This window comes from Alosa alosa, chromosome 16 (assembly GCF_017589495.1).
Source record: "Alosa alosa isolate M-15738 ecotype Scorff River chromosome 16, AALO_Geno_1.1, whole genome shotgun sequence".
NCBI classification, from domain to species: domain Eukaryota; kingdom Metazoa; phylum Chordata; class Actinopteri; order Clupeiformes; family Clupeidae; genus Alosa; species Alosa alosa.
Window position 1 is genome coordinate 16,979,599 of NC_063204.1, and position 133,021 is coordinate 17,112,619.

At 41.6% G+C, this 133,021-nt stretch overlaps 13 protein-coding genes, 2 non-coding genes and 1 pseudogene across 25 annotated transcripts in view; 8 read left to right on the plus strand and 8 right to left on the minus strand.

Annotated features, from left to right (window-relative positions):
- Window positions 1-3,039, plus strand: part of sox17 (SRY-box transcription factor 17) — a 3,083-nt gene extending 44 nt beyond the window's left edge. The window contains exons 1-2 of the mRNA XM_048266384.1: window positions 1-431; window positions 1,647-3,039. The exon at window positions 1-431 is cut by the window's left edge and continues 44 nt beyond it. Coding sequence (XP_048122341.1) covers window positions 140-431; window positions 1,647-2,755 — 1,401 coding nt within the window. The 5' untranslated portion in view covers window positions 1-139 and the 3' untranslated portion in view covers window positions 2,756-3,039. The remainder of the gene's footprint in view (window positions 432-1,646) is intronic.
- Window positions 3,040-8,980: 5,941 nt separating this feature from the next.
- On the plus strand, window positions 8,981-23,014 carry LOC125309909 (oxygen-regulated protein 1-like). Its single transcript, XM_048267025.1, is given in 6 exon segments — window positions 8,981-9,073; window positions 10,976-11,694; window positions 12,610-12,766; window positions 14,218-15,295; window positions 15,298-20,091; window positions 22,921-23,014. Coding segments are annotated over 5 exon segments (6,804 nt in total). The 5' UTR covers window positions 8,981-9,073; window positions 10,976-11,013.
- A 230-nt stretch (window positions 23,015-23,244) lies between these two features.
- LOC125309218 (tyrosine-protein kinase Lyn-like) lies at window positions 23,245-29,156 on the plus strand. Its single transcript, XM_048265977.1, has 13 exons — window positions 23,245-23,361; window positions 23,701-23,797; window positions 24,144-24,186; window positions 24,294-24,396; window positions 24,511-24,609; window positions 24,868-24,971; window positions 25,085-25,234; window positions 25,310-25,462; window positions 25,981-26,163; window positions 26,513-26,589; window positions 26,927-27,080; window positions 27,383-27,514; window positions 28,567-29,156. Exons 2-13 carry the CDS (start codon window positions 23,702-23,704, stop codon window positions 28,767-28,769), a joined length of 1,497 nt encoding a protein of 498 aa, XP_048121934.1. The 5' UTR covers window positions 23,245-23,361; window position 23,701; the 3' UTR covers window positions 28,770-29,156.
- Window positions 29,157-29,226: 70 nt separating this feature from the next.
- On the minus strand, window positions 29,227-34,655 carry zgc:56231 (uncharacterized protein LOC406257 homolog). 3 transcript variants are annotated; one of them, XM_048265975.1, is made up of 19 exons: window positions 34,501-34,655; window positions 34,261-34,398; window positions 33,729-33,824; window positions 33,514-33,633; window positions 33,297-33,435; window positions 32,976-33,160; window positions 32,692-32,788; window positions 32,417-32,584; window positions 32,191-32,302; window positions 31,872-31,934; window positions 31,626-31,763; window positions 31,238-31,403; window positions 30,959-31,138; window positions 30,619-30,758; window positions 30,292-30,457; window positions 30,062-30,200; window positions 29,889-29,959; window positions 29,634-29,753; window positions 29,227-29,549 (listed from the first exon to the last, which is right to left on the minus strand). In XM_048265975.1, the coding sequence occupies exons 2-19, from the start codon at window positions 34,390-34,392 to the stop codon at window positions 29,316-29,318; spliced, it is 2,466 nt and encodes an 821-aa protein (XP_048121932.1). In that variant the 5' UTR covers window positions 34,393-34,398; window positions 34,501-34,655; the 3' UTR covers window positions 29,227-29,315. The 3 variants fall into 3 exon arrangements, with proteins under 3 accessions (XP_048121932.1, XP_048121931.1, XP_048121933.1); XM_048265974.1 differs by having other exon boundaries at window positions 34,485-34,654; XM_048265976.1 differs by lacking the exon at window positions 34,261-34,398 and having other exon boundaries at window positions 34,485-34,654.
- Window positions 34,656-37,690: 3,035 nt separating this feature from the next.
- On the minus strand, window positions 37,691-39,174 carry rps20 (ribosomal protein S20). Its single transcript, XM_048265978.1, has 4 exons — window positions 39,021-39,174; window positions 38,481-38,580; window positions 38,230-38,303; window positions 37,691-37,918 (listed from the first exon to the last, which is right to left on the minus strand). The coding sequence occupies exons 1-4, from the start codon at window positions 39,021-39,023 to the stop codon at window positions 37,736-37,738; spliced, it is 360 nt and encodes a 119-aa protein (XP_048121935.1). The 5' UTR covers window positions 39,024-39,174; the 3' UTR covers window positions 37,691-37,735.
- LOC125310054 lies at window positions 38,018-38,088 on the minus strand. The gene has a single exon (XR_007196234.1). It is a non-coding gene; the product is annotated as a small nucleolar RNA U54 (small nucleolar RNA).
- Window positions 38,368-38,438, minus strand: LOC125310055. The gene has a single exon (XR_007196235.1). It is a non-coding gene; the product is annotated as a small nucleolar RNA U54 (small nucleolar RNA).
- Window positions 39,175-39,975: 801 nt separating the features above from the next.
- LOC125309910 lies at window positions 39,976-41,696 on the minus strand (annotated as a pseudogene).
- A 1,387-nt stretch (window positions 41,697-43,083) lies between these two features.
- Window positions 43,084-50,682, minus strand: plag1 (pleiomorphic adenoma gene 1). Of its 2 annotated transcripts, XM_048267026.1 has the most exons (3): window positions 50,551-50,682; window positions 45,414-45,746; window positions 43,084-45,098 (listed from the first exon to the last, which is right to left on the minus strand). In XM_048267026.1, the coding sequence occupies exons 2-3, from the start codon at window positions 45,644-45,646 to the stop codon at window positions 44,039-44,041; spliced, it is 1,293 nt and encodes a 430-aa protein (XP_048122983.1). In that variant the 5' UTR covers window positions 45,647-45,746; window positions 50,551-50,682; the 3' UTR covers window positions 43,084-44,038. The 2 variants fall into 2 exon arrangements, with proteins under 2 accessions (XP_048122983.1, XP_048122985.1); XM_048267028.1 differs by lacking the exon at window positions 50,551-50,682 and having other exon boundaries at window positions 45,414-50,143.
- A 339-nt stretch (window positions 50,683-51,021) lies between these two features.
- Window positions 51,022-56,626, plus strand: chchd7 (coiled-coil-helix-coiled-coil-helix domain containing 7). Its single transcript, XM_048266458.1, has 4 exons — window positions 51,022-51,165; window positions 51,971-52,106; window positions 52,827-52,925; window positions 55,649-56,626. The coding sequence occupies exons 1-4, from the start codon at window positions 51,110-51,112 to the stop codon at window positions 55,751-55,753; spliced, it is 396 nt and encodes a 131-aa protein (XP_048122415.1). The 5' UTR covers window positions 51,022-51,109; the 3' UTR covers window positions 55,754-56,626.
- A 28-nt stretch (window positions 56,627-56,654) lies between these two features.
- On the minus strand, window positions 56,655-63,909 carry sdr16c5b (short chain dehydrogenase/reductase family 16C, member 5b). 2 transcript variants are annotated; one of them, XM_048266457.1, is made up of 7 exons: window positions 63,766-63,909; window positions 62,071-62,411; window positions 60,861-60,992; window positions 60,519-60,618; window positions 60,275-60,419; window positions 58,219-58,344; window positions 56,655-58,052 (listed from the first exon to the last, which is right to left on the minus strand). In XM_048266457.1, the coding sequence occupies exons 2-7, from the start codon at window positions 62,389-62,391 to the stop codon at window positions 57,956-57,958; spliced, it is 921 nt and encodes a 306-aa protein (XP_048122414.1). In that variant the 5' UTR covers window positions 62,392-62,411; window positions 63,766-63,909; the 3' UTR covers window positions 56,655-57,955. The 2 variants fall into 2 exon arrangements, with proteins under 2 accessions (XP_048122414.1, XP_048122412.1); XM_048266455.1 differs by having other exon boundaries at window positions 63,755-63,908.
- Window positions 63,910-66,459: 2,550 nt separating this feature from the next.
- Window positions 66,460-70,030, minus strand: penkb (proenkephalin b). 2 transcript variants are annotated; one of them, XM_048266570.1, is made up of 3 exons: window positions 69,688-70,030; window positions 69,312-69,453; window positions 66,460-67,838 (listed from the first exon to the last, which is right to left on the minus strand). In XM_048266570.1, the coding sequence occupies exons 1-3, from the start codon at window positions 69,690-69,692 to the stop codon at window positions 67,137-67,139; spliced, it is 849 nt and encodes a 282-aa protein (XP_048122527.1). In that variant the 5' UTR covers window positions 69,693-70,030; the 3' UTR covers window positions 66,460-67,136. The 2 variants fall into 2 exon arrangements, with proteins under 2 accessions (XP_048122527.1, XP_048122528.1); XM_048266571.1 differs by having other exon boundaries at window positions 69,312-69,457.
- Window positions 70,031-90,440: 20,410 nt separating this feature from the next.
- Window positions 90,441-104,657, plus strand: LOC125309674 (cytochrome P450 7A1). Its single transcript, XM_048266734.1, has 6 exons — window positions 90,441-90,629; window positions 91,002-91,242; window positions 91,609-92,207; window positions 92,582-92,700; window positions 99,084-99,262; window positions 103,500-104,657. The coding sequence occupies exons 1-6, from the start codon at window positions 90,550-90,552 to the stop codon at window positions 103,869-103,871; spliced, it is 1,590 nt and encodes a 529-aa protein (XP_048122691.1). The 5' UTR covers window positions 90,441-90,549; the 3' UTR covers window positions 103,872-104,657.
- Window positions 104,658-104,806: 149 nt separating this feature from the next.
- On the plus strand, window positions 104,807-108,697 carry LOC125309675 (syndecan binding protein (syntenin)). 2 transcript variants are annotated; one of them, XM_048266737.1, is made up of 9 exons: window positions 104,807-105,293; window positions 105,854-105,935; window positions 106,055-106,172; window positions 106,265-106,374; window positions 106,524-106,685; window positions 106,958-107,133; window positions 107,246-107,417; window positions 107,510-107,601; window positions 107,704-108,697. In XM_048266737.1, exons 2-9 carry the CDS (start codon window positions 105,885-105,887, stop codon window positions 107,756-107,758), a joined length of 936 nt encoding a protein of 311 aa, XP_048122694.1. In that variant the 5' UTR covers window positions 104,807-105,293; window positions 105,854-105,884; the 3' UTR covers window positions 107,759-108,697. The 2 variants fall into 2 exon arrangements, with proteins under 2 accessions (XP_048122694.1, XP_048122692.1); XM_048266735.1 differs by having other exon boundaries at window positions 104,810-105,293; window positions 105,830-105,935.
- A 2,522-nt stretch (window positions 108,698-111,219) lies between these two features.
- The window catches only part of LOC125309260 (aspartyl/asparaginyl beta-hydroxylase-like), a 40,544-nt gene continuing 18,742 nt past the window's right edge, over window positions 111,220-133,021 (plus strand). For 4 of the 5 annotated variants that reach the window (XM_048266047.1, XM_048266048.1, XM_048266050.1 and 1 more), the window contains exons 1-4: window positions 113,699-113,894; window positions 116,219-116,380; window positions 119,159-119,227; window positions 128,542-128,595. In XM_048266047.1, coding sequence (XP_048122004.1) covers window positions 113,834-113,894; window positions 116,219-116,380; window positions 119,159-119,227; window positions 128,542-128,595 — 346 coding nt within the window. In that variant the 5' untranslated portion in view covers window positions 113,699-113,833. Of the gene's footprint in view, window positions 111,387-113,698; window positions 113,895-116,218; window positions 116,381-119,158; window positions 119,228-128,541; window positions 128,596-133,021 lie in introns of those variants that run through there. The other variant, XM_048266049.1, reaches the window with a different exon arrangement.
- LOC125309262 (uncharacterized abhydrolase domain-containing protein DDB_G0269086-like) lies at window positions 123,179-128,475 on the plus strand. Its single transcript, XM_048266053.1, has 2 exons — window positions 123,179-123,214; window positions 124,026-128,475. Exon 2 carries the CDS (start codon window positions 124,125-124,127, stop codon window positions 125,850-125,852), a length of 1,728 nt encoding a protein of 575 aa, XP_048122010.1. The 5' UTR covers window positions 123,179-123,214; window positions 124,026-124,124; the 3' UTR covers window positions 125,853-128,475.

The window sequence follows — 133,021 nt, forward strand, 5'->3', positions numbered from 1 at the left end:
ATCGGGCTTAACTCTTTTACGGTGTTATCTCTCCAGTTTAATGTAGCCGACCCACCATCTATTTGTTGTCTTTAACCTGAAAGCGTTCGCTCGAGGGAACTGCTACCCGGTGCTTGTCGGTATCGGTGGTCGCGTGGAGATGAGCAGTCCTGATGCGGGTTACGCCAGCGACGACCAGACCCAGTCCCAGGGTGCAAACTCAATCATGATGCCCGTTATGGGTCACTGTGCGTGGGGAGCAGACCCGCTCAGTCCGCGCACAGACACCAAAGGCAAAGGTGAGTCGTGCGCAGGAGCTCCAGGTCGCGGGAAGAGTGAACCCCGGATCCGTAGACCGATGAACGCGTTTATGGTTTGGGCAAAAGACGAGCGCAAAAGGCTTGCACAACAGAACCCGGACCTCCACAATGCGGAGCTCAGTAAAATGCTGGGTAAGTGAAGGATATGAATGATTTTTTCACTATAAAACTGTTTTTTACTATTTTATTTACAGCTGTTAATAAAGACATACCGCTTGACCTCGGGGGCTGTTGTGAGTTGAGATTGATTATGTAACTTTTGTGAATTAATTAATATAGATCCGAAAAAGAACAGATTATTTCACACGGAGCTTTTAAGTTATTGAACAATAAGGCTGTTATAGAATTAAAACGAAACTGTAATCTGCTCATTTCATATGAGCATGAATCAGGATATGTAGGGCCTATATTTGTCAGACTTCAAAGCTTTGATATCCTTTCATAATTCTCTAAAATGCTACGACAATTGCTCTAGGCTATGAATGGTATTGATGACATACTCTTAATTGTGTTACTGTATTGGTGTAATATAAGGCAAGCTATACCATACCATATATAAACCTTAACTTTACTTAAGTTTTGATCCTGTAATATCTGCAAAACATTTGACAACAAAGTTTTGTTCAAGATGTTGATAAAATGTTATGAGTTGGATTTCAACAGCCTTGTATATGCTCTGCAGTTAATATGATTATGTTGATGTTTGCAAATGAATAGCTGCAACCAGTGTTTTGTTTATTGATTATTTACTGAAGTTGTTGAACTATTCCTTCAAAATTACTCCTAAGTAATTTCTCTCCTACCCAGAACGACTATATTGTCTTCAGTTAACTATTGTGGTTGAATTGTTTTGGACTCTGAGGTAGACTGCCTCTATTGGTGTGAGTGTGTTCGCATGTGTGATTAACCGGAGTCAAATTCCTTGTTTGTTTACGCAAACCTGGCCAATAAAGCTGATTCTGTTTGTGTTTGCGTACGTGTGCACTGTGGAGGAGTCAGGGCCTGACTGTAATCAGTGTTTCCCATACATTTACTTATTTGTGGCGGCCCACCACAATATAAACATTGACCACCACACAATGATTTTCCAGGTTGTACTAAATTGTACTTAAATCTGGTTAGCATCATAACCACGCTGTGCTAATTTGCTAACTGTTGCATTCAAGTTAATTCTGCAAACCTACCACCACACATAGAATTCAGTTCTGTGGGAAACACTGTGTAATGTTGTCATAGTGTTGCACTGTTGTGACTGACACGGTGCTGCTTGGGATAATTTTAGCCAGCTACTCCCAGACGGTGCGTTTGATCCTCGTGTGTCCCTGTCTCTGTTCGTCCCCCCTGCAGGGAAATCCTGGAAGTCGCTGGCGGTGGCTGAGAAACGTCCGTTTGTGGAGGAGGCGGAGCGACTGCGCGTGCAGCACATGCACGACCACCCCAACTACAAGTACCGTCCACGCCGGCGCAAGCAGGTGAAGCGCATCAAGCGGCTGGACAACAACTTCCTGTTGCAGACTGGCGCACCTGATCCCCAGGCTTCTTCTCTAAGCCTAGAAGGCCTGGGGTTGGCCTACCACCACCACCCCCACCATGAGCACGCTGGTTACCCCCTGTCTGCACCTCCAGGTGGACTGGCGCAGTACTCCGAGTCCCAGGCTCTCCTGGGGCCTGTTGCTTTTGAGGCCTACAGCCTGCCCACGCCGGAGTCGTCTCCACTGGACGAAGTGGAGAGCGAGGGTATGTTTCTGCCGCCCCACGGCCAGCAGGACGAGTGCCCCACGCTGCCCAGCTACCATGGCTACCAGGTGCCGCTCGGCGATTATGCCCCACCTGGGCACCATCCACAGGGTCACCTCACAAACCCACACGTACACCAGCACAGGAGCCCGCACACACAGCACCAGCAGCAGCAGCAGCAGCATCAGCACAGCAGCGCGCACACACACCAGCACGGTGCCACACACACACAGCAACAGGCGCGCCACAGCCCGCACCCCCAGCAGCAGCAGCAGCAGCAAGGCGGCGCGCACGGCCTCCAGCAGGGCAGTGCGCTGGCCCTCCAGCACGCTGGCGCCCATGCACACAGCCCTCTCTCTGGCGTCCACACCAGCCCCCTCTCTCACCCCGGCTCCATGTTCCACAGGCACCTCTCCGCACCCCCCTCTGAGACAGTGCTGCCCAGCTACATGGGCTGTCCAGCGTCGCTGGGAGTCTTCTACGGCGGTGGAGCCAAACGCCCCGGGGGGCAGCACGGTCAGCTCTCCCCGCCCTCGGATGCCCCAGGCCCGGTGGCCAGCTCGGCCGAGCTCCTGGGAGATGTGGACAGCAGCGAATTCGAGCAATACCTCCCCTACGGGGCCCCCGACGGCAGTCTGCAGGGGCCTGAGAGTCTGATATCAACCGTGCTGTCTGATGCATCCACAGCTGTCTACTACTGCAACTACACCAGCGCCTGACAGCACTGGCCATCATGCTGAATGGATCTGAACACTCTGGCTGGGCCACTGACCTCTTGTCACCTCTGCATCCACATCTCCTCCACACTTGCCATTGAGCTGAGAGTGTAATTGATTAAAATATGTTTAGTAAACTATTTCAATATTGTAAAATGACATTTTGGGGCAGAATGTGTCATGTTTTGTATTTAAAAATAAATTGATGGAAAAATTGTGATTTTTTAAATAAGGGGAATTTTAAGTGTGTAACAATTACCTTGAAGATAAAACTTTTAGTAACTTTTGTAAAAACATCTTCTATTATCAATTTCTTTATATTTTTGCACTTTTGGAAAATAAAGGACAATAAGCAGCAAGGTATGATTTATTGACTTGGTAAGAGGTTTGAAAGGGGATTTTCATGAACCTTTACATTTCCATTGACCCCTTTTAAAGTATCCACCTAACCTTTGACCTCACTTCCTCTGTGCCAAAGGCCTCAGACCCCTTTCCTGTTAAGGGTTGTGTGCAGGTTAGTTGTGCTTGTGTGCATGTGTGAGTGTGTGTGTTTGGGGCAGTGTAAAGGGGTGTTTCCAGGGCCGAGTTCTCACAGAGATTAACACACCGGACGTCCTGTTTAACACACTGGACTTCCTGTTTTAGGCTGTCTCTGTTGGCTGGACAGGAAGAGGCTGTTAAATATTATTAAGTAGGATCTTAATCGCTGCACGCTATACTAAACAAAACCATCATTAATGTCAATAAAACCCAGCTGACACTCTCATTTCTGCATATATGGAAATACCCCGTCCTCAGAAACACACATACAAACACATAACACAAACTCATGTTACATTACATTACATTACATTTAGCAGACAGTTCTTGACCAATGTGACTTACATATGTTAGCTATATTACAAGGGATCACATAGTCCCCGGAGCAACTTGGGGTTAAGTGCCTTGCTCAAGGACACAACGGTGGAAGCCGGGAATTGAACCGACAACTTTCAGGCTACTGCACGCTAGCCCAGCTCCTTAACCACTACACTACCATGGATCCCCATGCATTCATTACACATTACACATTCATTACACATTACACAATGTGCATCCACCAGTACATATAGTTTATACAGAACGCAACGCATGGATCCCATGTACGCTAAATGTGGGTATAGCCGTGAGCTCACAGATGCAATGGATGGAAGAAAGGTGAGCCTCAGAGGAGGTTATAAATACGATTTTGTCTATTTTGAAGGAAGAGGTTCTTTTGTGTAGGGATGCTGACCTTAACCTCTGGATCCTTTTTATTTTTAGCAGGACTGAGGAAACATGTTCCAGTGACATATTCCAGTGACAGACATTCAGACACATTCACACACATCGAGAGAATCAGGAACAGTTATACAAACACACACACACACACACACACACACACACACACACACACACACACAGACACACTGGTAGTGGCCATTGTGTTATCTGTTTTCTGAGGTGTTAGCATAGGAATTAGCTCCTTCCCCCAACCTGCGGACACAGTTACTCCAGCAGGTGACAGGGGGTTTTAGGGACATTTAACAACAGGCTTAGGACCTGTTACCTTCAACATGCAGGTGGGATTTCATCCTTGCAGGTGTAAGTGGGTATGTGGGTGTGTGTGGGGGTGTGTTTGTTGTCTGTCTGTCTGTCTGCCTGCTTATTTAAAATGGTCACTGAGATGTTTTAGACATTGTGATAAGGTAACACCAACTTTTCAGCGGAAAAATATTTGCATAGTTTCAGTGGATGGAGAGTTGCCTTATGACAAAGAAAGAAAGAAAGAAAGAAAGAAAGAAAGAAAGAAAGAAAGAAAGAAAGAAAGAAAAAAAGATTTTTCTGTGTGAAAGTACTATATGTGTTCATGTGTATGTGTAAAGAGACCTTGACACAGAGAGACCAAAAGGAGTGAGAGACAAAGACAAGAGAAGAGGGACAGAGAGATCACAGCTCCGTAGAAAATAGCAGCACACAGATTATCTTATTGGGAGTCCAATGTGTATTGGGAGCAGCTGCAGTGGATGGGTGTCTCCTGTCTAAAAGAGGGTGTGTGTGTGTGTGTGTGTGTGTGTGTGTGTGTGTGTGTGTGTGTGTGTGTGTGTGTGTGTGTGTGTGTGTGTGTGTGTGTCTGTCTGAGAGCACTTGTTTAATCCTCAGTCTATGAGTTTCTTTCCTAGCCTGATGACTTTCATGGGCCTGGCTCTTCCAAATCTTGTCCAGTTGTGCCACACTAAAAATAGAGCATCTGAGAAATAGATCTGACTCAATTACTTATTATATATTCACACATGCATCACACGTGCACAAAGGCACAGATACATTCAGACAAACAGACACACAGGACACACGGATGCACATGCACACACACACATAGACGGATGTTTCGGGGAGCACCTGTCTGTGATTCCCAGGCCTGTGGTGACGGCTGTGAGTGGGATCTGTGAAAGATTGGCTGGGAACATCCTCATTGGGGCAGGAAACCCAGTCCCCGAAACTCACAGCACTCGGACCATTCTGGGAGAGCAGAGAGGATTTCCTACCAAATAAAAATACAGAGAATCAAATATAAATAAAGAGGGACAGGGGCCAACATGTCATGACACGGTTGAGCCCTTTTGTTAGCGAGAGAGAGAGAGAGAGAGAGAGAGAGAGAGAGAGAGAGAGAGAGAGAGAGAGAGAGAGAGAGAGAGAGAGAGAACCTATCTGGTCGCCTGTCATAGTTTGATAGACAGAGTCAGTGACATGCTCTCTCATTCTCACCATTTTACAGATCATGTGTGTGTGTGTGTGTGTGTGTGTGTATGTGCATGTGAGCTTGTGTGTTCCCCATATTTTCAGGTGTGACTGTGGAACTTGGTTAGATAAACAGGAACATCCCTTTAACCATAGTCAGACTGACCCATGGGAAACACACACACACACCGACATACACATCCATACATGCACAACATAAACACAAAAGCAAACAAACAAGCTGGTGTTTATTGTAAAACATGAATCATGTGTTTTGAGTTCTTAAACTAGGTAATCTGGTTATTATTGTGGTTTTCTCAGACAAATAATATGCTATTTAGCATATTTGCTGAACAAATGTTAAAACCCATATATAATAAATTTCAAGTGTCATATTATAAATACAATAATGTGATATAATATATCAATTGAATTCCATTTAGAAATGTTAACCACCCAGGTGTAGATTAAATGAGAATTAAACAAGCTGCAAAAAACGAACAAGTTATTAATTGAAATATTTAACAAGTAATTTATTTATGGCCTTGACAGTAGGCTAGATTATGGCGTGAAAAGGTCTAAGTCAGGGGTGTCAAAGGGCCCGCCAGCAGGTTTCATACGGCCCCCCAGATGTTTTAGGTAGGAAGGGAAAATTAGAAAAAAGATCCAGTTGTCTTCAACAATGTGTAATAAGCAATATCTCTATGATATGATACATTGATAACCTAGCACTACAAACCATCCTCAGGAAGGAAGAAGCGAGAAAAAGTAACATGGAAGTAGGGCATTTCAAGAGAGAAAGAGCAGTACATTATTTGTACTTGTTTGCTCATAAGTGATAGCCTATCATCAAATAACACTCTGATACCCATGCAGAAAAAGATAATGACCATGACGGCCCACCGCGAGGTCTCATTCCAACAAATCCGGCCCACTACTAACATGAGTTTGACACCCCTGGTCTAAGTGATTTAAAGCAGATTTCAGAAACAGACACTAGGGAGCGCTAAGCAACGAAATGAAATTGCCATTACTCATAGGTGCCTCTCTTTTACTTCCTGTGGATGCTACGGACGTCCCAGTGTTGGAAGAAGGCAAACAATGTTTAATTACTGATGATGATACGAGGACAGTCTCACCGCCTGCACATCATTAGATCACTTTTAGATTGTTAGCCTATAATCTATGTCTAGTTATAGGCCTACTTAGGCTATGATTTCTCAAATGTATTTTACTTGATGTGTCGATTTTCATCATGATCATATAAAACCTCATCCAAGACAAGACCTCATAAGTAGTGTCATTCATGGCGCACATAATATGATTCAGTCATGACTATGAATGATTGAGCTTCTGAAGTAAGTTTTTAGCATACTTGGCAGTAAGCAATTTCAGGTAGCTGAAAGATGATATCAAGAAAGATTATTCAACTTTACAGTAAGGAATTCAGAGTATATACTCCTAGGACACCTTAAATAAAGTAATATGTGATAGATACCGTGATAACGTTACTGTTGTGTGCTAGGATGTGTACGTGCATGTGTGTGTGTGTTTGTGTAGCTGAATGATCTGCTGCTGATTGAAGAGGATGTTTATCTGTGGATAACCTACTGAGATGTCATTCCTCTGCCCACAGAATGGTTGGATGGAGTGGGGTGGCACAGTCAGGTAGGCCTATCAGTGTGGCACATTCCTCAGAATGCCTGGAAAGCTGGAAATTCCAGGGGAAGAGAGTGAGGTGAGGGAATGTGGGTGGAATGTTGCATAGCATGAATAACTTGGACTTAACCTATCTCGCCCTGTGCTCTGTCATGTTCCACTGCATTCTACATCAATTGACCTTGAGTCTGAGAAAGGCGCTATATAAATAAAACATATTATTATTATTATTATTATTATTATTCTGGAGAAGGTTAGGGAATATTGTTTTGATGTCACTGCCCCCAGCTGATGTAACAGAAGTGGAAGCCACAGAGTTGGAAGCCATATTCTCTGAACTCCTCACTGCTTCCCACCTCTACCCCATGTCCTCATGCATGTGGGCCTACTCCACTCTTAATCCCATATTCCAAGCATATTTCACATTTTTCCCCTGTAACAACATTTGCAGTATGCTGCCACTCCCGGAGATCCAAAGACATAAATAGAGTTGCATGGAATCCTAGGCCCTCAACTCTGCTACAGAGTCTAAATATAACACCGTAAGATATAAACAGTATGAATATATATACAGACTGTGTGTATGTGTGTGTTGTATATTGAAATGTGGTCTGTGTTCCATTCCTAAGGCTTGATCATTTTTTGTTTGTTGATTGGAATGACACATGGCAAAGTTCATGTAACACGGTGCAGTCTCAATGATCAGAGGACTTTTATTATACCCTCCCTCCCTCTTTCTCTCTCTCTCTCTCTGTAGGTCTCTGCCTGTCTCTCTCTTCAATTGTGTCCCTGAGTTTCCTCTTTCCTCTCTCTGTGTTTTGGGAACGGGACACACACGCCACAGGAGGCCACTCAGGCATTCCAGAATTCCTTTAGGTGCGGCATTCTTTCCCTGGCTATGTACGCCCACTAATGGCACACAGCACACTCACACACACACACACCTACATACACCCACTCTCACAGGTCTCAAACACACATTACAACTATGGTATATTCTTATATTGAGAGAAGCTATGAGAAATAAAATAAGAAATGTAGCTTTCAGACAATCACTGGATAACATTCAGATTATCACTGGACTGGTCTGTGCCCTGGGTCTGTATACTGTGTGTGCGTGTGCGTGTGCGTGTGCGTGTGCGTGTGCGTGCGCGTGTGTGTGTGTGTGTGTGTGTGTGTGTGTGTGTGTGTGTGTGTGTGTGTGTGTGTGTGTGTGAGTGACAGAGAGAGAGCTGAGCTGAGGGTAGAGGGTAGAGGGTCACTCTGGTAGTGAATGGCAGTAGTGAAAAGGGTGTGTCCATGTATGGGCTGTAGAATCCCCTTCATACTCCTCTCCGTTTACCACTGAGGCTCTGGCTAAATCCTTATTAACCATATAATGAGATTACACCACTGCTACTGCAGGAAAGAAAGACAGAGGGCTACACAGACCATCTGGGTGCAACCCACTCTAATATAAAAAATACAATCTTCTTTAACCCTCTTTTACACACTCTTACTTTTTCCTGCTTTATCTCTTCTTCACGTACCCTTGTATTCTTTACCTACTCACCGTTTTTTATTAGCTGTCATTTTCTAACGAAGAATATGACATCTATATACTCTACATATGGTTATGGGTAATTCCATGAAGTTCAAATAGAAAAATATGACATGTGATATTCAGTGTACATATAGTACATTTATCCAGGTACAGGTCCACTGCTCCACTACCTCATGTGCCACAGGTGGCAGAGTGCTACTGCGGCCAAGATTAACTGTGAGCAAAGATTAAGCAAATTAGAACTGAAGTTCCTCCAAAGGTAACCTTCAGTCCAGGAAAGGCAAGCCAGCACGAGGATGGAATTACGTTGCCAGCAAACACACGGAAATATTACACAAATCAGTTTTATCGGAATGGATACTGTGAGTATATTTTCTTCATTACAGTTTTTACACAGAGTGTGGGTTTTTGAGGATCTAAAAATAAGTGTGATGAGCTGAGGTGACTAATGAATGTGATTTTATGCGATATTTAGTGCAGAAAAATCATATCTAGATGTGGATGAAGCCATTCCTTTTAATTTGAGCTTCTCAAAAACCTGAGTTATAGCAAAAGATGTAGATGTTTTGTTTGAGACCTTGCGTGTACATAATGGGATTAAGGCTCGGTGATGTGTATACTGTAGCTGTATTCAGTATTTTTCACTCTGTGCTGCTTGCTTTAGTGCTGTTTTATTGTTTTGTATTCTTCTATTATTTCAGACTAAATAGAGTTATAGATATTGAATGTCAGGTAATTATTAATCAAAATCCATTTTTGGTTGTCATATATTCTTCCCTGACATCTCGGCAGTAATGTTGTCACAGCTCTACCTTGTCTCTCTCCGAGTCGTATCATGGGCTTTGCTGTCATTTTAAAAAACACTCCCACATGTGTAATGTCAACATCAATTTCATAATAGCACTCTAGGGGCATGGGAGGATATTTGATGAATTGCTGGACTTTGCTGATGAGTGTGTATGTTTGCTTTGGCATGATGCCAGTCTGGAGGTGTCCACTGGTGCTCAGGCAAGCTGTAAACAACATCTGTCATCAATATGCCCACAGTCTGCCACTAGTGATCTACTGAGTTCCAGCTCGTTATTTATGTGATGTGACACTGATTTCTAATGTCATCAGTTGGATTATCAGTTCTAAAGAGGCACTACAGTGTGTTTGTGTAAAATTGATTAGCAAATAAACTAACAGCCAACAGACTCGAGTTGCAAAGACAAATAACAGCACAGTGGTCACACAAAGCATGTAAACGTGCTACTGATAGTCAATGCATTTGGGTGATACTTTTTACATACATTTTCCAATGTTTTCAACCCAAAGCACAAACTACATAGTGAATATACTACAGGGAATGTGAACGAAAGGTTTTCAACTGTCCATTGGCCATACACCATCAAAATGAATTTGACAACAAAAATACCCATAAACCCCTGCAAAATAATGTGTAAGTGCCATTATTATTAATGTACTAAAGCAGCAAGATATATTGCCTCAACTATAAAAACTGGTTTCGCATTATCTTCATGTAATTTGAAGTTTTGAGATCTAAATGGGTTACCCTGTGCCAAATTGACCATTAGTCCCTCTGAACTGCTTGCTTGTCAAACTGAAAGGACTGGTAAGACCAACACAAACTCCATCATATCAGAGAGACGTCATTATGTTGGTCACAGAGCAAAGGCTAAAAGTTTTTATTTTGAATTCTTTGGCTACAGGATTTATAAAGAGGATGATGGATTATACAACAGGGCTCTGTTAAAGGTCCATTATAACTAAGTACCTTAAAAATACTAAATTTAAGTTATCTAAATAGGCTGAAAAAGATATGAATACACTCAGAAGCAGTTTATATTTGTGTTTTATTACTGATAGTCTTTGGTATCAGCATTCACACAGAGGCTGATACAACCTAGATCAAGAATCAGTTAGAATCCAAGATTATACTTATTTCCTTCCTTACTGTACTTATATTATATTCTAATACATTATACTTGCATAAGAGTATAATGGGCTCCTCCAAGAAATAAAAATAGTGTGTATTATAGTTAGTCCTAGTGTTGTGCATGTTGTGATAGTGTTTTGTTTACAGATATGTCTGAGGGAGTGTGTACTGTATGTCCAGTGTGTGTGTGTGTGTGTGTAAGTGTGTGTCGTGTGTATGGGCATGTGCATGCGTAACCTTTGTAAACCTCACACAGTGTTTCTGACTGCACGCACTTTCCTATTCTTTAGTTTTGTGTTTTCCTTTCCCTCTCTGTGTCTCTCAGAACATCTGAGCCAGCCCACCACAGTCCTGGCTGACAGCATGAGTGACGCCACAAGCCCCTCGCGGAAGCATGGCCCGCTGCAGCCCCAGTCGTCGGGCAGCGGCCGCACCATGATGACGGCGTGGCGCCAGCAGCCGTACCTGCACGAGCCCATCTCCTCCAAGCATGTGTGCTTCTACAAGAGCGGCGACTCGCAGTTCAGTGGCCTGCCCGTGGTCATCAACAACCGCACCTTCAAGACGTTCGAGTCGCTGCTGGACAGCCTGTCGCGGCGCGTGCCCCTGCCGTTCGGCGTGCGCACCATCACCACGCCGCGCGGCCACACCACCGTGCGCTCCCTCGACCAGCTGCAAAATGGCCACTCGTACATCTGCTCGGACCAGCGCACCGTAAAGCCCGTGGACCTAGAACGAGCGCGTCGGCGACCGCCGCCCTGGTACCACGCGCGGCCTGCCAGCGGGCCCCGGCGCCGGGCGTTGCAGCAGCCCCAGCGGCTAGAGATCCGACCGCGGCGCATGGGCCGTAGGGGACGTGAGTCCACGCCGCACCTGCTCAGCACGCCCAAGAGGCTGGTGGTGTTCCGCAACGGGGAGCCCGAGGAGAGGCACACGCTGCTGCTGCAGAGGAGGAGCGCCCGCTCCTTCGAGGCCCTGCTGGACTATATGTCCGAGGTCATGCGCTTCCCTGTGGTCAAGCTCTACATGCCTGATGGGCGCAGGGTGAGAGCCTCTTTTCTTTGTCTTGTTCTGGAATGTTCTTTATTTTGTATCGTTTGGGGATGTTTGTTTTCTTTTGTTTCTGTGAGTTTGATTTGCTTGGTTTTGCAGCATCATCTACTCTCTTTAGGCCTTTTCCACACACACACACACACACACACACACACACACACACACACACACACACACACACACACACACAAACACACACATATATCATGTATCTTTCGTTCTCACTGCCTTTCTTCAGCAGTAAGCCACACAGATACAAAAATCTTACTCGCTTCACCTGTGTGTTCACCTTTGAGCGCACAGTCTGAGCACTGTGTGAGCCCACAGTCACAGCATGATGTGGACCTTGCTTTGCATGATCAACGTCATTTATAGTTACCTTAATCTGGCCTTACATCCACTCCTTCTATTTTTGGCTGTGTTACCCTCTGCAGTGAGGGAAACGTGACAATAATGCAGTGGGGGGGTTGCTGCTGTGTGTTCAGGTGGTTTTAAGCCAGTGACATCATGGTTTGACCCACTGTTGCTGGGCGTGTAAATAACTCCCAGAAAGAGAGAAACCAGTAATCTCCTTTAGTGTCTCATCCTCTTATGTCCCAGTGCATGCTGGGAGTGCACCTGACAAGGGGCATCAGGATCGCATGCTCAGTCCCCCGGCAGGAATCAGTCACTGCACAAAGACAACAGCGCCTATATTAATATAGTTACATATAAATCATGACAAATAAACAATTTTAAATGAGTTTAAGACTCAAAAATACATACTTGTGTTCAATAACAGACTTTACCACCAAGTGTTCAACTGTGATATATAGAGAAGTAAAGTAAAGTACCAGGACATAATTTGATGTCTATTAAAAGTATGTTAGTCATGTGTGCCTTTCACACTGTTCTCCTTTGTCACAGGTGGATGGTCTCCCAACTCTGATCCTGTGCTCTGGGGTATTGGTGGCAGCAGGCCGGGAGCCATTTAAAGTAGGAGACTATGACACCCAGAGGCCCACTGCTCCAACATGGCTACCTGCCAAAAGAGTTGGAACTAAATGGGTGCATCCCTCACACCGTAAGTCTGGGCTTTATATAGCATCTTTCGTGTGTAGCCTACGGTGTGTGTATATATAGCAGCTTTTGGGTGATTGCAAAACGTGTGTATGCATGTGTGTGGTGTTTGTGTCACAATTGCCATTACATAACTTTACTACCCAACTTTGATATCTTGTTAAAGTATTTAAATAATTACCAGGACTTTCTGTACAGATTCCTGAAATTAAATATCATAGCATTATGATGTGTTTCTTTTTATTATTATTATTCAAAATTCTGTGATGAGGTTTTTTTATGAGAATTTGCTCCCCTTTATAGTTGGATTTCAATTTAAATTTCAATTGAATTGTGCTTATAGAGCGCCAAAACATTACACATGTGTCATGGCACTTTACAGAGTGTTAGACAATCAGAGAAAAGAAAAGAAAAGAAATTGAAAAGATATCCCCTCCTTGTTTTCAGTGTGAGATAATTCACCCAATCCTCTTTATCCTGAACTCCAAGCCAGGGGTGCCAACAGTGAAATTAAACTTAAATTGGCACATTAAACTCCATTAAACCAAATATTTTCAGAATTGCAGCAATAATCAAAAAAAATCAAATATTTCTTGTAAACAATGATTTTAAATTCCAAACAAAATACATGTCCATATCTGTTTAGCCCTGCTGCCTTCAGCGCAGCCATTGGTTATGTTGAAAGCACTGCTCTGTCTGTCATCATATAAAGCCCACCCCATGCCGGATAAGCAATTATGATTAGTTCCTGGGGTTTTGGAAAAATGGAAAAAGGTGTCAATGGCCTCTTTGCCAGACTGACCTGCTGAGCAAATTCAGATTTGCCAAATAGTTTGCCCAGGCTAATGAGGCCTTGGTTTTCAGTATTTTGTAGAGGGAAAGATGGCACACAGTAGCACCTCACTGGCAGCTCAGTTGGGGGCAGCTATCTAGCCCCAGCACCTCTCAGTGCCAGCCTTAGTTTGCTCAGGCTCATGTGCATGTTTCATAACCATTTACCAATCTGTCGAAGAAAATATAGTTTGTGAATGGTGAGTGTTTGTGGGATGTGTCTGTGTGTGGGTTTTTGTGGATGTATTTTTACTGCTTGTCTGTGTGTCACCCTGCCTATGACAGAGGGCTGTGTAGTGTGAGTAACGTGTGTGTGTCTGTGGGAGGGATGAGACCAGAGAGTGCTGAGGTTGTAATAACTACTGTAATACCTTCAGCGACCTACTTACACCTCATACTGCTCATACAGACTAGTCCAGATAGGCGCTAAGACATGGCTCAGTATCATCATGCTATCCTGCTTGGTGCTTCATGGAACTAATGTGTGCTTTTATTTTGTTTTCTTTACTTCATGCTCCCTGGCTGTTGTCATCTGCCTTGACATGGATCATTTGACTGAATGGTCCTCTCCCTTCTCCTGGCTCCTTGGACCTTACTAATGCTCATGACGTCACACTTTCAAAGGGAAAAAGAAATCAGGATCCAGCAGCCTGAAATCTCGCCTCTTTTCGCCATCCTCAGAGCGTTTCTTCGTGAACCAGATCCACAACAGTGTGGCAGGGAGTGCGGGAGACTACCCCAGTCATGCTGCCGGCTCAGTGGAGATGGAGACTGGCAATCCCCTGGGCTCCTTGGCTGGGACAGACATACTGACATATGGAGAGGCCATGGGTGACACCCAGACACTTCCTGATGATGACATTGAAAAGTCCTTCCGTGTCAATCAGGACGGCAGCATGACGGTGGAGATGAAGGTCCGCCTGACCATCAAGGAAGAGGAGACGGTTCATTGGACCACAACCCTCAGTAGGTCTGCAGCATCCAATCAAATGGGAGAATCAAGTATCATATCAGGTGATGTGAACACTGGTTTACAAGACAACTCCCACCTCCTTCCGGATCTTGACCCTGATGCTGCTGCCATGGAGACCAGCTGTTACAATCAAGATTTGCCCCCTCCAATGATGGACAGTGCATATTCTGAACAAACTGGGGAGAAAGAAGAGGAAGAACAGGGAAGGAAGCTCCTAAGCTCCCTTGCCCACCGAGTGCCTACACCAGGTCCACGCAAGGCCTGGCAAATGCAGGCATCAGTAGAAAATGCCCAGCAGGGGCCTGAGAGAGAGGGTCAGGAGGGCGTAGTGGGCTCTTACTCCTACAGGGAGGAGAAACAGGAGTACTGCATGGTGCGGCAGACAACCAACCGGCCAGTGCCCAAACCTCGGAATGCTACCCTTTCAGAGACCAACAAAACAATGAACTCTAGCACAAGTATGCAGTCCCAGTACAAATCTGCTGAGGTTCTCAAGCTTCAGAACAGTGGCGAGGAGATCAGGGAGACTGTCCTCCACATTTATGAGCAGCAGACTTGCCAGGACAACTTTGTTGCCAACACACAGGTGCGGGTTCAGGGTGTATCTCTGTACAGCCCACTGCATGGCCGGCCTGCCACCTCAGAGACTGTGTTCCCAGCCTCTTCAGAGAGAACGTTCCGCTCATCCAGCCTGGACTTGGAGTCTGAGCAGAATCTCTCCTCTGCAAGTCAAATAGCAGAGGGAAGCAGAATGACGATCTCTTATTGTCTTCCAACATACCCCTTTGCCAAACCTCAGTTGGTACTGATAAATGTTCTACTGCAGTCTTAGGAAAGAAGATTGATTCTTCTGATTCAAATCAACAAACAGCAGAATACAATGGAGATACCCAGATCCTAACTAAGAAAAGGAAACCTGTTAAATTTGTGTTAAAAAAGAACAGTCACATTTTTCAAAGCACAGCATCAGAGAAAAAACGGAGTGAACATGTAGCAGAAATTCTGAAAGGAATTCGCAGGAGAAAAAACAATCCAGGCACTTCAGTGGGACTTGTAAAAGGTGCAGAGCGCCTTAGAGTCAAAACTGCTCAAAAGCTGCTCAAGAAAAGACAGAGAATGCGGGCAGCTGAATATAATGTGCCAGGTTCTGACAAGAGTTCTCTACAGAGGAGTTCGGCAGAAGATACAACGCAAGTAAAAGAGCATCAGAATGAGCTGTCAAAGGCTGTCACAGAAGATAAGAAAGCAGAAAAAAGTGAGACCCTAAATGTTACGCAGAAAAGAAATGTTCTTGAAGTTGAGGGGCTTCGAGGCAAAGTGGCCCTGATTCGCCAAACATCCATGCATGATGAGAAGCGGACCACATGGGAAACGGTCGAGCTGAGCGAGAGCGTTTCTCTGCCTGCCCTCAACTCCTCGTCCTCCATGATAAACGAGTACGTGGAGCAGTGGCTGCTGAAGAGCCGTGATGATGCCATCTCAGAGTTGGAGGAGGCACCTCCCTGTAACACGGACCTCAATTCTGAGTCTGCCTCTCAAACAGGCGATGAGCCAAGAGCGCTCTTCCATGTCAGCACTGACAGGGAAGCATCTTTTGAGATTGGCTGTGAAATGATCCATATGACTGAGGACCCCAGTGGAGATGCTTTAACAGCCAGCCTGCCCAGTCTAGTGCAGCTCTCACAGATTAGTCAGGATCCATTTGAGGCTGTAGAGCCCACAATACCTACAACAGAGCTAATGCAAACACAACAAAAGGATTTAAATAAAAGTAATGGTTTTCAGAGGACACCACCAGCTAATCCAACAATGGAAAGGAATACAATGCCTACAAACAGTAATCTAGCAAAGGAAAATGAGCCATCTAATGAGTCTCAAATTTTCCTTGACCCTTCACCTCCCAAACCATTACCCAGAAGTAATACTTTAGAAAATAAACAATCCGTCAACTTGGAAAAACCATCATTAAGATATGAGTCTCAAAGAAAAGCAATCACCAATCAAACATCAGATAAAACACCCCAACCCAGTCAAAAGGTTTGTGAAGAGTCACTATTGTATAGCTCTACCTCATTGAAGCCCAGTCCCATGTCCCCTGTGGTAGAGAGCACACAGATGGTCACTAAATCCACAGAGAGAAATATAGCATCAACTGATTCACATAGACAAACCAAACAGGTTATAAAAAGCGCCAACTTCCCCCCACCGCCTCAGGACACTGAAAGAAGACCCCAAACATCAAATGTAGTAGCAACCCAAAAGTCCTACACAGTGAGGATGGCGGCCCGTCCCGACATGAGACCAGTGGTAGAACAGCTCTGCCTATCCATCCACTCCATAAAAGAGACAACTCAGCAGAAGCGTCCCTCATGCCTGGAAAAGTCCAACAGCTTGCCTGACTTCTCATCCCACATCGCTTCAACCTTTGGGTCATCCACTCGCGTCCTCTTGGCTTTTCTCTCTGTAATGACACTAAAGGATGGCCTTGCCAATCTGAATTCAAACAAGCAACCAGGCATTGATAACCTGAGTTACTCAGAAGCCCTGAGGTTACTCGACTCCCTTAAAGAGTTAGCCAGGATTGAAGATGCACATGTTCTGAGCGAAAGTCTGAGTGCCCTGCAGAACTCAATCTCCAGGCACTTGCTGCAAAGCTGGAGGGGATTTCAGGAGCTGAGGGACCAGGTGAGGAGTCGCAGTGTCACTCCCAGCAGCTCTGAGAGTGAGGGCCCTCCCGATGTCGAACCAGAGGAGGAGAAGGTCATCCAGGAGCTCATGGGAGAGCTGGGAGTACCAGAGAGAGTCAGAGAGGAACTGGCCAAATTAAACAGCACAGGTGAGAGGAGTGCATGCGAACAGGCAAGCATTAAAGAAACCCTGGCGACTATTAAAGGTCAAGCCTCTCACTTCCAGAATGTGAAAATGAAGTTCACTGAAAACATTGTGGGGGGAACCAATCAAGAGAAGATACCTGAAGAGCACAAATTGACTGTAGAGAGTGCTAGGGAGAGTTACCCCAACCCAAATACTGTTACAGTGCAACAATCTGAAGAATACTTTAAGGAGGAGAGTTATGACCAGGAGAGCACCGAGAGTTATCACAAAGAGTTGGATGCTGAGGAGAGCCACTATGAGGAGATGGCTGAGTCGCTACCAGAGCTTACACTGAATGGCTTTACAGATTCCCACCCCGTAGAAGATGCTGCCAGCATTGCAGATTCAGGGATGGGTGAAAATGTCACACAATCCAGTGTTGCTTTGTCTAATAGCAATCTGATGCCAAATGTGAGTTCAGGTGAACAAAATTCAGCTGATGAAAAGGGGCAGCCTGACTCAAAATGTCAGTTTATCTACATGGATAGCCAGGCAGAACATCTTGCACAGTCAAAAGCTGAATCTGATATTCATCCAGGCAGGCAACTCAGTGATGAGGAGAAATCAAGTCAAGAGGAGATGCTTATGGAGGAACAGAAAAATACTGATGAGACAGAAAATAAAGGGGTTGAGATCCCGAGTGCTGAGAATGAGGATGTTTCTCCCACAGAGGAAGAGACTGAAGCAGTGGAACCACAGATTAGTGTGGAAGAAGAAAAGCCCTCCAGCTCTGAAGGCCTAGAAGATGAGGAAGATGAAGATGATATCTGTGAGGAACTTATGGGTCTTTCAGACGAGCAGGTAGATGAGAGAGATAAATTTAGTGACACTCAAACCCAGCATGCACCTCTGGTAGAATACATTACTAATGCTAGTCAGACTAGTCTTGCTCAAGGACGCCATGACAAAATGGGTGAAACTGAGAGTAAAGGTGAAGCCTTGAGTCAACTTAGAGAAGCACCTACCTTTCAAATTCATCAGGATAATGAAGAAAAACTAAAAAAACAGGAGAACAGTGCAGTGAAAAATGATGGAGATAACACTCATAGTGAGGGGAAAGCCCATCCCTCTCATACAGAGAGGCCTTCAAGCCCTGTAGAGCACCATATCATCTTGGAGAACCCAGAGTGCTACTCCATCTATCAGGAAAGTTATTTGGCAGAACTGCAGTGGGCAACAGGGGGGGTAGTAAGTCACAGGACTGCCTCTTTTCTTTATCCTGAGGAGAGGACCAACGTGGGAGGACTTATCAGTAACTTTGAAGAGCAGCCAAGGCATGTTGAACAAAAAGAAAAGAAAACCCCCAAGAGATCCAGAAATGAGCTCTCGAGATCTCATATTGAGGTCCCAGAAGTCTCTGAGAATGATGATTTCACTAGTGTATCCCATCTCTCTGATGAACAGACTAAGATAGAGGAGTTAAAGACGGGAACTCCAGAGGCAAAGCGATCACCAAGCGTCACGGAAATCCGGCAGACCATTTTGAATAATACCTCCTCTCAGCTTATTAACACAAGCAGGAGCTCCCCAGCATCAAGAGTTACATCCCCGTTGGCTTTCAGTTATGACTCCAGATCTCGAGACTCAGAGGGCAGCCCTCAGGCCAACAGAGTGAAGTCCATCAGGGAAATGTTCCTGGCCAAAAGCAGCTCAGAAAATCAGTTTGTTCAGAGACGACACCCTGGCCCTCTCAGGACTGATCGATCAGAATCGCGTCCTGCGACATCTGACAGTGGAGCTACTGGATCCCAACATTCCCCAGATGTCTCCAGTGCAGAGGAGGACACAGGGAGAATGGCCATAGCTAAAGGGTATGTCAGGAGAACTATTGAACGTCTCTATGGAGGGGGCGGAACTGGAAAAGCTCCTGAGGCAAACAGACCTCCGTCTGCATCCAAAGGCAAGCGAAAGGAAGCTCTCTTGCAGAATACTGTCAGGAGCCTTGCTGCCGTCCATGAGGCTCGCTCACGTGTCATATCTGACCTGTCTTACTTCAATGCCACAAGCTCATTTGACATAACTGAGCCAACGCAGTGCATCGCCATGAATGCCCAAGTGGGCAGCAAAAATGCAGTTCTCATCGATGAGGGCCGCTGGCTCATGCGTGAAAACCACCCCCTCCAGACCACACTACTGGAGTCACCGGGTACACCTGCAAACATGAAATCCTCATCATCAGACTATGAGTATGGGACCACTAAGGGAGACAGGAAAGAAGATGCCCCATACTCCCACTTCAGCTCTGCTAAATCACACAACACAGATACGGAGGAGCCAGTTGTTCCACATTGCACCTACCTCACCCTACCACATGGGGGTGACTCGGAACCTGAGGAGGACGAGCCCTGTCCTAAGGCTGACCCTTCCAAGAAGAAGAAAGAGCAGAAGGTGGCCCCCATCACAGAGGCACCCAAAGCGTGCTCAGAAAGAAATGGAGTGCTGCCAGCCTTCATCCCAGAGTTCAAGAAAAGCAATAATAAAGTGCACCCTTTGATGGACTTCCTGCCACTCTCACCCCCAGTGATGACTCAGCCGTCTAAAAGACAGGCCTCACAGGCTACACAGATGGGAGTGGCCCAGCGCACTGCTGCTGAACCAGACTTTTTGGAGATGCTGTATCTTGCGTGTGGAGAGCATTGCCCCTTCCTCTGAACCAACCACTCAGGAAACCTGCTTATTCTAATTTAAGTTAGCGTGCTAGATTGACCGTTAGAAGACCCTACAATTAGCGTAAAACCACACTAATCCCTGCAAGTAGATCAATACTGTACATGAGTTCCAGCAACAAACCTTCCTGAGGTAGTGTGTGAGGTAGTGTGTTGGGCTAGAGGAGGAACCTTAAATGTGAAAGAGCATGCAGTCACATGACAAGTGGACTGGACTTATGATGGACAACATAACAAAAATAAACCGTGAAAGCTACTGTATAGTGCCTAATATCATGTTGGTAAAACTCCTATGATCTTGCATGAACAATTGAACATGTTCACAAAATCTTCATGTTTTTGTATGACTCTTTAATGTAATCTATTCATCTTGCTGTGATACCACTATGGTAAGCGGAGGTCTCTATATTTAGCACACAGAGATTGTATGTCACCCCTCTTGGAAAGCCTGGGTAAACTGGCCATGATTCAGAAAGGCCATTTGGGTAATCCTGTTTTAAACTCTTTAAAGAACTCAGAAGTGCAGATGCCATAGTCCAGGTAGTCACACAAGGACACGCCAATTCAGTTGAAAACAAACAGCAACCTGTTTTTCCAGTACATGAAAACGTACATACCTGGACATTTTTAAAGTGTTCATAACCTATGCACCAACTATTGAATTAAATTTGTATTAAATGTATATAAAATACCCTGTTATCACAAACACAATGTAGGTTGTGCATTTTAACAGTAGAAACAGGCAGTGTAATATCATATTAGTGGTGATTAGTTAATAAGAGTAGGACCATGTAAAAATCAATGGCAGCTGGAAACTGAATGTTTCACATCTTTGTATGTTGTTATGCCTTTGTTCATTAAATACACATTATATTCTACAATGTTGTTGTATCCTGTGTGATGTGTAATGTTAAATAGGCTTGGTTGTTGATTGGCTACTGTGGGAAATCCCCTATACAGCACAATGAACTTAACACCTCCTTTATTTACTATCCTTATATCTTTTTCATAAGCACTTTATAATAAAACCCATTATCTTGTACTTTAAGGTTATATTGGAGGAACATTGATTCTGAAACATCTTTGTATCATATTATTAGTCATATAGATAATTACAATTTATACTGTTAAATGGTTATGGATCTGGTCAACAGAATCTCTCATATATTTATGTGCAATCAACTCTATTGTACCTATGTTGTTGTTCTTGCTTCTAATACTGTTGCTATGGCCACTATGATTACCATTACTATGATTACCATTGCCACCACTTCCTCTTCTACCACCACTACTGTGACTACTACCACACATTGCATTATTACAAACAACTGAGCATTTATATACATGATAATGCATGTATAATAATGCTGTTCTGCTTTCTTTTTTAAGTAAGTTGGGTTATTTTTTAAGGTCATTATGTTGTTACAGGAGAGCAAAGGAATGCAGGAACAGCACTATGTTTACATATTTACCAGAGTAAGTGGGAGAGGGGGTACTAAGGTCAGTTACGACATTCTGCAGTGAGCTTGTTTATCCACTGGGTGCCAGCATTTATGCAAACTTGGGTAATCACAGGTGTATTTCTTTATGCTTTATGTATCTTGTTGCTATGAAATGGGACTGGGAAATGGCACTCATCTAACAGTAAAATATGCAATTGCTTAGACAAGTGTTTGAATCAATCCTCTCTTCCATGCTATCTTTAAAGTAATAAAGAAGAGGCTTTAATAAAGGAATCACCCAGTTTGAATATAAAATCAGTTGGCCTTTGTATCAAAGGCTTGACATGTGAGTGTATTAAAATTAAGACAAACATTTGATGAAGAGAACAGTCATGCATTGTGCATTCAATGAGCATTGTATAACACAAATGAAAGTAGAGGGCCGGAAATTCAGACAGGCCTGGTGAGAGAGAGAGAGAGATAGTGTGTGTGTGAGAGAGAGAGAGGGAGAGAGAGATAGTGTGTGTGTGTGTGTGTGTGTGTGATGGAGAGAGAGAGAGTGAGAGAGTCCCAGACAGAAACCTTCCTGTGTCTGAATTCCTAAACTGAAATATTATTGCAGAATGGCTTAAAACGTTCAGTGGGACATCATCATGTATGACATTGCATGACAGTATTACAGTATGACATTCCTTTGACACTTTCCATTATTATTAAACACCTTGTGATATTACTACAACATTGGTTATTTATTGGTTATTACTATAACAACAAACAAACAACCATCCCTGGATCTAGAATGGATTTGAACATCCTTGTGTCTTCATACAAGACCCCAAACATCCCCAAATGATCTCCAACCTCGAGCCTAAAAGACTGAAAAGTTTCCCAATGAGATAATGACAATGAGAAGCATATACATGAATCGTTTTTGCATTTTTATATACTGGTATTCCGAACATACTATTATTTTGTAGTCAATAAAATATACGTAAATACACTGGTATAAAATGGTCTTGTTCTGAACCAAGTAAAAAAACAATAATGTGTGATTTTTCTTCTGACAAACTGAGTTGCCATGGCAGAAGGTATTTCTTATGGTGTGTACATTCTTCCACAATAATCACTGGCACTCTGAAACATCTCCAGTCCTCATTTTTTGAAGCAGTCAGCAGGAAATGCCTTTCGTGTGTTTACACTATTCTTTCCTGACCCAAATCTGCTCTTTGAATTCAGGCATCATAAGCTATACAGTGAACACAAAGAAATGGTAATTCACATTTATATTTGGCCCTCTAATATTTACCCTTACCATTGTGTCTCTGTTGAACTTGCCATAGTGCTGTGATAAGCCTGTGTTGGAGTGATATAGTTTTAGTGATGTTATGCAACTTAAAACAAGTGTTCCGGATGCTTTGGGTAGATGCCCTAATAAGTTTTTTTTTTCTGTGACGAAGACCACATAGAGAACAACCATTTCTTTATTTTCCATGACAAGAAATGTAATTTCCCCTATTTCTGATGCTATCAGTGGTTCGTAGCCCCAGCTGCGCAAGGCAGAGGTGCAGAACTCTTCCCCGGGGATCCAGGGCACTGGAGCGTTATTATGTTATTATGCAAATAGATTATAAACACACAGCGTACAGTAGCAGGAAGTTTGTCTCTCAAACCTCTCTTTGTGCACTCTGGATGAAACAGCATCTGAAGCCCATGGGCTGTACACGATATGGCAGGAAAATAAGTCAAAATTATACAGCGTTACAATCGTGGAAAGGATACCGTTGTGAAAAGACTGGGAGAACCTACCTTATGGGTATGTGTGATTTTCTGTTTTCCTCTGGATATTTGAGGTTGAATATGAAATTGTCAGACAAATATGGACTTGTTTTATGGTTGCTATAAACATGTTAAAAATTCTGTTGCCGGTAATGAGCCTAGAGGGTTAGTTAAGTGTTTCTTTGAAAGAATGTGCTTTGTAATAGATTACAAATGAGTTATGAAATCAGTTATGACAGTGACATCCCTTGCTCTCTTCTTCCCTCATTTCTAATGACAAATGCTCTTCTTGTCTCATGTTTTCTTTTTGTTTCTGTTCCTGCACTTTGCTCCAAAACATCTCCCATGTTCTTCCTCCACACTTTCCTGGTTAAAGGATGGGGTGTGCTGGCTCAGTACCCCTCATTCCAAAGTCTCATCCACTGCAGCCAGATAGGGACAGATACAGCTTATCCCCCACAGCCCACAACCAGGTAATGCTTTACAACCCCCACACACACACACACACACACACACACACGTACACACACCCACACACAAACCACACACCCACACACACCCGCACCCACACCCACCCGCACCCCCACACACACGCACACACACACGCAAACCACACACACGCAAACCACACACACACACACACAATCACACCACACACACACACACACACACACACACACACACACATACATATATACACGAACATACATGCACGCAAACTCAGACACACTCTAGCAAATATTTAAAACAATATTCCGGTAAGCTTGTGGGACTAGAATGATGATCTCAACCTCCCTTCCCTGTTTTCTATCTCCACAGAAACAAGGACTTTTACCTGGACAGGTGCTACAAAACAAAACTGGTAATGTCTCGTCTGAGAGCATGTGTATGCACGCAATGTTTTAGTACACGTCAGATGCTCATGTCATAAACAAAGGTGTGTGTGTTTCCTTGTATTCATTTACATAGAGCAAACAAGTGATAAGATTGTGACAGCACTGTACCCATATGAGAGCAGAAATAAAAGGGACCTGCCGTTTAAGAAAGGGGAGAGAATGAAAATACTGGCTGAGTAAGTAGAGGCGCATTGGTAAGACACACACACACACACACAGTAGCCCATTGAAATACCCACACAGACACACTCCCTAATGTGTATGAGTATGTGGTGCTGTCTGTGTTTAAGGGCGGGAGAATGGTGGACGGCCAAGTCACTGACCACTGGGAAGGAGGGGCTCATCCCATCCAATTATGTAGCTGCTGCCGAGAGCTTGGAAATCAAAGAGTGAGTTTTCTGCTCTCTCTCTCTGTCTCTCCTTCCCCTGTCTTACCCAGAGGGTTGACAATGGGAGAAAACCCTCACAGCCTCAACCCTCGGTGTCATACAATATTCATTCATGTTGCATTAGACATCCATTGATTTGCCTGCCCTGGAGCATATATATATATATATATATATATATATATATATATATATATGGATATATATATATATATCCAGTGTGAGCTCTGTGATTTTAAAATGTTCTTGATGGTGTTACAGATGGTTTTTCAAAGACATGGCCAGAAGAGATGCCGAAAGGCAGCTGCTCGCTCCAGCCAACAAGCCAGGAGCCTTCCTCATCCGAGAGAGCGAGACAACAGCAGGTCTGACACACCGCTACATTTACACACCATGTCATTGCTTAGCCACTCTCACAAGACCAATGAAATGTCAATAAGTAACACAAACGCTAATGCTAGTTTTTAATCCATGACAGGAACGTTCTCCTTGTCCCTAAGAGACATAGGAGATGACGGCTCTGACATAATCAAACATTACAAGATCCGTAACCTTGACAGTGGAGGCTTCTACATCTCTCCTCGGAATACGTTCCCAGACCTGACCAAGCTGATCCAGCACTATAAAGGTGAGTCTTGGTCTTTCTCACAAATAGTCTCTCTTTCTTGTGCCTGGTGTGCTATGCGAGCTTTTTCACACGCAGGAGAAGCAAATGGACTTTGCCGTAGGCTGGGACAGCCGTGTGTGAAGCCCAAGGTTCAGACGCCCTGGGACAAAGATGCTTGGGAGATCTCCAAAGACACCCTGCAGATGGTGAAGAAACTGGGTGCTGGGCAGTTTGGGGAGGTGTGGATGGGTGAGTTATTGTGTGTGTGATGTGTGTGTGAAAGTGGTTGAGTGAATGAGAGAATAAGAGAGAGAAACTGAGCAGAGTCAACTTTGTTTATAGATGTTTACAAACAGCTTTTCTCTATCGGGTCTCCTCTCTCTCTCTCTCTCTCTCTCTCTCTCTCTCTCTGTGCGTGTGTATGCTGGGCAGTGGGAGGTGTCCGTAGGGGTATGGGTGGGTGCTTGGCTGTTTTTGGTTTGGTACCATTGAGTCACAGAACTGAGAATAGTCAGTGAAGCAGACTACACTTCCCTTTCCTCCCACAGAACTGGCAAGGCCACAACACAGTGAACCACATTACAGAAACTAATGTTTCAATTACACACTTTATACTCACTACACTTTATATTCTCCTTTGTCCTCTATCTAGGGTTAATGTTGGTAACTAGGATTTGAAGTTATAATTCATAATAGAAAGTAAACCATACTAACAGATATGTGCATCACATTTCAGCTGCAATGTTTGTTATTCTCTTCCCTTTCAGCAATGTATAACAGAACCACAAAGGTGGCGGTGAAGACTCTGAAGGAAGGCACCATGTCTGTCGAGGCCTTCATGCAGGAGGCCGATCTAATGAAGGGCCTGCAGCATGACAGGCTGGTCCGCCTCTACGCTGTGGTGACCAAGACCCCACCCATTTTCATCATCACCGAGTATATGGCCAATGGTACCCACGCACACTGTGTAATTGTTGTCTGTAGTGGTTGACAGTCTGCCATCAATTTTAACAGATGAAAAACATAAGCTCTGATTTCACATGCATGCAATCTGCTGAATTTCTAATCATGGAGTACCACCATAGACCATACTGAGGTCATGATGGTCGATATAGCAAAAAGAGGGCACATCCAGATACATCCAAGTCTGCACTTCCTTGTACCTTGCACCAAAACATCCTTGCATCTGTATGTCAATACAACATACTGTACACACTGTGCACAGCCCCTGATATATTCAGCCTTGGCCTGATAAGATAAGTTTTTTCTGATGCCTTCTAAAGTGTACTTTATTCTCAGGGAGTTTATTAGATTTCCTCAAGAGCCCTGGAGGGAAGAAGGTGCTTCTGCCCAAACTCATCGATTTCTCTGCACAGGTAAGTAGCCACAGGAACACTATAACATTGTTAGGTTATTTATTCACCACCTGGGACTTTTATTATAGTGAATAGACACTATAAACCTTTGTTAATCTGTCAGAACCTGGCAGGCCTTTATTAACCTGTCAAAGTATGTAAAATAAGTGTTTGGTCTTAGTTAAGCTGTGTTTGTGTGTGTGTGTGTGTGTGTGTGTGTGTGTGTGTGTGGGGGGGGGGCAGGGAGTGTTGGTATATGCAAGTTCCCTTATTGCAACTAAGGTAGAGGAAGTGGAAAAGTGAAGAGCTGTCATGCATGAAGTGGTCGTAACTGTGTGTGTGGCTCTGTGCATGACAGATTGCGGAGGGCATGGCCTATATAGAGCGGAAGAGCTACATTCACCGAGACCTGCGTGCAGCTAACGTCCTGGTGTCTGAGAGTCTGCTCTGTAAGATTGCAGATTTTGGCTTGGCGCGTGTCATCGATGATGACATGTACACGGCCAAAGAGGGTAGGGTATTCAGTTACCAGCAGCTCTCTTGATGGGTCATTCATAGACTCCAAGTAGTTTTGAAAACAGTCAAAAAGATGTGAAACCTATCTTGAGCCTAAATAATGACTAACACCATGTCTGTACAATCTGCATTCCATAACGTATGTTAAACTGTCTGTATGGAATACGTACATTAAGAAGTTAACGATTTATGGAAACAAATGGTCATTGAACTTCAAACGGCTATTTTTGTCTGTTCCACAAATAGCTGCATTTTATTGTACTGATTCTGTCCATCATGTTATGGTTTCATCTTGAAGGGGCCAAGTTTCCTATCAAGTGGACAGCTCCTGAGGCAATCAACTATGGCTCTTTCACCATCAAATCAGACATGTGGTCCTTTGGCGTTCTGCTGTATGAGATAGTCACCTACGGGAGAATGCCCTACCCAGGTGAGAGAGACCTACATCTTTGGAACCACTATCAAGGTCGCTGCTCTTTGTAAGGTTTATGTTGTCGGACAGTTGGATTGATGAAGAGGATACTGGTCCATTGCCCCAAAAATGAACTCTAAACAGAGCCATTATCAGAGCAATGTCTGCCATCTACTGCCTAAACCATGGAACTGGAACTATTTTTAAAAAGCTCAGTTGTGAGCATATTAGAATTGCATGCCATTGTCCCATGTTACAGTTTTTCTCAGTCACTTTGGTGCTTTTCTCAGATCAGAATGAAAATTCTCATAACTATTAGTTCAACCTCCACAACATTTAGTCATTTGTGCACATCATAGTAGCAATTTCTCCTTCCTCTGAACAAATTGTAAATGCTTTTGAACATGTATCAGTTGCTTTGTCATGTCAGTCAAAATGAACTATACTAATGGATGCTGAATAGTTGTTCCCAATAAAACTAATAGTCTTCATTTCATTGCTTGAGTCATTACATACAAAATTGGTGAACTAGTTATCAAATTCTGTCACAATGCTGTAGAATTGCAAAGAGCATATACAGTAAAACTGTGAAACGTACATATTCTGTGTCTTGTACTCACTCCCCTAACTACAGCAATTTGTAACTTTACTGTAGTTTTCAAATGGCTGTACAAGTACTGTATAGTGCTGTCTTGAGCATTTTCAGGTAGTGTCACCTGGCCTTTTTTTACATGGGAAAACACTGAGAGCATAAACTGTCAATGAAAACACGACAAAGCCATTTGACTGTCTTGTTCATAAACGATGGTGTCAAGACTTCTCATTTTGATGACACTGGCAGTTTCATTGACATAAATATTTGCTTTTGAGGAATGGACTATCCATTTTGAGCAAGTGACATGCTTTTGCAGGTTATCCACTAGGTTTTGCAGTTTGCACTAATTGTTTTGAGAAATGCACTAACTGCACAAAGTGACCAAGAAAAACTGTAATATGTAAAATATATTGAAATTAGTGAAGTGTAGGAGTAACTAGACATACAGGCTGTCTTTTGTCCTCCCTCTTTCTAGGTATGAGTAACAGCGAGGTGATGACCCAGGTGCAGCGTGGTTACAGGATGCCCTGCCCAGAGAACTGCCCTGCCGAGCTCTATGAGGTCATGATGATCTGCTGGCGACCAAAGGCAGAGGAGAGACCCACGTTTGAATACCTACAGAGTGTCCTGGAGGACTTCACCATAGCCACAGAGGGCCAGTACCAACAGCAGCCATGAGAGGGCAGCAGAGACAGGAGTTTGTTCAGAGCCATTCTCAACTCAGCACTGGGACAATAGTACAATTGTTGCACTGGCAGTGGTGCCAATTCTTTTTTTAGATCTGAAGTTTTGCTTGTTACCATGTTTGTATCCAGTAACAAAAACAGTAGAGATCACAGATAGTCTTTGGACAGCCAAAATAGCCTAGCTAGACTAACAGGCATAGTGAGAAATAAAGCCCTGTCAGTTTTACATAATTCCATATTTAAGAACCCCTTCTGCTTATGTATACATATTTAATTGTATTAAAATGTCTTCCCCTTTATCAAAGGAAAATACCTTTGTTGGCTGTTTTAGACACTTGGTTGCAGGGATATGATACAGGACTAGTTAAAAACTCATGTCTTAAAATAATGTCAAAAATCACAAAGATTGAACTGTATTTAAAAAAAAAAAATGAAATACAAGTCCAATGTAAAGGTTAAGATCAACAATTTATTAAAAACATGTATATAAGCATTTATAGTCCATTTAAAATAGTTAAAACAGCAGTGAACCAGTGGCTCAAACAGGCTTCTTCTTCAGTGATGCAGTAGACCTGACGGAGCGTTTGAGGGTGCGGCACAGAGTTGCACTGCGCGGCGATGTCACCGACTCTTTAAAGTTTGCCAGGAGGCCTCGGCGCGGCCTGGACGGCTCCACAGGGGCCTGCGAGAGCTTGGCCAACTCTTCCCGCAGGGAGGTCAACTCTGCTGCCTTCTCTGTGACATCACACTGCAGGCGCTCGGTCTCCCTCTCCTGGAGAAACAGAAGCGATTAAAAAGTTTAAAAACAAATTTACAATACTGAAGTCTCATTAACCTAAGATAAACATAGTGTTACCTGATATGCCAGTTTGTTCTGTAAAGTTTGAACCAGAGCAAGCTTTTCCATGTAGCTCTCTCCAGCCTCTTGCAGTGTGTCATTCAGCTCACAGATCCTACTCTCTAGGGTCACAATTAGCTGGAGGAGGATGAGGAGGAAGAAAAAAAGAAAAGTAGAAAAAAATAAAAGCAGAAATGACAAGTAAAAAGCAGACATCAACCTTCTCAGAACACTGGTATGAATGCAGTTCTCATTTTAACTCTATTTTCCCACCTCTTGTTTTTCACAGCACAGTTTCTCCACTGCACATTTCTCCTTGTACATAAGTTTACATCTCTCAGCATCTAAAACAGAAGACCAGTGAGTGATTATGCACAGATTCTGTACAAAATGAGCCTTATGGAGGGGGGCGGTTGATTTCACTACAGGTCGTCAAATACACACACCCGCATCTGACGCAGGGCTCCCTTCATGCATGGTTTGGGTGGAACTCTCCTGGAGGGGGGAGAACATACAACCCACTCTAGAACTGGTTTCAGAACGACGCAGTTTCTCCTCCACCTCACTCAGCCTGGTCTTGAGCTCCTGAGTGTAATCAGTCCAGAGCCAGTTTAGTTACACAAATAGTTTATGCTTATACTTCCGTTGCACACTGCCTTTTGCTTATTTGTGTTACCTTCTCACGGTCCTGTGCAGTGTTGTACTCCTCTATGGGGATGTAGTCCTCCTCTACTCTCTCCACAGCACACTGGTAGGCATGTTCTTTGAGGGCGTCCTTGTACAAATTGAACGTGTTCTCCAGCTTCTCCTCATAACTCTCCTTCAACTTCGCCATCTGCTGACTAACAACAGATCGGAAAGACACAGACACAAGTCAAGTACATCGTCAACCTGACTAATGATCAACTGAAACACTTTAAAGTTATTAGTTATAAGTAAAGGCAAAAAACAAATGCAATGCCTGCTGAAGCTTTCATGTTAGCATATGCGCACACACACACACCTATGTTGCTCCTCACTGTCCATGAGCTGTTGTAGCATAGCATCTCCCATCTCTTTGCGGATCTGAATCTCTTGCACAAGGTTCTTCCTCCGTTCAGCAAGCAGCTTGGTTCGTAGACTCTCAATAATGCCAAGCAACTCCTTCAGAACCAGGCGGGTAGACAAGAGACGGATCAGACAAATGAAAAAGTAGCATCAAAAGGGCGAGAACGAAGGCACATTAACCTAGACTTCTTTGCCTAAACTTAACTTTGTCCCATCGATTCAATGACTTTGCTCCACCACACCCACATAAACTCCTGAAACAAAAGGTATGTCTGTATGTCCATGCAAGGGCCTACCTCCTGAGGCAGAATGGACATATCTGCGTCATCATCCCCATCCAGCAGCTCTTCTTCAGACAGGTAGTTGTCCACAGCCTGCTGGTCAATCACCCCATTTTTCACTAGTGGTTTGCCATCCCGTCCAACCAAACGGGGAGCCAGAGATTCAAGAGAACGAGGTTGAATCACTTGGACCACCTGCATTACAGTGGCAACAGGGAAATTCATGGGAAAATGTCAGTTATCAATATCAATCGTAAAACTGTTTAATGGGAATTAAAAGCATTATAGTACCACCTGCTGAGCAACAGCAGAGAACTTCATGACATTGAGGGTCTCATCGTAGGTGGAAGCGCACTGGTTGATGTTGACGATCATGGAGGCCCTGCCCCTCCCACAGAACACACCCTGAAAGAGTCGCGTCAGCTTGCTCTCCCGGAACGGGACGTAGCCGCTCTTTACCCTGAAAACATCCACACACAGGCAGAGAACAAATGGATGGACTAATCAATCAATGGGCCCACTGATCTTATCATGTGCATCTTGTACACACTGCAAATCACAGAGATACAAGTTATCTTAGAACAAATCTGTTACATTTGAGAACTACCACCACAAGACCTCAAAAGAAAATCTAAAAATCAAGCTGGAACATTTTTGAAGAGTGATGTTCACTTGTCAATACCCATTGCTTCTCAGTGCTGCGATGCATTTCCCGAGGATGAGCAGAGAGGTGTTGATGTTTCCTGCCTCCTTCAGACGCTCCCCAAATGTCTTGGTTTTGTTGCATCTTTCAGAGCCGGCGAGGTCACACAGAGAGAGCCTGATGGAACGCCGGGGACAGAGATGAGAACAGGTCAGTTAAAGGAACCCGGTCACCCTGTTCCCACACCTACCTCTACCTCACCCGCAGGCGCTCACTACTACTCACTCAGATATTCCTTGGACATCATTTCCATCAATCCGCAGGAGTTTGATGGTGAAAATGCTGTGGCTGGGAGAGAAAAGCAGAACAGGAAGCAAGACTCAGTGGGAATCAGTCAAGATGCCACCTCTTTGTAACAATCAATTCATTTAACATGAAAACAGACTTTACCATGGTACAGTATAGTGTGAGCCCTTGAATAGCTGTACAACAGAAGTATCTCCAATTCTATCAGAGATCATGGGCCTTCTCTTATTGTTTAGGTTTTAGTGGATAGATAGATAGATAGATAGATAGATAGATAGATAGATAGATAGATTTGTGCCTTCTGCTGGAAGACTGGTTCATCTTCGTAGAAGCAGCACTACGGTTCTTATTCCCAACGCGTAGAACCCTGCACGCCTCATCAGCATTATGGATATTCACCCATCTTAGATCTGCAAGCAAACACAAACACACACACACACACACACCAAAATGAAACAACCTGCAGTACAATTACAGAAAATCATTCAATAAAACAAAATGTAATGTGTGAGGCTAGCAGACACCTCGGACATAAGAATTGCCATTGCTGTCATCACACACACGTAGAGAAGGGCGCTTCTTGGTCTTTGAGGAGTTGTTTAACTGCAGAAGGTCATAGACCTGCTCATTATAGATCTCATAGAAAGCCACCCACACACAGAACTGGACATGCATATCCTCTGCAGATGATTCTTGAAAGCAAATGAGAAATAAATCAAAAAGGAGAATAAAACAAATGAGACAAGTGTTTAAACGCAAATAGGCTGGAAAACAGAGGAATTCTGGAGGCCACTATTACCTGTCTGGTCATACGAGATGCTGGAAAAAGACAAACTAGAGACAGATGATGAAGAGCTGCTTCTAGACCTGCCAGTTTTCTGGGGCTCAGCATCAGACTGAAGACAGACACATTACATTCAAGTACTACCGGTATATTTCACTTATTAAGCTGCAGATGTCTAAAATGATCTAAAATGCGTAACGTCTACATGCATAATGTCAATTACACACTAACTTTAATGCATCAATGTGTACATTTAAATGTGTTGTGACAGAAATAAGTGCTGTGTGACAGAAATAAACCTCTCGAAGAAGGCTGAAGAGAGCAGCTTTGTTGAGCTTCTCGATCTTCAGCTGGACTGAGTCAAGCCTCTGAACATCGCTTCCGAGATAGGGCTTCAGATCCATGACAACATACTGACGACCACTGATGTGCTGGAATACAATATCCAATGCCCTAGGCAAAATACCAGGGTCCTTGGCTGAGCCTGCGATATCACAGATCACATCACAGGTCATTTACATTTTTTTATACTAACAATAGTCCCTATAGACCACAAGACATTTAAACAAATCAAACAATAATTAGAAATGTGTGTTTTTTTTTTTTTTTTTTTTCTTTACCCTGGATAGTGTGGGTCTTGCCTGCATTGGTTACTCCATAACTGAATAGCAATGAATTTTTCCCTTGTAGAAAGTCCTGCACCTGAGTCCTAACAGTACCATCAAAGACCTCCGCTTGGCCCACCCCCGGAGCAAAGATCTAAAGCAAACAGCAAAAGATATGCTATGAAGAACACAGTCAAAGTCTCTCTAATCTCATACTAGAAAGGAGGAGTACCTGTGTGAAGCTGAACTTATACATTGATTGGCCGATGCCTTTTTCACTGTTTTTCATAGAGGCAGAGCCTTTGGGCGCATGAAGCACAGCCGTCTCTGAATCCTCCAGCACAATACAGCCCTGAGAGAGATAAGCCACAGACACTGGTGACGAGGTGGCCGGCCGAGGGTACCTCCATGATCCAGGATCACGGGAGAATGCACTTCTGTACCCACCTGGTCCTCAGCACTATTCAGCTCCTCTTTAGAGAACGGTCTCACCCTCAAATACACTCGCAGCTGCTGCTGCTCTGGACCATCAATCACTTCACTCTGCGGCAACAAAATGTATAACTTGAACACAGCACACTTTAAAAAAAGACAGTTTTTCTAAAAATGTCTTTCATTGAAGGCCATCATTTCATCATCTATTCCGGCTGACAAAAGTGGACCATCTACAGTATTTCAGACTTGACCTGGGGTGTATTCCAAGTAGGTGGTTAAGTGACAGACCTGGGTAAGTTAACCCAGAGGACGTGTAATCCTTCTAAAAGAAGTTTAGTTTGGAGAATGAAGCAACCAGGGGGGTATTCCAAGTATTACTTACTTTGAGTTAACTAACCCAGGTTTGTCACTAAACCACATACTTGGAATACCCCCCAGGCTATTCTATTATTAGGTTTACAAGTTCCTCTGGGTTACCTGACCTAGGTTTGCCACTAAATCATCTACTTGGAATCATGGCCTGGTGATGAACAAAGCCCAGTACCTGCATAGAGGCAATGGAGGAGATGCCCGAGAGTTCTGGTAAAGCCTTGTGACACGGTTCACATGGTTCAAACAAGTCATTGCAAGTTGACTCCATTGCCTCAAGGATATTTCCCTCATGTGTCAAATCCATAATGGTCTGAAAGGGGGGGGGGAAAAAAATCACAGGATCTCGCAATTTGGAGTGACAATAAAATGCTGTATGTGTTTGCTTGCTGAACTTACCAAGAATTCACAATACCTTTGGTCAAACAAGCTTGACAGTATTCCAGAAAAGGGATGATGCTATTTACTTTTAGTATGTCAACTCAGCAAATACACAAACAAGCTGAGCCCTCAGACTTCAACTCTCGGCCATCAGACAGCGTTTAGGTGCATACTCCACCAAATCCACCAGTCCAATGGTAGGCTACCCAATCCAAATGCCCGATTCATCAAACTCATTAGCACTTTCACCTGGCTTAACTCAAAATTGCCAGTGCAGAGCAATGACAATGGACCCGTCAAAAAAGGTGTGGCCAGTCCATGACATGCATTTTAACACAAAATCACTAGGAATAAACAATGCAAACCTTCAGGTGAGGATATTTCTATTCAATGTCCTATATATCTAAAAAGGGCAAAAATGAAATTGAGAAATATGAGGGCTATATATTTGATCAATTTATAGGATTACCTTGTGTTAACATTAAGGCCTTGGACTAGGCAAACTACAGCGCATACAGAAAGTATTCACAGTGCTTCACTTTTTCTACATTTTTGTTATGTTTCAGACTCATCTTAAAATGGATTCAATTATTTATTTTTCCTCATCAATCTACACACAATACTCCAACACCTCACAAAAAATCTAGTGTTTGGAGTGTTTTGTTAATGTTTAAAAAAATAAAAGACTGAAATATATTTCATTTACATACATATTCACACCTTTTGTTATGACACTTGCCATTGAGCTTTGGTGCATCCTATTTCTATCAATGGTCCTTGAGATGCTTCTACAACTTGATTGGATTCCACCTGTGCCTAATGAGTTTACTGGACATTATTAGGAAAGGCACGAATCTCTTTATATAACTAGAAAATGTAATTTCGAGGAAATTATCAGTGCATGAAAATATAAACATAATGTATATTAACATAAAATGCAAAACAAACTTTTATTTCGAAACAGTTGGCAGGAGTCATAGTTGATAACAACTGACAGTTGAAATGTCTGAACAGTTAAATAGTTGAGTAGTTTAAATAGTTAAATTATTTAATAGTGAATTATTGTAGTGAGGACATTTATTTTGAAACAGTTGTGGGCAGAGGAAATAGGAACAGAATCTGTAGTCTTAAGAGAGCCAGATTGTATGCTTAAAGCCTGAGACAGAGTATATAGTTTAAAAGTTGAATTTAGATAGTGCAATGGATGTTGATAGGCAGATTGTTTAATGGATGTTGGGGGATAGTTTAATGGGTGGATGAGTGAATGGTTTGAAGAGGATGAATGGATAGAAAGTTGGATGGAATGTGCATTATACCCTTTTAGAATGGAGAGACAGAGAGAGTTGGCCTAGTTGAGCAAAAATCAGTTGATACAGGTGCAATCAGTTTAACTGGCCCTTTGATGGGTCCTAGTTGAGCAGCTGGAAGTTGATACAGCAAATCAAGTTAATTAGCCCATTGTGATGTCATCAGCCCAAGTCTATGGGGAAAAATAAGCTTGTTTTTTTATTAATATCTCAAAAAGTATAAAGTTTACAAAAGTGAAAAATACATTCCCCATGTGTCCTTTTCAAGACCTACGTTACAAAGTTTGAACGAAGTTTCTACGTTAAACGGTTAAAGCTGAATTAGACGAAGAATAATAAGAAGAAGACTTCGGATAACAGAACATTGCATTTTCATGCACTGTAATAATTGTCTGGAGACCTGCGAGACAAGGTTGTGTGAAGACACAGATCTGGGGAAGTGTACAAGAACATTTCTGCAGCATTGGAAGTGCCCAACACCACAGTAACCTCAATCATTCTTAAATGGAATAGTTTGGAACAACCAACAGTCTTCCCTAGATCTAGCTGCTCAGCCTAACTGAGTAATCCGGGACAAAGGGCCTTGGTCAGACAGGTAACCAAGGACCCAATGAACACTATGAATGAGATCTAGAGTTCCTTTGAGAAGATGAGAAGCATAAAGAAGGACAAACATCAGTGCCTGGTTTCTTCCATTGGGAATTGTGGCCAAATAGTTCAGTCTTTGTTTTGTCCTTAGGTCAAAAGTAGAATGCACCAGAGCTTTTTTTATATATATATACAAATTTACAAAACACTCAACACTTTTTTGTGGGGTGTTGGAGTATTGTGTGTATATTGATGAGAAAAAAATCAAAAATATAAATCAAATAAATAAAAATACTGTAAGAAGCGCTGTGAATACTTTCCAGCCTTGAGTGTTCCAGGTTTACAAACATTATATACTAGCTACTGACTTGTCTGTATGAAATGCACTAAAAACGTGCAGTCAATGCTAGTCACAAAAACAAAAAAAAAGACTTGGCTGCAGGCCTTCTAAATGCTAAATAAGTGGAAAAATGTATTTTGTACAATTAACTTCCATCCATGATTTACCATCGTAGACCTGAATTATTTTTGAGACCTTCACCATATTAGTTAATAGATACTAGCTGCTAGTAAATTAACTGCACATTACATTACCATTTCAAGGGAGTTTACACATAATTGAAGATACTAATTTCATGTACTAGGTCCCAACTGAAATTCTCTCCCTGCTCCTGTAAATCTCTTGCTCTACCTTAAAGCATCAAAAACTATCCAAAGTGATTCAGTTTCTCAAATCAGCTGTGCTCAGCCAACCCAGTGCCATTAATGTAGTCAGTTGAAAAGGCCTAGGGAAAGATTGATATTACGCACAATAGGTGAAGGCTCAGGAATGGGACCAAACCATCTTTAACCCCAAAGGCCCTGCTGCCATTGTATCAGAGTTCCCACTCCAACAAATGTAAATTTCCATGACTTGCCATATAATGAATAGCACTATATACACCAACGAATGATTTCAGAGCACCCACGTAGTGTTCAAGAATCTTTTACTTTTTTTAGAGCAGGAGATGAATTATTGGGCATTAAATAAACAGTTGGCACACTCAAGCACCCAGTAAAGCTAATAACCAGATATACACCAATTCAGCATGAAAATATTTGTATTAATAAAATTCCCTCATATTCCATGACTTCACCACAAAAATGATACAATTGCTATATATATATATAAAAATAACTTTCCATTTCTGGAATAGAATTCCATGATATTCCAGAAATACCATGACCCGTGGGAACCCTGATCTAGTGAGTCACCAAATATTCTATAAATTAAGTTAGAGCAACATTACACCAGAAGAGCGATTGAAATGACTAAGCAGACAAAATATATGTTTTTCCCCTCTTCATTTATTGATGTTTGACTGTAGGTCCTGCTTATGCGTCAGCAATTGTGACCTCAACCTCTACACCAGGCTCAATGCTGATGCTGGTGATCTGCTTAACAATCTCAGATGGACTGTGCAGGTCAATCAGACGCTTGTGGATGCGCATCTGGAATCTATCCCAAGTCTTGGAACCCTCACCACAGGGAGTCTTGCGGGTAGTGATGCGCAGGGTCTGTATAGGAGAGAGGTGAAGTGAATGATCATGAATTCACAGTTTAGAACAAGAAGTTCATTAACATTGCACTAACAAGGTAACCTACATTTTAACTGATGAAGGCTCAGAATAGCGTATTGTGTAACTCATTTAGTAGTTCGTACAAGAAAAGTTAATCCTCATAGCCTGTGCATCAAACGCTCATTAACATTTACACCACACCCATGTGACGATATCAATTTTAAGTAATCAGTTGAACCCACGTTGACCCACTACCAAACAAAGGCAATTCACAATATTTTTTCACAGGACAGAGGCACCAATTTTACCTTAGTTGGCATACGAACAGGTCCCTTCACCTTCAGACTCTTCTCCTTGGCGCCACGGATCAGGTCCGCGCACACTGTTTAGAACAAGAGGTTCGTTAACATTGCACTAACGAGAAGGTGAAGCTACATTTTAACTGATGAAGGCTCAGAATAGCGTATTGTGTAACTCATTCAGTAGTTCGTACAAGAAAAGGTCATCCTCATAGCCCGTGCATCAAAATCATTAACAAGTTAGCTGCTAGTGTATTTACCCTTCTCCAGCGACTTGACGTTACGGCTGGTCAGAGTGATCCGAATGCGGTGAATGGCCACTTCGGCCTCCACGGGAGCCTTGCCAGTATCCTTATAAGCCTAAAATAACACACGAGTTCAAAATACACTAAAATTGCAGTTAGTTTAAGACGAATAACGTTACACTGAATAGTATGGCTGTCGACGCCAAAGATATATTTTTACACCACATTTGGCTGACGCTCTTTAGCCAAAGCGACTTAACAAGGGAAACAATGAAAGTATGCCTTAAGCTAATGCGCAGTAAGTGCTACCAAGTAGTCCCTCGTCTTGGCATTTCAGCATTCAGAAAGTAGAGAACAGTTACCAGGAAAGTAGTTGTTAGACAGCGCGTAAATAGCCTACCTCTACGGGGCTGTTGGTGGACTAGCTAGCTAGCACGTGTTGTTGCTTAAGGTAGTAAACGTTAGCACTATAGGAGGCGGCAATGCACCAGACGCGAAAAAGCACCAAATTTATGGACTATATGTAACAGCTGAAAGAAGATATGTTATTCTCACCATATTTAAGATTTCCTGACCGACTTATTCGTCAGATTTCGTAGCGAACAGCGGTGAGTCAGGAAGTAGTACACACAGTCCCCACAGGTCCGATAGAAAAGAATGGTTGTAGGCCTGAGCTGGCTTTTATACACCGCATCCGGGTACTGGCCTGCACAACCTTTGACATATTTTCGTCGGCGCTTGGCGCTTGCTCAAGAGAAAGTTTTTACGTTAGTAGCATATATTGCCACCTACTGTTGATTAGGCGTATTGCCGTTCACGTTTTTCTGGTATTGACAAGTTTCCCCATAGACAGTAAAATAAAGGTTTTCCCCCTATGGTTTTCCCCTGGTATTCATGGGTTTCATTTTACTGTCTATGGAACACCTGTGAACACCTGTGTGAACACCTGTGGAAAGGGACCTGATGAAACCCATGAATAGCCTAGGCCTACTCTTCTAAATTGTGTCTAAAATGTACACGGTCTGGCGTTGTATAAAATTTGACATATTTGCCATTTACCTTAGTAAGGTGAGCTAATTTTAAATGTTTAATGTCACTAACTTTAAAATACAATGGTGCATCGAAATATTAGTAGGAGTCAGTTTCATTTAGTGAGTATCGTAATGGTTAATTTTGTCACATGCAGTATTTATTACAGAAGTAAATTGACTCAAACGGCAGAAATAGAAAAACTGCAGCTAGTGGCGCACTCTAGTGGCAGACATAGACTGTAAAGTTTAACCTGCACACTAAAACAGATTCTATAGATTTTTAGATGGAGGGAATGAAACCTCTGACATGTGTACAATATGCAGTCTAATATTTAATTAATTACCGCATTTCTGTAGAAGGCATAATGCGCAAATTGGGTGTGTCAGCAGAGCTTTAGACGTCTGTCCGAATGTCCCCGAGAGTCCCCGACAATTCCACCGTCATTCAAGTCACAACTGCGTAAAGGATGCACTATCTATCACCTTCGGCTGTTTCCTGATGCCTGCCACAGCGTGATGCCAAATGACTGCACGACCGTCTTCAACCTCTTCACCTTTCAACAGTTCAGGCGCCCAGTGTGTATAGGTACCACCTCGGTGGTTTGTGAGAGGGCTCAGGTCTCTGGAGTGCTCAAGCTTCAGTGAACAACCGAAGTCAGCTTCTAAATTGGTATCGGAGATTATTACTTTGGCGGGCTTCACGTCAAGGTGTAGGCTACTACGATGTGCTCATGCAGATACTCGAAACATCGAGCTATAGGCCTACGTACTTCACGAGTACTTCATGCACCTGCTCTCTGCCAGTGGTTCACTTCTGCACTCCCGTAGATAACATGCTGCAGATCTCTGTTTCCAGCAAATTCCCTAGGCAATAGTACTATCGGTGTTCTCCTGATCAGCCAGAATGAATGTGGTGGTTGCAATAACTCGGACCAGGTTTTTATGGCGCAGGTGCGCATTCAGTTCTGCCCAGAAACTTTGACTGGACGCCACTCTTCACCTTTTTCACGGCGACACAGTTTCGTTAAAGTATAGACTTTTGTAAACTGAGCCGAACCCACCAGACCCAAGAGGCTCTAAACAGTGTAGTTCGCTCCAGTGATTGACGGACGACCATAATCTGCTGGCAACTTTGCTGCGGAATGTGTGTGTTGGGACTGTCGGGACCGCTAACGTGGGGTTCCACCAGCATACTTGACCAGTGCACTGCTGCACCTTCCCAGCTCCACTGATGTCTAAAAGTCTTTATGCAATAACTGTGTAACTGGAATTGGAGATGGCAAGGTTGACTAAAGCGCCAACCTGTGTTACCTGTCTTGCTCATTTGTCTGTAGTCCTTTGTCACGATCACATGACTTCATATATCTATGCTCATTTCATCCAATGACATCATCCCATGTGATAACGTGCCTCAGATTGATATATCATTGGACAACTGACTACCTAGACTCGTGCGTATTTTAGTGCGTAATGCGTAAAATGTGAAACACATCACCAACATGCAACACAAAGCACACACCTGAAAAAGGTAAGTATTGCACACATAGACAGACATTATAATCCTTCTGTATATTTATTGAGTTTCAGTACACTGTAGACAGTAACACTGGACTGGAGGCTGCAGCTCTCCTCACATAGCAGCAATGGTCTAACACACACCTGGCTCACCCAGCCAACAAATCATCTGTCAAAACACACTTCTGGCTCTCCTTGCCAGTCACTTGTCAGAACCCAAACCTGGCTCACCCAGCCAGCCAATAAATAACCGTCTCTTTGGATGATGTCACCGGGAGGAACTCCAGCAGAGACTGCAGCGTTGAGTTCTACCTTACACACTCCCACACAAACGCGCACACACACTCACACGCTCGCACACATAGATATATATTTTTATATTTTATATATTATATATATATATATATATATATATATATATATGAATCATACGGCCTATATTTATACAAATACAACAGTAGTTTGTAAAATACATTTAAGTAAAATATACAAGATTAGCAACAGAAGTTCATTGTCACAGGATGGCATTACTGAAATATGATGAACACCGAAAACAAAAACATTGATTACAAGTCGACCACGACATCTGCAACAATGCACCAACGGTAGCAACTTGATGGCTGGAATGCCATCTACTTATTTCCTCTTCCCAACCTCTGTTCTTCTCCATCACCATCCTCCTCATCTCCCGTGGCAACCTCTGGCAGCATCTCCTCCTCAGTCTCATATCAAAGGTAAGAGATCAGAGGGCCTCTCTGCCCATCGCCATGGTAATGCAGAGCTCCCAAGCAGGCAGGTGTGTGAGAGAATGACGCCAAATTACAGGCAAGTCACAGTACAACAGACACACAAACACACACAAACACACTGACCTTTAGCACAGTTTGAGATATTTGTGAAATAAAAAAAGAGATACAAGAGGTCTGTAGCACCTTCAGAAGGTTTAGGAGTGTCCATTAGCAGCTTGATCCAAAACAAGAGATATTGCAGAAATGTTTTGCATACATACACTTGCACACACGCACACACACACATGCACACACCGGTACCACTGAAACTGAGAGGACGATTTGCTAATGTGTCTGTGTCTCTCATAAAAGAGAAACAGGAAAACAGCCAGTTCCAATGAAATCTCAGGTTTGTGTCACTGCAGCAGAACGCCTGGTGCAGGTTTCTGCAGCATAGTGAGAGGCTCCTGAGGCTTTGTCCAAAAATGCTTTTATTCCAAAGTTTAATGAGTTCAGGCCTGTCCTATATATATAAAAAACATTAAACTGACATGATGCAATTGTATCCAAATTTTAATAGCTGTGAAAATTAGTACTCAATTAATTTGAAATTATTACTTGTTGTGCACCATGTACATATCACTAGGTATGACTATGTGCTCTCTGTACATGCATGCTGGCATGCCTGAACATCTGTTGAAACTGTTAGTCCTGTCAAACCGACTTCTCTGAGAAACACAGACATTTTGTGCAAGTAAAGCAAAATGAGTCTAACACTGTAAGAGCTGTACCTGTAAAAAACACACACATTTAGCATATACTGTACACGCTAACATCCAGCTAAATATGACATCTAAACCTTTAAGCATAATAAACAAAAAATATTTGAGAAAAAAAGGCATTCGATTTTCTGAAAGTGCTATATTGAAAACTGCCCAATATAGAGGCGTATCAAACATTTCATTTCAAATCAAATCTTCTGCAACTGTTCACACACACATGCACATACACACTCACACACAACCTCTTCCAGCAGGTTTACAACTAAAATGTTTTTTCTCCTATTTCAGACACTTAAACATCCTGCGACACAGTGCCTCCAAAGGTGGTGTTCTGCTCTAAGCTAAAAGTTGTACTGAACTGTGCCGAGTTTGTGGTAGAGCTGTTGCTGTTTATTTTGGAGAGTGAAGCGGAATATCCAATAAGGACCATCACCGTCAGTCCTAAAGACATACAGGTATATTGTCTAACTTATTGATTGATTCCTCTTATCAGTGCAACAGCATGCACGACTGTGGGTATGGGTTCCTTCATAAATTGATTCCCTTTTGTGCATAAGACAACTGTGTGTGTGTGTGTGTGTGTGTGTGTGTGTGTGTGTGTGTGTGTGTGTGTGTGTGTGTGTGTGCCACTTGCTGCTTACAGAAGAGATCTGTGCAAAACATTTTAAGTACTGGTTAAAAACTCATTACAGTTTCAGTTCTTGCATGTTTGTGATTTGAAGTAAAATGTCTGACCTATTTTCCCTTTATTGGTTGTGAACGGAAGCAGAACAACGTCCTTTTCTACTAGTCTGAACAGCAGCATCGAGAAATGGCCAGAGAGGTCAACAGGAGAGGAGGGAAGGAAAGAGTAGGTGTGAAATAAGGAGAGGAGAGGACTGTTGAAGAAAGGAGAGAGTGCTGGGTCTGGTAAGAAGGTCCTCTGCGGCTCTGGGTTTGGTCAGCTTTGGCTTTGTAGAAATCAGAACTGTCAATCAAATGCCTGGCTTTTAGTACCAAACAACTTATGAGTGACTCACATACAAACAGAAAAAAAAGAAAAACAAAAGAAAACCATCAAAACATTAAATTGGTTAGCTGTGATGGAGCTCACATCACTAAAAGTTCAAAGTGCTAAATGGAAACATCTCATTAAAAAAAAAAAAAAAAATACTAGAGTCTAGGTTGATTCTATCAGAGAAACACTTCACTGCAACCACATTCTCTATTCCTGCCCTCCCTCTGGAAGTGGGCCAGCCGGCAATGAGCCATACCATCTCAGATATGGGAAGAAATGGGGGTAAAACGGCATTGTGTGTGAGGCACGAGCTGGTATGGGCAAATGTATGATACAGGCTTCAGAAGATGTGTTTGTGAATAATATCTGATAAAGCACAAAATAAATCTCTATATATGGTATATCTGTGATGACACATCATGTGTTACTGGCATCAGGACTGTTCTTTGACTGGTAATGTTTGTAGTTGTACGTAACTGTATTGGAGTGTGTGTGTGAGTGTGTTGGGGGAGGGGGGATGTTACTGGAAAGCCTGGTGGAAGCGAGGCAGGGTGGTGGTTGTGCTCAGGCTGGCCGAGTGTGTATGTGCATGGGTGCTGAGACCCGGGGTGTAAGTAGAGGAGAGAGTGTGTAGGGGACTGACAGGCTCCGCAGTGGGATCCTGGGACAGCCCCTCCTCTGCTGGGTAGGAGAGCCCAAGTGCTGACCCAGCTGCCTGACTATAGCAGGGACCATTGAGGGGCAGGAAGTTGAAGAGTTGGGAGAACTCCAGCGACGACGAGCTAAGGGAGTCGCTGGTCGCCGCAGCAGCGCTGCTAATCTTGGGCAAGGGCAGGTCCTCTGAGTGGGCGGGCTCAGAGGGTAAGTGACCCTGCAGCTCCAGCAGGTAGGTCTCTAGCTCCGCCCTAAGGGGTGGAGGAGGTGAGTAGGAGGAAGTGCCCAACGGGTAGCGCAGCGTCAATGGGGGGGAGGGGCCAAACACACCACCGCTGAGGACGGACAACTCGTCTTTCACAGCGCCACCTCCCATCTCGCAGGGGGCAGCCGGCAGCTGGCAGGCGATTGGCTCCAGCTCCACCGGCTCGGCCTTGACGGCCAGCAGCAGCTCAGGGGCGTGGCTCTTCTTCACATGGCGCGTCAGGTGGTCCTTGCGGCCAAAACGCTGGGCGCAGTACTGGCACAGGAAGTCCTTGCGGCCCGTGTGCACCACCATGTGGCGGCGCACGTCCTTGCGCGTGTAGAAGCGGCGCTCGCAGTGCTCACACTGGTGCCGCTTCTCCTTGGCGGCCGAGGAGCTCTTGCCGGCGTGGCCGCGCAGGTGCTCTAGCAGCAGGGCAGTGTTGGGGTATGGCTGGAGGCACACCTGGCAAGTCAAGTCGCCGTTGTGGGCTGCGTGCAGGGCCAGGTGGCGCTTAAAGCCCAGCTTGGTGTTGTAGCTCTTGCCGCACTCATTGCAGGTGAAGGCCTCCTTGTTGGGGTCGTGGGTATGTAGGTGGTTCTTTAGGTGGTCCTTGCGGTGGAACATCTTCTCACAGTAAGTGCACTTGTGGGTCTTCTCTGGTGAGTGTGTGGCCATGTGCCTTGGGATATAAACAATGAACTCAATGACCCCAGTTTAAACTCAGTGACCTCAAGACTGCACTCCATGTTTTCAAGTATTTTGGACCGCAGTTTTGTTAACTGTGACAAAGGACTGACATGGGTTGAATTCCCACAGAAGTATTATCATGATAACTATTATTTTTAATCCAAAAACATGAAAATAAACAAATGTGAATGAGTAAAGAAATAGAGGACAAGTTTGTCTCTGGCAGCATTCAAGAATGGTGATTATGCTACACTATACTTTCATAATATCTACACAAATATGTATATATGTATACTTTCAATCGTACCGTAACAGTTTGTACTTGGACACAAAGGCCTTGGTGCAGTCGGTGTGAGTGCAGCTGTAAGGTCGCTCGCCAGTGTGTGAGTACGAGTGCACCTTGAGCTTCTCCACGCTGTTGAAGGCTTTCTCACACAGCTGGCATAGAAAATTCTTCCTCCCTTTGCCCTCCACCCTCCTCTTCCTCACCCTGGCTCGGTCTGTGGTGTGAGGGCAGTCGCCAGGGGTGACTGTGGCCATGGCAACTTAGGGCAGGCTGGCCGAGTGGTAGCATGCACTGTGCCCCAATGCTGAGAGTGTAAGTGACCCTAAACTCTCAACACCACAAGGAGCCAACGACCTAAAGTGAGGAACAAAGAAAAGAGAGGAGAGTGGGCATGTATAAAATTGGGGACAAAACATCAACAGGATCAAAGTGGGACAGAGAGGAGGAGGAGTAAGATTTACTTTAAGACTAAATGTGGTCACTAACTCCTTACTATCATTTTGTGGCTATAGGAATGTGATGAAAAACAGTACAAAGGACAGCATGCATATGAAAACATCACAGACACCAGTGAATCATCTGAACCAGCTGTAGGTGAGTTTGTGGGTTAATGTTGAATCATATGAATGTCGGGAAAGCTTGCTCGAGCAAGTTATCCCCCCTTACACTGAAATTCACTGCCTGATGGAAATCACTGTGACGTAATCAGTGACAGAGTTGAAGTTTTAGTAAACAGAATAATGGTGAAGTCACCAGATACTGGGCCTAGCAACCATTCTGACATTAATGTGGTGCATATATTTTGGTCATTGAGCTCTATACTTGAATAGTCCTTAGTAAGTTTCTTTTAACCTAATAGAAAAGCCAACAATGAGCAGTTTAAATTTGGGATAGGTATAAGCTTTATGACACTTCAGTAAACTGTTGAATAAATATTGTATTAGTTTATATTTCATTTTTGATAGGCAATTATGGCAAATAGGTAACATTATATGAGTTACCAATACCATAAAGCCAAGATAAAACAAAGAGAAACTGATTCACACATACTGTTTGAACTTCTATGAAGGTGCATATAAATTTAATCTCTAGACATGTCTGTACATAAAAGTACTACAACAACAACATTATATGTTCCTGGAGTTTTTGTAAGACTAAAAGTTGTGACTTTTGAACTGTGGACAAAATTTAAGAACAAACCCCGTTTCCAAAAAAGTTGGGATGATGTGTAAAATGTAAATAAAAATAGAATGCTATGATGTTCAAATCATGTTAACCCTATATATGTGCAAAGACAATATATCAATTGTCTTCTCTTAACAACAATGTGTAAATTATTGGAAACTGAGGTTTGAGGATGAAATGTCGTCCCATTCTAGCCTGAAATAGGATGTCAGCTGCTCAACAGTCTGGGGTCCTCATAATTGTGTTTTTCATTCCTTGATGCACTCAGTGTGACAGGTCTGGACTGCAGGCAGACCATTTTAGCACCTGATCTCTTCTACTACGGATCTATACTGTTGTAATAGGCATAGAACGCAGTTTGGCAATGTTTTCCTGAAACATTCAAGGTCTTCCTGGAAAAAGACATTGTCTGAATGACAGCTGTTGCTAAAAACCTCTATATCATTCAGCATTGATTGTCCCTTTCCAGATGTGCAGGCTGCCCATGCCATAGGCACTAACACACCCATACCATCATAGATGCTGGCTTTTGAACTGTGTACTAAAAACAAGTTGTCTTTAACCCGGGGGATGCGGAGTCCATGATTTCCAAAAAGAATTACATATTTTGATTGGTCTAACCACAGGACAGTTTTCCACTTTGCCTCAGTTCCATCTTAAATTAGCTTGGAGCAGAGTTAAGACGGCGGCATTTCTGGATCATGTCAAAATATGGTTTCTTTTTTGCATGGTAGTGTTTTAACCAGCATTTGTGGATGGAGCATCAAAATGTGTTCATAGACAGTGGTTATCAAATATATATATATTTTTTTTTTTAACAGAAACAGGTTTGTTTTTAAGGCAGTGCCATCAGGCTCTGAAGATCACAGCCATCCAATCTTGTCTTGTTATTTATCTTAATTCGCTCAATATTTGAATGATAATCTAATATAGATGATGAAATCCCAAAATTCTTTGTAATTTCACATTGAGGAGCATTATTCTTATATTATTGCACTTGCCCACACACGTTCCAGTTCACGTACACGTGCCAGTTCACGTAATTAGTTGTGAAATGTTCCTCTTTGTGTTTATACAACTTTTCCAGCCTTTTGCTGCCCCATTTCAACTTTTTTGAGACATGTTGCTGGCATCGAATTTGAAATGAGCATATAATTGTCATAACATAGTCAAATATGTCAGTTTCAACATTTTATATGTTGTCTGTTGTTTCTGCAGTGTCCTTAAAATAGTAAAATATATCAGTTTCAACATTTGATCTTTCTGCAACTAAATATGGGTTTACGAGATTTGAAGATTATCACATTCTGTTTTCATTTCCATTTTTTTTTTTTAAATGGGGTTTTATTTGCAAATAGGCTATATATGAATTTGTGGAATACACCTTTTATTTAGTCTTGTAGTCTAAAATTATACTTTGTGAATGTATGATACTGGATAAGAGGATTTCTCTATAAATAAACTGTTTCAGGCAGGTCTTGCAAATAATCTTTGAATTTATTAGCCTATTAAATCCTAAAAATATTCTATACTGTAAAACAACAGCAGTTACATTATTCTGATTATTTACAGATTATATTAGTATTATAAATGTGTTATTAAAAATTAAAGTAATTCCAGATCATTAGTGTACGCTACATATTTCTAAAATAGCATGCAAGTTTCTAATGCAATGTCTAAAAGAAAGTTTTTTGTGTGCCTTTACCCCTAAACATCAAAATAAACAAACAAAAAACACTTAAGGTTTAAACATCTGAACACACATCTCTGCAACAACAGCATGTATATCAAGGAGTATGGTTTTGGGATGATGAGGCACCATTTACGAAACAAGATTAACCATCAATACTAAACAAGATATCAGACAAGCCAAATAAGTATACCATAAATGATATGTCTGGGCAAAAAGTAGAGCTTTCAAACACAAGATATAATTTAATCCTAAAATATCCTTACAATCTAAGAAAAGGCCAGATAATGTTCTTAACATAATTAACAGCAAATACTTGAAATTGCTTCAGCAGACATCATGGAATTAATTATATATGTATATTTCTTATCTTGTTTGGAAAGCAAACAAACAAAGACAAACAATAAAATTATTAATTTTAGTCACAATAAATCTTATTTGTCACATCTGATTTACAAATAACTTCCAACAGTCTAATCAATTCGACATTTTTAATGCAGAAACTGTTCTTTACATAGCCCACAATCCACCCTGTATCCTTAATTATCTTTTATTTGAACAATCAATGTCAATATGTCAACCTGACTTATTTTCTGTACAGTCTCATCAACCTGACTTATTTTCTGTACTGTCTCATCAACAAAACTACAACCTCAGACATAAGCAAATAGCCTAGATGGAACTTTGAAATGAAAGTGGAACTTAACAGTCAATGAGCAATGACTATGAATCTCACAAAGCAGAAGGTGGGGGAGATAGGTGCCTCTGTCTCTTTAAGAAACCATAGGTCTCATTACTCCTTCAAACCTACAGCTACCCTGCTATACCCTAAGCGTATGGAGAAGTCGGGACAATAGCCTAAACTTGTCCTAATAGCCACAAATAAGCTGGTGTAAGACAGAGGAGGGCACATACTTTGATCTTAATGCATTTCTTGAGAACTTGCATTGGCCACATACTTCTAATTAAATCTTCTTATAATTAACAAAACAATTTTCATCAGAAAACATGAGGTTGCACAAGAAACGCGTGCAAGACAGGACTTTATGATGACACGAAAAATTCCATGGCAAACCACCGGGAATCCTCTCGCCAACTGCCAATCTATAGGCTAACTCACAGATTTCACTCAGAGATTGTCACTCAACATCAGTGGTCTGGTTTCCCAAATAGCCTCGGACTCTGATTGATCTCGCGCACAAGGGAACATATGTCTCTCCTTACCAGATTCTTGCATCCCTGAAAGCGTGCACTAAGCGATGGCGGTGTGATGCTGACTGTAATCTATATGGCTATACATTTTCTCACGATATAGGCTATTGTGGAAAAGTGTCAATCAGAAAGTACTTCTCTTGCAACTCCGCATGACAAATGGTTATTTACCGACCAATATTCAACGGCGCAACCTATACAAGAACGCCACAAGCCCGCGTCATGAAGGAACCGAATTAGAACGCAAACAGCAGCAATTTCAGACCTCACTATATGTCCATTGGTTTAAAGTTAAAGGACTCTTTGACAGGGAAGCTTAGACTGATGAGCTATGTCGACAGAGAATGTTTAACATTGCCTAATTAGTTTCCCTACACGTCTCCCTCCATTTTGGTTGTTTATGATATTGACAAGCAACTTCTCCACTTCGATAGCCTACTTCTGGCGTTTTAGCTACATCGCACCTCTTTTAGCCTATCAACTCTTCCACAGTCTAGCTTACTACAATACCGATGACAATAATTCGTGTGATAACCTCTTATGGTTTTAATTAAAATTTTAATGCACTAACGTTTTTATCTTTAAATGCACTTTTCGAACATGCAAACCTGCTACCATCGATTACAGCATGTTTACAGTCATTTCGCGTGCACATACATGTCAAAATTAAAGCGGCGTGTTCACAGCATGCATTTTATAATCATTTTTATAGCATTAAAATGCGCGTGCGTTTGCTTCGGCTACCCTCGTAGCGCGGTTGTTATTATATTCAGATAAAAACTTAAACTAAGCAAGATTTAAAAACTTTTCTTCAACTTTTCACGACTCAGTCGCTTCCCCCGAGTGTTGACATTCGTTTGCATGCAACGTGACTTGACACAAACTAATGACACAATTTATTTTAATTTTCTTTATATTTATGTCTTCCGCTGCTTTTCTCTCTGGTCCTAAACTGGGCGCTGATTAACACAAACTTTTTTCCCTAGCTCACCCCTCTCTCATAATTTGAATAACCCCGATATTTTAATTCAACCAGACAGTAACAATTTAGTTAACACACGCCAAACTCACCGCAGAAGCGTTAACATCCTTTCTACGGTGTTTTTCTTGAGTTTCAACTATTTTCCGAATTTTTAATAATTTTTTTCTCATATTTTTTGCTGGACTCGGCGGGCCTGAAAATTGTTTGCTTTCCCCTCTTTCCAGCAGCCATTGTGTGTATGCGCTGCGGTGCAGCCAAACATACAGTTTGGCCACGCCCACAGGCAGTCCCGCCCTCCTCTTACTTTTGATTTGTGAAACGCCCTGTCATTTTTATATTTTACTGTCACCGATGGTCCCTTTTTATAATGTTCAATTTTAGGACTCGTTGGCGATTCTGTCAATCGCATTGACTCCCTTTTACTTTCATTTATAACAATAGGTGGGCTAACATACTGCTGTAAGCCTTTCTATTGGTTCTTGGGCATGTCAGTCGATTGTGTGGCCGCAACTTTCTCCTACAGAACGTACACGCGGGTTGGTAGGCTAGCTGCTGTCGGTCATCGGTAGGCGTACCCAAGTTCAGTTGTATAGTGTTTAGAATGACGTTTGATCGGACATGAGGGGTAGAGAAATGTGAGTACAGAGCATGGTACAGAGTAGCCTACGACCTGCTGCTAACGACTACGACACAGCCAATGCGAGGTGGGTACCATTCTAGTATTAACATGTAAGTTATATATTGTTAATAAATTACTACGTAGCCAAGTCTTCCCAAATTACAGTTCGCAGCACATTGGACGAAAAGGCTTGCAATAAAGGGCCTTGCAAAATAGAGCAACATAACTGATATATTGGCTATCGCTAACCTTAACTCAATGGTATGTGCATGAAATTGTGGCAGCCTGTTTGGAAGTTGAACACCAGTGTTACAGAACTAGCTACATAATGTGGAATATAATATGTAAAATGTTGTTAAAATTAACCATTACATGTTTGCTATTTGGCGTTATCTCAATGTTAGTTCCGTCAGAGCAAGTTAGCTGAATTGCCCTTGCTAATAGCTTGCAAGCTATCATTAAGCAACAACACTACACTACACTGTGTTAGCAAGATAGCTGAAGGTCAGAGTTATTTTGCTGTGCTGTGCACTGACGATTAATTGACGAGGTGACTTTGGTGAATCATTGTATTGACTGCAGCCGGGTTTTGTTGTAAATTCCATGTAACAGTTAGTCGATCAGTTAAGAAGTGTAAAACGAGAAGGTTAGCCCTGCTCTGTGATTACGTTTGTAGCTCAAATGTTAGCTAACGCTAATGTCAGGTTAACTGTTGTGAAACATTTCTAGCACATTTTAAATTGATTTGAAGAAATGTCACGTTAACTTATGGAGTCTGTTAAGTCACATGGGTGTCCAAGTGTTGTTATTCCGTCTGCTATTTCCGACCTCAAGTAATGGTTTCCCCTGACGTAACTTTTGCATGTGTTATATTCACAATGACCCCACAGAACGTGTCCAGTTGGCCTCTACGTGATCCCCTTTCTACCTCGCCTCTCCATTCGTCTGGACGCCGATGCTGCCTGCCAGACGATGAACGCCGATGCTCGAAGGGTGCGCAACCAAGATGCCAATCCCTGCATCGAGGTAGGGGAGTTTTAACCCCAGATGTTTCTGTAAGTGTTTAACATATAAAGTAGATATGTTATTAAATCATATGATATTACTGAAGATGGTCCATGTCCCTAACCTACTATGCGGTCAGTAGACACCTCATTCAGAATAGGGACAGGATGTAGGATTTGGGGGAATCTGTGATCAGGAAAGGAAGATGGACTAGGAATCCTTGCAACACGAAGTGCGCTGCAGGTAGCCGGATGATGCTGTCATAACGGTTAAAATGTTGAGTTTGGAATGATTGACCCTTTTCACCCTCAACAGTCACATTGAAGTGCACTGTGTTGGTGTTAGATTTTAGACAGCACCATCCTGTTGAAATTCACACAATACATAAGTAAGCACACAGTGCACTGTGTCAAAGTGTACTGACAGAAGTACGGCAATTGAGGCAGAGTGAAAATCCAGAACGCAAAACAAAATCAAGATAGACAGGCAACAGAACCTACAGAGCAATTATGCAACATTAAGACAAATAACAGTGTCTACACAGCCATAATTTTATTCAACTTTCTACCCAGACAAGGTAGTGAAATTCAGCAAAGCAAATAAAATGCTAGGATGCATGCTAAAACGTGATGTGTAGTCGTGTCAATAAGTAACTTGCAAATTAGGCTGTGTTATGACATATAGTAGACACACAGTTTTATGTTTGTGTTAACATATTTTTGTGGTTGTGGGCATCTGCAGGAGAGTGATGGCTCCCAGAATTGCCTTAACAGAAACAACTATGACAAGTCCATGTGCAGTTTCTACTTCCAGAGATACAAGGAATGCAGAAAGTACTGGGTGAGTATTGAGTAGTCTACCAATGAGACTCTGCCAGTCACCCTCTATGAAATAAAACATGTATTGCTCTCCTTTGATTCATAGTGTTAGTGTTGCTACTTCGATTGTAAAGTCATCAACCAGCAAAATTGTAGGTCTGCAGCGAAAAGCATAGATTATAATAATTATTGTATACACTTCTCAAAACAGTTTTTCATAGGAGTATAGCATCAAGTCTATCAAACTTGTAAGCTATTGGTCTGGCCAGTTACGTTACAGAGGTGGTTGTGAATTAGTTTCACCTGCTTTGGTGTCATCAAAGTTAACCGGTGCACTAGAGGGGCAACAATGAGACGACCCCCAAAAGAGGAATGGTTTTGGTTATCAGTGGCAACTGATAATTTTTCCCCTTTATCCTTCTTGACTGATTTATCACAAGTTTCGCATTTGGGTAGGGTCAGTGTCACTACTGATAGCATAAGCCAGTACCTGGAGCCTACAAAGGTTGCACAGGTAGTCCAACTCCTCCAGAATGGCACACCAATTCGTTCCATTGCCAGGACTTCTGAGTCTCCCATTGCAGTCTCAAAAGGAGATTCCTGGAGACAGCCAGTTGCTCTAAGAGAGCTGGGCAGTGTGGTAGAAGATCCTTTACCCAGCAGCAGGAACAGTATCTGCTTCTTTGTGCAAGGAGGAACAGTAGGAGCCCTGCTTGAGCCCTACAAAATGACCAGCAGGCCGCTGGTGTGAATATCTCTGACCACACTGTCAGAAACAGACTTCATGAGGGTGGCCTGAGGGCCCGATGGCCTCTAGAGGGACCTGTGCTCACTGCCCAGCACTGTGGAGCTCAATTGGCAGGTCCGCCATTGGTGCCCTGTCCTTTTCACAGATGAGAGCAGGTTCACCCTGAGCACATGTGACAGACGTGAAAGGGTCTGGAGATGTTATGGAGAGCGTTTTGCTGCCTGCAACATCATTTAGCATGACCGATTTGGTGGTGGGTCAGTGATGGTCTGGGGAGGCATATCCTTGGAGGGACGCACAGACCTCTATGGGCAAGATAACCTTCAGGCACCCTCACTGCTCTTAGGTATCGGGATGAATCTTCAGACCCATTGTCTGACCCTGTACTGGTGCAGAGGCCCCTGGGTTCCTCCTGGTGCACAACAATGGCCGTGTGGCGAGAGTGTGCAGGCAGTTCCTGGAGGATGAAGGAATTGATAGCATTGACTGTCCCCCACACTCCCCTGACCTAAATCCAGTAGAACACCTCTTGGACATTGTGTTTTGGTCCATCCAACACCGGCAGGTTGCACCACAGACTGTCAAGGAGCTCAGTGATTGCCGTGTCCACATCTGGGAGCAGATCCCCCAGGACACCATCCGCCGTCTCATTAGGAGCATGCCCCAGTGTTGTCAAGCATGTGGGGTCCATACGAACTACTGAGTACCATTTTGAGTTGCTGCAATGAAATTTAAGCAAAATGGACTAGCCTGCCGCATCATTTTCATCATCACACTGCACTGAGCAGCTATTGCTTCTAAAGTGGCGTGTTGTTTGGAGATCAGTGGATACTCCTGAAGTTACCTGGGTAAGCCAGTAACCTTGCTTCATAGGATACCCCTAAGGTGCTAAATTGGCCTGCCTCCAGTCCAGACCTGTCACATTGGGTGCATTGTGGGAATAAAAAAAAAACACGATTTACTAAGACCCCAGACTGTCCAGCAGCTGAATACATTTAATTTTCAAAACTCCAGTCATGGATCTCCTCAGTTCCCAAACATTTACAGACTTGTTAAAAGCAACGCAGTGGTAAACATCCCCCCTGTCCCAACTTTTATGAGATGCATTGGTGCCATGAAATTCAAAATGAAGATATATTTCACAAAAAGACAATACTATTTGTCTGTTTCAACAGTTGATATGTTGTCTTTGCACTATTCTCAATGAAACGGGTTTACATAATTTGCAAATCATAGCATTCTGTTTTTATTTGCAATTTACTCAGCATCTGAACTTTTTTGGAAACAGGGTTGTAAATATATTTTCTTTTTTAGCTCACCTCTAACAATTGAGCAAGAGCTTGAGTAGGCGACTGTCTGTCTCCTGCATTTCGAAAAAATTGATTCTCATGGAGAAAATATTTTCCCACTGGTTTCTCCAGTGTCTTAATAACTAGCTATAGTGTTATGTTTCCACTCACTTTAAACATGCCCATGGTTCTTAGTAGGAACTGCTGCGGAAAGTTCCGTCAGTTTAGTGTGAGTTAATAACTCGTTATTGTAACATGTCTTACAGAAAAGACTGACTTAATGTTACTCATTCATCATTGACACACATGGGTATTTCAAGTGCACTGTTAATAAAATAGACTACGAAATGCTAAATGTTATTTGTAGTATATATGTTGATGAACAAACACACCTGCTTTACAGAGATCGAAATGATCAGACAAATGTGGTCACATTTTCCAACTCCCTTTATTAGGCTACTCTTGTAAGTGCAGCGTGAACTTATTATTAAAACATTATACGTACTGACAGAAAGCTACACAGAACTATCCACAGAGGGGTTGTTAGTACAACTTGTAATAAGTATGAATGTGTGCATGGCTGTGTATGTGTGTGTCTGTATTTATGCATGTATATACACATATATGCACATATGTATTTATGTATGCATGTACTTTTGTATGTATTCATACCATGGTGGATGTGCATTTTAATTTGTTCACCCCCAGCACAATGTCATGATTCAGCGTCGGCGGGATGGTATGAAGCCAGACATGCCGACAGCAGCGGAACGTGAGGAGATCCTTGCTGCCCTGGGTGGAAAACCCTACTGAGAAGAAGCCCTACAGGAAGAACCAAGCTGCTGTAGCCACACAGCAGCATCTAACTGAGCACTCCTCAGTGACAGTCTCTGTGACTGTGGACACATTTCACTGAAAGCACAGTTCAGACCCTGTTTCTGGTTGAACCTTATGGGCCATCTTTAACACAAAACAGTGGGAATGCTGTGGATATGAATGTAGGAGAGGAGTGTGTCACCTGCTGATTGGACTTTGCATACTTGCATCATGGATAGTTGATTTGACCCATGCCTTGTGAAGGGGTATTTTGATGGTCATAAAAAGCTCGTACTGATGGTAAAGAGTGTGGTAAAGAAGTGCATGTTGCTGATAACAACAGCCTACTGTATGTGTGTATGTTTGTTGTGGTTTATATATTATTTTCAAATGCATCGGTATGGATTGACAATTGTCTGGAAATTGAGGCGACCAGGGGGGTTCTCAAAATACAATACCACTGCTGTGAAGTATTGTGTATTAAATGTCTAACCCCCTATAAGTCCCCCGGGAACAAAGGAGGAACTGGTACCAGATGCGGCCTTATTAGTGCCAACACATCACCATATTGGTGGCTTTGCTGAAGACCATAATAAACTATATGGAACATGTGAACTTGTACTTGTTTTGTTGACTTTGTACATGTTTGAACCTGTTTCTCATTATCTATAAGCATTTACACGGAAAATGTCACACTTGTTGCTTAGAAAGCTATGTGAAATATGACATCAAATATGGCTCGAAGTTCAGCTTGTCAAATGCTCTAAATTGTTGAACTGCTAAATTATGCGTTAACAAGTTTTTACAACTGTTACCATGTAAAGATGTAAAATATAACATCTAAAATAAAGTTTTATACAGTGGCTCTGACCTTTGAAGTAAACCCTCAAAGCATTTCATTATAGACAGCTTTTACATAATGGACCTTCCTTGAGATGCAAAATGCAAACACTGACGATCACAATTTGTACATTTGATTCCAGAAAGGTCAACATTCTTTTTCATATGTGTATGACTGACTTCCCTAATCCAGAGATGAGACCTTTGGTGGAAACGGGTCTGTGGCAGATGAGACCTTTGGTTGAAACGGGTCTGTGAAAAGTATGATATGTGATGTCCATTATGTAGCCGTGCATACAAAACAATGATTTATTCTTGTTGGGGAAATCTCCCAAAATGGCCATATTTGGCAAACCCATATGACTAGTACAGAATTGCAACATTGAAGGTAATCTGGGAGGCATTAATGACATGCTGCAGTTCATAGTGTAAGCACTAGATGGTGCTGCTGTCATTCAGCATATCACTGCTCCTGCTACGAGGGTAAACCTTAGTCTACTTCTTCGTTTGAAATATGTATCAAGTCATACTAAGGATTGCACAGCATTCACACAGGTCTACCACTTAAACTCATTATCCCTGCCATATACGTGCACACCAAGTCATCATATAGTATAATTGTACGCATTAAAACCCATAGGAGGATTTAGAACCTACTGCCATAAAAGCATGACTTTAAATTGTAAATGAAATAAGCATCTAAATCTCAGTGAGTTTATGTTAGCTCTGTCATTGGACACTTAATGTTCTCTCTCGGTATACATTCTATGCCTGATTAAAATGGAGGGATTGCCCACCCGCAGGAGTAAGGCAGTGATCGCACATCATGAAGCTGTATTATGTCCTCCATCCCATCTATTATGACTAAGGGCACAGGCTCGACAAAACAATTTCAAGGGCTGTTTCACACAAGGCAGGTATCTATCTCACTCACAGTGTGTGTGGATGTGTAAGTTAGACAGTTTGATTAAAGGATAGTTTGATTATATTTTATGAGACCTTAATGGTCAGTGAAGATGAAGTACTTTGCATAGAAAAGACATTCAAAAACAATTAGTCACTACAAGTACAAATAATATAAAAACAAATTAAAAAATGTAAAAGACTTCATTACGAAGAGAAAATCCACACTATCATTAAATACATGTCATATAATGCAATTTTACCAGGCATTTGTGGACGGAGTTTCTTTTTAGTACAAAAACTGAAATATGTGGACAAGGCTCAGGGATATATCCATTCCTTCATTATAGTTCATTCCATTTCATATTAACCTAAAACTACATTGATCCTCTAATTAGTTGTTTTAGTCTCTTTACATGGCCCATTAGTTAACTGATAAGCACTCTTTCGTCAGGATCATTCAATCTTCTTACTGCGACCTTTGAATTTTGCCATGAAGTCAAATGCTCCCAGATACTGTCCCAGCAACACGCCAAGCTTTGTGGGTAAAATGCTGGGAGCAAAAAGAACAAGAAGAGCAAAAGAGAAAACACTTTTAGAAAACACTAATTTCAAGTAATTTTTGGTTATAGTAGTATAGTAGTTGGAAGTGTGTTGTAAGCGATATTATGTAGCTTCAGGGGGGAGAGTGAAGAGGTCAGAGCTCAGAGGTAACTCACTTCTTCAGTCCAATGACGAGGTAAAGGCTTCGGGGCATGTAGAGATACACCTGATCCCGCTGGATGGCATCTACAATCTTCCTGCACACATAATCTGGCTGAAGAATGGGCATCAGTCTGGGCCACCTGAAACACACAATGTCCTGGTGAAACACTCGGCAATATAAGGTTCAGTAGATTCAAATAGAGTCACAGACAGACACTGTCAAGTGTCAACCCATTAGTAACAGGCAATTAATCAGTAACTTTAGACAGACAGAAAAAAAATGACATCAGCATCAGACATCAAGACTGCTGTTTAAACATCGAGGCTAGCTGTGTTTTTACATAAGCATTAAAGGAAGCCTTCGAAGCCCCAATGGTTTTATTTTCATAAAAAGTAGACAATTATATTGTGCTGCTTGCAATTGGTTACAGTATATGAATTAAATTATACATAATTTCTGTAACAAAGCATAATTTTTCAATACTGCAATTTCACAACTAAGCCTCTATGTAAACCAAGAGTATGTGACCAGAATTCATATCTAACACTCCCATCCCAGTCCTAAATCCTAACCGTAACTCATATCTGACACTGAACCAGATCTCTGTCCCAAACTGATTTGGGTAGCCTACACGGTTGCCCTTCTGTACCTCATATCCTCATGTCACCTGTGTTTTGAATACTATCTTGTTTCTTAGTTGAACACTTATGACATCATGTCCATATTTAGGACGACATCTTTGTGTAAATTGGTATTCTAAAATGAAGGGGTTAAATAAATTATACAAAAAAACTCGCAACACACTGTTTTCACACACAAACACTGAGATCTAACTTGACATGGGAGACATGTCTCAGGGCAGGAGGAGCCCTGGCCTGTCTACCTGTCAGTCACAATCACTCCATCCTTCTCTCCTTCTTCCTCTCCCTTCCTGTCTGAGGGTGTGTTCTCAGGTGTCAGACCTAAGCCTCTCCTGACCCTCGAAGGTGACCAGGCACCCCTGGGATGCCTCCAGACTCGACTCCTGTTCCTCCATATTATCAATGATATGACATGGAAAGCAAGTCTACCTGTTCACCTGTCCAAACACTGCAAATCAACAGGCATGCTTAAGGTCCATTGTTTGACTCTGACAAACAGGAATCTAGTATTTCAGTATTATTATAAAAAAAATATATACATGGCCTAAAATCAGTCAGCTCTTTGGTACATTTTTGTTAACATGAGTCTATTTTAATTATTTGTGATCCATACCCTTATTATATGTGAAAAACACGCCACTTTAAATTATGCTTTTTAACCTTAAAGAACAGCCTACTGTAATGACTTCCTACAATATGAAACGTTTTTAATTGCTTGAGCCATACTGTACAGTGCAACCGGAAAGTTTTCAGATCCTTTTAAGTTTTCCACATTTTGTTATGTTTCAGACACATCTTAAAATGAATTCATTTTTGGATGGATTCACTTTGCGCTTCTCTCATCTTCTGAAAGGAACTCTGTATCTCATTCATAGTGACCATTGGGTCCTTGGTTACCTGTCTGACCAAGGCCCATCGTCCCGGATTACTCAGTTTGAAAGGGTCTGAAAACTTTCCGGTTACACTGTATGTCAGCAAGGTACCTCAATTTGCACTCTGCAATTTACAATTTGTCTTGACATCTTCTCATGTCATGTCAACATGTCTTCTGTAATTAACTGACATATAACCCTTCTTTTCCTCCCACTGAGCGCATTTCTTACTGTTTTAAAGGTATGTGTGTGCCGTTAACTAAGTACTATTACTATGCTCTTAATACAAGAAAATATACCACATGTTCTTCACATGACACATGAGAAAAAGAGGAAATTTTTCTGGTGTTTAACTTTGAAACAAGATTGTGCCTATCATTTTTGTAGCATCAGTTCTCCATTGATTTGCCACAAAAACCAAACATTCACACTTCCTTTTGTTAGGCTGTTAATATGGAAAACATGACATGAAAAAGACACACACACACACACACACACACACACACACACACACACACACACACACACACACAGAAAGTTACCCAATGTGAATTACTTTGTATTGGCTCCATCAAACATGCCCGTGTTGATGAAGAATGGACAGACAATGGTGGTCTTTACTCCGTCGGATCCTGAGGCCAGAAGCTCCAGAGCCATGGACTCGGCAAACCCCACAGCAGCGAACTTGCTAGCACAGTAGTCTATAAACAAACAGATAAAACACACATGTGAAGGACTGGGCAAGTGTTTTAATGCAGCTATCTGTCTGTGAATGTGAATGTGGGTATATGGTAGCCTACCTGCTAGTGCATTAACTCCAATTAGTCCAGCAGAGCTAGCAATGCTAACAAGGTGACCATGGTTACCCGCAATCATTGCTGGGAGAAAGGCTTTGTAGGTCTTCGTTTAACAGAAACATACAAACCGAATAATCAACACAACTTTATTGCTAAATTAATACTACACATAGACACAATGCAATAAGACTACCGGTACAATAATTACTATGTAATTAGTCAACTTAATTATACAGATGAATAAAAGCTTGTCTGTTGTTTCAAGAAGCAGTCAAAATACCATACTATTTATTAACACATGCTATAAAATGTGATAAACATTTTTGCTATAGGATATACGCTTACCCAGAAGTGTGCCATGCTGTTGACCTCGACTGTCTTCTCAATTAAGGTATCTGGAGATTCTAGAAACGTCTTTCCCGTCACAATACCTGCATTGTTGATCAGAATCGTCACATCACCTACTTCTCTTTTGACCTAATGAATGCAAACAGATCACACTGAAGTTTTCACGCATACACATACCGCAAACACACATACACCCACACACCCACACACACATAAGTGGGTCAGCCATGTCCACCCTCAAATTCATTTATTTTGACCCAGGTCAGCCAGGGTCATTGAAGGTATGCTTTAATCTCTCCCCTTGTGGGGGCAGATTTATGATGGGAAATGCAGACAGATATCTGAATGCAAAGAGAAACACCTGAACACAGAAATTACCCACGCTTCTCCAGTGTTCTCTCCTGTTTCTACTTAACTCAATTGCACACACCAGTCTCGCTGTATGCCTTCACTTTGTTTAACTAGTCCTTGTAGTCAATTCTCTCTTAACTGCCTCATTGCATGCTACCCCCACTATCCTCTTCCCAGTCTACATTCAGCTGCCACTAAACTCTGCATTCTCTTTGCCTCATTACCTGACTATTGTCTAGAGAATACAATTTAGAGCATTTGAAATCCCATGTACTTGTCTTGTGTTCGCAGAGAAGAACAACCATATGCCTCAAACACAGCCCATTGAAATCTATTCGCTTTTAACTCGTGAGCCTATTATAATTACAATTTGATTGACTCTTCTATCCACCCACTAACTCCAGCGCCCAGACACACGCATTGCCTCAGGTGCTTCCACAATCCCTAAGCCTGTTGCGGTGTGTATATTGCACACAAGTTGGGTGGGTACACAGCAAACAGCACTGGAAAATGGGAGTGGCCACCACAAGCAACAAGGATTATATCAGCTGTTATGCAAAGTAAGGTGAGTAGACAAAAGTAGAGAACATCCCAGTTGTTTACTGGCTATGCCATTCTCTTCTCTCATGTCTTTATTCCCCAAAACCTGAGATCATGACCTCACAGCTATGGGCATTTGTGTGTGTGTGTGTGTGTGTGTGTGTGTGTGTGTCTGTTTGTGTTTCTTTGTGTGTGTGTGTGTGTGTGTGTGTGTGTGTGTGTGTGTGTGTGTGTGTGTGTGTGTGTGTGTGTGTGTGTGAGTGAGTGAGTGAGTGAGTGAGTGAGTGAGAGAGCGAGAGAGAGAGAGTTTTTTCACCTGGTCAGCAACTCGGTAGACCTCAGCGCGATCGCTGCAGTCACAAACATACATGTTGGCCCTGACGTTGTATTTTTCCATGACAAGGCGAGCCGTTTCCTTGGTCCCCTCCTGGTTGATGTCCCACAGCACCAGCCGGGCACCTTGCTTGGCAAACTCCAGGGCCAGGAGTCGGCCAATGCCACTCCCTGCCCCAGTGATCAGGACCGTCTCCCCAGCAACACTTTTCCGCCGGGGTGGAATGACTAGCCGGAACACAGTCTCCAGGTTATAGTACAGGGACATGACGAGCACCTGCAGTGTCTCCAATAGGAAATTCATGCTGGAGAATGTATTGAGTCCTGAGTAACAGATAATAAGCTTGGGTTACTGACTGTGTGTGTGTGTGTGTGTGTGTGTGTGTGTGTGTGTGTGTGTGTGTGTTTGTGTGTGTGTGTGTGTGTCTTGACAGCTCTTTTCCATATTACATTGTTATAATCCAATTTTGCATTTGCACTTATTCATATAGCTGACACGTATGTCCGAGCGACATACAAAATAGGCAATCAAGATTCAGGGCGAATAAGAGGGGCCTGTACTATCTTGGAGTAGAATAACAGTTCAGAGTCAAGTTAAGTCAAGAAACAACATAGATAGAGAGATAGACAGGATTGAGACGAAGATCATGGTAAGTGCAAGTTACCGGTAAGTATGTTATTTACTACATTAATTTAATTAGTAGGCCTATGCTAATTTACATTTAACAGACTGACATTACAATATGTAGCTTTAGGTTGTATAGATATTCTAATGTTTCATAGAGTGATGAAGGTCTACTACTGTGAATAGGCTAAATACAACTTTGATCATTTTTATGTAGCATAGTTAACTTTGGCCTTGGTGCCCTGACATGTGGTCTTTGTGCCCCACGCCAAATACGCCCAACTGAAAGCCAAGTGGCCTTGCCCCTAAAATTATGAAATTCCAAGCCTGGTTGGAAGGGTTGCGGTATTCCTCCGTTTCGCAATTGCAAGTTTGTTCATTGGTCAGAGCAAAGTACTTTATTCACGCCTAACAACCTTTATTAATTTGATCAACTTTATACAGCCCAAAAAAGGCTCAATTTACTTTGGTTTAATTTTAGTTTACCACTGTGTGACTTTGAACAGTGTGCATACTTTAACATCAGTAAAGCATAACTGTGCTTCATCCATCCACACAGTGTCTGTATACTCATGATGGCCATGAAGTCTTGAGTTAGCGAATTAACTTAACATTGTTTTCTGGTACCCAACAAAGTGCAAGTTCTGTAATTGCTGCCCCCGTGCGCGCTGTCAATCAAAATGTGTGCGTTCCAAGTAGCCTAGTGCGTAATTCTGATTCATAAAGTTGAACAGATTTGGTTATTTTACAGAAAACATATAAATAGCCTACTGTCATACAGTTTATGGACTGCAGTGCTAGGAGTGACCTAGTAACCTGAGTTTATCACACACACGCACGCACACACATACACTTGAAGTTTAAAAGTTTTGATCGATAGTGAAAGCGTACCGATTAACGCGGCAGGCTGTGTAATGACGTTGCCTCGACAATAACCGGCACAATGACTACATACATAACAGCCACCATCCTGACAGTTTGATCATGACCGCGTAAAAAAACAAAGCCCTAGGCTTTTAGCGTCTTTTGCGGAACTACTTACCTCTTACGTACAAGGGAGGCAGCGCGATTCTGAGATTTAGACACAACAGCAGTGTCTCTTATATCTCCGACGACCTTCACAACCTTCGGACTTCTTCACTGTAGCCTACTCTGTGTTTACATGAGTCAAAGTTCAGTCCTGCTATGGATAACGGGGTAGCGGGACAGGATGTGAAAGGCGTGGTCTCATATTAACCACTTCCTTCTCAGACACTTTTTAAAGGTCGACGCGACAGTGCGCATTAATGGATGGCTTCATCGACCGAAAGATGTTTAAAGTGGAGGCCGCTAGAGGCGTTGAGGTTTGGTCGTGGCCCTACATAATGACTGGAGTGAGTTGACTTCAGGGCGAAAATGTATCAGACACGCATTAGGCCTTTTGCGCTCTTAGTAGGCCAATGTGTATAAGCTACTTGTCACTAAAGTGAGATCTCTTACCCCGTGCTACGCATGAACTCTGCCCTCGAGCAATGCGTTATGGGTAAGTTTCTCCCTTTTTTGCACTCATGTAAAACTAAAAAATATGAGTTTGTAATAACTCATATTTAAGTATTATAAGTGTCATATTTCAATAGTGTAAATTAAATGTAGGTAGGGATTAGGCCTATATGATTGTTGACTACCCCCCCCATGTGTATACTCTTACAAACAACATCTTTAGCTCTTTTCTCCTCTCATTTTATCTTGACCTGATGGCTCTTTCTTGTCCTGTGTTAATTTGGCACTCGAGAATCTCAACGTTGTCAAGACGAAACCAATTCGTTTTGTTGTGCATATTCGTTTTGTATTAGGCCTATTTTTACACACAATTTCAATTTCACACAATCCAGAAAAATAACATGACTTGATGTGCAAATGACCGAAAGACAACTGATTGGCGCAAATGAAAGCTAACAAATACTCCAATCTGTATTTTTTTGCGAACGCTATGCTACCCTCAACAAGATGCCGCCCTGGGCAGTTGCCCATATGAGGTTTTGTTACTGGTCCAAGTTCATGCACCTGCCACATATGTCTTATCTGGACTGGCAGTCTGGGGTCCTAGTGTAAGCCAGTCTATCTGCCACACAGGCCTACCCACCAGCCATAGTCTACTGTCTGTCTGCTCAGGTCTGCACTTATTTTCAGATAATGGCCAGCGGCGGACAATTCATTATCCCTTAATAACTGAATAGAATACTACTTTGTTATTTCAACTACAAGGTTATCAAAACGTATGAGTCAACCGCAACCATTTATCTGGTATGGGCTGGGACTTGTACAATGACAGACACAGAGGTGACGACTTAGTTTACAAGAAAGATGTGTTTTGCTGTACTTTGGAAATTATTCAGTAAGAGCTTTATGTAGGCTACAAGCTGCTGTGATTGGTTCCTGGTGTTTGGTGATTTGGAAATCGACTCAAATGATAGCACTGCCAGACAGATCATGCTGAACAAACCAAATGTGTTCACAGATTCGTTTGGGTTCACCCAGGCTATGTTAGTATTGGGGAAAACCTTTGTAGAAGACTGAGGATGACCTACTGGTGTTGCTCTGCATTTGATGGAGATGAGCAAGGTTTTATTTTATATCTGCTTTTCGTAATTTTGTAAAAACCTAAAAGAAAAAAACATCAGATAAAGCTTTATCAAAGTTTATCACATTCGCCCATAACCTTTACACAATTTACAGCAAGCTCAGCACCTACTGGGAGTCATGACAAAATGTAACCTTTCACCTAGTGTCCACACACACACACAGTTTATGGTTTGGCAACATTTGGAAAGGTAGACAACTCACACAGACACACACACACACACACACACACACACACACCCACACACACACACACACACACACACACACACACACACACACACACAGACACACAGACACACTCACACACACCTTATTCTTAAGGATTGCTTGGTATCACTATAACCATTTAGGAGAGATTAAAACTATATTGTTAAGCTTAGGCACTATACAATGTCCCAAAAAATTAACTTGTGAGTGTGTAATGAAAATGTGATGTGATCGGTACTAGCATGAGAAAAGTTGTTTGATTTAGCTGGTGTGATGTATTTGTATTGCTAAATCTCTTCCACTTATTGTGTCGATTGTGTCATGATATGTAGTTTTATTGTCTTTAACCTCGATTTATTCTGACCCCGCTGATGATGCTGGCACATAAATTCAAAAGCTTCTTATAAAGATCAAGCGTGACGTGTTACCATGATGTCATGATGTCTCATAAATACCATGTGAGCAAATGACGGAGGGACTAAAAGGGATTTGGCCAGAGTGTGTGAATAATAAAATGAAAAGGGGTATTGATTATCGCTGCTCACACAGCGGCAGGGGCTTTGTATTGGCTTCTTCATAATGGTGGCACCAATCTCCTGCATTCCATTTGGGACTTTTCACGCAGATAGTATGTCGATCACGCAATTACACCTCAGTCCACAGAGTGGAACTGCAGCCCCTCTGACTTCATAGCCATTACTTCTCTTTTATGTGAAAGTGGAAGAGATGAAAGAGATGGGCCGGCAGAAGCACTAAAGAAAGAGGGAGAGAAGAGTAGATGTTGTTCTCCACCCCATTACCTCCATGTAGAGCTAAGAGCAGCCACCCAGAAACCGGTGATGAATGCATAGAGACGATGATGGAGAGTCCCATCACCGTTAAATTGGCATGTTAATTCACAACAGTCACGCCAGCGTGTGCAGTTAGACCACTTTATTTCATCTGTACAGCTATGTGATTCAGACAGGAGACACACAAATAAAAAAGAGACAAATGAGTACAAAAGAGGTATGTATACCTACAAGCACAAATTAGAATGAACTCGGTGTCACTAACAACCATGAGAGAGATCTGTACAGGCAACAGAGGAGCAGAATGGGCTGTCATGACTGATTATGTGTAAAAAGTGACAGTTTTGGTTAGAACATTTGAGAGTGTGGAATATCGCAGTTATATTCAACCGTTACCAGGGTAACAGTAATGCTTTGTTTTAATTGGCAGTTTTATTAAATGTGGACCTTTGTGTTTTGTGTGTTTCAATTAATTTCAACATGCAGCAGTTAAGGAGAGAGTGTCTGTGAAGGTGAAGAGAAAAGGGCCAGATAAATAGATAAATGATCAGGGCAAAGTACTGAGGGATGAGAGCTGTGCACATGTCTATGTTTCACTATCCGAGTGGACGCCTGCAGACATGCACATGTCTGGAGTCTCAGCGGATGGAGTTAGGTGGGGAACATAGCCAAACAAGAAGAAGAGGACTCAGCAGGAGCAGAACCGGGACCAAGCAGAACAGGACCAAAACCAGAACAGATACAAGGAGAACGGAGGGGGCAGAACCGAAGATGTCTCAATCAGTCGATCAGTCTGTAGGCAGCTCAGTATCCCATGAATCCCCCATACCTCTTCTCCATGTCTGGCTCTTGCTCTTCCGGCGCCCCCTCCTCCTCCTCCACACCGACCTCCTCCTCCACCCCCTCCTCGGGCCCAGCTGAGCGCCTCATGAACCCCCCGTAGCGCTTGCTTTCCTCCAGCCACTCGGGCCAGCCCACTCGCCGCATGAAGCCGCCGTAGCGCTTCTGCAGGGGTCGGGCCCCCCCGCTCAGAGAGTCATACACGCCGGCCCTCCGCATGAACCCCCCGTAGCGCTTGGCCATGCTCCCGCCGCCTGCCTCATCCGCGCCCTTGGCGGCGAGCAGCTCCCTCAGCAGGCTGAGAGCGTCCACTGTGCCCTTCTCGCTGTCGCCCCGCTCCGTGCGAAACGTCAGGATCTCTCGGCCGTGGTCAACGTCATCGTTGATGACGTCACTGGCTGACAGACCGTACGTCTCATCGCTCTTCTTCATGAACCCGCCGTAGCGTTTCATGAACCCGCCATAACGCTTCATGAACCCGCCGTAACGCTTCATGAAGCCGCCGTACTTCTTTGCCAGTTGGTGCTGGGCGGAATCCTGCGGCTCTGTCTCGACAGGCAGGTCCTCGCTCTCAGTGGCAGCTGTGCTGGAGCTCTGCAGGAGGTCTCGGCATGGACCCCACGAGCTGCCGCCGGAGAAGTCAGCCTCGCACTGCCACATGCACATCTGGGGTGGAGGTGGGGGAGGGGGAAGCACACAACGGGCCAATGAAAATGAGGGTCATTACAGCTGATGTGCCTTGTTTTTCAGGCTGTGGCAATGATCTGACCGTACACACATCACTGTGCACATCAAAGGCTTTTAAGGCCCTGGCTCTCATTTGTACACACACACACACACACACATACACACTGATGGTTTAATAGACACACACCCACACGCACACACTGATGCTTTAATAGACACACACACACAAACACTGAAGCTTTAATACACACAAACACTTTAACTTTAACAGTCTCTCTATCTCTCTCTCTCTCTCACACACACACACACACACAGAAGTAAATCTATATTCATTCTAGTGTTTTAAACCACTCAGAGGGGAACCCAGAGACCCCAAATATATGCAATTACTGCCATTTAGAGCACAGAACAGGAAACAGGGAGCACTGGATACCGGAGTGTTTTGACATATGACCATTAGAGCATGTGTGAGTGTGTGTGTGAACATTGTGTTCACACTACCCAGTGACTCTGTAAGCACTTTTCTGTTGTATGTTACTGCAACCTACTGGCACAAAGTAAAACTAAGGAGACAGTCCCTTTCTTTCTTTCTTTCTTTCTTTCTTTCTTTCTTTCTTTCTCTCTCTCTCTCTCTTTTTCACTTACTCTCTCTCTCTCTCTCTCACACACACACACACACACACACACACACACACACACTGGGGGCCACCACATTAAAATATCAAATTGGAGTTTATGCACAGATCAAAGCATCATCAAAATGATTTGCGTTGCCTGACTCTAAGTCACATTTGATCATTTGATTTATGCTAATATCACCAGCCTGTTTCATATTTAAATCAGTTTACTTTCAATGCAACATAGACATCATGGTCATTCTGATGTTTGTGTGTATAGGCTACTCTTATTCAGGACCCAGATCTTTCTGTTGCAAAACATTATTTGCAAGATAAATCCTACTACTTAAATCCCATTAAAGGTTTATGCATTATAAATCCATTATAAATCCATCATAGTCATTGATCTAGACATTTTCCACTGCATTTAAGCATGAAAGACAGCTAAGGAATAAAAAAATAACTAAACATAACTGTTGAAAATAAAATGTTTTAATAGTTATTTTATGACACAAATATAGCGTACTTCTATCCATATGGAGAGCGCGTGTTTACTTTTACTTTTTTTAATTATTTAGACTATGAACACGGACCTTTTGAAGTAAAAGCGACTTTAAAAAAGACAATCTCTGCTCTTCTCTGAAACTAGTAATTTTCCTTATCGTGGTTAAAGAGGCTGTCATGCGTCACTGCACCGTGAGGAAAACACGGTATTATTTTACGCACAGCATACCCCATCGATCACGCACTAAGCAAGGGCAATAATTGCCCTTGTTACAAAACTGAATATAATTTCACTTGTGAGACAGTGTTTACAGGAAGTAGCTGTACTTACTGTTGGGTTGATATCGGATTTTCGGAATCTCTCCTGCACTGCGCAGAACGCACAGTCGGTGCCACAGTCCGCTTGAGCCGTAAGCGCAAAGTATGCGCTTAGGATAGTTAGACAACAGAAGTTCACTGGTACCGCCATTGAGCTAACCGTATAAGAAATAAGCATTTTAGTATAGATACCCCATACGAAAGCTCTTTTTCAATATGTTAAACATCCAACAAACAAAAACAGAAAAATAAAAACATGGCAGGCTATGTTTCGTTGTGTTAGACATTGTCTATATATTGTAAAACAATAATATTGCCTTTTTACGCACAAAAGCATCGTGGTAAAAGTCCTACAATTCTAATATATTAGGCGCAACTTCGATACTTACTGCATCTGATTTGCGCGATCTGACGGTGTCCTTATCTTCTATTGCTCTCTGATGTGGGATTCGTCTTGCACACCAAATTAAGTCACTAGATCCCCAAGCTCAACAAACTGAACGCGAATGTGCGTGTTCAAGGGGTGTGTGTATGTGAGTCTGAAAGAGAGAAAGAAGGAACAGCCTCGCCAGCGCAGTCACTGTTTGAATTGCGTCTCGGGAGCTTTGCGCGGCAGTCGGCTCAGTGTTGTATCAGAGCGCGTTAACGCACGACCTTGCTGTCTTGTGTGCAGGCAGTCTCATCTTAAAAAATCAGCGACATGTAGCGCGGGAGTGATTCCCTATAGTCGGAGGAAAGTTACAATTGACGTTAAATGACGCACACAGGACTCATGTGGGTGGGAGGTGTCCAAACTCTGAAAAAAATGATCGTGATAGAGGGGAGGTCAGGCAACAATCTCACGACCATCACTCATAAACTTTGTTATGATAATTTGGTGATGCAAGACTAAATTTGGTCTCCCATGACTTTCGAAAGGCTTATGCATTGAACAAATGCATTCCATTATATCCATACAGAGGTGAAGCTTGCTCCAGCTTTATAACTTGCTTATAATCAGAGGAAATTCACAGCAAGTGCCCATTGAGTATAAAGTAAAAGCAAAGAGACGTTATCATTTCTATCCCTTTGATAAAACAGCATTTTTGTGTAATTTTGCACTGGTAAAACAAAGGCCAAAGATAAAAGCAGGAAATTGGGAATACAAACACTTTTTACACTTCACACATACAATTACCCCAAAACAACAAAGAATATTTTATACTGTTTTACCTTTTCGTAGCACTTTGATGTCACTTTGTACAAGTAAACTGATACATTACAGAAAAATATTTCCATATTGAAGACTTTTTTTCTATGTGTGCATAGTTAAATTCAATAGCATTAGTGTACATACAGTAATGCAGGCTCTACAAATGGGCTATGATGTGGTTGTATAGCCAAAGCTATAGCACCTACAGATCTTTTGTGTTCTCTCTGGACAGTTGGACTGACAACTAATGCCACTTATATAGGCTACTCATATACACCCACTGACATCTACCATCAACGTATTCAGCCTACACAAGCTAAAGATGGGCACAGTGTTCCTGGTTTTTTAGGTGTCTCACATCTTCATTTAGCTTTCACACAGAACTTGGGCTTTTTCATCCAGATTTGCTAACATAACAAGAAGCGTGTCATCCAAATGGATTTATAGACTTCATCAGCTGTGTCTGATCTCTAGTGCCCATCATCAAGCTGTGAGATAATCGCAGGTGGTAGTAGCAGTAAAGCACTTGTGTGGACCAGATACGAGTTCCAAGTGTGTGGTGTGCTGCAAGCCCTCTTCAGTACAATCATGAACAAGCACGCTTCAGCTTCAGCAATCCACACACAACTAGAGTGCTATATCATAAAACCATTGTGACCACAAGGCAGTGCCTAACAGAAATGTGATCAGGAAAAACATGTGATAGGCCTACATCATTGTGTTAGGTTGTTTTTCATTTATATTTTTTATTGCCTCATTCTTATTATTCTGAAAAGGATATTTATGTAATTTTAATGCCCTTTTTCTACACAGTGGCAGCAAAATCATGAAGAATTCCAGTCAACTAATAGAGGAATGTGAGAAACATGAATGATCACAACGAGAACTTAATACTTTATATGTCTGATTTCACGGTAAACATGAAAAGTACACTATCTAGATATTTACAGATGGAATGGAAGTTTAAGTTCTTTTTATATATGCTCTGCTGATACAATATAAATTAATGAATACTGTAAGCCCATTAACAAATTATACAAATGTAGATTTCACAAATGAGTAAATACAATAATAACCAAAAAACACATGTAAAGTATTTTACTTTGAATGAAAGCAAAGAAAGCAAAATATCCATATGTAAATGCTAGGGATTTGGATGAAAGCAGTACAATGATAGGTAACAGGTTATAGGTTTAAGCAAAAGTCAAAAAACAAACTCAGGTAGAGAACATCTTTGAATTGCACATACTGCCTAGTTATTTCATGATGTGTTTTCCTGTGTCAAATGTAGGCTATTATTGTATAATACATTAATATACAGTGAATTATGTATGACAAATCACAAAAACAACGATGGACAATATGGATGTTAATACATTTATTGAAAAGACATGGTTTACAGTTTCAAAACGGCTTTTGGGGAGTGGGTGGCCACATAACAAATGGTTTTCATATTCTTAAGTTTATGTTCCCTCTCCACAAGTGGTTATTGCTTGTGATTTAGTTAGGTATATAACTGTTTGTCTCAGGTTTCCCCAAGGAATGGCCATTTACCACAATGACTTATTCATACTGTAGGAACAAACATGGTTCGGGCTGTGCTTATGAAAAGATGAATGTTATTAAAATCCGGAGACTAAATCACAGTGGAAGAATACTGACAAGAGTTAGGGACAAGAACCAGGCGAAGGAAAGAGTGTGCAAGTGTAAGAATGTGTGTGTTGAACCAAAGTGGAGCAGGTGAAGGTGATTCTATGTTGGTCCTGCTCTTGCTGTTTCTGTAATGGGAGAGTGAAGCTCCTGCAGAGTGCCGAGGGCCCACAAACAAACGAACACACGCACACACACACACACACACACACATACACACATACTCATACCCACGCACTCATATCCACACACAGACCCCGTCGCCCACCCACCCACCCACATCCACACACATCCACACACACACACACACACACACACACACACACATACACACACACACATACACACACACAGTCCCCATCACCCACCCACAGACACACACACATATTACATACTTCATAAATTATCATTACTCTGTCGTTTTCTCTCAGTGGTGCACAGCTACTGGGTTTGGACAGGCTCTTAATATCCAAATCATTGACTAGAACATATTATATGCAATTACAGTAAGTCCATGCTTTTGCATATTACAACTATGGAAGGCATAATTACCAGATGGACCAATAAAAACGATAACCCTCGTCCTCTTGATTCATACAGTGGTTAGTGAAGCATTCTGTCTCCCTCATACACACATCATACACACACCCTGGGGATCAATAAAGTATCTATCTATCTATCTATCTATCTATCTATCATCATCATCCTCTTCTACTCTTCATCCTCTTCTACTGTTTCTGACACCACTGCAGTGGAGACGCTATATGGACATTTGCTTTGTTCCAGAAGTCTTGCCATCTGTTATGGATTTGCTGCAAGGCTGATACAATGTCTTGAAGTCCAGTGATGGGAATAATTGGCACTTGTGTACGAGGACTGCAGTCTGGGTCTGCTGCTCCAGCCGGAGGGCCCAGCTCCTCTAGACAGAAATCAAAAAGGGGAGCAGCCTTCATCGCACGTTTCCCCCAACTACTGCTGTAAACTCTGTTTACTACGTAGACGGGGTTGTCAGCGAATATTTCAAAACCTGTAATAGCAAAACCTGTCCTTTCCTGTGTTTATTAAAATACATCATTTACTATTGTTTTATTTTATTTTTGGTAAAAGATTTGAATGACTGCGAGTCAGAAAGGGATTTTTCTTTAGAAGTTGCAGTAGAATCAGCCATGGGGTTGAGAATGATGATGACCAGAAGTTTGTGTAGCAGAACAACTTGCCAGGCTGAAAGGTTCTGTCCTCTGTTATATGAGGCTGTCACTACTCCAGAGGAGTGTGGAGACAGTTAGAATGAAATAGCATTTTTCAACACTCAGTTGGTCATTTGAAATACTGTAGATCGTCCCTGTTACAATGTGGGATGGAGAGTGTGAAAGAAAGCAAATGGTAATTCGCTCCCCAGTCAAGGGCCTGATTGGCTCTTGTCCATGTGTGACTCTCTTGACTCTTGCAAAAAGATTTATGTCTATCCTTCCTGTAAGAAGGCAAAGAAGTATTGTTGTGCTCAGATGACAGTTTTTTAGTCCAGGTGCTTTAAAACCAATACTGTGAGGATGAGGCTGTGAGTGGTTCGCACTCTGAAAAATGTGAAGCTTGAAACTTTTCAAGGTGCTTCTTTTGCAAAGACTAGTCACCTTTTTCAGAGTGCAAACCACTCACAGCCTCTATCCTTCCTGTAACACAGCTTCCAATGTGTTATATGTTAAACCCTAACATTTTACTACCCAATATTGCTATATATTTGTGATATTCCATGCACCTGTCATGCGGTGGTGTGTATAGTAGAGTGCGTATGTACATGTGCACCTGCTTGAGTGCTCGGCAGTGAGAGAGCATGTCATCATGTTCTGATTGGTGATGATTATGGTTATTATTGTAATTATGATTATTATGATCCTGGGGAGAAATCACGTACAATCAGCAGCATCCCTGTGACCTTATTAGCTCTAGAGAGCCTCTTGCTCTGTTTCTGCCCTCTCTCTCCCTCCCTCTTTCTCTTTGCTATTCTGTCAGTATCTGAGTATACTGTATTAGAAAGACTATAGGTTGAAAAAGACAGATATGCAGAGAGAGAGAAAGAAACACAGACAGAAGGAGTCAAAGAGGAGGAGAGAGCGCATACCGGCTGAATATTATGTTAAATGATTACAGTCATAATTAGTTAAAATATCTGCCATTTCTGTGGAGTGGTGTGTGCTTTGATGTGCATCACAAAATTTTCACTGACAACTGAAAAAGCTGCCTATACAGACAAGTAGGCCTAAATACATGCACACCCCCACCCCCACATTCACAGACACACACACACTGACACACTGACACACACTCCATGATCTTAAATAGTATTTATTGATCCTGCACTCAAGGGAAATAGAACATCTTTTAACCTTTTACTCCTATAAAGGGGATAATGGTACTGCCAGTCAAATTATTACTCCAATCCAATCACAGATGGCGACATTTGATTGAAGAAGACCCTGGGCACAGGCGATTGATTCAATCCGTCAATCCGCAGCTTACAAATGGAAGCCCGAAGGCGGATAGTGAACTCATTAGAGAAGCAAACCCTCAACTGGTCACATTCAACTTTAGCGTATGCGTTGGTGTGTGTGTGTGTGTGTGTGTGTGTGTGTGTGTGTGTGTGTGTGTGTGTGTGTGTGTGTGTGTGTGTGTGTGTGTGTGCTTTTCAATAAACAGATATTTAAAGTAGTAAATAGAAGCTGGAAGTTTCTGTAAAAAGTAGGAGGTGATAGAAAAAACGATGGTCTGAATTGAAGAAAGGGATTGATAGAAACAGAAAGGCACTAAAGCCTCAGCCTGATATTGACATGTTACTGATGTGGCTCAGCTGAATGAATAGAACGAACTATATATGGGTATGCGTGTGTGAAAGAGAGAGAGAGATTGTGTGCGTGTGTGTGTGTGTGTGTGTGTGTGTGTGTGTGTGTGTGTGTGTGTGTGTGCCGTGCATGTGTGTCGCTAAGGGGTGTCGGGAGCACTCTGAAATCCATGGTCACTGGAAATGACACACACATACAGTATGATCAAGCTTAAATCATCTTATTTATCTCTCACACATATACTCACATGAAAATACATAGTTCAATAAACGTTAATACAAACACAAACAGATAGAGAGAGAGAGAGACAAACATACACAGACACAAATGTATGGATTCGTCATCGATGCCCTACTGACCACTGTCTGACGCTGTAATTAACCTGGCACACAAAGAGGAGCACTTCACTAACAACAAGGAAGCAAAACAAACAAACAGGTATAAACAGAACCTTGTTAGACTAGAGCCTGTTAAGAGGCTGATAGCATATGGGTTAGAGCAGTGGTTCTCAACCTTTTTTCAGTGATGTACCCCCTGTGAAATATTTTTTCAGCCAAGTACCCCCTAACCAGCGCAAAGCATTTTTAGTTAAGAAAAAAAGACTTAAAACAGAGCACTGTGCCATCAGTGTCTAATTTATTAAACTTTGGAACTGATGAATATCAATATATGTATGTATATTTTAAAATCTCACGTACGCCCTGGAGTGCCTTCACGTACCCCCATTTGAGAACCACTGGGTTAGAGGACACAAGACACCCACACAGACACACAAACAGATGCACATACACATGCACACACACACACAAGCACACACACCCACACCCACATGAACACACACACACACACACACACACACACACACAGAGACTAGCAGACATGTGTTGATATAGGCGCCCCTCCACTTGTCCATTACTGAAATCAATAGTCTTTGAGCCCATACAGAGAGAGGTAGGAGAGTGAGACTGAGATAAAGAAAGAGAGAGAGGTGTCTGTCATGGATAAGGGTACTCTGTGTGTGTGTGTGTTTCTGTGTATTTATGTCTGTGTGTGTGTGTGTGTGTATGTGTGTGTGTGTGTGTGTGTGTGTGTGTGTGTGTGTGTGTGTGTGTGTGTGTGTGTGTCCTCCCATGTGGCCCAGTATGTGTGCATTCGTGCATGTGTTTGAAACACAAAACACTCTTTATTGCCTCTCATGATGATAGTCCCCTGTCCTCTAGGCTGAGTTGGCAAAACCTTTAGCACTGACCTGAGGTCCCTACTCTATAAAAGCTATTGATTTCAACCAAAGTGGAATATCTCCCCCAGGCTCGATCCAAACATACATCCATCATTAGTTCAGCTTTGTAGAGAAAAAAGACCTCACAAACACACACACACACACACACACACACACCACATGCAATGGTCTTCTCCAAACACACACATACCCACACACATTCAAGTCCTGATATCAATACATTTCTCATACTGTGGTGAACATTCATTATGTCTCCTCAGCCCACACTGCGACCTGGGGTGTATAAATGGCGCATATTTCTAAGCCTCACCATCTCCAAGTGAGCAGGAAAGGGCAATTCGCACTGAAGACATTACTGAAATAAACATGGCTCTGTGATTGTGGGCGTATGAGGCATGATTTGTGTAATGTTATTTGGTATAACAAGAAATAATTTGTGGTCTGTAAACAATTATTAACTGACCTGTCAACAAGGATAATGGCAAAAATGTATAATTTTATCTGAAATATAAAACGGTGAATCATAATGTGTAATTTGATGATGAATTGATAGCACTAAATATCCAGTGAGGTAGCAATCCTCAAGTGTTCAAAAAATAGCTGCAATATCTAACTCCACAGACAATTCATGAAATGCTTTTCCAAGTACTGCAAAATGTCAAGAGCTCTATGTCATGGTCTCGCTCGAGAATTCAGAATAAAATACTAGGTAATACCCAGGATACAACTGTTACTTCTCTTGGAGACCAGCTACCCTTTCTAATGGCTTCACATTCTCTCCTAAACCTTTAATCTAATATTTTACATAAACTATAAAGGTTGTTAAGCATGTAATGGAAAGAAAGCTATCACAAATGAACTGAACTCACAGAAATTATCTTCTCTCTAACAGCTGACTACAACTGCATTGCTTAAAATGTATATTGAGAGTGTCTCCATAAGGGTTCATTATTGTCCCCACCACTTCGGTCTGTCATTTCCAATCATTGCTATTAGGAGCCATAGTCACTAAAGAAATGGCTTTCACATTGATGAATATAACATCACTGATAACTGCTGATATAATTAATGGAAACGAATAACTTATGCAAATGTTCCCAGTGGGTGGATTATATGATCAAGTGTAGTGAGGCTTGAGATGCTAATAAAGACACTACTCTCCTGGTTATATGAATGGATGTCAAGTCTAATTGCAGACAGACTTGAAATGGCCATAAATACCAGCCAGTTTTCTCTGTGTCCCTCACTCCCTCCCTGGAGCAGTGAGTATCATTAAATTAAATCAGTATTAAAGCATTAGGAGCAGATTGGTGTTTTATTTAAGAGATTCCCAGATGAGATATCTCCAGAGTTGAGGCCTCCTTGATGCTCACATCCGAATGGGGTGGACAGCTTAATATCCCTTCAGGGATGAAAAAAGCAAGCCAGTCTTCTTCAGCTATCTTTTTACGCGATAACAGACCTGTGGCTCGCACCCCAGATAACCAATAACCTTCCTGTTGACATCACTCGTTACGTATCGTCTGCACTGGTGGCGCAGTTGCAGAGTCATGAAGATGAAAATGAAAAAGCTGAAAAAGAAGATGAAGATGAAGATGAAGATGAAAAAGCTAATATTTAAAAAGAGCATTTTATAAGGATTTTCTCTATGCGTCTTCATGTTACTCTGAACTCAGCAAAGGTGATACAGATCACAGTGTGTGTGTGCAAGAGAGGGAGCACTGATTGACACTTTTGCCCCCCCACACACACACACACACACACACACACGCACAAACACAATTGCATGGAAAGAAAGGTTGCTAAACGAATCTCCTAACTAGTATGTTGCCTACTGTTCCTCGTTATTCACAAAAATAAGTGTCAACCCAAACCAATTCAGCATCCATACATAGAAAAGAAAGTCTGTGTGCCTCATTCTACCAGCACCTCCAAATACCAAATACTATTTGATATGCCATTACAGAATGACAAAAAGGAAAGGAACATTGCCATCTGACAGAGTCAGAGATAGAAAGAGTTAGAAAAGGAGAGAGAGAGAGAGAGAGAGAGAGAGAGAGAGAGAGGGAGAGAGAGATCCACCAACATTCCGGGGGCCACCAAGCCACAGATTGATAATGTGGTTGATGGTTGAGTCGTGATTCCAGCTGTGGGACCATCAGGATGAATAGGATCTGGAGACGACAGTCTCCTAATGAAAGTCTGCTCCATAAGGGCCGCTCAATGGTGCGTTACGCCTGGCTAGGGTGGCTTCTGTGGGCTGAAGGCTGTTAGGGAATCAAAGCTTGCATGCAGCCCATCGCGGTGACACGTACCACTGGATGATTGCTCTACTCTACTCTCACGAGTGCCATCAAGACAGACAAAGAATGACAGGATGGAGCCTTTTTTCTAGGTATGAAAAGAGGCCTCTAGGAATGTGTTATTATTTCTGAAAACTGTCTTTTAAAGGAGCATAATATGCTAAGCTAGGCTAATGGTATTAGACTGGGTCATTGCATACACAGGGAGGAGAAGGATATCCTCTTATCTAAATCTGGGATAGACAGAAAATAAGATTAAGCTCATTTCCCAAAAAGTTGTTCTTTAAAGCACACTTGCTTCAAGCATACAATCCATTTAATGTAGAAATCCACTCTCATCCTGAAATGATTTAAACTGTGTATTAGTCACAACAACTTACCAGGTTCTTTTTTAAACTTTTGTGCCAAAGTAATTTACTTCTCTTGATGTAACTTCTCTAGCTACCTGTTTTCTAGGCTGCCTGTGCTATGTGACTCATATGCAAAATGTGCTGAAAATTTGTATTTCATTTGTTGGCTCTCCTACTTCAAAATATTATGACCAGAACAATCAGTGAACATTGCGGCAGGATTCCTTAGCTGCTTTTGTCAGGAAACAGACATGAGGTCTAGTGTTTATTTTTGAGACTGTTGAGCAGTTTTCTTCCATAAAATACCAATGACAAACTTAAAGTCCTTGTGTCTGAATGTAGTTAGTATGTCAGAGCAGTATTAAAAACACATCAAGAAACTGTATATTTTGCTATCAGCTTTTTCAGTTGTCTTAGGATTTACTTTAAGCTGCATTGTTTCTTCTTTCGGCTCTCCCACTGCAGTAGCCCTGAGGCCCATGGCGATCTTGTAAAACCACAACCACTTCCGCTGCATACTGTTTTATAAACCAGTCATATGCCTGGTTCTGTAATCTCTCCCCTCACATCTCTCCTCACTATTCCTACTGAACCTCTGATGCAGCTCCTCCCCTCACCAACGAGAGACGTTACTGACATGTCTTTTGTTATGCCTGTCATGCTGCTTGTATGTCTTCAGCTGTCGCTTAATTGAAGCCTTGCTGCTGCATTTTCTCAGAACTTTATCTAATGATAATGGTGCATGATGTACACCCACACACACAGACACACACACAGACCCACACACACACACACACACACACACACACACACACACACACACACACACACACACACACACACACACACACACAATGCCATACCAACAGCTCATCCCCTTACAAAACTTTTTGTTTTGTGATGTTTTAATTGCTGCCTATAAGACAACAGAAACTAACTGCATACGGAAGACAGAAGATGGCTCACTGTCAAAGTCAAAATTAAATTATTCTGAAGGGGGGATGTGATGTGCTACATCTTGGAATATTTTAATGAAGTTAATTTGTTTGATGTCCATGTTGTGAGGTACCTTTGATTGAGTGAGTGTGTGTGTGTGTGTGTGTGTGTGTGTGTGTGTGTGTGTGTGTGTGCGTGTGTGTGTGTGTGTGTGTGTGTGTGTGTGGGTTTCTACCTGCTTTATCTTAAACTGTTATGTGTAAATTCTCTTAGGCAGGTCTAATTAAAACTCCAGTAATCTGTTCTAATCCACCAACCTAATGCTGATTTGTTTGACTGGCACATAACAGCAAATTATAATTAAGTAACATCATCCTTCTTGATTACCTTTATCAGTGAGTGTGCATTTGTGTCGTGGCTGGCTGTGTCTCCATTGTATATCATAATATTTTGCATAATGATGTTCTCATACCCTTCCCCCTTTCTCTGGCTCTCTCAATCATTTGTTAAGCCTCGTGAATACAGCAGGATGATACCATTTTCGGACAAATTTGCTTACTCTTGTCTAGGCCTGAGGTCTATCCATCAATATTTCAGATATATACAATCTCATTATTCCTTTGTCACCCCCTCTCTCTCTTTATACACTCTCTCTCTTATACTCTCTCTCTCTCTCCTTTGTCTGGATGTCTGAGTGGGTCTCTTTTGCTTAATTTCGGGGACCATCCCCTTTCTAACATCCATCATCAAATTTAAGGACTGAATGCAGCAATGTTTCAGCACAATGTTTCAGGGCCTATTTTTCAATGGTGTGCGTTTATCTGCATGAATGTGTATATAACTATGATATGAGCAAGTCCAAGTGTTTGTGTGTACAGATATATGTTGAAATGTAGGTCACCAGGCACTGTGGCATGGCAGTTACTGAAATGAGCACCTGTTCATACAAGGAACATTGAAAATCTTTTGTAGGCTGAAATGACAACTGTGAAGATAAGAGCAGCATTTGTAAGTCCATAAAGCTCACAGCACTTACACACTCATCTGCTGAGATTGCTGCTTTGTGTATGTGTGTGTGTGTGTGTGTGTGTGTGTGTGTGTGTGTGTGTGTGTGTGTGTGTGTGTGTGCGTGCGTGCCTTTGTGTTTTGTTCATTTGAGTGCATCTGTTTGCATGTTCATGTGCGCTGTGCCGATAGGTGTGTTTTGTTATGAGGTCATCAGTCTTAACCTGCAATTTTATCAAGCAATCACTCTATCAGAAATGGCCTTTGCAGTAAACAACAAAACAAGTGGGTTTGTAGTGTGTTTTCAACAATGGATAAAAGCAGACTGCAGTACACATAAACACTTTTCTAACCACATACATTGACAAACACACAGGGCCCTATTTTGCACCCTGGCGCATGGCATAAAACTCATTTTCCACCCGGCGCAAAATTTATTTTCTTATTTTGCATGTTTATTTTTTAAACGATGTGCCTAGGGGTGTGGCAATTAACAACCTATGGAGTGGCCTAGCGCATTGTCTAAAAATAGCTTTTGTACACCACCTAAAACGCATTACGCCACTGACCAAGAGAAACCTGGTCAGATGTCTATGGTGAGTTATAATATGTTATTTTAAGAGCGCATTGTCAACAGTCATATTGGCGGGTGCACAACGCGCCATCCTTCTATCGTCCATGAACGCACACCAGCGCACGTCCATGCAAAACATTACAAATTCCACGATTACAATCAGTGGGGTCAGTGGTGTAATGCGTTAGCCTAGGTCAGTGGCGTAATGCGTTAGCCTAGAAATCTAGACACACCCTAGCGGCAGCAAATATAATTTGCTGCCAGGGTAGTAATGCATTTTAGGTAGCCTAGTGTACGATAACGATTTTTAGACAATGCGCTAGGCCACTCCCATGGTTGTTAATTACCACACCCCTGGGGGCATTGTTTAAAAAATAGACGTGCAAAATAAGAAAATAAACTTTGTGCCAGGTGGAAAACGAGATTTACATGCGCCAGGGTACAAAATAGGGGCCTGAGCTTCTCAGTAGTCTTTTTATTTGGCTGGATGGGTTCATACAAGTTAAAAGTGCTATGGTGCTAAAAGCTCCTCAATAAATTGACTTGGCTCTCAATACTGATGTCTTTAATCTAAAAAGTTGAAAAGTCTTTCATCACTTCTCTGAAGCAATAATATCAAAATAAGTTAATCAATCTAATTAAATTCTTTCAAAAGAAAAGGCATTGGACAGGATAAGATTATGAAAGATTTCTGAGATTAAATTTGATCATATATCAGTGCAAGTGTTATAGTAATATAATATGAGTTTTGATGTTTGGAGATCTGAGGTAGCTGATATTTCTGTTCTCTAATGGGGCAAAACTGAGGACTCTGATTATTATTATTATTATCAGTTACTATCATTACTGCAAGGGACATGCAGACTATTTTTTTACATTATTCAGTGGAACAAACTGAAACGGTCCACAGCCTTAAGTGTATTTTATATTTTGGTCCCCTGCAACAACATGTGTTACTTGCAACCCAATCCATTATAAGTGAAAATAACAGGCACCGAGCTATTTTCTTTTTCAGTTGACATTACCATTCTCATTGATCTAAAGGTCATATGTTCAGGTCTTGAGATAAAACAGAGGGATTCCACCTTCGTTGGTGTGCCACAGTCTTTTATCTGCCATGAGCATTTATCCTCTAAATGAGTGGGTGGTTAAGTGAGTGAGAGACAGAGATGAGCCGATGACCTTTTTAAATAAATAGTAATCAGTAGAGTGATTCATCATGCACATATTTTCACTGCACCTGTCAGTTTAATAATTCGCTAAAACACTGAGAAGACATTACTAAGGTAAGAAGCGTCTCACTCTCACACTGTCTGGGATGACTTCGGCTTGCACAGGCAAAGGGCCTAACCTTCGAAGAAGTGATGTAGACTGTATATCTCAAGTTGGACAAGACCATGATGAGGCCTACAGATATTCAGTGGCTACCTGGCAGGTTACGTTTTTAATGGATGTGTAATTGGACTTCTTACACAAAGGACTTAAGGATAAAAGAATGATAATATCCATAGCGACATCTGTCAGTTCAGTTATGTTTGTGTTATGTGGCTAAGGAATTTGTCTTGCATGTCTGCCCTAAAATAATTCCAGGTTGCAATTGTTGTGCCTTGGGGCCCTTCCACACCTAGCAAAACAATTTTGTCTTACAACACTGGACTGGAGCTAAGGGGGAGCTCCTTTCTCGTTCTCTAATGAAAAGCGTCCTACATGTCAACATTAAAAGTATAAAGCATAGGAGTATGTTACGTCTATTCACCTGCCTTTACAGATATGCTATTGGACGCACAATCTACAGCATGCGCATGGGTTATTAGCTGCTGAGACATGACACGGTCTTTCTATCCATGTGCAGAACACATTGGGGTCTCAGCCTTATTTATACAGGCAGTGGGTCTCAGCGCGAGCAGACAACATGGTGTTTACATAAGCTTCCCCTAATCATCCCCTAACACTCCCTCCTGTAAGTCCGCGACAAGTCCTTTAATATTTTTTTCTTAATATTCAGTCACTAAGTAAACTATGACACCAACACACTGTGTGGTGACTGTCAAGCTTGCGTTGTTTGTGTCCATTCAATCGGGAGGAAGCGGGGGAGTAGGGAGGACAGAGCAGATCACCCCGAACACTACTGCCAAACACAACCCATAGAAATGGGTTCGTTGCCAAGCAACACACAGCCACTCCAGATTTCGGTATGCGCGTAGTGTCTGTGGAGCCCGGAGGCGGCGCATGGAGGCATCCCTGCCGCAGCTTGGCGGATACTGTTAAAAGAAAACGTCATGTTTAATTAATCTCTGGAGGTTTGTCCGGACGCACATGCACTGCTTATCTCTTTTGCGAAACGGTGTGTGTGTGTGTGTGTGTGTGTGTGTGTGTGTGTGTGTGTGTGTGTGTGTAAACAGGTGATACTAACGCAAATCGGCTAAAACAGATTACATGTGGAAATTTTAATTAAAAAGATATTCCAAATTTTAATTTGGAGTTTCTCTGAACTTTTGATGGTAGGGATGGACTGCATAGCCTATCTGCCTTGAGTGTTTATAGCTAATTGATAATCGTGTTTATCGTTTTATATGCTAGTTCTAGACCTTGATGTCCTTGGACCTATTCCCTCAGCATGGCGTGGTTGGTCTCATTTCGTGTGTTCAATGTAGGCCTAGCCTACTGCGAAAGTTTGTATTATTATTATTATTATTATTATTAGTAGTAGTAGTAGTAGTAGTAGTAGTATTTTATCATATTTTCATTGACGTTCAAAGCAAGACTTACATTTTCTCCTCGGGTGAGGCTAATCTTTGGTCACCACCTGGACGGTGGACAACCATGCGCAAAGTCTCGGTACTGACGCATAATAATTAAGTTCGATCACCAACTGTGTGAGCATCCTGTAGCCTATTAAACGACATTGAAACGCAAGTGTAATGACAGTAGCCTACGTGATAGAGCAGCCTGTAGCCTAGGCCTACAACATTTAAAGCACACTAAATCAGTCTTTCTGTACAATAAATTCACAGAGAGCACAAGTGTTCCATCTTATACGTCTTCCTTTTTACCACTTTACGCTTTCCGAAGTTACTCTTGCCAGTCCTGGACTCTTGTGCCCACCTCGATGAAATTACATCTCGCTATGTAGTCGCCATCTCGTGGCACATTGGGGTAGTAGCATGGACGCATTTCACGATTATAGGCCTGCAATTCAGGGGTGTCAGACTTTTATATAGGCAGTGGGTCAGATTTGTTGGAATTATACCTCGTGCCATCATGCTCATTCTCATGGCCATTATAATGTGTATGCATGGGTGTCAGATAGGCTAGTTGTTTGATATACCTTTATTACACTCACCTATGAGCAAAAAAAGGCATACCTTTGTCATATTATGCTCTCTGTTGTGTTGTCATACGCTAGGTTTAATTGATCATGTCATACCCCCATCCCCCAATAAACAACATGGAATATGGATTATCATTGCCGTTCTGCACAATTACCCGATTGTTTTTTTACCAATCATTAAGCTCTGCTTGGCCCTAAACAAACTAGTGGGCAACTGTCCCTTGACCCCCCCAACACACACACTTACATCATCACTGTCATCACTTCACATACATACAGCACACTGCTTGCTACAGTAAGCCTCCTCTACATACTTGCTGCACACTGCCCCCCACATACACAGCACATTGTCTTCAGGATCTTCTCCAACACACACCCTCTACATACTTACAGCACACTGCCCCCACCTACCCACCTACACACTACACACACACACACACACAGTCACTGCTCCACTCCCCCCGCCCCACACACACATCTTCACTGTCATCACTCACATACATTACATACAGTACTCTGCTTGCAATAGTAAGTCCCTGCCCCCCCTACATACACAGCACATTATTTCATCAGGAAGCTTCTCCAACACACATCCCCAACATACTTACAGCACACTGCCCCCCAATACACAGCACATTGTCTCATGAGGAAGCTTCTCCAACACACATATTGCACACTGCCCTCTCCCCACATACACAGCACACTATCCCATCTCCCCTGTCATCCCCCCAACACACACACCAAGACCCCTGGCAGTTGGGTTAGCCCCTTGAGCCGTGGATCTGCCCAAGGTTTCTTCCTTGGTAAGGGAGTTTTCCTTGCCCCTGTTGCTCTTGGGTGCTCCTTGTTGGTGCCCCCACCCAATCCCAATCCTCCCCCCACCTTTTTTTATGCAGCCCCTGCCCAATCCCCCCCCCCCATTAATGCACAAATAGGCTGACACCAGACATAATTTCACTGCATTTCTTACTTCCACTAACTATATGCATGTGACAATAAACTTCCTTGTATCCTTGTATCCTTGTATGAGATTAATTTCATAGACCATGCTTCTCACCAGTTTGTTTCCAGTTAAAGGCTATGCAATGACCTTAATCCCTTCAAGTGTGGACTTCCTGCTGGGGATGTGTTGTAGTACAAATTAGTGGGAGGGAAGGCCATTAAATTTGCAATAGATGTTGGGCTAGTGCACATTCATAATTACCCTACTGGCAAAAAATTGTATTGAACCCCTCTTATTCATCTCCAAAAATGTGGTGGTAATTCATAATCAATATTTGGTCAATTTATGACAATTGTATTTCTGTAGTTCAATAACATGGTAGGTTTTGTTTAAGGGAATTAAGAGACATGATTAATGAAACTATTCATGGTTTTAGTTTTCTTTGAGTCATTGTGATCACACTGCGCATTCCTGAAACTCAACAGAAGTAACACTTTTAACACCAATTTCCCATTACAATGCCGTGTCACTCAGTTCTTAACATTTGTTGCTGAAACACTGAACAACTTGTCTGTTGTTACTTAAATGAGAATTGGTGCAAGACTTGGTGCTGCGGTTCTTACAACACTTCTGTTTTCTTGAGGTTTCACGGTTAAATCTGTTAGCCTGGTTAACAGTTGAGATTGTGAGTGGGTCTGGAAAAGCTTCAGTGACTTATGATTTCCAGGGGTGTAACCAGTAGTGAAATTATACAACCCCAAATCAGAAAAAGTTGGGACGTTGTGTAAAATGTGAATAAAAACAGAATGTGATCAAAATGTGCAATTCTTTTTGGAAATCATGAACTCATCTGGGCTAAAGAGAAGGGGGCCTATCCAAGTATCCAACCTATCCAACTTGTTTTAGTGCTCAGTTCGAAATCCAACATCTATGGCAGTGAGGAGGTGCATTGTGCCTACAGCATGGGCATGGGCATCTTGCACATCTGGCAATAGACACAATCAATTCTGAATGATGTATACAGGTTTTGAGCAACATACACTGCCATCCAGACCATGTCTTTTCCAGGGAAGACCTTGAATATTGTAGGAAAATGATTCCAAAATGATTCCTGCACATATTAAAAAAGTATTTTTCCAAACAGGAAGAGCCCATGTAAAAATGAAAAGTTTTCCAATTTATCGAACCATATTATGTTACAATTACATGAAACAGTCTAGTTTGAATTAAACACATCCTTATTATGTTCAAGTAGTCATTCCGATTGAGTAATACACTTTTCTAATTGAATCAAGTGAGGTAAGCGTATACAGTACTGGGGGGGAAAGGAAAAGAGGGTTTGTCACATTTACTAAACCACAAAACATTACATTAAACAAACTCATGTTTTTTCTTTCGAACACAATGTTATTACTTTGAACTGACATATTTTGCCACAGCAATGAATTCATCCAACAGAATCATATCAGATCAATGTGAAGCACCTAAGTACTGAACAAGTAAGGCAAATGAACACATGGGATGCCTTGGTGTCACCATTTCATTGTGTTCCCATGAGACTTTGCAAGAACACTGAGATATATTCATGCAGCTAACAGTGTTGCCAAAAGTTTTCACATGAGATTCTTAAAGAGAGTTTTGCTTAGAGACCAGTAGAATTTGGAGCCGAGTTGTATCTTATGTTATACTTTCAGATGAACCATTCTTTGTTCCCACCATGAATGCGTTAGGTATTGAGCATGCACAAATTATCAGTGGTTTCCTCACTTCCTCATAGGTGTTTCCAACTTCAATGAATGTTTCTTAATACTGTGTCATAACACATTCAAAGCTAATGTCTGTTAACATTCAAGTTGCAATACTAAGTACATCTGAATGCCTACTTTCCGTGCCACTGTATAACACAGTGACTTTGAAATTACATAAATACTTCATATTAACTTAACTTAATCAATTTCACTGAAATTACTTAATTAAAATGGGTTATCACAGTTATCACAGAATTAATCAATTTCGTAGTCATTTCTTCTGTACATGATAAAATCAAGTAATTCCAGAGATTCTTTTTTTCAGTGCAGGTGCTAAACGGCCTGTCTGCAGTCCAGACCTGTCAAATTAGGTGCATCATGGAATGAAAAACCTGATTAAGAATACCTACTGTTGAGCAACTGAAATCCTTTATTGGGCATGCAGGAATGGGACAACATTTCATTCTCAAAACTCTAGCAACCTCAGTTCCTAAACATTTAGAATTTTGTTAAATTGTAATTGTAATTAATTAATTTATTTGAACAAGGACAGTGCACAAAAAACGTTAATAGATTTCTTGTGCCAGGTTGTAGCAAATTGCTAGTTTCCGCCTGTAGTCCTTGGGGAGGTAGATAATGCAATAAAATGAAGAGGTGAAACACCCTGTCCCAACTTTTTTTAAACATGTTGCTGGCATCACATTGAAATGAACATATTTTCCATGAAATAGTCAACATTTTGATTTTCAACATTTGATATGTTGTCTGTGTCCTTTTTTCTGCTATATATGGGTTTACGAGACTTGTATAATATCACATTGTTTTTATTTGCATTTTACACAACGTCCCAATTTTTAGGGCCCGAGCACCAACGGTGCCTCGTGCACTGAGAGGTGCGAAGCCCTATTGTTTTTGGAAAGATTATTATTATTATTATTATTACTATTTGTACACCTTTTTGCTATTTTTGAGGTGGTTAACATGGATGAAAAGTCTTGGAATTTGGCACACACATCTGGTATCACAATGGCTACACAGGCGTCAAGGCTTGGCCCCGGGCGTGGCCCATGGACTCTTTTTTTTAATGTTTTTTTGATATGTTGTAATTTGACAAAATGGCGAAACTATGAATTTTAATACCCTTCCATATAAACAATAAATGTGTCTTAATTCACCATGCATGGCTTGAAATGTTTTAAATTTCACAGGTTATTGAATACCATGGTAATGACTATTCACAAGCCCATAATCCATATTTGACATAGTGCCACCCACTGGCAACAAAAAGAATGACAAGAACACTGATGTCACATGATAGATTTGAACGTACTTCTCCTAGACGGTTTGTCAGATTCATGTGAAATTTGGCAAATATGATGGCAAGATGACACTGATGTTAAATGTTAAATTGTGAAGGGATTTTTGATATGTTGTAATATTTTATGATTTTAATATCTTGCACATAAACAGGAAATGTACCATAAAGTCAAAGTGCATTGAATGAACAGTCTGAAAGTTCTCAGGTTCATAGATATGATGATTATGAGAACAATCAGAAACCCTATTTGTCTGCCTGGCATAGCGCCCCCACCTGGCCAAACAGGAAATGTGTCAGAATGGGCAATGCCTTAACTGATTTATTTGAAACCTAGTAGGTATACAATACTGGAAATCATTATTGTGATGATATTCACATGTGTAATTCAGATGCCTAGCATAGCGCCACCATCTGGTCAAGCATGAAATGTGCCAGACATGTTCTATACTTTGAATGAATGGTCTGAAACTTAACAGGTTAATAGATATTATGAATATGATGATATCCAGCCACCCAATGGGCCTGCCTGGCATAGTGCCCCCACCTGGCTAAGGAAGAAAATGTGCCAGAAAATAACATGCAACAACAAATAGCACACGCATCAAATATGTACATTTCACGAATGCACCGCGTCAGTGCTCTGTGGGATTCCGAAATGTCACGGGTTGCGTCCAGAGGTGCTCGGGCCCGCCATTGCCGCTTGCGGCTATATTTTCTGATTTGGGGTTGTACTTAAACTCTTGGATTGGTGCATCAAACTCTTGGAACTTTGGAAATGGTTGTCAATGGCCTCCTTACCAGACTGACAGGCAGAGTTAATTAAAATTTGCTAACAGGTTTGTATGGGTTCCCCCATGGTTGCCAAATACATACAACAACCATACAACAATACACACACCTGTGCAAAAATGGATGCAGGCAAAACAAATAAAAAAATGACAAAAAAATAAAATTACAAGAAGCAATGTCTCAGTCAGACCAACTGTGCTTCCCGGATCAATTCTGAAGTCAAGCTTTTACAGCCTCCTCAACAAAAAGTAGGCCTACAATGGAACTTCACTCAAAGAGTTTGTACTTGTAAATGTCTTCCCAGCATTAACTCCTGCTGGTTCCATTTAAGCCTGGGAATTAAACCTGCAGTCAATACTAATTTTAATATTCAGAGGATTGACAACAGGAATGTGGTTGTTTAGGACATTGGAACTATGAAAGATGAGATTGTCTTGTCCACTCGAACCCTATTATAGTGGCCACCCTCACACTACATAATTGGTTATTGCAAGGAACAGTTCCCTCTCAGACAGGGTGGGTATCACAAAACCTCATCCATTTATTGAAAACATGAGACTAAATGAACTTGGACTAGTCTGGTGACCACAAGAGCAACATTCCAGTTACAGTAGCCTAGTGCAGCAGAGCTGATGCTCTCCTGCTGTCTGTAAAATATCGGTTACATCATCAGGAGGATCTGTCCCAAAGCCAGACAAATTCCCCGTTTTGTGAAATAAACCAAACAGAAAGTACATTGCAGTTTGACTGGCACTCAAAATCCTTAGTTACACTCCTCATCGAATAGACAACAGTGACCGATGTTGTTACATGTTTGCAACAGACCAAGTTCCTACGAACAAAAAGTTGGAAAATGTGGTTGTGATCTTGGCAACTGCATTCCCTTTTCCCGAAAAAGGAACAGACCTCCTGCGCGGTCTACTGTTAGGGAGGAGCATCCCGACTCATAGCGTACACAACACACAGGGTGAAGGGGACGGTGAGACGAAACAAGAAGGCGACCAGATGATATAGGTTACATGACGTTTCCCAGCCATGTCTGCCTTTCTTATTGGGATTTTAACCATTTTGTTGTCTCTCTTTCTCTTTTGTTTGTTTCTTGAGCCCAGGAAAAGGTGAGAATAACAGTTCCGTTTTACAAAAGCTAATAGGTTGGCTAAATGTTTAAAGACGCCTCAAGTTTCAAAGTAGATCTACTGCAGCCTATACCATTAGAGCTGTGATAAGACATAGGTAGATTTTAGAAGTCATCATTAGCTATCGTAGTTTTAAATGTCACTAACAAGACTGCTCTATAGACTCCCTACGAGTCTAATGTGTATGATAAAAAAAAAGTAGCCTAGAAAAGGAGGACGCACTGTTTCACGTTCTTCTTCACGTGTTAATTATTTACGCTCCATTGCATCAGTTTTGAATAACATTGCCATTTTGAGTTCAATTCAATTATGTTACAATTCAGAAGATTGTTTTTGTTTTAATTTCTTCAGGCGTCCCGGTGAGCCTCCGTTAGAAGCAGGCTGGATCCCGTTTCTTGGGGTCGCATTAGATTACGGCAGAAACCCATTGGCTTTTCTACGGGAGACACAGAAGAAGTGTGGGGATGTGTTTACATGTAAAATCGCTGGGAAGTATTTCACATTTATTACGGATCCGTTTTCTTTCCCGGCCGTTGTTCGACAAGGGAAAAACTTGGATTTCATGAAGTTTGCCATCGGCTTCTCCCAGCGGGTAGGTAGGCTATGCCGTTTTAAAAATGTCACACAGAGCCGCATTTAAGCCTGAATGAAATGACCGTGAATATACCTCAATAAACATCACACTGCCTTCTTTGCTGCATTTCTTTGCGAGTTAATTATCACCTTGAAAAACGTCCTCTCTGTCCACATCAACTTTTACCTAATTAAATGGCTACGGGACAGTGGCCAATTTCAGCAATTAGGTAGGCTATAGCAAACTGGCTCAACATACTGAGTAGGCCTAGAGAATAGACACATAGACTTGCACAGTCCTGTACAGTAGGCTATGCCAATATGTCAGTATTTTACAAGATTACCTAACTATTTCCTTTCTCTGTTCTCTCTTATAATGACTCAGGTCTTTGGTCATGCTGACTTTACAGCACCTGCATATACAAGCAGTTACAGAGAAGTCCACTCCTTATTTCGTCAAACACTGCAGGGACCATCACTCACACAGTTGACTGAGAGCATTTTGGGTAACTTGCAGGCTGTGTTGAGACAAAACCTACCCAAGGGTGAAGACTGGGAGGAGGAGGGGCTCCAGGATTTCTCTTATCGTATCATGTTTGAGGCAGGATTCCTAACTCTCTTTGGGCAAGAGGTGGGCATGTTGGAGAAAGGAGATAACAGACCAGCCCATGCTGATCTATGCATGCACCAGGTGGCCAATGACTTCTTGGTTTTTGACCGTGCCTTCCCCAAATTGGCAGCGGGGCTGCCCATCCACCTGTGTGTACGTGCTTGGCTAGCACGCGAGGCCCTGGCTGAGAAATTCCACCATGTTCGGCTGCAACGCCACCAAAGCATTTCTGCCCTCATCAAGCGCAGGATGGATGCCTTTGATCGCATGCGGCTGGATGAGCGTGGCAAGGCACGCACCCATGTGTGCATGCTCTGGGCTTCGCAGGCCAATACTCTCCCCACTGCCTTCTGGAGTCTCTACTACATGCTCAGGTACTGTGGTGTTTGTGGTCATGGAAAACAGGAAAACAGCCTGTTTACTTGTGACACTGTCTTTGACTAATAGACTGTATGTTTCAGATGTTAATGACAATGCCACAAAACAAAAAGTGGATGGTGAACAGTAGCCTATCAATCAAAAAGTATGTTTGTTCAGGCAGGTTAGAGAAACATGGAAATGACATTACACCTTGATGAGAACCTCTCATTACAAAACAAGTGTAATGTAAACCATTTTGCTGAGAAAGTGATATTATCATCCTTTGTAAGGGGCAACATGCTACATGATTGTAATGAATCTTTGAACTTCTTTTCTTCCATTGAAAGAGTTGCTTAATCTCATTAGGTGTGTTTACTTTACCTTGCAGTTCTCCAGAAGCTCTTAGAGAAGCTCGTGCAGAGGTGGACCTTGTGCTGGAGCAGTCAGGTGATCCAGAGCAACCAATCAGTATCTCAAAGGAACAGCTGGACTCAATGGTGATTTTAGGTAAACTAGTACAGTGCTCGTTCAAACATGCCATTCCTGTAGAAAACCCGTAGCTGACTTACCTGCCCGCAGGTATGTCTACTTTAAAAATAGGATGATAGGGAAAAACATCCTTCCAGCTAAGCATTCAATAATGAATACTGAATATTATAATATATTACCCTATGGGCAGTAAGCAGAATTTAGGCATGGCTGCATGTGACATTAAGCCTAAAGCTGTTTTGAGTTAAGGATATATGTTTATTGTTGAGCTTATTGAATAACTTCCTGATACTGAAGACTAACCATTTTGTGGAATGATGCATCACCATTTAAAATTTGCAACGATGTGACTCAATCTCTGGTAGGCCTATAAGTGACATCATGCTCTGTCTGCCAGTCGTTTAAAATTTGCAACGATGTGACTCAATCTCTGGTAGGCCTATAAGTGACATCACGCTCTGTCTGCCAGTCGTTGTATGTAGCTTATCGAAATGACATAAGCCTAAGGCTTTGATGTAAGGCTATGTTTAGCCTATTGAATAGCTTAATGATATAGAAGACAAACCATTTTGGTGGCATAAGTGACATCGCTCTGTCTGCCACTTGTTGTCTAGCTGTCTTCTGAAACGTTGTTAAATTCGGGACCATTATCCTATTGCTCGTTTAAATTTGGGACCTTGCAGTCGGAATTGTCGTTTGTTTATTCAAAGTCTCAAGTCCAAAGTAGCCTGGGCTATTCGAAGCATCAGTTTATTGCACATACTTTTTTATGTAATTTTGAATAGCCACTACATACGCGTGTTTGTTGGCGTCTTATTCAAAATCCGCGGAATCATTTTATGCAATCAAACTGCATTTTTTCTGTCTTTATTGTTGAGGTCAGACATGATAATCATCCAAACATCTTGCATCTTAACCCATGATTCAGTGCTGCCAAAACTCTGCTTATCCTCTCTCTCTGGTCCTGAGCTGTGCTGTGTGAGATGGTCCTGCGCTGTGTGAGAGGGGGAGTGGCTACAGTAGAGCAGAAAAAGCCAACGTGTGCTTCTTTTAAGCATATATTTAACGATATATTTTGCATTACTTCTCCAAATAACGTCAAACTTGGCACTGCACTTACACGTGCCTGTAGCAAGACACTTATCAAGTTTGAAATCAATCGGACTAACGGTTCGGCAGATATGCAACCAAACAGTGCTGTGTATGAGGGGGAGTGGCTACAGTAGAGCGGAGAAAGCCAACGTGTGCTTCTTTTACCCATATATTTTACAATATATTTTATATCACTTCTCCAAACAACGCCAAACTTGGCACTGCACTTACTCGTGCCCGTACACCTGTCAAGTTTGAAATCAGTCAAACCATTGGTGCGAATAACACACACACACACACACACACACACACACACACACACACACACACACACACACACACACACACACACACACACAGACAGACGTTCCTGCAATTTATAGATAGACATACACACAGACATTGCCACTTGCATAGACCATATTTACACAAATATTTCTGAATGCTGCACTGAACCTGTTTCTCGATCAGTGGGTTTTAGTGACCATAATATTATAACAATTACCAGGAAAACTAAAATTCCTAAATTTAAGGTCAATATAGTACATAAAAGGATGTTCAAGAATTCAGTCCAGAAAGTTTTTTGGCAGATGTTGGTGATATTGACTGGACTGATGTGTATGCTGCTGAGGAGCCTGAGGCCACCTTAAATATGTTTATGGAAAGCTTCATGAAGATTGTTGATAGGCATGCCCCTATGAGGAAGTGTATTGTAAAAGCAAGACCAGCTCCATGGCTGAATGAGACTCTAAAGAGCCTCATGAAGGAAAGAGATGAAGCCAAATCTACATTAGTAAAGTCTGGATTAGTGGAAAATAGATTGAAGTACTGTCAACTGAGGAATCAGGTTACAAAACTGAATAGATTGATGAAAAAATAATATTATATGCAAAGAATAAATGCTGTAAAGCAAGATGGTAAAGAGCTTTGGAAAACCCTTAATGAAATAATGGGGAGACGGTCAATCGGCAGGGCTTTCTTTATGGAATCAGAAAGCATGTTTCTGACCAAACCATCTGATATAGCAAATTATTTTAATGATTTCTTCATAAATAAGGTCTATGCTCTAAGGCAGAATATGGACAATACTGATTCTAATGATCTAAAGCTCATAAAAGATAATGTGATGTTAGACAAGAGTTGCACTTTCCAGTTTAATAGTGTGGAGGAGCGGGAAGTAAGGAAGTTGTTGAAGTCCCTGCCCGAACATAGCACTGTGGGTACTGACATACTGGACAGTAAAGTACTTGGCCTGGCAGCTGACTATGTTTACGGTCCGGTATGTCATAAATTAAATGCGTGCTTAATGAAAGGTGTTTTTTCCCATTATCTGGAAAGAAGGTAAAATTATTCCCTTACCTAAAGATGGCAGACTAGCACTCTCTGGGAAGAACAGTAGACCTATCACTATTCTCACAGTTCTTAGTAAACTGATGGAGAAAATAGTCCACTCACAAATACAGGAATACTTTGACTGTAACAGCTTGAACACAGATTTCCAACATGCTTATAGGCATAACCATTCAACTTGTTCTGCCCTTACTGTAATGACAGATGACTGGCTCAAGGCAATGGATAATTTAAAGATGACTGATGCAGTATTACTTGATTTTAGTGCGGCATTCGATGTCATAGATCACAATCTACTCATCGGTAAACTAGAATGCTATGGATCCTACCGCCATCCAATTTATGAAGAGTTATCTCACTTGGACTGCGGAGTCCCACAAGGGAGCTGCCTCGGCCACACTCTTATACACCATCTTCACAAACGATTTACCATCAGTTTTGTGCAAAGCAACTGTACAAATGTATGCTGATGATTCCACATTGTATTATGCTGCAGAAACTATCAGTGAATTGGACAATGTTTTATCAGCAGAGTTAAATATGTTTTTTGATTGGATAAAGCGAAATAAGTTGGTACTGAACATCTCAAAAACCAAATCCGTTATCTTGGGATCGAGTCATAAACTGTCAACCACACCAAAGATAAGTATGAACTTGTCTGGGGAACCTATAGAACAGGTAGATAAAGTAAAATTACTGGGTACAATAATAGAAAGCCAGCTCTCAGAACACATCGATACCATAATGAAGAAGATGGGTTAATTTTAAATCACCTGGATTATTGTGCACCTGTATGGTCATCTGCATCTAAAGGTCAACTAAAGAAAATACAAACTGCACAGAACAGAGCGGCCAGGTTAGTATTACATTGTCCCATAAGAACAAACACAATTAGTATCCACTGTCGCTGTCTCTTGGTTAATGGTAGAGAATAGGCTGGATTTCAACACAACTAAATTTTTCAGAAACATTTTCTTTTCTTCCCAATCTGTTTTCTTATATAACCAAATTGTTAGGTGTGATCAGGTTCATTCTCATTTGACTAGGTCAGCTGATGATGGCCAGTTGATGTTACCACGACCAAAATCAAATGCTTTAAAGAAAACAATTATTTATCGTGCTATCAATCATTGGAATAATTGTCCACTGAATATACGTAAAATGAATCGCAAAGTATCTTTTAAATACCATCTGAGAATACATTATCTAAATTTGTGAGTAGGGATTGGACATTGATTGGATTTACTGTATGCATGAACTTTCGGGCCCCTGGGCCCAGATGTATTAAGGGACCCCCACTTATTGTCGTATATGTAGGAGGGGGTTGGGGTCCTCCCCCAGAAAATGTTCTGTATTCTGGTACATTTTGGGGATGGCCAATACTAAATTCAATCAGATTCATAGCCTACATCCTGATTTGTTGATATTGAGGCAATGATTTCATGCAAAGGCTTGGGCTTTAGGGCCCCCTGACCCCTTGGGCCCCTGGACTGAAAGATCAAGGGGTGGTGAGTAAGGGTGTGTTTGTGTGAATGTACAGAAGCACATATACAGTCCATATGATCAATAAGTATATGCCTGGACCCATGACTGGTCATTTTTGTGTTGTAAAGTTAAATAAAATATCCAAATTTTGTTTTGTGTGTTTAGATGCCTTGTGTCAACAAAGTCATGAAGTCTCATGATCATGAGTAAATCGGTTAGATTTGACCGTAACACAACAGTAGGGTTAAAAAAGATAAAGAGCCATAAGGTGGGATACTGTCTGTCTCATAGGCCAGCAGATTTTGGACTGTCCTATTAAGGCAGGGTGCATTTCCCAAAATTCCAAAAGGCCACAAGATTTGTGAAGCGGGGGAGGATGGGTGTGCTGGTCTGGTCAGATTGTAACCTAAGGAAACCTCAGGGAAAGTTGAAAAGAACTCATGGAATCAGATTTTTGGTCTGACCATCACTCGGGTGTGTCAGTTACTGGTATGTGTCAGTACGGAATAACAGGTTGTGGCTAACCGTGTCCTTGCTAGCCTAGTGTGCGTCTCCCAAAAGCATAGTTTGCAACTTCCATGGTTGGAACTGTGCAAGTACGAGACAACTGTTTCCCAAAACCATAGTTCCAACATGTACAGCTATGTGCAGTGTAGTAGCAGTAATATTATAAGAGTACCGGTAGTAAAAATAATATAGATATGCAGTGCATGTGTTGACAGTAAAATTAGTTAGTAGTAGTAAATGAGTAGTAAAAATAAGTGTATGTCCAGTATAAACAGTATAAAGAGCATTAATATGGCTTTGTATAAGTGTAACTACAGAAAGTACATTTTATAAATATAAATAGAATACTATGGATGGGATAGGGTAGTGCAATTGCCTCCATGTTGTCCCTGTCAAGATTGCCATGGTCGTGTACACATCAGAACACAACAGGCACTGGCAAGGAGGCATCACGGGTGGACTTGGTTGATTGGTTATCACCGGGGTGCAGAGTTAGAGTTCAGTAGGGTGACAGCCGCAAGGAAGAAGCTTCGGGTGCGGAGAGATCTGTAATTCGGAGGGGAGTGGGGTGAACAGTCTGTGGTTGGGGTAAGAACAGTTTTTTATTGATGCTGCGCGTGCAAACAGCACTTGCCCTGGATGGACAAGGAACCGGTGATGCGTTGGGCAGTTTTCTCCACCCTCTGCAGTACTTTCTGGTGAGAGACAAAGTAGTTGCAATACCATACTGTGACACAGTTGGTGAGGATGCTTCTGATGGTGCAGTGGTAGAAGTTCACCAGGATCTGAGACAGGTGGACCTTCTTTAGTCTCTTCAGGAAGAAGAGATGCTGGTGAGCCTTCTTGATCAGGTTAGGTTGAGGGTCCAAGAGAGGACCTCAGAGATGTGGACACCCAGAAACTTGAAGCTGGTGATACGCTCCACCTCAGTCCTGTTGATGAGGATGGGGGTGTGTGCTAGCTTTTGACTTCCTGAAATTCACAATGAGCTCTTTGGTATTCTTCGTGTTGAGAGCCAGGTTGTTGTCGGTGCACCACAATGTTAGGTGCTGGACCTCCTCCCTGTAGGCTGTCTCATCGTTGTTGCTGATGAGACCAATCACCATAGTGTCGTCTGCAAACTTGACATTGGTGTTGGAGCCATGTACAGGTGTGCAGTTGTAGGTGAAGAGGGACTCAGCACACAGCCCTGTTGTACACCAATGTTCAGGGTGAGGATTGAGGAGGTGTGGTTATCTAACCTAACAGACTGCGTTCTGTTGGTTAGGAAGTCCAGAATCCAGTTATAGAGGGAGGTATTGATGCTCAGTTCACTGAATTTGGTGATCAGTTTGGAGGGGATGATGGTGTTGAATGCTGAAGTCAATGAACAGCATTCTCAAATAGGTGTTGCTATTGTCAAGGTGGGACAGGGCAGAGTGAAGTGCCATAGAGATGGCATCCTCCGTGCTCCTGTTCTGACAGTAGGCGAATTGGAAGGGTCCCTGTGAGGGTGGTTAGCAAGGTCTTCAGGTGGGCCAGGACCTGCCTTTCTGTCATAAACAAAGGTTTAAATGAAGGAACTTTTAAATGCAGTTGTTTATTCAATTCCAAAGAAATACACATCCATCCTGGATTAGCGATTGTATTTGTGTGCCCGTGTTTTAGTGATATTGGAAATTGGCTTCAATGGCCACTTGGCCAGACAGACCTGCAGGGCAAATCCCAAATTTGCCAAAGGTTTGTCTGGGTATTCCCAGGCTATGTCCTTACAGGACAAATTTGATTCAGTAATGTCACCCTGATCTTAGTGTTAGTGACATGAGCCCTGATTTGATTCAGTCATTCTCAATCATAAATTGGATCAGTGGGCAGTGTCATGCTCCATGGCATCCAATGAAATTTTGTTAAACCACAGTGAAAGTTGCTGCCCCCGATAACATCAAAACATTTCAGGGTCATAAACATCTAACTTTTTTTTCAAACAGGAAGTATCATAGAGGAAGCTCTGAGATTATCCAGTGCCTCCATAATGATTCGTGTTGCTAATGAGGATTCCACCATCACTCTGGACTCGGGACAAACTGCTGCCATCCGAAAAGGAGATTACATCGCCTTGTACCCTCAGCTTATACATATGGACCCAGAAATATATCCCAATCCTACGGTAAGCTGCATACAGTATCCATCTGACCTTCAGAAGTGCTTGCACAAAATACTAACTATACTTTAACTCACATTTTAAACTCTTAATACATGCTAAATAGCCATTCATTTATTTTTTAATAATTCAGAATGCACGATTTAGAGACTAGGCCAAAAACTAGACATACAGCACAGTGATGTGTAAGCCTACAGTATAGTACAGTACAGTTTGGTCGTCTCAGAGAATGCTGAGTGAGCCAAATGGAAGATGTGGAGATTAGGAGATGTGAGCAAATGTAGCCAATTTGGTGCATTCAAATATTCCTGTTCAAATATGGTAATGATGCAGTGTGTAAAATTATGTTAAATTTGACTGAAGCTGTGAATTTTTACATTGATGTTATTCACTGATGCCTCTCCATAAATAAGTCATAATAAACTTGAGTTATGTGAGTTAACTTTTTTGGTGAAACGGTTGTCGAGCTATTGCTTAAAGCATGCAGTCGTATTACGAAGGCCCTGAAGGGTCATGGTGATTTTATTTTATTTATTGCATTTTCACGCAATACTCTTGTGTTCCCTTGCAATGTTTTACAATTCCCATGCAATAGTTTCACATTCCCTGCATTCCCATGCAATACTGTACATTTTCTGTTGTGATCCCACTAGCCCTCTAAATGTTGGTCTTAAGAACCAGTGCCACATAATGGATCAACTCATAGATTTGAATGATTTGATATAAATTACATTTGTATTTAATTTACATTACAAATGTAAAAAATAATGACTTTAAATGACAAATTCAAGCCCTTGGCATCTTTGTTACCAGCATTGATGGCTCCTCCAAGGTGGACATAACACCAAATCCACCAGAAGTGATCCGAAGATAATATTACATTAAAGCCATATATAGAGCCTAAAAATGGACTTGTGTGGAACTTTAAGCACTTTCAACAACCCAGTCAACCTTAAAATACTGACAGTTATTTGGAAATAATAAATAAATAATAAATAAAACCATGTGCAGCACTCAACTGTATCCAATGTGCTCATTATGTTTGTATAAACCCTGGACTTTTCTGTTGTCTTTGTGTGAAATTCTCTGTTCTAAGGAAGATGCTGTGTGCGATTGGGCCAAACCTTTTTTCATCGCCTTGTACTTACCTTGTTTGCCCATTGTGGTCTTTTGATTTTGCAATCTTCGTGTTCCTGGTTTCTTTGTGTGACAGAATATCACACCCCAACATGTATGCAGCCAAGGCAACAAGAGTTTGTGAAACCATCACCCAACAAGGTCAGATGCTTGGTCAACAGTGAGAAGACACTCACGACTTTTCTCGATTCGAGACACTCTTCAAAGCAGTGTTTGAACATCCGGCGAAGGGACTGGAGGTCGGGGAGCTGTTACTGAAGCTAAACCAGAGTGATTATTCTGTAGCTGACTACTCTCTGTCTTTTCGGACCTATTCCAAGTGGTTGGAATGAGAAGTTTCTCCTCACCGTTCAGCTGTGTTGAACTATTCAGCAACACAGTAACTTTGAAATAGGGATCTAATCACTATTCCGGCCCTGCCATGATCGATTCTGGTGCTGCTGGCAATTTCATTGTAAGTGTACAGGCTGAAGATTCCAAGTACTCCATGTGTCCCTCCTTTGTGGGCAAATGCAATTGATGGTCAAACGCTGGGCTCAGGACGGGTCACTGAGAGAACACCAGTCCTACAACTCACCATTGACCATGATCACAAAGAAACATTAATTCACCTATCCATCCCATTGTCCTAGGATCGCCATGGCTCCGTCAACATATCATATCTGTCGGTCTAGCAGCAGGGTTGGTCTAGCAGCAGGGTGCTTGCCTGGTCTCCAGCCTGTCAGGACCAGTGTCTGCAGTGTGCAATGTTCCTTTACATCTGTTGAGAGTCCGGAGGTGGGAGACATCAATATCCCATCTGAATACCAAGATCTAGCTGAAGCTTTCAGTAAAGCGAGTGCCACACAACTACCACCTCATCGCCCATGAGACTGCGCCATTAACCTTTTGCCAGGGTCACCACTGCCACGTTCCAGAGTTAATCCCCTGTCCACCAAGGAGACAATTAACATGCAGGACTATGTGGATGAAGCTCTGAGACAAGGTTTCATTCGACCACCCACAGGACGGTGGATTACGCCCTTGTATAGATTACAGAGCTCTCCGTGCCATCACCATCAGTTAGCCAATGCTCCATCAGTATTCCAGTCATTTCTAAATGAGATTCTCAGAGACATGTTTCACAGGTTTGTTATTGTCTGATGACATTCTTGTGTACTCTGATACACAAGATACTGCAGGATCATGTAAAACACGTGAGGGCAGTACTCTCTTTGTAAAGGCTGAGAAATGTCTCTTTCATCAAGCCTCCATTTCATTCTTAGGCTATGTGTTAAGTTCACAGGGAGTCCACATGGATGAGGAGAAGGTGCGAGCGGTTCTGAATTGGCCAAGGCCCAAGACTACCAAGGAGCTCCAAAGATTCCTTGGCTTTTCCAACTTTTTACGCCGGTTTATAGGAAATTTCAGCTCTGTTGCATGCAGCTCCTTGAACCACAGTCCTGAAAGGATGTCCTCATCAGCTCTCCTGGACACCTGAGGCAGAGGAGGAAGAAGAACCCCTTAGCATTTTGGGGATCCCAACATTTCTAGCAACACCCCTGACCTCGGTATTTGAAAAATCCTGGCTATGGCCTTGTGAGCTTGAGAACATTGATTTGAACTGAGCGCAGACTTGAATTTCATTGACCGTTCATTGATCGGACTTTATGGTTGGCACCCCATTCCAATAGACACCTCTGTGGTGATTGACTTTCTGGTGCATATTGTGCAGAGTGGCACACCCTGCCACAGGAGGGGTGGATACCTCCTTTGACATTGGTCAGCACACATTCTGTTGATATAAAGATATGGTGGTATGCATGATGTTTCCCAGCGTTGAAAACCCTTTAATTGCCTTTCTACAGTGACCGTGACCAGTGATGTTATCAGACCCACATCTGTGGCAGTCTTTTAATGTCACATAGTTTACCTGTGAAACAGACAGAGACATGCATGCATTGTCTATTTCCATTTTACACTGCAAAAAACATCTACCGGTATATATATCTACTATCTATATATCTTATCTATTCTTGCTTGTAGTTCCTGGTTTAGCAGTGATTCAAAAGATCTGATGAGATATGCATAAGACATGCATGCCTTGTCTATTTCCGTTTTACACTTAAAAAAAACATCTATATCAACTAGGCCTATCTATATATCTTATCTATTCTTGCTTGTAGTTCCTGGTGCCTGAAAAGATCTGATGAACAAAACGCAAACATCACAAAATAAGCTAGTCAGGCTTTTGTTACGGCTCCCAACTGGGTCACACCTTGAGCCCTCACACTAGGAAAATCTGGGGTGGCTCAAGGTGAATGACCGGAGTGAAGCAGATAAAACTATGCCTGGTGCATAGGAGTGTGTATGGTGAGCTACCTTAGGAACTTTGTACTGGTTATTTCAAACATGTATGGGGAATAAGTCATTCATTTTTACTGATTCTTTACCCCCACCCCATTGAGGCCCACAATGGAAATAAGCTTTTTGAGCTTTATTGTGTTATTCTTGATATCTTTGTAAGAATGTGCATGTTGTCTTCCAATTTATCAAATAATACCTATCTATCTAATCTATCCAATCAAGTGTTAAAAATCTAGTATGTATTGTATTTAGTATAAACTGAAGTTACCCAACGCGTAAGATCATTTTGACTGAATTTAATTGCAGCCTTTCTTATTTTAAGAATAAGAGGTCTTATCAAGACAAACTTGCTTTGTTTTTAGAAATCACAGTCAGTCGTAGTTACTCGGTATTGGAATGACCTATAGTAATAATGTGAGGGAACACAAAAGTTGCGGATTGCAGGGAAATGTAAAACATAATTAACCCTAAGGGGAATAAAACCTAATTCTCACTGTGACCCTTTGGAGGGTTCCATAACATAAAGGTTTTTCTTCTTCTTTTTCTTAATCTAAAAGACACACTTTTCAAAATCCCCAGGTGACCCAAAACTAGGACTATATAAAATATATATGTCAAACATTCTCTCTTCATAGAGAGCAGAGAAAAATACTGCCTCAGGTTGCATAGCATACCCAAGACCCCTATTGTCTGTTACTGGAAAGGTCATGATTAGGGTTAATTGCAACTTTAGTCACAAGTATATATATCTTTCCTGCAGGAGTTCCAGTTTGATCGCTTCCTGGACAATGAAAGGCAGAGGAAGAGCCTTTTCTATAAGAATGGCCGCAGGCTAAAGAATTTCTTGGTGCCCTTTGGCTCAGGGGCAAGCGAATGTCCTGGGAGGTTCTTTGCAGTATGTGAAATCAAGATATTCCTAGCGCTGGTGCTGTGGCACTACGATCTGGAGCTTGGACACTCAAATGCTCCACTGACCACAGACTGTACGCGCGCAGGACTAGGCATCCTGCCGCCCACACAAGACGTCCTTCTCCGCTACAGAGTCAAGCCCAGGGCCAGCACGTCCGACACATGCAAAGAGGAGCAGCAAGGGGAAGGGGATAGTAATGGGACAGTTGAAATGACAGAGTAGCACTAAGAGGTATAGTAAGTATAAATACTCTTTTGATCCCGTGAGGGAAATATACTGAGAGAAAGACAGCAGAGAGGAAAAAGAGATACTTGTGTAATGAAGAGTATCATGTAAAGTGTGCAGTAAGAAAAGTGGGAAGCGTTGGAGAATATTGAAATTAAAATGAGAAAATTAGGCAAAGCTTTCTTAATGCAGCAGCTGATATTGTTATACTTTTTTTGGCATATTTCTGTCATTGGTCCTGTTTTGGGATTTCTGTCTTGTTTTGTACACACTTGTGGCACATTGTGGCAATTACTCCATGGAAGTGTTGAATGCTAGAGTAATAACGGATGAATTCCCAGAGCCTGGTTCTGTGATTGTGAAGTAACAGAAGTATTATAAGCAACAGAAGTATTATAAATTTAATAGTGTTTCTGTCATACAGGATTCAGTTTAGATGAGAAATGTATAAAATTGTATACAGTATGTGTTGAATTCTTGTTCATGTGGTGCAAGAAGATAGATGTAGTTTAAGCGTAGCCTAAATGTTCGAGGGACCAACCATGAAAAATATGAGGGTGGAGGAGACAAATATCAGCATTAGCATTTCATATTTTAAAATAATCAACAATGATGGTTAAAACATTTCTGGGTGAGTTTATGCTAGGAAATGCACAAGTCAGTACTGGCTTGAGACTAATGTTGTGTCGCTTCAGCTTTTATTTGTGTGCATTGTGTGTTCAACTATGGAAAACATGTAGGCCTGCTGCCTGCAGAGAATAAAAGCATGTAGGCTATTTTTAATTATTGTATATTTTGTTGGAAAACAATTTAAAATGTGCCAGTACTGTACTATGTATTCTATGTAGACCTACTATATTTATTTTCCCCACATTTATTTAGCTATTTATTGCTTTAACAACGTCTTGTCAACGGCAACTCTGCTGAAGAACTCTCTGGGCGAATCTATTTCTATTCACAGACGAATACCAGCGAGCTCATAACAGCCCAGTGGAATGGACCTAGAAAGACCTAATGAGGGAACTCGTAAAAGAGAAAGAGAATTCATGAGAGACCCTGATGGGCTATTACATGTTAAATACTAAGATTACCTGAACTTAGCCATGATAATATTTTCTATATGAAATTTCATTTTATTTAATAATTTCACAATTAACATGCATAAAACAGAGACATCACACCGGCAGTTCGTATAGAGGGCGCACGCGCACTGTAGCAAGTGGTTGCCATCCGCATTTGACACCGCGTGCTCTACATTTGGGCTTTAACAACAAAGTCGCTGAGGTGCGCGGCCCGTCACCACAGCAACAATTGGACCGGACAAGTCGACTGCACCAAATCCAAGATACAGCGGTGTCTGCGTTAACCCCCCCTGCCAGAAGGACATAGCCTACCAAAACCGCAATTTGCGACAAGAAGGTAGGTTGGTTGGATGAGGTCCAAGAGCCCAGTTTGTCAGGTAGCCTAACATTAGGTTACGCCTGAGCATCTCAGATAATGTTCTAGATTAGTTGGTTATTCTCAGGCTGTAGAGTAGCTGTGGCCGTTGAGGCTTAATGGGTATAGGCTAATATAGGATAATATGGTAGGCATAGGCTGAAAGTATCCCACATTAAAGCACTCTGTGTTGTTCTAGCACGTCGGGTATTCAATGGACGCCCAATCATTCACATCGTATGTATTTATTATAAAGTTCTGCTTTTGCATCTCTGATGCTCTGCCCCCCTTGCTCTAAGGTTACATCTGCAATGTAAAGCAATACAATGGAGCACACGGCTTTGCTTACGTCAGATATGCGGCTCTCACCAGCACATTTGTTACATAGCCTACATTTGTTATACATTTACAAAATAATATATGGCTAGGGTTTCATGTGTAGTAGGCTACGTGAAGTGTATATAGATATATCTTACTATGTCTATGTCCAAATTTAAAGCCTGCTCTTATCCGTGCAGAACGGTGTTGCTCGTATCCTTCAGGTAATCGGAGCACAGTCAGAAACCCGAAACGATGTCATTGTATCCGTCACTTGAGGACATGAAGGTGGATAAATTCATGCAGGTCTGTGTCTTAACTGTGATATCAATAATGCACTAGTTTGTGCTTTTTCCTCTGCACCAGAGATCTTGGGCTCATTGCAAACCATTTTCATATTATTTACTGTTGTGATGGTTTTACAGGACATTGCGCAGGCGCAAAATGCGCTCTCCGCGAGCCCCTCCAGAGCAATAGCTTTACCAGAGCCAGGCCCCGCCCAGGAGGAGAAGGCCATTGGGTTTGGGGACACAGTTCCTGAAGGTGTGTGATTATATAAAATGTCACTTAATTATTGGCTGAATTAATTATATTTTCCCCACCCCCTTATGCACTAATTTATCTGTGTTGTAAAGGACTTTACCCAAGGTTGTATCCTGAGTTGAGTGAATTTATGGGCTTGAATTTGAGTGAAGATGCTTTGCAGCAGGTCCTCTCTCTCCCCTCCTCGGACCAGTCTAGTGGGGTAAGGGTCCAAGGTGTGGAGCATATGCACATGTGGAATTTCTGTGTGTGCATGTGTGTGTGTGCCTCAGAGAGAAAGAGAGAGAGAGAGAGAGAGAGAGAGAGAGAGTGTGTGTTTGCATAACTGTATGGATGTGCTCTGTTCCATAGGTTGTGAGTGTCATGTCATCTGGTCCAGTCTGGGCGAGTGCTCCTATAACAGGGGGTGACGTAGGCATCCGTCGAGCAGAGATCCGGCAGGGTGTGAGAGAAGTGGTACTGTGCAAAGACAATGACGGCAAGATTGGCCTCCGTTTGAAAGCTATAGATAATGTAAGATTCGCCATGCAGACTGCTCATGAACACTGTCACACATCACACTGATATCCCTCTAATATTGCTTCACTGAATCACACACACACACGCTAAAGCACACACACACACACACACACACACACACACACACACACACACACACAGACACACACACACAGACACACACACACACATACTGCACACAAATCCAAATGCACATTTACTGTCCATGTGTTTCAGCATATGATTAAGTGTATTTTACTCAGTAAATGTGTGTCTGCATATTTCAGGGTGTTTTTGTACAGCTTGTGCAGGCCAACACGCCGGCAGCACTGGCAGGTTTGCGTTTTGGAGATCAGTTGCTGCAGATTAATGGAGAGTCCTGTGCCGGGTGGAATAGTGACAAAGCTCACAAAGCGCTAAAGAATGCTAACGCAGAGAGGATCACGCTTGCTGTTCGAGACAGGTAGAGCCCTGGAAAGATAACACTAACATGCAAGTGTTTGCATACACACAGGTTAATCATTTTTTCTGTCATAGAGTGGTATATTTACGTGTGTGTGTGTGTCCTTGCACAGGCCTCTGGAGCGCTCAGTTACCCTTCATAAGGACCTGAATGGCCAACTAGGGTTTTTATTTAAAAAGAGTCGTATCACTGCCATAGTGAAGGACAGCTCTGCTGCGAGAAATGGTCTCCTTACCGACCAACAAATTTGTGAGATCAATGGACAAAATGTCATTGGCCTCAAGGTCAGTGTCAGTCTCTCTCTCTCTCTCTCTCTCTCACTGTGTCTGAATATCTGTTGTCCACTGGATGTCATTTCTCCATCTCTGTCCTTTAGGACTCTCAAGTCTCTGACATCTTGAATTCATCAGGAAGCGTTGTCACAGTTACTGTGATGCCATTAGTCATATATGAGCACATGATGAAGAGGTGCGTTAAGCATTTGTGGGATTTTGCTAAGCAATCAGAGTGCTCCTCGTGTTAAGGCCTTCCTCATTCTTTTTTTCTCTGTCTTTCCTTTCTTTCACTCAGGATGTCCACCAGTATTGTGAAGTCCCTAATGGATCACTCTATCCCAGAGGTCTAATGGTGTTCGTTGCTGATGGAAGCCAGTGCTGTTTAAATTCCACCAGATGGCACACACACACACACACACACACACACACACACACACACACACACACACACACACACACACACACACACTTGCTTTTGATTCAGAAGATGTGAAGGGACACCAGTAGTGTATGTGAGAGTCGTGTGAACAAGACAGAAAGGGAAAATAGAGTGAGAGCCACGAATAATAAAGATAAAAAGAGAGAGAGAGAGTATTTACTGAAACGTCTTCCTTTAGACTTGGTTTAATTGTTAAGTTTATTTATTTATTTATTTGTCCATTTATTTAGTACTTGATCTATTCCATATGTTCTTATATGGTGTTGGCAATATTACTCAGGCTTCATATTAACTACATGCCCATGTTTAAAATGTTAGGTTAACCTGATGGAAACCAGGTACCATACATTCAGTAATGTTAGCTGAAAATAAAAAATAAAAATAAAGATACATTGACTTTGGAAGCCATTTTAGAACTATGCAGGGAGAAATGACAAATCTCAGAATATTACAGTTCATTATTTTTAAAACCATAATGTGTGCGAGTTATGTGTGAACTTGAATTTTTTCTGTTTATTATTGATTTTTTTGCATAAGTTATATGTGAGTATTTTGTAGTTGGGAATGTGTTTAGCTTTTGTTCTCTTTGTGATTCAAGGGAAGCACTTGACGTTAAAAAGCTCATTAACTGTCCCCCAGACTGTCCTTCAAATGTGCACCTAAAACATTCTGAGGTAGATAAAACATTGTGTCCAAAGATATTTCAAGAATTTGTTTGTTTTATAAATTAATTCAGTGCAATTAAAATAAATGTTAATGTTATCTTACATGTCCTCAACTGTAAACAGTGCTGTGTAAGTCTGTAGTGTGTCTTTAGTAGTCTGTAAATATGACACTATTTATATCACTGTATCTTTGTCAGCGTGGTCTTTAGTTTGATTACGTGTCAAGTACATATCACTAAATACATATGACTGAAGGATAATGGTATTTACCTACATACCTCTTTCCCTCCTTCATGTCGGTATTCTACACATTCTGTACATGGGGGCACCAGAAAATATCATACTCTAGCTCAATTACAAATGTGAAATATTCACACTCAATGATATCTGAGAATTCATGTGTATTCATGTACAGTATACTACTAAGACACCTGTATGTACAACTGTGATACCTTACATACACTGCAGATTTATGTAGGAAATGCTCATAGGCCTAGTTAAACACAAGGGATGCAAAGAGAAACAGTGCAGCATTTTTTTTCAGTTTTCTGATTTGTGATTTACAAGCAACTAGTTTTGGTCATCATCTTCTGCGCACTGGAGTAATGATGAAACAATTCAATTCAGCTGCAGTATCAACCTGGCATATGTGCCACTACATTATGTGCCTTTTACCACATGTTCAACTGATTCAGATACAGGGATTGGACAATGAAACACTGGCCAACACACAGTAGTGTTTGAGATTTAATGCCTACATATTTGCACATTTCATCAGTAAGAACAGAACGTAAAGGTTGTATAAGGAGAAGGCAATAACACAACTGTACATAAAATATTACAATCCACACAACATAATGAGAGACATCCAAAAAGAGGACAAATTGTCGGTATGTGTCTCATTGGCACATCTGTTACCAGGACAGTAAATCTTTGTGGTCCATCAAGAGCTGAACGAAAGTAACTTCAACAGGAGTAACTGGATGCAAGAGGAAGCAGTCCATATGAGATGTCTGGGTACCAACCCAGATTATATAAAAAAAAACATGAAACCACTGCTGCCCAACTAATTGCAGAATTAAATGTGCATCGTTACTCTCCACCAAAACTATTCCTCAGGAGCTCCACAGGGTCCATATTCATGGTTCGGCTGCTATAGCCAAACCATTGGTCACTCATGCCAAATATTGGGCTGTGGAGAGTGTCCAACATGTTTTGTTCGTCAATGAGTCCACCTTCACTGTCACCTTCATGGTGTGGAGAAACCCAAAAGAGACTTTAAAAAACATTTTGGAGGACCATGTGCACCCAATTTGGGGGCAGCCGTGGCCTACCGGTTAGTGCTTCGGACTTGTAACCGGAGGGTTGCCGGTTCGAACCCCGACCAGTAGGAGCAGCTGAAGTGCCCTTGAGCAAGGCACCTAACCCCTCACTGCTCCCCGAGCACCTCTGTTGTAGCAGGCAGGCCAGGATTAGTGTGTGCTTCACCTCACTGTGTGTTCACTGTGTGCTGAGTGTGTTTCACTAATTCACGGATTGGGATAAATGCAGAGACCAAATTTCCCTCACGGGATCAAAAGAGTATATATACTTATACAATGGTTCAAACATTACCCTCAAGTCGGGGCTGTGTTAAGATGATCAATGACACACCAGTACACACAGCATGACAGAGTGGCTTGAAAATGAACAGAGTGGTTTGAATATCAAAGTGAAATTAAACATCTCCCATGGCCTGCACAGTCACCAGATTTTAATATTGTTTAGTTATACTTGGGGGGTTTGTTGGAGATAGAAGATAGTCAGGAAATGTTTTCCTCTGTCAGCATCATGTAGTGGCCTGCCAGCGCCACCCACTCTGCAAGAGGAATGGCTCAAAATCCCTCCGGCCACTGTGCACTGTCATTCCCAAGACGAATTGATGCTGTATACTAATAAATTACTCTGGTCTAAAACCAGGTGTTTGAGTTTCATAGTCCAATCCCTGTATTTCACACACATGTAAAAGTGATTATTCCAGTTGTGTATGCAAATGTTACAATTCTATGTGTATGTGTGTTCTATGTTGATGTTTAGGCCTATAGATGTATCCTATCCCAGAATGTGAGCAAAGAAATGATAAGTGAATACAGGCGCATCATGTGGTATGCAGGGGCGTAGCACAAGATCCTGAGCCCTATGCAGGCAGTCCTGATGGGCCCCCATGTTCCCCCCTCATGCATATATTCCAGACTTTTCAAGGGCCCTCTTCCCCTTGGGTCCCTGGTAATCAGTCCCACTTTTACCCCCAGTTTGATGCCCCTGGTATGGCTTTTCCATGGATATTTGGGGTACAGGCCATATAGGATGGCAGGAATAGACTTACCTGAAAGAAAAGTTTATGAAATAACTAAAGAAATACAATGTCTACATGCAATTGTTCTGACATGAAATTCTCAATTACTATGCCAAGAAAATAAGACGTTTTATTGCACTTGAAGGTGAAAACTGAACATAGCCAGCCTATGTTATGGTATGAAGTCTCGCGAGAAAATACACGTCCCATTTTGCCACGTTCCTTCATCTTGTATCGCGGGGAGTTTGAACAAGGAAGAGAGCCTTTACATCTGATTGGTCTTTTCACTGGAAACCTCCACCCTCTAATACTTTGACTAAATATGATTGGATTACATCTTTGCCTGTCAAGTTTTCACTGTCTGGACTTTGCTAACATATTCCAGCAAGATTTCTCCCCATACCTGATGGAGAAATTTCTGACGAAGGATATCCTGGAGTAACACAATTCCAAGCGCCAAATATCTTGTAGGCCTATATTCGTCCCTGCTGTGACAGCGATGGGCCAGAAGAAAAATTCGCGCAGTCAGGCAAAAAAAGGTAAGCATCTTCTGTCATCCTGCTCAGATTGATGCAGCGTCACACTGTAGCAGCCCATACGGCGGCGGGCCTGGGCAACTTTATCTTTCTGGATCAATTATCAGTAAACCTGGAATATCAGATGTTGTCTTAAGTGATAATGGAGTAAAAGAATGAAAGGAGAAAACGGTCTCATATTTGGTTTGTAGAGGACGCAGCAGCAGCAGTAGCCTAGGTAGTAGCCTACTACTTCTGCTATGTTTGTAAACCCACACTCCACACAAAGACTTGCAAGTTACCCTGCAGGAATGTTAGACATTGTTTCATTGCATCTTCACATCTTCACTGACAGCTGCACGTCTGTTGCTAACTATTTCGTAGTGTTTCCCACTTAGACGAGAAAAGAATATAGGCTAGGAGAAGATCACGAATCAAACGTGACATACCCTAAATGTTAACATCCTAGTCTGGATAGTGATGACAATCACCAAAGCTCAAACGAGTATTACTTCAGGGTAAAGTTTAGCTTCCTCTAGGCGAAACAGAGTTCGTGCGTGCGTGCGCCATAGTGCATAGTTCATAGTCAGACATTCGAAAGGAGAAGTCTTGGCCACAACCACCGGACGCTGGGGTCAAGTGATCGTTGTGGTCGTAATAAAGACAGTGCTAAAGGCATGTGACATGGACTGTCTGGAAATATATCTGTTGTAGCGGATTCTTTTTATCAGGGTTTTATAGGATATCCTATGTGAATCGTTGGTCTTCAAACTACATTTCCGATCATTTAGACGTAGGCTACACGACCTGCACGATAGGCTTGCATCTGTCTCCTCTTTTGGCCCTAAGGTTTAGTTGGTTCTAGCTATTCAGACATTACAGTATGTGCTCTCATTGTGCTGAATGTGCTTATCCATTGTTTTACCTACCACCAAGTCTACAACCATGTGCAGAATCTGTTTACAGCCTGATTGAAACAGGAAGGGAGACAGGCGTTTTGGTTTATGGCTAGTGGATGATGTCACTGTTAATTCATGGCACTTAAGGATTCCTAGGTATCCAGTATTAACCCTCTTGGGTTAAAACATTTCTTTGATTACTAACTAAAGTACCCATAGAGACATTCAGCCATCTTTATTTCATCTCTGTGCATTGCAACATTTGGCAGCATTACAGTTGAATCCCCATTTAAATCTCTCCCCAACACATTTTGTTTCTGTTTGGATGTTCACCAAAATCAGTTTGCTATATTCAGTCCCAACTCAGAGCAGTAAGCCAGGAGTGGGATTTAAAACTCCAATGTCTCTTACCAGTGCTTAGTTACTTCCACAAATTACACCACTCCCCATAAGTGTTACACATAGCATTCATAGATTGTAAAAATAGGAGTTCCATCTGTTGTTTTTGTAGTATAGGACTATTTATATGATTGGATTGGGCAGATTGGTGGTTATGAAAAATAACTTTTTTATACTTGTATTTACCTGTATTAGATAGATAGATAGATAGATAGATCGATATATACTTTATTGATCCCCAATAAAAAAAATCAAGATTATTATGATAAATAGGTTCTACTGCACACAGTGATGATAAGTGGTGTAGTGCCACTTAAAGAAAATCGGCTGGATTATGTCATGTTTTGTGAATTATGTGTGAATGTGATGCAGTAGTATTCATCATTCAGGCATCAACCCAAACGGAGTTGTTTGAGTGTTTATTTCAGAATGGCAAGATATGGTAAATAAGCTTGGCTACATTTCATATGGCCTTCAGCTAGAGTTGTTACTCTAGTGTGTGACACTCTCAAAAGTGATAGGCTAGTTGGTAGGTGCAACTTTGAGAAGGGGCCTTAGACTTTGCCATAAACCAGTCAGAAACCTGAGGTCAGGGATTGGGTTATGACAATGTTTGTCAAATTCAAAAACCCTTGTTGACAAGTGGAAGGATGAGGGAATGTCTTGAAGTAAGCACAAAGTAGATCTCTGAGTCATTGCAGTGGTGAGCAGATGTTTTAGGATGTGTTTGATTGATGACTTTATTGAACTTTCTTGTATTATTTAGTGATATATTAGTTGCACCCCCCTTTCTATGGACATGCATAATTATCACATATTTCTGTGTCATGGGTTTGAGTGAGTACACACTTTTACAGATTTACGGATTACGTTTTACAGGTGATGAAGCATGAGTTAGTGTCTTGTAAGTATGTGTGATGGGGAACTAACAGCATGCTTAAATGTGTGTGTATGTGTGCCTTGTGACATGACAGTAAACTGTGTGTGTGAGTGTGACAGAGACTCCAAAGTGTCCTCTCCATATGAGGGCCAGTCTAGAGTGTATGCTGACGGCAGCACTAAAAATACTCTGAGCTCTGTGTATCGGGTTCCAGCTGAGTTAGCGGGCGAACTCTGCTGAGTTGGAGCAGAAGTCCTCACAGTTTTCTTTTGCCGATCTCCAAACCTGTGGGAATGGCAGAAACCATCACAGACGGAAACACAATGATGGAAGACACAATGGTGGAAGACACAGGTAGAGTAAGGACTGGATGAGAGAGCCATGCAGAAGTGTATGTGTCCGCACTGGCACGTCCATTTGCCCACATGTGGGTGAAAGACGGGCTGAGGCACCATAACAGAAACAAACGGACATATCAGATTTAGTGACTGATAGGTTTTATTGTTTTGGCGAAGTGTCAGCTCACGATGAGAGAGGTGTAAATGATGTGACTGTGCATGTTTCAGTGTGCTAATGAGGATAGGGGTGCAGAGATACTTGTCCATTGTGCTCACAGGTTAGTGCCTTTTGACAATGGATCATGTAGTTTGAGCAGCAGACACAGCTGTTCAATTCCTCCTCTCTCCCCATGTCTCTGTCCTGTTCTTTCTGTGTTGCATGCTCTATATTTGTAGAGATATAAATAGTCTATTTGGCAGAAAGCTTAGTGTCTGTTGAAGAGGAAATTAATTTCGTGCAGGACTGAAAAAGAAGCCTTTTTCTGAAAATATTATAGAAATATTATCTCTGTTAATTATTTGTTGTGAATCAGACTGACCACAAAACAACGGCCAATGTGGCGAGATGGTTGTCATAGATTACGATAGATAGTTGGATTATGGCTGCTCTGTCCTCTTTATTCCAAAGTTGTGTGTCTATGAACATCTTTACTGTAACATTTGTTTGTCATATAACATCAAATCAAATTGGATGAGCTCAATTGTTTTCATGACCTTGGCATTCACATACAACACTCATGAAAATATTCTGTAGACGAGACCTCTTTGTTGTGTTTTGTAGGCCCTTTGTCATTGCTGGACAGACAAATAAATGCACATTTGTTTGTATGTATATTGCTCCTAAGCGACCTTGAGGGTTCTGCTTCAGCCATCTGATACCCCTGTTATATTTTAACCCTGTGTTCTTTACCCTCTACCCACAATGCAATTGCCCATTCATTCTCTGGATACCTGCAGACACATTTGCCGTAACGTTTAACCATATTGAAATGGCCAATGACTCGTTACTGTGCTCACCCAGTTGTTCAGAGTAAAAGGGAGTTCTTAACAGCTTTTATAAACGAGTACCCGTATGTGGTCAGAAATACAGGAAGCAACATATTGGGGCTGATTATGAGGATGTGATCTTATCAGCTATACAGACCTGCTTTTATTTGGATTTTTGTTTCCACAAATGCCCTACATTAGAAGATGTTTTTAATTGAACTGATGCAGTATAAATAGTACTGTTCTGTTTACAGGTACAATTACATGCTTTGCTTTTGCAATATTTTTACAAAGGGGTCATTCTGTGTTAAATCCGATAAGGTTGTTGCTGCACCGTCAAACCATGTGTATATCATAAATGGATCCTAAAACCGAGGCCTGTAAAATACTTCTGTTCAAATCTTCTGTTTTCATATTTTTTCAGCCCTTGACATTACTTGACAGCCTGAAAAACACATTATCTGGGAAGCAATGTTTGGGCATTAATATCTTTAAAAGTGTTTTTCCTGGCCTTCCCAAACTCTATAGCATGGAAAACAAACTTGTTCTCAGTATGGCTGAATGCATACGTTTTCTGAATGTGCATTGATTTCCCTAGACTTGGGGTAAAGTGCACAAAGGTATTATAAACTTGTTTTGTACACATTTGGTGTCAATCGTTATTCTTTCTGTAAATACAATATTTTATAATGTGCCAATATTTGACTTCTCCGCATATAATGGGCACAAAGATATTAAGGATAAAATAGGTAATTTTCAAAAGTCTAAAATACGTGGGGTAGCTAGTGGGAATTTGAAAGTCGATGTGGAAGTAGCTCAATTAATTAACGTTGTAGATAATCAGATAATCAGGAGCAAGACGGGTAATTCCTCAGAAGCAAGAATGAAAAAGCAGAGGTATAAGGTAATTAACTAAGTGTATTTATATATGAAGGAAACACCATACAGCATTGTGTTGTTGTACACTAAATGTTTTAACATTATTCCCATATAGATTTTCAGGCTTCTACTAGCTACCCCACATGCCATTTCTATCCTCTGAAAATGACTAAAAAATGCAGCAACCATTTTCTTGGGTTCTGTCTGATTTGACCTGGAATAATCCACGACGACATTTCCTTCATTCTGTAAATATTTTCCTCATTCTTTAAATGTCATCCATCCTGTTCAGTCTCAGTGCCATTTCAAAGGTCTGCCAAAGTAGATTTCTCTAAGAACATGTTTACCTGACAGCACTTGGCTGTTTTAAAGCACAGTGCCAATGGCAACTGTAATGGAAGAGGACCCTGTGCCTCGGTGGCTCATTGTCTTATGACTGGTTTTGCCTGTCTGTCTGTGTATGTCTATCCACAGAGGCTCCCTCTCCTCCTCCTCCCCCAGCGGCTGTCAGTAAGAATGGGAGGAAAGCAGAGGGGAATTCCATCTTCAGCTGGATCTTTGTCTTGGCCCTTCTGGGAGCCTGGACCGCAGTTGGAGTGGTGTGGTTTGACATTGTCGACTATGACACTGTTGTAGGTATGTCTGTTTTCATGGTCACCTGACCAGATCCTATCTGAACACAATCCGTTTGCTCATTTGCTGGGGTAAATCTAGTGTGAAGAAAATGAACAGTGTCCTTTCTTTAGAGCTTGTTTCAGTTTCCAAAAGAGATACTGCAGGATGATGATGAGATTTTGAGGGATTTTCAGCTCTATATTTGGATGTTATTCAGGCAAGGAGACCCCATTTGTCCATAAGCTTAAAATAACTTACTGGACTGGCTTACTTTAGTACCTGACACACATTGCTCATTAAACTAATACACCAAACCTGTACATATACAAATAATTAAAATGTATTCCGCGTTATTGTGTGCTGGACACGATCACCTAGGGCCCTATTTTCGCAACACAAAACCCGGTACAAAACATATTATTATCCTGACGCAAAATGTATTCGTATCGTACACTTTTTCACCATGCCCTTCTCTTTTATTACACAATGCGCTCAGGGGTGTGGCAATTAACGACCTAAGGTGTAGTCTTGGCGCATTATCTAAAAATCGCTATCTTACACTATCTAAAAAGTACAGAGCCCGGGAGAGCCATTAAGTGATATTTTTTCTGGTCGTGATAATTTGTGAGCACATTTTCCTTTAATTAAGCCCTCGAATTAATAAAACGTGAGCACGTTTTCATTTAATTGAGCCCTCGAATTAATACAACGTGACCCCGTTGTAGGCCTAAATTGAGCTCTCGAAATATGTATTTCGTGCTCACATTTAGTAATTTTCTCACCGCTCGCTGTGCTGTGGTGGCAACTTCGTGTTACCTTGACATGGACTAGGCCTACAGCTATCTGTAACAGTTCATATTGGTAATGTGATGATAACCGTAAGCAGCTAATTAAAGACTTTAGGTGGTCATGTTTTATAGCGGACTTCTACTCTTTGTAGCAGGGGCACTGTGGTGTCAACCGCCAGCTATGGAGACCCATAATGGGGAAATTCTACTAGGCTACAAAGGCTACTCGCGGGCTCTGTTGTAGCCTAATGACCGGTTTCCACTATCTCCTGGATTGTTGACTTAACTGTGAGGTCTAGAAGTCAATCGAAGCACATCACAGCGACAAGCTCCCAAACAATTACAACACGTAGACCTACTGTTGGTACAAATAGGCTACTGCGTATTAGTAGTATAGCCTAATACCCACCCAAGACAATAAGGTTCCCTCTAGCCCGATGGGCCTCACCATATAACCCACGCCAAGACACCAATGATGCATACAACGAGGTAAGCTTTGATAATGGACTATGAAACGGAGACATAAACAGTGTCGTTCACGATGCTCAGCTTCTCAGGCTATGTAGCCCAGCTCACACCGTTCGCGATAAACACCACAGCTCTGCATACACTTGGACCTCAACACTCAAAACTTCGGCAAACATTCAGCTGGACGATGTTGCCAAGGGGCCTGTACAAACACACACAATCATCTGCTCTCCCACCTACAGCCTACCTAACGGGGCTATATCCAGGTGCACTGCAATCAATGAGATTCCCTCTCGTCACTACAAGCGACACACCTCCCCGCGTCATTCCCGGGATACCCCTTGACACCAAAGTATGTTTTGTGCACACAATTTAATTTCTTCGAGCCCACGTTTTAATTATTCGGTGGGTGCGTTTTAGTAGATCGAGATCTCGAATATACTATAACGTGCTCATGTTTACATGTGTCAAGACAATATTGAGTGCACGTTTTACAAATTGTGGCCACGTTTAAGTAGATCGTGCACACAATGTTCTATAACCATGTTCACACATTGTGCTCCCGTTTTAATAAATCGTGCCCTCGTTTTTAGTAAATCGTATTTCGTTTTAGTAAATAGTGCAGTCGTTTAATAAATTGTGCCCTCGTTTTACTATGCTTAAAATGAGAGCTCAATTTAGTAAAATGAGCTCACACTATAGTAAAACGAGAGCACAATATAGTAAATTGTGCACACGATTTAGTAAACCGAGCGCACAATTTAGTAACACGAGCTTACAATTTAGTAAAACGAGTGCACAATATAGTTAAACAAGAGCACAATTTAGTAAAACGCGCGCACAATGTAGTAAAACGAGCGCACATTCTCTCAACATGCAAAACATTTTGCGATGACCCCTCTAGGGCTCCGTAAAAAAGCATTAAACCACTGACCGAGAAAAAACTGGTCTATAGCGTAAGGCGCATATGAAGCACAACTGAAGACGCACTGTCACGAGATGTAAGCAGCAAGTCCTCTGCAGGATACATGTCCTTAGGTTTTTTATTCAGTCATTCGAACATTATTGGGGTAAATGTGTAATTAACTGTAACTAAGTTAAGTAAGTTAGTTTCACTTTGCCTATGAGTTCAAATAGACGAGCGCAGTTGTGTGTACTCTGCTAGGTTTTAGTAAAGCATGGTTTAGTGCAACATCTGTTCCATACGGTCTCGCATGCAAGCAGATTCCTTCAAATGCGCCGTTGACTATCAAAATATCGATGCACTGTTTGAAGTTGTGCTGCTTGCAATTAAAGGGAATGGCAGATGTCATTTTCATTGGTTTAAAGGATGTTACGCCCAAAACATACCCATGACTGATTAAGAAACATAAGACCAATCTTTTTGCTCCAGGCGCTGACGTTTGTGTATCCAATGTGCCCTGGACAAACCCCGAAATTTGTTTAAGCTATTCGCTAGTGACCATGCGTTTTAGATCGCCAAAATATAGCCCCTAATCTTTTTCCATACAAGTGATGTACATCATTTCCTCTCCTTTCGTAGGCACACTGGTCCCTTATGATATTGATGGAGATGGTCACCTTGGTTTGGAGGATGCCAAAGTGCTACTTGGTTAGTAATCTTTCTTTTGTTCTTTCTTTCTTTCTTTCTTTCTTTCTTTCTTTCTTTCTTTATTTCATTCTTTCTTTCTTTCCCACATTCTGCTTTGTATTTCATCTCTGACTTTTAATTCATCCCTTCTTTCACAAATACAATGATGGGTGTTTTGTAGCTCCCTTAGATGTGCACAGGTACAAGGTACTGCCATCCTGTTAATGTGCCATCTGTGATTGAGAAGACATCACACAAGGCTTTTCATTACTTATGCCATGCTAACTGCTATGCTGCCTATCCTTAACATGTTGCTTAAGTGTTTGACCCAAGAGCAGCAAGGATAATCTTAGCCATTCATCAGTCTATGTCATGTTGTTTAAACTTCTACATTTCTTCTCATATCTTTTAAGTAGAGCATCCCTGTTGCTCTTTTAGCTTGTTTGCTCCCATGTCCAGCACCAACCTCCTTCATTGTCCTTTCCTGTCTGTCTTTCCAATGTGTTGTCTCTCCCCTGGCTCTCCTTGCTCTTGCTACCTTGTCCTCTCTTCTCTATTTTCCCCCTTTTTACTTTTCCTCTGTGCTTGTAGGCTTGACCAAAGATGGCCCTTTTGGCGATGCTTTAGCAGAGGATGGCTTATTGCACAGCCTGTTTCTATTTCTCTCTGATGTAAACACTGATGTACCCAAAGAGAAAAGTGAAGATGGAGAGAGAGTGGCGAAGGAGGGTGTGGGTATGTCAGGAATTTCCAGGGGTTGGATATTGATAAGCAAGGAGAGATCTTAAGATCCACAAACTGAGGTGCTTTGGATCAACACAGGAAATCTTGGGTTGCCTTGCTCCATGTGTGGCTTTTGTGGAACCCCCCAATATCTCAGATTACAAACATGGTTGGCAAAATTGGAAAAACATGACTGTGTGTAGATAGATACAGTAGATACTTTATTGATCCCCAAGGGGAAACTACCTAGCTGTAGTACTAATGTGGTTCTGTCTATTTTATTTATACTGTATCTATTTATCTATGTATCTATAGAATTAATGAGCTCCCATCTCTTGGGCTGGTATTCAGATAGATAGATAGATAGATACTTTATTGATCCCCAGGGGAAATTCAAGAAGGCAAGGCAAGAACAATCAAGAGGCAGGCAGGCAGGCTAGAACAATCAAGAACAAGTGCCCAAAGTATCTAGACAACTGCAGAGTGAAATGTTTTTACAAAAATCTGTGCTATAGATATTTAAGGAGATTTTTCTGGTTTCATTCAGCACAGTAGTCTATAGTCTTCCAAGATTGCTGTCCTTAATATACCGGTATGATAAAGCAAGTTCTACACTCCTTCCTGAGTAAGTTTGCATTTCACAGTCGCAAAGCATTATTTCTTAAATTTAAATGTTTGAATATGATATTAATCATTTTCAGTATAGTACTATTACTATTAGTCTTTTGCTCAGGCACATGAGCCAAAGTGTCCTGTTTGTCCATTGCAGCCATTTCTATTTTAGATGGTGAGATCTCACTGAACTTCCCACAGATGTTGAGCAAATGTTTATAATGCGTACATTTTCAAAATCTAAACCACATTTTCAGATGTCAAGGCCACCGTAAACTGAGGTGATTACACTAATCCATGGGCTAAATGATTATCACACGCCTATTACCCTAGACAGGCAAAGCAAACAGCCCTTTAATTAAAGGTTATATATTTTCACTGTAAAAATGGTTCCTACTGTCCACCCCTTTTCTTAGTCTGTAGTTACAACCTAAGTGGGACAAAAAGGCTATAACTTTCTGACAGGGGACATCGCCAACACCTGCTTACAACCCATTATCCACAACATAACTTTCCCCAGAGCAAATCAAATTTGTAATTTACAATTAACCCTGTGAAAAAGAGTTAAAAATGGGAGAAAAAAATTCCCCAGGTTATGTTTGTCCATTAACCACTTAATTTTACTCTGTGATGCAGGGCTTCAGTTCTGTTCATGCTGTTCATTTATTTTATTTTTCTTCCAAACTCAAAATGACAGACAAGAAAAAGACAATCAATGTGGCAATTCCCAAAAAAGAAAAGACAGTGAGGCTGAAAGGTATTTTTGTATTTGTCCGTCAAGCTCCTTGTTGGTTCATATTTTTGTTTGATGTGTTGTATTCTTGCATGGGACTGCAGAGAGACTTAATTTGTGTGGTGAAAGACATGTCAATTTTCTCCACGGCTAGTGATGCTGAGGCTATGGCGGGTGATGCCATAATAGGCTGTTAACATGATGGAAGGTATAGTCAACCTACCATCAACTTGCTACCTTGAGTCTTTGGAATCAGACTTATCTGGTTGCATTGCATTGCAGCAGTGATGAAATTCTCAGAGCATGGTGGCCTATTAAGAGGGCTGTTGTTGAGAGCATAGACTTTATACAGTCTATGGTTGAGAGTAGTTCCTTGACTGATCCAGTATACCAACAGATTAAACGCAAATAGTTCATAATGAGTAAACAGAGGTCACATGCATGTTTGCTTGTACATTATTGTGTGAATTTCTGAGTGTATGTGTGTGTGCTTGTACTGTATGTGTGTCTGTGTGCATGCATTTGATTAACTTTTTTGACTTGTTGTTTTTATATTCTACCATCTTTACAAAATAGCATCACCTGACAATGTTGTAGGGACCCCAGGTCTTAAGAAAGAGAAGAAATCAAAACTGAAAGGTATTTTCACCTGTTGTCAGTCCCTTTTGTTTGGGGTTTCATTGTTCCCACTTTGATACACACGATATTTCAGCTTGGCATAAGAGTGGCATGTGTGGTCAGCTTATGTCTAATTAGATATGGCTGTAGCGATCTTTAAACATGTTGTGACAGATTCACTGTTATTTTTTTCCATATTAAGAAGATATTGCTGTGGAATCTAAAGAGGTGGTCGACCCTGAAGGTATTTCCTAGTCTTGCCCTTAACGTGACTGGTCTTTAAACGTAATAAAACCTTAAGCATGGTCTTTTCAGGATGGAATGTAAATCCGATATACTGTCCTCACGTTGTTTGCACTTCAAACAACATTGTGTCTTGCATTTCATTTGTGGCTGTGAAATGCTGAGTATCAGGAAATGTCCTTTCTTGAATTCAAACAGACTTCAATATTATCAAGGTAATTAAGCAGATCTCGATCATTGTCATTTCCTTGGAACTTTTACAGAATTGCCATTCCTGGTGAATGAGGTCTGATTGAATTTGACGTTGATTGTAATGTGTGCTTTTTTGTTGTGGAGTGTTTTCCCAAAGGGGTCTGTGTTGCGATGCATGCTGTAAGTTGGCAGAGAACTGTCAGTGAATCTCAGTTCTGAGCAGTCTTTGGACTCTTGCTGTAAAACATTTATAGATTGTGTAGTTATACAATAATGCTGCCTTACTGAGTGTGACTGAGAGTGAACATTTTTCTGTCTGTGATTTATTTCTCTTTTTTGGTGGAAAAATATTCAAATGATTTCAATTGTCTGAAGAATATTGTCTTGATGTGCATCGCTGATGCTTCTTAGGAATAATCGTATGTATTTAATTCAAAGAGATTGGCTTATTACTGGCTTAAACACAGTGCAGCAGAGAATGCCCCCGTCATCCCTGTGGCACATGCCACAGTATGTAGAAAGAAACAAGAGAAGGTTAAAAATGTCCTCATCATAAATTAATGAATGAATAAGATAAGATGTGTAAAGATGATAGATTATTGACTTGGATGTCTCCTCCGACTGAACACCAGCAACTAGGCCTACAGCATATCTGTATAAAACATTATACAGGATTTTCACAGAGTGCAATACATTTCTTCAGGTTTGATAAGTCAGAATGTTTAGATTTTTGAGGACACACTGAGGAAATTCCTGCCCATTTATACCTTATTGCATTCCTTTCTGTAAAATGGATGATGGGACTGTTGTACAGAAATAGTATTAATGAGCCATTGTTTCATCCTTCACAGATGAAAATCTCAGTTTACAGGCTGTCGAAACAAAAGGTAGTAGTTGTATTGAATGTGACTTGATTTTTAATCTGCATGGTTTTGCAACAGAATTGTGAGCGTTAATGAGGAACCCTCACTGTTTCTCTGCCCATATTTCCAAGTGTGTGCTATTGTGTTGAACTTTTGATTTTTAGCTTTGAGCATGTAGCTTGTGTGTCTAACCTAGTTAGCTTACAATTGTAATGATGGTGATAATTGTAATATTTGGTCATTGCATACAAGCATGGCCCTAATGAATAAAATGCTTTCCCTAATAAGGAATTCTGATATGATATGGCCTCTGGTTGGTAGCTAGTGTTTTTGCATTGATTGTTAGGAAGTGTGAAGTGTTTAGTGAAGGCATGTTCTCAGAGTTGATTTGGACACTTTTATTTCTGAGTGTCATATTTAGTTTTTAGTTTAGCTGTAGCCATTTCCTTTTAGAGCATGCCATGTATGCAGTAAAGAAGCTATTGAGTTGGAGTGCTGCCTGGAACGATAAGTTTTTTTTTTTTGTTGAGATTTTGCTCTTAGGTTGAGGGCTTGATCAATTGTACAAATAAGAAGATACCTAGGCACTCATCAAGTGAAAAAAGTATAAATGCCTTTATTTCATGGGCAGAATAATATTAAAAAACACTTGGACGTGTTTCGGCTCAAAAGCTCAAAAAACATCAATATGAGTGGGTGAACAGGTGTGAGACATTAGATCATCAATAAACTTTTTTCACTTGATGAGTGCCTAGGTATCTTCTTATTTTTACACATGCCAAGTTCAAGTTCAAGTAAGTTGATAGCTGTGAAATCAGTCTTTCCTTGTTCTCAGAACGTTTGAACAAAAAATCTTGGACGTAAACTAAAGTCGGCACTCAAGGAACAGCTGAGGATAATTCATGAGAAGATTGAAGCAAAAAAGATTGCTAAGATGGCACTGGCTGAAGTGCGCACTATACTGGCCCAAGAGGAAGAGGAAAGGCAGGCAGTTCGAGCCTTGGAGCTGAAGAGACAGGAAGCTGCTCAGAGAGAGAAGGAAGAGGCAGAAGCCAAGCTTCAAGAGGAAAAGGAGAGAAAGGAAAAAGAGGAACGAGAGAAGGAAGCAAAGAGAGTGGAAGAGATCAGAATAAAAGAGAAAGCAGAGAAGGAAAAAGTAGAAAGGAGTAGGGTAGCCAAGGAAGAAGCAGAAAGAGAGAGGGCAGAAAAAGAAAGACAAGAAAAAGAGAAGGCTGAGAAGGAAAAGTTGGAAAGGGAAAGGCTTGCCAAGGAGAAGGCAGATAAAGAGAGAGCAGAGAATGAAAGGTTAGCAAAAGAAAAGGCTGAGAATGAGAGGTTAGCAAAACAAAAAGAGGAAAAGGAAAGAGCGGAGAACGAAAGAGTAGCTAAAGAGAGAGCAGAGAAAGAAAACCTAGCTAAGGAGCAAGCAGAGAAAGAGAGACTGGCTAAAGAAAAAGCAGAGAAAGAGAGGCTAGCAAAGGAGAGAGCTGAAAAAGAACAGCTAGCCAAAGAGCAAGCAGACAAAGAGAGAATAGCCAAAGAGAAAGCTGAGAAAGAAAGGCTATCTAAAGAAAAAGCAGAGAAAGAGAGACTAACAAAAGACCAGGCAGAGAAAGAACGACTTGCTAAGGAGAAGGCAGAGAAAGAGAGACTAGCTAAGGAGCAAGCAGAGAAAGAACGACTTGCTAAGGAGAAGGCAGAGAAAGAGAGGCTAGCCAAAGAGAGAGTAGAGAAAGAGCGACTTGCAAAGGAGCAGGCAGAGAAAGAGAAGCTAGCTAAGGAGAAAGCTGAAAAGGAACGGCTAGCTAAAGAGCAGACAGAGAAAGAACGACTTGCTAAGGAGAAAGCAGAGAAAGAGAGACTAGCTAAGGAGCAAGCAGAGAAAGAACGACTTGCTAAGGAGAAGGCAGAGAAAGAGAGGCTAGCCAAAGAGAGAGTAGAGAAAGAGCGACTTGCAAAGGAGCAGGCAGAGAAAGAGAAGCTAGCTAAGGAGAAAGCTGAAAAGGAACGGCTAGCTAAAGAGCAGGCAGAGAAAGAACGCCTTGCTAAGGAGAAGGCAGAGAAAGAGAGGCTAGCCAAAGAGAGAGTAGAGAAAGAACGACTTGCAAAGGAGCAGGCAGAGAAAGAGAAGCTAGCTAAGGAGAAAGCTGAAAAGGAACGGCTAGCCAAAGAGCAAGCAGAGAAAGAAAGGCTAGTCAAAGAGAAAGCTGAGAAAGAGAGACTGGCTAAAGAGCAGGCAGAGAAAGAACGCCTTGCTAAGGAGAAGGCAGAGAAAGAAAGGCTAGCTAAGGAGCAAGCAGAGAAAGAACGCCTTGCTAAGGAGAAGGCAGAGAAAGAAAAACTGGCGAAAGAGCGAGCAGAGAAAGAAAGGCTAGTTAAGGAGAAGGCAGAGACGGAAAAACAAGCCAAGGAGCAGGCAGAGAAAGAGACACGTGAGAAAGACAAGGCAGACAAAGACAAGACAGAGATGACTACAAAAGAAAAGAAGGAAAAAGAAAAGTCAGAAAAGGTTGACACAGAAAAGGAGAAAAAAGGCAAACTTGACAGAAATAAGGATAAGGATAACGAAGGAGGTGGAAACAGGGAAAAAAGTGCAAAGGAAGAGAGGATTTCTGTACGGGATCTCCTCAAGTCATCCAAGAAGTCTGGAAACAAAAAATAGCCCTGCACCTGGGAGAACTGTGAATCTATCAGTCTGAAATAAAAGCAGACTTAAGTGAAATTGAGCGTTGAATTGGGCCAAGGGTCATGCCTTCAAACCTGACAATGGCATAGTCAAATGCTGTGATTCAGAGATCAGCGCTGACTCTTCAACTGTTCTTTTCTCAGAAGGATTTTATTTTGGTAGTACAGTGCCAATGGGAAGTAATCCTTTACCTTCTCTTTTCTGTCCTTCACTCTTCTTGTAAAAAATCCCATCTATCTCTACACATCTCATTTTTCTCATGTAACATTCTATCATTTTTTTTCAACCCTAAGTGCGTACAAGAGGTTGGTACCATGGACCCATCAACCTTGAATGACTATCAAAATGATAAGAATTTTGTTGCGATATTAACATGAGCTTGACATTGTGACCATCCATTTATCTATTGACGTGGTGGTGCATTAGTCTGGCAGCTGTATTTCATCAATTGTCTCATTACTTACTGACATATTTGTGGAATCAAATGTAGTTTAATTGACCATATGGGTTTGAATGAAAAAGTATTTTTGAAGAAGTTAGCATGCCCATTTGTTAATGTTGGTGGCTAGCTACCTGGTTAACAGCTGTTATCTAATTTAAATTGAAATGTGAGCATTTGCTCTTTTACAGCTCAAGTCAACTGAATATTATTTTTCTCCATTACCTGAGATATGTTAATTAGGTTTAGTGGTTAGTGTGCATCTGCTGTGTGTATTGACTAGTATTTTGCTAGTAAGGTCATTTCTGCAGCATTATATCTGCATAAAATAAGGTTATTTGGAATTGTAAGAGTGTTGTTGTCTCTGCAAACAGGTGAACCCTATTTTTGTAGAAAAAACAATTGAGTGTTTTTTCACTGCGATATTGTACAATGTACAAGAAGTTAGACAGCTGTAAAATATTTGGTTATGACTTAAATAGGCAACATATGCCCAAAGAGATCTGTCAACGTTTCATTTTTTTTGTTCATTTTTCCTTCCTTTTTGATAAATGATAACTGAATTTATGTTGAGCTCTTCTGTGTATCCAGAGCACTATTCCCTCGCCATAGGAAATCCCTTTGTAATTAAAGAATAATGACATGAAAGATGTCAATCTAGTGAGAGTGTTGGTGTTGATATGATGATGTGTTATGGTGATTAATGACTTATCTCAGGGCATCCTGTTGCAAAACATTACAGACAAGATTTCTTTTGCTTGCAATGCAGAAGGGCAAATATCCTACTCAAGTTCCTCTGATGCCACATGAACAGACACTATAATGCATTCATAGAAACAACACCATGTTTTTGATGAAATCAACTAAATTGATTCTTTATTAATGTGAAGGTACATAATAGCAGTTATCATAGTTATTGCACCATGTAAAAATAACATACAGGTTATAGGTCTTTATCCACAACTCAAATCAGATGAATCATTATAGTACATAACACCAGGCATGTGGTATAAACAGGAAAGGAATCATTGTTCTTATACAACACCTTGTATTCTCAGACTATGGTGTAAAATTATGAAAATGGAGGAAACAGTTAGCCTGACATGGCCAAACTCAATTCTATTCAGTCTGGTACTGCACCATTAGGATGTGATTATGGGGCATGTTTCAACCTTTGCACACAAGTGGATCGACCAAACCGTTCAGAGTAACAAAATATGTAAATCCTGTTTTTAGTAATTGTGCTGTCAATATCTTATGTAACAGATGTGATGGCGAAATCTCTAGCTTCCCTAGCAACAGCCTTTTTGTTGTAAACAAAATCAACCAAAGCATGCTCAGGTGACTGATATGAATGAATAGGCACTGTTGTTCATCTGTCAATCATCATATAAAGCCCACCCTCAGACGATCTGATTGGTGCTCACAGCTCTCATACGGGGCATGGAGCAAGTCCAGACCGAATTTCCCAACCTCAAATTTTGTGGTTGTTCGGTCTAGCTTCCAGGCTAAGGAACAGTTTGAGGTGACTATAAACACAGACTTATGACTTGAATTGTATGAAACAATCATTATTTATTTTCACTGATTACCGGTTTGCAAATGGAGACTACAGTAACCTTGCTGTCCCACTCATTACATGACATATGATAATAAAACATTACTTAAAATATGAAAATCCCTTGAAGTCCGCCGTTTTTGCAGATTATATAATACCTCAGATTTCAGTTTTAAGATGATAATATACCTAATTGATTATAAAGTGTAATTATTTTGATATGGTATTGACATTTATACTTCATGGTACCAAATTGGCAGGTCTATTTGAGATTGCCTAACCGCTCAGGAAGGTATGTACTGTACAGTCTGTAGTTGTTGCTATTGGAGTCAAAGTTAGTATAGAAAAGTCATGTGCCATTCAAAGTGATGGTGCTTGCTCTTCATCTCGAAAACATTACTGTGATAACAACATTACAGAAAGTACACTGATTAGTTTTTTATTGAGATTGAGATCTATTTTTTAAATGATCCATTTGTGCTTCAGCAATTTATTTCCCCTTCATTCTCTATCCCCTTACATGCCTTCATGTTCACTCTCTGTCTCTGCCTCTTTCTCTCTGTATGTGTCTTTGTATCTGACAATAAAGAAATGTGTGTTGACATTGTATGTAGATTGTGCTTTTTGCTTTTAATTACACGACACTCACAATAATCATCCACAAACAGGTTTGAAAGAGAAGCCAGTTGCCAGAGAAACACCCCCACATACACCAGTAACAGGTAATGTATAGATATATTTTTGTCCCCAGACCAATAGTTTTTATATGGGTATTGGAGTCATATGGGCACATCAGTTTCACCTGACATTTGCCAGCATGAAAGACAATATACAGTAAATCTAAAAGAAAGGTGAGTAGTAATTATCATGAACTATCTGTCAAAATAAGCCCCGCCCCTGAAACGTCATAAATCACGTCATAACCACGCCTCCTTGTTATGCAAATTAGCCACGTGGTTGTCACCACGTGTTGTTTGTTATTGTTATTGTTTTGTGAGTCATGTGACAGTCATGTGACTGGTGTCAAACCCCTGGGCAGCCATATTGGATGTAAAGTCATGTGACAGTCATGTGTCTGGTGTCAAACAATGCCAGGCCCCCTTGGCATCCATATTGGATGTAGTGTCATGTGACTGATGTCAAACCCCTGGGCGGCCATATTGGCCCCCAAACCCACATGTGTGTTTTGTGGATAAAGGGGGATCAGATAAACTTTGTAAGAGTTGTATATGTTTAGTGGTAAATGGGTGTAAATACAAAGTGTGCTGCTAGGATGGCCGAGTGGTTAAGGCGTTGGACTTCAGATCAAATGGATGTTTGTGTCCTCGTGGGTTCAACCCCCACTCCTAGCAACTATATTAATGGCTGAGAGTAGTATGAAGTTTGAAGTCCTAGAGATGTTGAGAGATATGGATTAAAAAATAATTTTAAAAAAAAAGTTTAAATTGGTTACCATTTCGCTAGGCGCTTTGGTTAAAAAGGTGTCAGCCAAATCCCATGTACTGTAATTTTTATAACTAGAATCATGGGGTCGTGTGTGTGTGTGTGTGTGTGACCAAATGGGTCTATGCCTGGAGGAGGTGTTGGGCCCGGGCATGTCACTGTGTGTGATGTTTGAAGCCCCTTTCATGTGTCTTATCATATAGTTGGCTAGCCGGTGTCATACTGTTTAACTGATTACAAACACAGTGGTTAATTATGTATGTATGTATTGGGGGTCTAAGAAGCCCCCACACTTTGTAGAGGCGGTGTTGTGCCCAGACATGTCTCTGAGTTTATTGTTTGAAGCCCCTTACATGTGGCTCATCAAACAACAGGCTAGCCGGAGACGCACTGCTTAACTGATTACAAACACAGTGGTTAATTATGTATGTATGTATTGGGGTCTATGAACCCCTCACTTTGTAGAGGAGGTGTTGGGTCAGGATATGTCTCTGAGTGTATTGTTTGAGACCCCTATCATATGACTTGATATAGGCTGGACTATTCCATGATGCTGTGTAGCGACTGTCCATAGCAGGCTGTACAATATCCTTCCAAGAGTCCCTAAACATCACCCAATCTGCATCACAAAATGAAATGTGCGCCATGTCGCCTGAAAACGCCAAACTGAGATGTCAAAGCCGTATAGCTTCACACTGCGATCTTCCTTGTCAAAAACATAGCCTCCTATGCGCCCATCGTTCAACAACCATTGGTATTCCACGCCATCATTAGGTTTACTCAGAAAATTAACAAAAGTTTCAGGTCTCCTCCTTTGCGGTGCATAAGTCATTTCAGGATTCGATAGCTTAGCTAACAGGCGGAGTGTAATCCGCCTCTTTGATTTTGCCGATTCAATCATGTTAGCCATGGTAAGTTCTGTTCAAAATCACTGCTAACAATGATAGCTATACATCACCCACAGCTTTTATCATCCCAAATCCTAGAGACATGCCGGGCAAAACACACCCACTACAAAAGGCTTTATAGATAACCAGGTGTCTGCATACAGACGCCACTACTCTCATAAACAGATCTTTACAATGTTATCAGCACTAGTGTGTACGTAGGTAGTAGGCAGACCCCCACATGAAAGGGGGCTCAAACAACACACTCAGAGACATGCCCGACAAAGCCGCGGGCCTACTGGTTAGCACTTGTAACTTATAGCTAACACATTTTTTCAACCAGAACCTCTAACAACATGCTAAACAGGTTAACGGCTGTGCTCCAGAGGAAACTTTTGCTTCTCATTTGTATCCCTTCTGTTGCTAAGAGGCTAAATGGTGATTCTCTTTTAAGGATCATTTAAGTATTACTTTTGTCACAATTATTTCTCCTAATTTTGAGAAATAAAACAAGCAAAAGATGAGACACATAGCAATAAGACAAGTAGGAGTCACATAAGAGATATTAGTTTGAGAAGCAGGAGAAGTACAGGAGATCTCTTATATGTTTGAGTGTAGTCTCACTTTTACAACTTGTTTCTCCTTAGGAGAAATAATAGAGCAGATGGAGTCACATAAGAGATATTAGTTTGAGAAGCAGGAGAAATAATGAGATCTCATATATTTGAGTGTAGTCTCATTTACAACTTGTTTCTCCTTAGGAGAAATAATAGAGCAAATGAGGAGACATTGCAATGAGAAACTGTTGAGAAGTAGGAGTTACAATTGAGATATCAGTTTGAGGGTCAAAAATAGGGCACTCCATAGCATTTCAAACTTTTATTTTATAAAACAAAAGCAAAACAGTTGTGCTTTTTAAAATGGACTTTAAGCAAAGGGAGCTTGCACAGTTGCACTTTAAAATGGACTTCAAGCAATGGAAGCATGTTAATGCCTTGATATGTTCTTTTTAAAAATTGTGTATTCTTATTTTTATTTTTTTTGTGTGTGTGAGTGTGTATGTGAGTTATTTTTTAAAAGCTGCACAGAAACAAATTGCAATGTAACGGACCAACTGCACAATGACAATTTTAAGTCTATCTATAAATCATACAACATAGAGGAATTAACTAATAAACAATAACATAAACAAACTGAACTTGTGCCAAAGCGCCATACTGTGTACAATGGTGGATGAAAGCATGGGCTGGTCAATCTGCATCTTTTATCCTGGTGGTGGAACCAACCAAAGGGAGGAGGGAGAGAAGAGCAGAAAATAGAACATTGTTAGTTTGTGAGCCACTCAAAAATACAAAGTAAGACATTTGTTTGACCGCCTGCTTTCATAACTGTGGGAATTTTGATACAGCACAAAGATCAGACACACCTTATTAATCCACTTAAACACAGAATGGGGATGTGATAGCTACCACTACATTTGCTATATGTTGCCCAATTGAAAAACAGATTGTATTGATATATTTGTCAAGCTTAAACAAGTTTGTTGAATTCCCTCCACCTCATCTAGTGAGTAAACTGTATTGTCAGACTAGGATTAACCCCCATCCAGTTTACCACTAGGCAAAACTGTTTTGGTTGGACTAAGCCTATTCAGTGTAAAAAAATGGGCATCTGAAAATAGTTTAGTTCAGAGTCCTGATGTCAAAAAGTAATTTGGGCAATTTTTTTTGTCATCTGGGGAGCTGGCTCTATAGTCAGAGCGATAACAACTAAATGCAGCTGCTGCCTTGTTTAGTTCTGATAGTGGGTTTCAACAGAACATTTCTCCTGTGATCAGTGAGGTTTAAGATGAGTATTGCTGAAACATGTCACACAGTCTCATTGAAGGGCAAATCTGGTGTAAACTGATTCAAAGCCTTGTTGTTCGAAATCACAGGCACTGTCCAAAGGACAAAGAACAATAAAATGTGTCATAACCTAACAAGTTATGGACAAGAAAGTAAAAGCTGACTCAATATGGCAAAAAGCCTTTTGGTATCTTCTTTCCATTACAGGGTTTCCCCAGGTTTGACCACCCCAAATAAGACTTTTTTAAGACCACTTACATGAAAATTAAGACCTACATCACACCCATTATGTGGTTGTAAAACACCAAGATCAAATCCATAATGACAATTAAAACAACACTTCCCCATGATGTGCTGTCCCTCTCCTTTCGACTGATTATGTTGATTCATTGCTGCCGGTGCGAAAACCCAAAGTATTTTTTTAAGATATCCTAAGAAATTAGACGTGTAGTTGCCACATACTCAAAATTATTGTTTCGATATCGATACCACATCAAGAATTGCGATTTCTCGACATTCTTCGATAATTTTAAAAAATGTATTTGATTTGGGGGCCCAGACCACCTTGACATCATCAGTAATATTGAATATAGTGTTACATTATTCACACCAGTGGCATCCTAGATTCTGTTTGACTCTTTCCACAATAATACGAAAATTATGGCTTATTTCATATGTTTCTATTTCATATACCTTCGAATTCATATAAAGTGTACAGTTAATGTATAGTATTTTTTAATCTGCATAATTACTATTAATCTGCTTAATTGCTAAACATATTTAGTCATTTGAATACTTAATATTTATTTTAAACCATTACACCTAGGCAAATTTTAATGTGGTGTGTAGGCCTAGGGTGTAATTGAGGTTTGTCACTTTAAGAAATAATGCGGAGTAATTACTGTAGCCTCAGTCTCACGGTTTTAGGCTAGTGAATAATAGTTGCACATAATGCATATGATATGGATGCA

What these genes read in the sequence shown, in the direction of transcription:
- LOC125309218 (XM_048265977.1), top strand. Translation starts at nt 23,702, where the DNA reads ATGGGGTGTGCTGGCTCAGTACCCCTCATTCCAAAGTCTCATCCACTG. An exon ending in GAGAGCTTGGAAATCAAAGA is followed by an intron (nt 24,610 to 24,867) that starts GTGAGTTTTCTG and finishes ATGGTGTTACAG; the next exon opens with ATGGTTTTTCAAAGACATGG. An exon ending in GTTTGGGGAGGTGTGGATGG is followed by an intron (nt 25,463 to 25,980) that starts GTGAGTTATTGT and finishes CTTCCCTTTCAG; the next exon opens with CAATGTATAACAGAACCACA.
- zgc:56231 (XM_048265975.1), bottom strand. Translation starts at nt 34,392, where the DNA reads ATGGATTTGACACATGAGGGAAATATCCTTGAGGCAATGGAGTCAACT. An exon ending in TGGCAATTCTTATGTCCGAG is followed by an intron (nt 32,303 to 32,416) that starts GTGTCTGCTAGC and finishes GTTTGCTTGCAG; the next exon opens with ATCTAAGATGGGTGAATATC. An exon ending in GCAGCACTGAGAAGCAATGG is followed by an intron (nt 31,404 to 31,625) that starts GTATTGACAAGT and finishes GGATGTTTTCAG; the next exon opens with GGTAAAGAGCGGCTACGTCC.
- rps20 (XM_048265978.1), bottom strand. An exon ending in CGTCAAGTCGCTGGAGAAGG is followed by an intron (nt 38,304 to 38,480) that starts GTAAATACACTA and finishes TGTTCTAAACAG; the next exon opens with TGTGCGCGGACCTGATCCGT. An exon ending in CTGTTCGTATGCCAACTAAG is followed by an intron (nt 37,919 to 38,229) that starts GTAAAATTGGTG and finishes TCTCCTATACAG; the next exon opens with ACCCTGCGCATCACTACCCG.
- plag1 (XM_048267026.1), bottom strand. Translation starts at nt 45,646, where the DNA reads ATGGCCACAGTCACCCCTGGCGACTGCCCTCACACCACAGACCGAGCC. An exon ending in TCCAAGTACAAACTGTTACG is followed by an intron (nt 45,099 to 45,413) that starts GTACGATTGAAA and finishes TTATATCCCAAG; the next exon opens with GCACATGGCCACACACTCAC.
- chchd7 (XM_048266458.1), top strand. Translation starts at nt 51,110, where the DNA reads ATGGTACAGAGTAGCCTACGACCTGCTGCTAACGACTACGACACAGCC. An exon ending in TACGACACAGCCAATGCGAG is followed by an intron (nt 51,166 to 51,970) that starts GTGGGTACCATT and finishes ATGACCCCACAG; the next exon opens with AACGTGTCCAGTTGGCCTCT. An exon ending in ATGCCAATCCCTGCATCGAG is followed by an intron (nt 52,107 to 52,826) that starts GTAGGGGAGTTT and finishes GGGCATCTGCAG; the next exon opens with GAGAGTGATGGCTCCCAGAA.
- sdr16c5b (XM_048266457.1), bottom strand. Translation starts at nt 62,391, where the DNA reads ATGAATTTCCTATTGGAGACACTGCAGGTGCTCGTCATGTCCCTGTAC. An exon ending in ACAGCATGGCACACTTCTGG is followed by an intron (nt 60,619 to 60,860) that starts GTAAGCGTATAT and finishes TGTTAAACGAAG; the next exon opens with ACCTACAAAGCCTTTCTCCC. An exon ending in TGGAGTTAATGCACTAGCAG is followed by an intron (nt 60,420 to 60,518) that starts GTAGGCTACCAT and finishes GTTTGTTTATAG; the next exon opens with ACTACTGTGCTAGCAAGTTC.
- penkb (XM_048266570.1), bottom strand. An exon ending in AATCCGATATCAACCCAACA is followed by an intron (nt 67,839 to 69,311) that starts GTAAGTACAGCT and finishes CCTCCACCCCAG; the next exon opens with ATGTGCATGTGGCAGTGCGA.
- LOC125309674 (XM_048266734.1), top strand. Translation starts at nt 90,550, where the DNA reads ATGTCTGCCTTTCTTATTGGGATTTTAACCATTTTGTTGTCTCTCTTT. An exon ending in CCATCGGCTTCTCCCAGCGG is followed by an intron (nt 91,243 to 91,608) that starts GTAGGTAGGCTA and finishes ATAATGACTCAG; the next exon opens with GTCTTTGGTCATGCTGACTT. An exon ending in GGACTCAATGGTGATTTTAG is followed by an intron (nt 92,701 to 99,083) that starts GTAAACTAGTAC and finishes TTTTTCAAACAG; the next exon opens with GAAGTATCATAGAGGAAGCT.
- LOC125309675 (XM_048266737.1), top strand. Translation starts at nt 105,885, where the DNA reads ATGTCATTGTATCCGTCACTTGAGGACATGAAGGTGGATAAATTCATG. An exon ending in AGGTGGATAAATTCATGCAG is followed by an intron (nt 105,936 to 106,054) that starts GTCTGTGTCTTA and finishes ATGGTTTTACAG; the next exon opens with GACATTGCGCAGGCGCAAAA. An exon ending in GTTTGAAAGCTATAGATAAT is followed by an intron (nt 106,686 to 106,957) that starts GTAAGATTCGCC and finishes TGCATATTTCAG; the next exon opens with GGTGTTTTTGTACAGCTTGT.
- LOC125309262 (XM_048266053.1), top strand. Translation starts at nt 124,125, where the DNA reads ATGGCACTGGCTGAAGTGCGCACTATACTGGCCCAAGAGGAAGAGGAA.